Below are 144,179 nucleotides of genomic sequence, written 5' to 3' on the forward strand. Positions count from 1 at the left end.
CTTTTGAGCTTGTCTCTTCTCACCTGTGCCTCCTCTTCTCACTTGTGCCTCCTCTTCTCACTTGTGCCTCCTCTTCTCACCTGTGCCTCCTCTTCTCACTTGTGCCTCCTCTTCTCACCTGTGCCTCCTCTTCTCACTTGTGCCCTGTGATAGGACAAGGGGCAATGGATGTCAACTATACCACAGGAAGCTCCACCTCCAAGATAAGGAACAGCTTCTTCCCTTTAAGGGTCCCAGAGCACTGGAACAGGCTGCCCAGAGAGGTTGTGGAGTCTCCTTCTCTGGAGACTTTCAAGCCTCATCTGGATGTGTTCCTGTGTGACCTGTGCTAGAGTCTATGGTCTTGCTCTGGCAGGGGGCTTGGACTTGATGATCTCCAGAGGTTCCTTCCAACTCCTAACATCCTGTAAAAAGAGGAGCCTGAGAGGTGACCTCATTGCTGGTGCTCAAGATGTGCAGGGGGAGTGCCCAGAGGCTGGAGCCAGGCTCTGCCTGGTGGTGCCCAATGCCAGCACAAGGGGCAGTGGTGGAAGTTGAAGCAGAGGAAGTTCCATGGAAACTGAGGAAGAATTTTTTTTCCTGTGAAGGTGAGAGAGCTCTGGATCAGGCTGCCCAGGGGGGTTGTGGAGTCTTCTCTGGAGATATTCCAACCCCACCTGGATGCATTCCTGTGTGACCTGCTCTAGGTGCTGCTGCTCTGGCAGGGGGGTTGGACTGGATGAGCTTTGGAGGTCCCTTCCAACCTCTGACAATCTGTGATTCTCTGAAAACAAGCAAACAAACAAACAAAAACACTCAAAAACCCACAAACAAAACCACACAAAACCCCCCCAAACAAAAACACACAAAAAACCCCAAACAAACAAAAAACACTCAAAAACCCCCAAACAAAAACACACAAAAAACCCCAAACAAACAAAAAACACTCAAAAACCCCCAAACAAAACCACACAAAAACACCAAACAAAACAAAAACACAAAAAACCAAACAAAACCAACAAAAAACACAAACAAAACAACAAAAAAACCCAAACAAAACCACACAAAAAACCCAAACAAAACACACAAAAAACCCAAACAAAAACACACAAAAAACACCAAACAAAAACACACAAAAAACCCCAAACAAAAACACACAAAAAACCCCAAACAAGCAAAACCACGCAAAAAACCCCAAACAAAACCACACAAAAAACCCAAACAAAAACCACACAAAAAACACCAAACAAAACCACACAAAAAACCAAACAAAACAACAAAAAACCACAAACAAAACCACACAAAAAAACCCAAACAAAACCACACAAAAAACCCCAAACAAAACACACAAAAAACCCCAAACAAAACCACACAAAAAACCCCAAACAAAACCACACAAAAAACCCCAAACAAAACAACACAAAAAACCCCAAACAAAACCACACAAAAAACCCAAACAAAACCACACAAAAAACCCAAACAAAACCACACAAAAAACCCAAAACAAAACCACACAAAAAACCCAAACAAAACCACACAAAAAACCCCAAACAAAACACACAAAAAACCAAAACAAAACAACACAAAAAACCCCAAACAAAACACACAAAAAACCCCAAACAAAACCAACACAAAAAAACCCAAACAAAACCACACAAAAAACCACCAAACAAAACCACACAAAAAACCCAAACAAAACCACACAAAAAACCCAAAACAAAACCACACAAAAAACCCAAACAAAACCACACAAAAAAACCCAAACAAAACCACACAAAAAACCAAAACAAAACCACACAAAAACCCCAAACAAAACCACACAAAAAACCCAAACAAAACCACACAAAAAACCCCAAACAAAACCACACAAAAAACCCCAAACAAAACCACACAAAAAACCCCAAACAAAACCACACAAAAAACCCCAAACAAAACCACACAAAAAACCCAAACAAAACACACAAAAAACCAAACAAAACACACAAAAAAAACCAAACAAAACACACAAAAAACCCCAACAAAACCACACAAAAAACCCCAAACAAAAACTCCCAAACAACACACAATCAAAAACACACAAAAAACCCCAAAACAAAAACACACAAAAAAACCCCAAACAAAAACACACAAAAAAACCCAACAAAAACACACAAAAAACCAAACAAAAAACACAAAAAACCAAAACAAAACACACAAAAAACCAAACAAAAACACACAAAAAACCAAACAAAAACACACAAAAAACCCCAAACAAAAACACACAAAAAACCCCAAACAAAAACACACAAAAAAACCCCGAACAAAAACACACAAAAAACCCCCAAACAAAAACACACAAAAAACCCCCAAACAAAAACACACAAAAAACCCCCAAACAAAAACACACAAAAAACCCCAAACAAAAACAACAAAAAACCCAAACAAAAACACAAAAAAACCCACAAACAAAAAACACAAAAAACCCAAACAAAAAACACAAAAAAACCAAACAAAAACACAACAAAAAAACCCAAACAAAAACACAACAAAAAAACCCAAACAAAAACACACAAAAAAACCCAAACAAAAAACAACACAAAAAAACCAAACAAAAACACACAAAAAACCCAAACAAAAACAACAAAAAAACCAAACAAAAACAACAAAAAACCCAAACAAAAACAAAAAAAACACCAAACAAAACACACAAAAAAACCAAACAAAAACACACAAAAAACACCCAAACAAAAACACACAAAAAACAACAAAACAAAAAACACAAAAAAAACCCAAACAAAAAACACAAAAAACCCAAACAAAAAACACACAAAAAAACAAACAAAAACACAACAAAAAACCCAAACAAAAACAACAAAAAAAACCCAAAACAAAAACACACAAAAAACCCCAACAAAAACAAAAACACAACAAAAAACACCAAAAAACAAAAACCACACAAAAAACCCCAACAAAAACACACAAAAAAAAACCAATTAAACAAAACCACAAAAAAAACCCCGAACAAAAACACACAAAAAAAAACCAATTAAACAAAACCACACAAAAAACCCCGAACAAAAACACACAAAAAAAAACCAATTAAACAAAACCACACAAAAAACCCCGAACAAAAACACACAAAAAAAAACCAATTAAACAAAACCACACAAAAAACCCCGAACAAAAACACACAAAAAAAAACCAAAAACAAAACCACACAAAAAACCCCGAACAAAAACACACAAAAAAAAACCAAAAACAAAACCACACAAAAAACCCCAACAAAACCACACAAAAAAAACCCAAAAACAAAACCACACAAAAACCCCAACAAAACCACACAAAAAAAACCCAATTAAACAAAACCACACAAAAAACCCCGAACAAAACCACACAAAAAACCCAAACAAACAAAAACACACAAAAAACTCTCAAACAAACAAAAACACTCAAAAAACCCAAACAAAACCACACAAAGAATCCCAAACAACAAAACCACGCAAAAAACCCCAAACAAGCAAAACCACGCAAAAAACCCCAAACAAGCAAAACCACGCAAAAAACCCCAAACAAACAAAAACACACAAAACCCCCAAACAAAACCACACAAAAAAGCCCCAAACAAGCAAAACCACACAAAAAACCCCAAACAAAAACACACAAAACCCCCCAAACAAAACCACACAAAAAAGCCCCAAATAAAAACACAGAAAAAAAACCCAAACAAAACCACACAAAAAACCCAAACAAAAACACTCAAAACCCCCCTAAACAAACACAACCACACAAAACCAACCAACCAACCAAACAAAACCACACAAAAAAACTCCAAAGAAACCACATAAAAAACCCCAAACAAGCAAACAAATAAACCCCCTCCATACCCAAACAAAAACACACAACAAAACCCAAACCCCCAAAACTCCCAGACCCCCAAACCAACAGAACCCAAAGGACAAGGCAGTGATTTTCTGAGTCCCAGCTAAAAGGAATCATGCAGTGGCAGTGCTTTAAGTGACATCATGAGGCAGCCCAATCTGATGACACATTGCTGTCTCATCAGAAGCTTTCTCTCCAGGTAATTCAGTCTTAACATTGCAGGACACTCTGCTGCCTTCCTTTGCTCTCCAGCCCTGTCCCTGTTCCACCTCTGTTTCCATTTATGCAGCATTTGGCTGCTTGCATTTGGAGGTTTGTGGTTCGCAATTGTGGTGTTGCAGGAAGAACAAAAAAAAAAAAAAAAAAAGAGGATGGCATTGGGAAGCCAACAGGACTAATTGAAATAAATTTGGCTCTTCCCTTCTCATTTCACTGTGTTATTTATCTCAGTGCTAGGATGTTTATCTGAATGTGAAGTGCTATCTGTGTGTTTATTGAGGAGCTCAGAAAGCAGTGGGAGAATTATCTGCATGGCTCCAACAGCATTTTCAAGTGCACAGATGGAAGAAGGCTGATTAGCTGTCTTGTATGGAATAAGTGTTTTGGTTGGAAGTGGTTTGTCTGCAGGGAAAGTAAAGGTGGCACAGTCTCACAGTACATTAGAGGTAGGAAGGGACCTCCAGAGATCATCCAGTCCAAACCCATTGCCAGAGCAGCAGCACCCAGGGGAGTCCACACAGGAATGCATCCAGGTGAGTTTTGAAAGGCTCCAGAGAAGGAGACTCCACAACCTCTCTGGGCAGCCTGCTCCAGGGCTCTGGCACCCTCACTCTAAAGTTTCTCCTCATGTTGAGCTGAAACCTTCTCTGTTCCAGTTTGTCTCCACTGTTCCTTGGCTTCTTGCTGTGCACCACCCAAAAGAGCTTGGCCCCCTCCCCTTGACACCCACCCCTCACACATTGAGAGACATTGATCAGATCCCTCTCAGCCTTCTCTTCTCCACACTAAACAGCCCCAGGGCTCTCAGCCTCTCTTCCCAGGGCAGATGCTCAAGTCCCCTAAGCATCCTCCTGCCTCTCCCTTGGCCTCTCTCCAGCAGCTCTCTGTCTCTCTTGACCTGGGCAGCCCCAAACTGGACACAGGATTGCAGCTGTGGTCTCAGCAGGGCAGAGCAGAGGGGGAGCAGAACCTCCCCAGCCCTGCTGGCCACACTTTTCTTGCTGCCCCCCAGGATCCCATTGGCTCTGATGTTCCATTAACCTGGGATCTTCAGGATACCAATTCTTCCCTGCACTCATCCTCATCTAGTGCAGTGAGGCAGTGAAACAGTGGAGTTGTTGCTAACAGAAAGTCCTTTGCCTGAAAGGAGAGTGTGGAAAGGGACAACCCTTGTAGGGAAGAAATCTATCCTAATATTCAACCTACACCTCCCTTGGTGCAATATGAGACTCTTCCCTTCTGTCCTTGGGAGAAGAGACCAAATCCCAGCTCACTCCAGCCTCCCTTCAGGTAGTTGTAGAGATGAGGAAAGTCTCCCCTCAGCCTCTCTTTCTCCAGACTAAACTGTTCTGTTTCCCTCCCCTGCTCCTCATCAGACTTGTGTTCTAGACCCCTCACCATCTTGGCTGCCGTTCTATGTTATAGTTTTGTCAAATCAAGAGGATTAGATCAGGTTTTATGACAATGTTCTAAACACAATTATCCCTGAGGTTTTTTTGGTGGGTTTTTTTATTTTCTTTTTCTTTTTTTTTCCTTTTTTTTTTTTTTTTTTTTTTTTTTTTTTTTTAGTTACCAGGACACAAAATAATGCTTTAAATACTTCGTGTGGAACAAGGTTACCCTGGAACATCTGTCAGGTCTAATGTGGTCTAATCCAGAGGATGAGCCCAAAGCAGTCTAATCCTCTCTGGGAGGACTCTACCAGTAAATTACCCTGAAGAAGGGCTTTATTTCTGTAATACCTTCAGTGACTTGCAGGCCTGACCCTTTTTTAAGGCTCCAGCAAATGCACAATAGCTTGCTGCAATAACAGGAGCTCCCATTTATTGCAAAGGAAGAATATTCACAGTGGCAATCACCAGGGAGTAGATGATGTATTCTAATTTCACACTCTTGGGGTTTTTGTTTTTTCCCACTTTTGTCTAGCTGACCTTTCTGCAGGCAGCAGAAGGAGGAGCCTGAAGTGCACTCCATAAAAATATCCACTGGGCTGAGGCATCCATTCAGCTCTCCACAGTGAGCTCTGTGTTTAGTGTTTCTGTAGCTTTCCTTCTTTTCCCTCTTGCAGAGGGGAGCAGAAGGAAGGTCCAGGTGAGATCATTGCAGGGAGCTCTTCTCCTCTATGGGTGAAGCTTGCTCTGAAGCCAAATTCCTTTGCCCAGGCTTAAGGCTTTGGAGGACAGAGGAGATGGATTTAAGGCAATAAAGCCAGCTGATAGATGTGGTCACTTATTAGAGATCTTTCACCTAAATGCTGAGAAATAGCCACAGTGAATTACAGCTGGAGGCTTTCAGATAAGCCTTTCGGGAGGGAAGGAAGGAAGGAAGGGAAGGAGGAAGGAAGGGAGGGAGGGAGGAAGGAAGGAAGGAAGGAAATGAAACTAAGTGACACTCCATCCTGAGTTTCATTATCAAGCTGAATCATAATTCGAAGTTCTTTTGAAACTTCCAGGATGGTTGGCAAATCTTGATTCCATCAAGACTAAGCTTGATTGTGATTTACCCATTTCCAGTGAGGGTTTTTTTGGGTTGGATTTTTTTTTTTTTTTGGCTGCTTCTTTTGCTCCAGGAATATTCTTCTCCAAGTTTGCAGGTCATTTCTGTCTGCAGTCCTGTCAAGGTCCAGGGACTGTAATTTTTAACTGTCAGGTTTGGGGCAATTATCCCTCATCAAAATCGATAGAGCCGAAGGTGAAAAACCTTCTCTTCCAAAGCAGCACCTCCTTGTGAAATCAATAGAAATTGCCTAGCTGGAAAAGAGCCAGCAGCCTGTGCTCTCCTCTTTCTAGTCTCCATTTATCCTTGAAATCAGACTCCCCTCAGCTCCCAATCCCATCCCTGCAGCGACAGAAACTCACCCTCACAATCCTGCCACAGCCTGGGGAAATCTCATGGCCACAAGGAATCTCCGGTGCAGGGCCCTGGGCAACCTGATCCAGCTGAGGATGGATCTTGTCTGAGTGAGAAGGAGCTGATTTTATGCCAAGATTGTGAATTCATAGTGAATATCAGGAAGGCACACATCCATGTAAGCCTTTGTCACCTTCCATTCCACTCGGCTGCATGGAGTGTGCAGTCCCCAGTGGTTGTGTTTGGCTGTTTGTGCAGTGCTCCTCTTAGAGCAGAGCAGATTTAGGTTGGATGTGAGGAAGAAGTTGTGCAGCATGAGGGTGGTGGAACACTGGAAGAGGTTGCCCAGGGAGGTGGTTGAGGCTCCATCCCTGGAGATCTTCAAGGTGAGGCTCAACAGGGCCCTGGGCAAGCTGATCTAGTTGGGGATGTCCCTGCTGACTGCAGAGGGAGGTTGGACTGGATGAGCTTTGGAGGTCCCTTCCAACCCAGACCATTCTGTGATAGAATCATAGAATCGTTTTGGTTGGAAAAGACCTCTGAGATCATTGGGTCCAACCACTGCTCTACCACCACCATGGCCATTCAACCACCCTCCATTAAGGGCTTTATTAAAGAGGTTTTTGTGTGCACATGTGCAGGACAATAAGCTGAGGTCTTGGAAAAGACTAACAAAGCTGTTTGGAGAGATGGTTCACTATCTTTTCCCACCAAATTCAAACTGATGAGGCTCACCTGGTAGTCAGGATCTAGTGTGTAGGAACTACTTGTTCCTGTGTCTCTTGGTTGCTTGAAGTGTAACACAATGCAAAATGTTGTGAAAACAAACACTTCTGAACAACCCCATGGAGCAGGAGAGGTTGGGGACTGAGCTGCTGGAGAGCAAGGAAGGGGAAAAGGACCTGGGGGTCCTGGTGGGTGGGAGGTTATCCAAGAGCCAGCAATGTGCTCTGGTGGCCAAGAAGGCCAAGGGCATCCTGGGGTGGATTAATAGGGCTGTGGTTCTTCTCTCCCTCTACTCTGCCCTGCTGAGGCCACATCTGGAGTATTGTGTCCAGTTCTGGGCTCCTCAGTTCAAGAAGGACCTCAGGGAACTGCTTGAGAGAGTCCAGCACAGAGCCACAAAGATGCTGAAGGCAGTGGAAGATCTTCCTGAGGAGGAGAGCCTGAGGGAGCTGAGGGCTCTGTGGCTTGGAGAGGAGGAGCCTGAGAGGTGACCTCATTGCTGGTGCTCAAGATGTGCAGGGGGAGTGCCCAGAGGCTGGAGCCAGGCTCTGCTGGGTGATGCCCAATGCCAGCACAAGGGGCAGTGGTGGAAGTTGAGGCAGAGGAAGTTCCATGGAAACAGGAGGAAAAAAGTCTTCTCGGTGAGGGTGAGAGAGCTCTGGACAAGGCTGCCCAGGGGGGTTGTGGAGTCTCCCTCTCTGGAGATATTCCAACCCCAGCTGGCTGTGTTCCTGTGTGACCTGCTCTAGGTGGTGTTGCTCTGGCAGGGGGGTTGGACTGGAGGAGCTTTGGAGTCCCTTCCATTCAGTGATTCTTTTAGGATTTTTTTTTTCTTTTTTTGCTGTCAATGCATTTCTGTAGGGAACAGATACTTCACTGCCCACAATTAATAGCTAATTGCTCCTGCTTAGTTCTGAAAGCCAGGACCTCAACCATGAGTTTTGCTAATGCCCTTTGCTGCCACGATAAAAAGTGAAGGTTCTGAAGTTTGGGTGAAGTTTGGTAGTAGGACACAAATCCCTTCTGTCAGCAAAAGTATTTGCCCAGCAGCAAAGGCTGTGGGTGATAAAGGAGTTCTGTGAAAATGTTGGTTTAGTGCTCTATGGTGATTTTAAAAAATTCATACCTTAAGACTTATTGCAGGAAAGAAGAGAGTGGGAAAGGGAGAATTTTAATACAGTGCTGCTGCATGGCAGATCCTTGTGAGCATTGCTTTTGGAGGCTGTGAAGACAACAAGGAGAGATGGAAGGATGCCTGAATTAACCAGGACTCTATCACACAGAGAGAGGGAGTGGTGGTGGGGAGGGAGAGACCCAGTCAAAGGGAATTAAAACAAATGGGTGCTGAGGACTTTTTGCCAGTGTCTAACAAAGGGAAGTAGCAGAATGCAGCTGCAGAGCTGCAGGAATGGTCCTTAGTTGAGAGTCACTTTCTTTGGTTGTACAAAATAAAATCTGGCACATGTTCAGAAAGTTGACCTGGACTAATGCAGCCATTCCTATTTTCCTAAGGTTGACTACTTTTGGGTCTTGCATGTTTAAAGGTCTTTGCCCTCTCCCTACTGCGTGATCCAGCTCCATTACTACGTTCCATCAACTTCATAGCACCAGAAAATAGTTCAAGCTGGAAGGGACCTCCAAAGCTCATCCAGTCTGACCTCCCTGCAGTCATCAGGAACATCCTCAACTAGATCAGGTTGTCCAGAGCCTTCTCCAGCCTCACCTTGAAGATCTCCAGGGATGGAGCCTCAACCACCTCCCTGGGCAACCTCTTCCAGTGTTCCACCAGCTTCATGCTGCAGAACTTGTTCCTCACATCCAATCTAAATCTATTCCTGGACAACCTCTTCCAGTGTTCCACCAGCTTCATGCTGCAGAACTTGTTCCTCACATCCAATCTAAATCTATTCCTGGACAACCTCTTCCAGTGTTCCACCAGCTTCATGCTGCAGAACTTGTTCCTCACATCCAGTCTAAATCTATTCCTGGACAACCTGTGCCAGTGTTCCACCACCTTCATGGTGCAGAACTTGTTCCTCACATCCAATCTAAATCTATTCCTGGACAACCTCTTCCAGTGTTCCACCAGCTTCATGCTGCAGAACTCGTTCCTCACATCCAATCTAAATCTATTATTCTCTAGTTTGAAGCCATTGCCCCTCATCCTATCCCCACAGGCCTTTCAAACAGTCTCCCTCCTCCCTTCTTGTAGACCCCCTTCAGGTGCTAAGAGCAGGCTGCTCTTAGGTCTCCCAGTATCATAGCTGTTGAAGATCCTCACCCCATCTCAGCTATGAAAATGTTCCTCATGTTCTCCTGGGTGCACACATTCAAGAAGAAGCCAGCAGGGCTGCTTTAATTTTGTTTTCTTTTTAGTGAGAGCCTGATAACTAAATTATTGTGCTGTGGACCCTTCACACTTCTCCTGCTCGAGGTTATTATCCAGCAGATCTTTGGAGCAGTTGAGGCTTGGATGGCAATTAACTTGGAAAATAGCCTTCAGCATGATAAATATTTGTATTTAGAGAGAACCTGGGGGAAATTTCTCTAGCCTCTGACAGAGCCCCTGAGGGGAGCTGGCAAGTGTATGGCGAATTGAAGTGGTGCAAACCTTCAGGCTGGCAGCAGAGACAGTAAATATGTGGAGTGGAACACAAGCAAATATGTGAAGGCTTTTTCAGTCATGGAGGTGTGCAAATGTTGACAAATGAGATTAACTGCAGAGCTCCAAATCCATCCACAGCATCAAAGGTAAAAACTGACATTGCTTTTTCCTCTCCCTCCCCCTTCCTCTCCACTCCAGGATTATGCAGAGAAGAAGAGCACGATAGCCAAAGCTCTGGAAGATCTTAAAGCCAACTTCTACTGTGAGCTCTGTGACAAGCAGTACTACAAACACCAGGAGTTTGACAATCACATCAACTCTTATGACCATGCTCACAAGCAGGTAAGAGGAATCTGCTCCCTACTTCCAACTTAGTTTCAGGGGTAGGATAACGAAGTGAGGTCTCCTCCAAGGGGGCCTGGGAATCAGGGCGGTGTTGTGCACGGCTTTCAGGTCGTGGGAAGCAAAAAAAGACTCTGCTTGCTTAGAGACAAATCTTGCCAGGAGGGTTTTGTGGTCAAAAATTCAGAGATGGAAAGAAAAGGAAATGTGAACTGTTGAATTGGGAAGAGGAACAGAGAATGAGGTGGTGCCCAGGTGAACCTCATGAGGTTCAACAAGAGCAAGTGCAGGGTTCTGCTCCTGGGCTAGAACAATCCTCACTGTCAATACAGGCTGGGGGAGGAGGGGATAGAAAGCAGCCCTGAGGAAAAGGCCTTGGGGGTGCTGGGGGATGAGAAGCTGGCCAGGAGCAGGCAGGGTGAGCTTGCAGCACAGAAGGCCAAGGGCAGCCTGGGCTGCATCCAAAGCAGCATTGCCAGCAGAGCCTGAGAGGTGATTCTGCCACTTTGCTCTGCTCTGCTGAGACCTCACCTGCAGTGCTGTGTGCAGCTCTGGAGCCCTCAGCACAGGAAGGACATGGACCTGATGGAGAGGCTCCAGAGGGGGGCCAGGAAAATGCTCAGGAGGTTGGAGCAGCTCTGCTGTGAGGCCAGGCTGAGGGAGCTGGGGGTGTTCAGCCTGCAGAAGAGAAGGCTGCAGGGAGACCTAAGAGCAACCTGCCAGGACCTGAAGGGGGCTGCAAGAGCAACCTGCCAGGACCTGAAGGAGGCTGCAAGAAGGCTGCAGAGAGACTGTTTGCAAAGGGCTGCAGGGACAGGAGCAGGGACAATGGCTTCAAACTAGAGCAGATTGAGATTGGATGTGAGGAAGAAGTTGTGCAGCATGAGGGTGGTGGAACACTGGAAGAGGTTGCCCAGGGAGGTGATTGAGGCTCCATCCCTGGAGATATTCAAGGTGAGGCTCAACAGGGCCCTGGGCAAGCTGATCTAGTTGGGGATGTCCCTGCTGACTGCAGAGGGAGGTTGGACTGGATGAGCTTTGGAGGTCCCTTCCAACCCAGACCATTCTGTGATAGAATCATAGAATCGTTTTGGTTGGAAAAGACCTCTGAGATCATTGGGTCCAACCACTGCTCTACCACCACCATGGCCATTCAACCACCCTCCATTAAGGGCTTTATTAAAGAGGTTTTTGTGTGCACATGTGCAGGACAATAAGCTGAGGTCTTGGAAAAGACTAACAAAGCTGTTTGGAGAGATGGTTCACTATCTTTTCCCACCAAATTCAAACTGATGAGGCTCACCTGGTAGTCAGGATCTAGTGTGTAGGAACTACTTGTTCCTGTGTCTCTTGGTTGCTTGAAGTGTAACACAATGCAAAATGTTGTGAAAAGAAACACTTCTGACCAACTAAGATGTTTGGAGAGATGGTTCACTGTCTTTTCCCACTAAATTCAAACTGATAAAGCTCATCTGATAGGCTTAGGACCTGGAATTCTATGATTCTATGTTCTATGATCTTTGCCACCCATGGCTTGTTTATTCATGCACATAGACTCAGAGTATTGTCTGAGGAGAAGATTCTGACTTAGAATCATTGAATTCTAGAATCAGTCAGGGTTGGAAGGGACCACAAGGCTCAGCCAGTTCCAACCCCCCTGCCACGGGCAGGGACACCTCACACTAGATCAGGCTGGCCAGAGCCTCATCCAGCCTGGCTGCAAACACCTCCAGGGATGGGGCCTCAACCACCTCCCTGGACAACCCATTCCAGGCTCTCACCACTCTCAGGAGGAAGAACTTCTTCCTCACTTCAGGATAACGAATTTACCTTGGATGGATTTTACCATGTGATTTTTGTTTCCTTAGAACTAAAAATCTGCATGTGAATAGATCCCTATACATTAAAGCATTTTACAAATCAATAACCCACAACACACATGAAGCCAAATCAATTTCTCAAAAGTCATTATTCACGTAGCTAGGAGGGAATGGAGGAAAACTAGAAATGGGGAGATTCGGATTGGATGTGAGGAAGAAGTTGTTCCCCATGAGGGTGGTGAGAGACTGGCAGAGGTTGCCCAGGGAGGTGGTGGAAGCCTCATGCCTGGAGGTTCTTGCAGCCAGGCTGGATGTGGCTGTGAGCAACCTGCTGTAGTGTGAGGTGTCCCTGCCCATGGCAGGGGGGTTGGAACTGGATGATCCTTGAGGTCCCTTCCAACCTTGACAATTCTGTGATCTATTATTCTGCAGTGTGGATGAAAAGAAGGGGCAGGGAGCATGTGCTGCAGTGCAGGCTCACTCAGATTTGCTCAGCTCCCTTCCATGTGCTTTATTTCTTTTTTTTTCTTTGATCAACCTAATTTTCCTGAGAGTGCTGGAGCCCTTTGCAGGTGCAATTACTGAATGTTCCAGTTCTGTCTTGAAACTTGCTACATTAACGGCAGAAGCTTTCCAGCAGTTCAGTAGGGCTGAGAGGAACAGACTAGCTGTCTTTCAGTTGTGATTCCTATTTCTCTCTGTCTCCCTTTCTACTAGTAATGGTCAGGTAAGGGGAGGCACTTAGTCAAAGAAGTTGTCCATGATCCAGGAATAGTTGTAAGGATGTGCAGCCAGTTCAGTTTCAGTGATCTCAGCAGCTGGCAGTGGTTGCTGTATGGTCAAAGGGATGAAAGCTCTGCCTCCACCTGACTTCATCACAGCTGTTTTGAAAAGCCATGTTTAATCCTAACTGAGCACTCAGTTGCCACACCAGCTAAGCAATGAGATGGAGAAAAAAAATCTTAACAGCTTCAGTTTTCTGATAGAAGACCTTTTCTCATTCCCAGGTTCTACCCTTTGTCCACAACAACCCCAGGCAGTGCTACAGGCTGGGGACAGAGTGGCTGGAGAGCAGCCAGGCAGAGAGGGACCTGGGGGTGCTGGTGGAGAGCAGCTGAAGAGGAGCCAGCAGTGTGCCCAGGTGGCCAAGAAGGCCAATGGCATCCTGGCCTGCATCAGCAAGAGTGTGGCCAGCAGGAGCAGGGAAGTCATCCTGCCCTGTGCTCAGCACTGGTTAGGGCACACCTTGAGTGCTGTGTCCAGGTCTGGGCTCCTCAGTTTAATAAAGATGTTGAGATGCTGGAAGGTGTCCAGAGAAGGGCAGCAAGGCTGGGGAGGGGTCTGGAGCAGAGGCTGGGGAGGGGTCTGGAGCACAACAAGGCTGGGGAGGGGTCTGGAGCACAGCCCTGTGAGGAGAGGCTGAGGGAGCTGGGGGTGTTTAGCCTGGAGAAGAGGAGGCTCAGGGGAGACCTCATTGCTCTCTACAGCTCCCTGAAGGGAGGTTGTAGCCAGGTGGGGGTTGGGCTCTTCTCCCAGACAAGCAGGGACAGAAGGAGAGGACACAGTCTCAAGCTGCACCAGGGGAGGTTTGGGCTGGAGGTGAGGAAGAAATTCTTCCCAGCCAGAGAGACTGGCCATTGGGATGTGCTGCCCAGGGAGGTGGTGGAGTCACCATCCCTGGAAGTGTTTCAAAGCAGCCTGGATGAGGCACTCAGTGCCATGGGTGAGTTGATTGGATGGGGTTGGGTGAGAGGTTGGACTGGATGATCTCTGAGGTCTTTTCCAACCTGGTTAATTCTGTGATTCTGTGAAGGTTGCTAACACAGAAAGTTTACTGGATTTGAGTTAGAATATTTTCTGCTTATGATTCTCCTCTATTTGATAGGAGACCCTGTCCTGCCAAGTGTTTGGATTTACTCTGTCTTACAGCTTCTGACACCTGCTCTCAGATAGCATAAGGTCTTTCTATCCAATTCAGAAAGACCAGGACTAGAGCAAAACATCATTTTATTTCCCAGGACTTGAAGGAGTTCAGACCAGAGTCTGAAGCTCTCCACTGCCTCTGTTAGTGTTTGCATGTTCTTAGCTTTAACAACAACATGGTTTGGAGAGCAATATCTGCAGCCTGAAAAAAGCAACTTGCAAGCAGTCAGGGGTAATGGAGAAAAATGAACTCTTTTGTTTGCTTTGGAAGCCTAAGAAAAAAAGAAGAAGAAAAAAAGAAGGAAAAAAAAAGAACCAAACCCAAATCAGAATGCAGATGCCTTTAAAAGCAAAAATGTTCTGGGCTTAACAGAGAGAGAAATGTAACTAAGGTGGAACAGCTACCATTTAATACAGTAATGAGGGAATTGCTGTTTGCTGGTGATAGTCTACAACCATGGAATGAGGCTTTTGAGACCCGTGACAAGACTTTGGAAACATGTGTATGATTTTATGCAGCATTTCCTAAGTGTTTGGAAGCACATGAGGAGCTCTCTGAAGTGCTGTGTTCATGCAGGGTGACAAAAAATAAACCCCAAATCCCTGCACTGTCAGCAAGTTTGCTGATGGCACCAAACTGGGAGGAGTGGCTGACACAGGAGGGTTGTGCTGGACAGGCTGAGAGCTGGGCAGGGAGGAATGGGATGGAATTCAACAAGGGCAAGGGCAGAGTCTTGCACCTGGGAAAGAACAACCTCATGGAGCAGGAGAGGTTGGGGACTGAGCTGCTGGAGAGCAGGGAAGGGGAAAAGGACCTGGGGGTCCTGGTGGGTGGGAGGTTATCCATGAGCCAGCAATGTGCTCTGGTGGCCAAGAAGGCCAAGGACAGCCTGGGCTGGATTAGAAGGGCTCTGGGTAAGAGGTTCAGAGAGGTTCTCCTCCCCCTCTACTCTGCCCTGCTGAGGCCACATCTGGAATATTGTGTCCAGTTCTGGGCCCAATATCAGTTCCCCAATCAGGGGACTGCTTGAGAGAGTCCAGCACAGAGCCACAAAGATGCTGAAGGCAGTGGAAGATCTTCCTGATGAGGAGAGCCTGAGGGAGCTGAGGGCTCTGGAGCTTGGAGAGGAGGAGCCTGAGAGGTGACCTCATTGCTGGTGCTCAAGATGTGCAGGGGGAGTGCCCAGAGGCTGGAGCCAGGCTCTGCCTGGTGGTGCCCAATGCCAGCACAAGGGGCAGTGGTGGAAGCTGAGGCAGAGGAAGTTCCATGGAAACAGGAGGAAGAATTTTTTCATTATGAGGGTGAGAGAGCCCTGGGTCAGGCTGCCCAGGGAGGTTGTGGAGTCTCCTTCTCTGGAGAAATTCCAACCCCACCTGGATGTGTTCCTGTGGGACCTGCTCTAGGTGATGCTTCTCTGGCAGGGGGGTTGGACTTTGGAGGTCCCTTCCATCCTCTACCATTCTGTGTTTCTGTGATTCCTCAGACTGCTGTTGGGATCTTTGGGGGGGTTGGACTTTGGAGGTCCCTTCCAGCCTCTGCCATTCTGTGTTTCTGTGATTCCTCAGACTGCTGCAGTTGTGATCAATGTGGCTGAGCATGAAGTCAGAGGCTCTGAACGACCTTCGTCTCGTAGCCACTCAGAGTCAGTGAATTGTTTTGTCTTGTCAGTGGGAGAAGGCTGGATCACACAGCTGGGTCCCCTCCATCAGTCATTCCTTAAGAGCATGTTGGCAGTAGAAGAGCAAAGTGGTTTTGTTCCTAGATTTGAAAGTCTTCCTCTCCATCCCACAGCTGCTGATCGATCACCTAATATCACGGCTGTGCGCCTGAGCTTTTGTGCTGTTTCCTCTCCCAGCAGGCCTCTTCCAAACAGCAGCAACAAAAAAAAAAACAACAAAAAAAGCTATGATGAAAACTAAAATTAATAACCTTTAATGTATTTGCAGCCAGATATGCAAATGCCATCAATTAAGTAAATTATAAGTGGGAGTTTTTCCGCCCTAGAATCATAGAATCACAGAATTATTGAGGCTGGAGGAGACCTCTGAGGTCACCAAGTCCAGCCTGTGACCTAATACCACCACAGTGACTAAGCCATGTCACTAAGTGCCACATCCAATCTTAACCCTTAACCACCTCCAGAAGCAGAGGTCATTTCTCAGACTGTCTCTCCCTGCGTGAAAAAGATCTCCCTGCTCTAAAGATGTGTTTAAAATTGCACAGGAATTACTACAACCCAAATGACACAGGGAGACTAAATTAGTAGCTGTCACTTTTCCCTATCACAGGCACAGATTTCACCCATCCAGCTTCTTCTCCTCTCTGCATGTTTTTCTCCTTGCAGATTTGTTAGATCAATACCAAATAGAACAGAGAAGATCCATCTGCAACCAGTCAGAAGTCCAAACTTTGAACACCTTGCTGTGTTTGAATAACTGTTTTGTGGCAGATGGCTGAAGGAAAAAAAAAAGCAATGGAGAAGTGGAAGGGTGCAGTTAGGAATAGAAATAATAACAGAGTTGTAATTTTTCTAAAAGTATACCTCCTAGGAGCTATGAAGCATGTAAGGTATAGAGGAAAAGAGCAGTATAGCACATCTGGGGATGCCAATACTCTCAACAAAGATAATTGGGTATTAGCAGTTGTGTGAGTCTGCAATTTGAATCAAAGCAGCAAATGGTGCTGCTGAGACCACAGCTGCAATCCTGTGTCCAGTTTGGGGCTGCCCAGGTCAAGAGAGACAGAGAGCTGCTGGAGAGAGGCCAAGGGAGAGGCAGGAGGATGCTTAGGGGACTTGAGCATCTGCCCTGGGAAGAGAGGCTGAGAGCCCTGGGGCTGTTTAGTGTGGAGAAGAGAAGGCTGAGAGGGATCTGATCAATGTCTCTCAATGTGTGAGGGGTGGGTGTCAAGGGGAGGGGGCCAAGCTCTTTTGGGTGGTGCACAGCAAGAAGCCAAGGAACAATGGAGACAAACTGGAATAGAGAAGGTTTCAGCTCAACATGAGGAGAAACTTCTTTACACTAAGGATCATAGACCCCTAGGACAGGCTGCCCAGAGAGGTTGTGGAGTCTCCTTCTCTGGAGACTTTCCAGCCCTGTCTGGATGCATTCCTGTGTGACCTGTTCTGAATTCTATGGTCCTGCTCTGGCAGGGGGGTTGGACTTGGTGATCTTTGGATGTCCCTTCCACCCCTAACATCCCTATAATCCTTCTATCTATTTATCGATCTGTCTATCTATCTATCTATCTATCTATCTATCTATCTATTTATCTATGTATGTATGTGTGTATCTATCTATCATCTATCTATTTATCTATGTATCTATCAATCTATCTATCCATCTATCTATCTATCTATCCAGCTATCTATCCCTCTATTTATCTATCCATCTATGTATCTATCAATCAATCAATCTATCCATCTATCCATCCATCCATCTATTTATCTATGTATCTATCAATCTATCTAGCTGTTTATGTATCTACCATCTGTCTATCTATGTATCTATTTATCTATCTATCCATCTATTTATCTATTTATCTATATATTTCTCAATCTATTTATTTATCTATCCATCTATTTATCTATCTATCATGTATCTATCTACCTACCTATCTATTTAGCTTTCTATGTATCTGTGTATCTATGTTTCTATGTATCTATCTATCTGTCTGTTTGTGTATCTATCTCTTTATGTATCTATCTATCATCTATTTATCTATCATCTATCTATCTAGATACATGTATATAAATATATATAATATCACAGAGTTATTCCTTCCTAAAAGAACATATAATAACAATCAGCTCTAATCTCTTCTGCTTGGTTGGTGCTTGCAGAGGGTACACTGCAGTGCATCTGCTTGGCATCAGTAGGGCAGCCCTGGGCTATGCACTGGAGCTGCCCAGAGGCCGTCTGCAGCGTCTGGCGTAGCCAAGGATTTATCTGTTTGAAGGGAAACAAAACAGGAACAAGGAGAACTACAAAGTGAAAGAAATGAACTGTTTAGCTAGGAGCCAAGAGTATTTTGTGTTGTGTTTTTCCAGCCTGCTTTGTTTTGGTTTGTTTTTTGGGTTGTGTTTTTTTTTTGTTGTTGTTGTTAGTTTCTGCAGGTTGTGTTCCCCTGGAGGTATTGGAGTCAGGCTAAGACAGAAGGCAGCATGTTGTATGCCATCTTGGAAATGCAGAACTGCTGATTCTCAAATAAACAACCCTGCCATATGTCAATGAAGAGTTCTGCTGTGGGATAAAAGGATAAAACCTTAAAAGCTGCAAAATCGTTCTGAAGGTTTGCTTCGTAAGCAAACCAAACGCGATCTAGAGCAGGGAGGAGGTTTGGGGATCTTCACCCAGAAAGAGATTTCAGAAACATAAAAATATTAAAACTTCTGTTTCTCCAGGCTTAGACCTTCCTGTAGAAAAGCTGGCTCCCACGGAGGTTGTGGAGTCTCCTTCTCTGGAGACTTTCCAGCCCCATCTGGATGCATTCCTGTGTGACCTGTGCTGGATTCTCTGCTCCTGCTCTGGCAGGGGGGTTGGACTGGGTGATCTCCAGAGGTCCTTTCCAACCCCTGACATCCTCTGATCTTGTGATCCTGTGACATTCAAAACCCTGCACATGTTCCTGTGTACTTGCCCTGGCACAGGCGTTGGACCAGGTGATCTTCAGAGGTCCCTTCCCACCCCTAATATCCTATGGTGATCCTATGATTCTGTGATCCTGTGGATTGGGCTAGCTGACAGAGTAATGGTGAAGAGCATCACAAGGAGTGATGCAGAGCAGGACAGTGCTTGGTTTGTGACATGTGTCTAGGCTCTGCTTGATGAGACCATGGAGGCAGAGGCTGAGGTTGGCTGCTGTCAGCAGGTTGCTGTCCCCTTCCTTGGCTGAGAGCCCCAGCATATAGCTCAGTGCAGCCTGAGGTGGCCTTGCATTTTGCTGGCCCTTGCTGTGCACTGAGCCCAGACAAGAGGGATGTTTAAGATCAGAGGGGAGACAAGAAGGCCATGGTGAGAATTGATGGCTGTGAAAAATCCCTGAGAGTGATAAAATAAATCAGTTCTTCAAGCAGCACCAAGGCTGGCCTTGGATCAGAAAAATGGCTGTATGGATGGCTCATGGGGTTTTGCATGAGTGAGCAGGTGGCTGTACCTCTGCAGGAGCAGCAGGAACAACCCAGCTGCAATGGCAGCAGCTTCATGCCCTCAGGGAAAGCCTGAGTTGGATGCAGCATGTGGGATGCAGGGGGGCACCTACACAGCATAGAATCATAGATTTGTCAGGGTTGGAAGGGGCCTCAAAGATCAGCCAGTTCCAACCCCCCTGCCATGGGCAGGGACACCTCACACTACAGCAGGTTGCTCACAGCCACATCCAGTCTGGCCTTCAAAAATTCCAGGGATGAGGCTTCCACCACCTCCCTGGGCAACCTCTGCCAGTGTCGCACCACCCTCATGGGGAACAACTTCTTCCTGACAACCAATCTGAATCTCCCCATTTCTAGTTTTGCTCCATCCCCCCAAGTCCTATCACTCCCTGACACCCTCAAAAGTCCCTCCCCAGCTTTCTTGGAGCCCCCTTCAGATCCTGGAAGGCCACAAGAAGGTCTCCTCACAGCCTTCTCTTCTCCAGACTGCACAACCCCAACTCTCTCAGCCTGACCTGGAGCCTGACCAGCTCCAGCCCTCTGCTCATCCTCATGGCCCTTCTCTGGACACCTTCCAGCACCTCCAGATCCTTCCTGGAACAGAGGCTCCAGAACTGGACACAGGGCTCCAGGTGTGGTCTGAGCAGAGTGGAGCAGAGGGGGAGAATCCCCTCCCTGGCCCTGCTGGCCACACTTCTCTTGCTGCAGCCCAGGCTCTGCTTGGCTCTCTGGGCTGCAAGTGCTCACTGTTGGCTCCTCTTGAGCTTCTCCTCACTCAGCATCCCCAAGGCCTTTTCTTCAGGGCTGCTCTGAAGCCAGTCCCTGCCCAGCCTGGATTTGTGCTTGGGTTTGCCCCAGCCCAGCTGCAGGACCTTGCATTGTATCCTTCCCTTGTCAGTGGAAATAATTCTTTTCAATATGTCTCAGTGTTGCTCTTCTGCTTTGCATTTTTCTCTCCTTTGTAGCTAAGTGACTTACCACTTTTAGTATCAGTCAGGATTCTTGCAGACACAATTTGTGGAATGGAGATATTTTGTCTTCCCTCCTCTCCTGCATCCTGTTGCTCAGGTTAGAAGGGAGCAACATCTCTGTGTGTATTGTCATGGGTAATCAGTTCTAACTTCCCAGTGTTAAGCAAGCATAGAATCAGTCAGGGTTGGAAGGGACCTCAAGGCTCATCCAGTTCCAATCCCCCTGCCATGGGCAGGGACACCTCAGACTAAGATCAGGCTGGACAGAGCCTCATCCATCCTGGCCTTAAACCACCTTCCTGGGCCACCCATTCCAGGGTCTCCACACTCTCATGGCATAGGTGAGGATTTTGGTTGGAATAGAGTTTGTGCAGCTCTTTCTTACTGTTATTATTGCTTTCCCAGAATGTAACTTGGCATCTGTTCCTATGCTTCCTTGTTTGCCTCGGGATGAGAGTCATCCTTGTTAGCCTTTTTAACTGTGAAGGGGACACAAATGAATGTTCAGCTGTGTGTTCATCTGCATCCCCCCTGGGAAGAGAGACTGAGAGCCCTGGGGCTGTTCAGTCTGCAGAAGGGAAGGCTGAGAGGGGACCTGATCAATGTCTGTCAAGAGCTGAGGGTCAAGTGGAGGGGGCCAAGCTCTTTTCAGTGATAAGCCAAGGAACAACAGGTTCAAACTTGACCAGAGGAGGTTTCAGCTCAACATGAGGAGAAACTTCTTTGCAGTGAGGGTGACAGAGCCCTGGAGCAGGCTGCCCAGAGAAGTTGTGGAGTCTCCTTCTCTGGAGCCTTTCCAACCCCAGCTGGCAGCATTCCTGTGCAGACTCCCCTGGGTGCTGCTGCTCTGGCAGGGGGCTTGGACTGGATGATCTCTGGAGGTCCCTTCCAGCCTCTGATATCCTGTAAGACTGTGATACTCACCTCCTTGTGTCTCCCTGCCCTACTATTCACCTTGCCCCTCTCTTGGCTGCTAGAAAAGCCACTCTTCTCCTGCCCAAGAGGGCTTTTGGGGAGGCACACTGATTCCAGTGAGCACTGCAAGACCTGAGCACTTGTTTAAGGATGCTGAAGGTTCTCAGTAGTCTTTATGTGGTGGGCAGATATTGCTGTCACTGGATATGGTTAAAAGGGGAAGGCTACATTGATTTGGAAATGGACTCACAAATGGTGGAAAGGAGGCGGGGGGGGGGGGGGGGGGGGGGGGGTGTGGGAAGTGAAATACCTCAATGAAAGCTCAAAGTGATGCTTATCAAACTAATCCTTAGTTGGCTTCCCTCTCTTTTGCCAGGCAAGCATTAAGCTGACATGAATGGTTTCCTTTCCCTTCTGTTTTGTGAGACAGAGGCTGCTGCCACCTCTCCTGCTGTCTCCTCTCTCTTTGCAGTCCCACTTCTCTGCCCCAGCAGGAGACTATTCTTCTATCCCATCTCAACACTCATTTCTTCCTTAATGAACCTTTCTTTTGTCCTGTGTTTGGATGTGAGTGCAAGGCAGGCAGCTGAGGTGGGTTATTGCATTTTCTTCCCTCATTTCTGCCCACTTTCAAGCTTTGCATTTCTAAGGAATCCTCCAATTAGTGCATTTTCCTGCCACCAGGCCACTCCACAAGGTTGATTAAAAGTTAGGTGTTTCATCCCTGCAGCTAAAGTGATGAAGTGTGGTCTGGATGATGGGGTGGTGAGGTGGATTGAAGGGAAGAAGTCAGAGAGTTGGGGTCAATGGGACAGAGTCTAGTTGGAGGTCTGTACTCAGTGGAGTCCCTCAGGGGTCAGTATTGGGACCAGAGCTGTTCAATAGATTCATCAATGACCTGGCTGAGGGCACAGAGGGCACTGCCAGCAAGTTTGCTGATGGCACCAAACTGGGAGGAGTGGCTGCCACAGGAGGGTTGTGCTGCCATTCAGCCTGACCTGGACAGGAGGAGAGCTGGGCAGGGAGAAATGGAATGAAGTTCAACAAGGGCAAGGGGAGAGTCTTGCACCTGGGAAAGAACAACCTCATGGAGCAGGAGAGGTTGGGGACTGAGCTGCTGGAGAGCAGGGAAGGGGAAAAGGACCTGGGGGTCCTGGTGGGTGGGAGGTTGCCCATGAGCCAGCAATGTGCTCTGGTGGCCAAGAAGGCCAAGGGCATCCTGGGGTGGATTAGAAGGGCTGTGGTGAGTAGGTCGAGAGAGGTTCTCCTCCCCCTCTCCTCTACGCTGCTGAGGCCACATCTGGAATATTGTGTCCAGTTCTGGGCCCCTCAGTTCAAGACGGGTCTTAGGGAACTGTTTGAAAGAGTTCAGCACAGAGCCACAAAGATGCTGAAGGCAGTGGAAGATCTTCCTGATGAGGAGAGCCTGAGGGAGCTGAGGGCTCTGGAGCTTGGAGAGGAGGAGCCTGAGAGGTGACCTCATTGCTGGTGCTCAAGATGTGCAGGGGGAGTGCCCAGAGGCTGGAGCCAGGCTCTGCTGGGTGATGCCCAATGCCAGCACAAGGGGCAGTGGTGGAAGCTGAGGAAGTTCCATGGAAAGAGGAGGAGGAATTTTTTTCCCTGTGAGGGTGACAGAGCCCTGGAAGAGGCTGCCCAGGGGGGTTGTGGAGTCTCCCTCTCTGGAGATATTCCAGCCCCACCTGGCTGTGTTCCTGTGTGACCTGCTCTAGGTGCTGCTGCTCTGGCAGGGGGGTTGGACTGGATGAGCTTTGGAGGTCCAACCCCTCATGTTCTGTGATTCTGTGGTGAGAACTACAGATGAGAAAGTGCCATCTAAGATAAATTATCATAGTCTACCTGTGAGCATTCAGTGCCTACTCAGCAATAAGAACGTTTGACTTCTACTCTGCCTCACATTTGCTTTGCCTACAAAGGGTGTAACCTCCTTGTTGGGCTCTTTGGTGTTTGCTTTGCACAGGGGAAGCTCTAGTCTGACTTCCCCCTCAGTGGTCAACATTGGCAACATCTTGAAAGGGCAAGACCTGGGGCTTTTTAGTCTGGAAAAGAGAAGACTTAGAGGGGATTTAATCAATGTTTATAGATATCTGAGGGCTGGGGGTCAGGAGGGAGGGGACAGGCTCTGCTCACTTGCTTCCTGTGATAGGACAAGGAGCAATGGATGTAAGCTGCAGCACAGGAGGTTCCACCTCAACACAAGGAGGAGCTTCTTTACTGTAAGGGTCCCAGAGTACTGGAACACGTTCCTCAGAGAGGTTGTGGAGTCTTCTTCTCTGGAGCCTTTCCAGCCCTGTCTGGATGCATTCCTCTGTGACCTGATCTAGAGTCCATGCTCCTGCTCTGGCAGTGGGGTTGAACTCAATTATTTCCTTGGGTCCCTTCCAACCCCTAACATCCTCTGATCCTGTGATCCACCCCATGCCAAAATTCCTGCAAGGCCTTAGCTCTACCCTAACCTATTTCAGGATCCTTTTTTCTGAAGGATCAAGACTGAGGGGGGGAATGGCTGTCCAAGCAAAGCTCTCCTAGCAGCTAAGCCATAGGATTTGCAATGATGAGAGCAGCACAGCCTTGAAAGGGTAGGTGTTGAATGACCTCACTTGTGATGGTGAGCTGGGGAGGAGGTTATTTTGACTTCAGTAACAGTAGATGATGTCTTTAAATGACAAGTTAGTCTTTCCCAAAGGGTTCTGCAGGGAGTGTTTGGGTATCTTGCTGGGGCTCTGCACACCTGGGTGGCTTGTGAGCAAAGGGAAGCAGGAATAGCTCATGACTCGTCTCTCTGCCTCAATTAACTGGAAGATCATCAAGGCAAAAATAATGTCATACCATTTCTCTTATGTAATAGTGGGGAGAAAAGGGCATCTGTTAGAAATTGCTGGGCTTGGAAGCTTTTTATTCCCTCAGCATAAGAGGAGTGCAAAATTTGATGCTGAGGCTGCATCTGGAATATTGTGTCCAGTTCTGAGCCCCTCAGTTCAAGAAAGACCTCAGGGAGTTCCCTGAAAGAGTCCAGAGCAGAGCCACAAAGATGCTGAAGGCAGTGGAAGATCTTCCTGAGGAGGAGAGCCTGAGGGAGCTGAGGGCTCTGGAGCTTGGAGAGGAGGAGCCTGAGAGGTGACCTCATTGCTGGTGCTCAAGATGTGCAGAGGGAGTGCCCAGAGGCTGGAGCCAGGCTCTGCTGGGCGATGCCCAATGCCAGCACAAGGGGCAGTGGTGGAAGTTGAAGCAGAGGAAGTTCCATGGAAACTGAGGAAGAATTTTTTTTCCTGTGAAGGTGAGAGAGCTCTGGACCAGGCTGCCCAGGGGAGTTGTGGAGTCTTCTCTGGAGATATTCCAACCCCACCTGGATGCATTCCTGTGTGACCTGCTCTGGCAGGGGGGTTGGACTGGATGAGCTTTGGAGGTCCCTTCCAGCCCCTAACATTCTGTGGTTCTGTGATTCCCAGGCTGCTCATCATACAGTGGAGATTCACCACTCCCAAGGGGCTTCTGTGCCTTCCTGTGTGGCTATGCAGAGAGAGGACTGGCTTTGCAAAGTCCTCGAGTTGCCACCTGAATTGGAGGTCTTTGTTCTTGAATTGACTGTTAAGTAGGCAGCTGAGAATGACAGGGATCAAGTGGTGTGCATTGCTTTCTCCCTGCAGAAGGTGAGTGATTCTGCAGTTGACACCAACCCAGGCCTTCATGTTCTCATGTTTTAAGTGGAAAGAAAGGAAAGCAGCAGCAAGTTCCCTGGCACAGTTAACTCCTGGAGCGAGCTCCTGGCTCTGCTTGCTGTGCAAGGTTGAATTCTGTAGGGAGTGAGAAGGAGGGAAAGGAGGACAGGAGGTGAGGTGGGGTGAGGAAGGAGTGATGCCCACCACTCACTTTAGGGGAGAGCTCACCTGGCTGTGGCAAGCAGCTGGTGGCATGTGGGAGGCTGCTTGGTGCTCTGCAGCAGTGCTTCCTGTGCTCTTTATTGATTGTAAATCCCTGCAAATATTGTCAATATTGCATATTTTGTACACATTCCATTGTAGGTTGTAGTTTTGCCTGTGACTACAACTCCCACTTGCTTCCGACCTGAGCTGGCCTGGCAAATTTAATGTTGGGGGGAGGATTTTTCAACCCACCACAGGTAGACTGCAGAATTCATTGCTAGCAGAGTTTAGGGAAGGAAAAAATCCTTCTGTCTGTATTTGTGCACTGGAGTCCCCAGCAATCAGTGGTACAGGTGTACTCTTCAACCCCCAGCACCTGGAAATGCATGAAAAGCATTTAGGAAGTGTGTTAGTTCTAGTCTGTGCCTGTAAAAGTTTTCCACAGATTTTGAAGAGAAAGTGGTAGACTGTAAATAAATAACCTTTGGGTGTGAAAAAGGCAAATAATGATCAGTCCTACACAATCCCATTGGAAAGATAAGGGACTTAAACTGGTTGTACTAAAACAATCTCTCTCTTCTTGCTTCTTTGGGCTGGGAGATACTAACCTGCATCTGCTTGACCTTGGCTGCATTGTTCTGGCTGAGTCTAATATCTCTGCTTCTGTCTCTTGTCCCTTTGTGTACAGGGGGTAGGGGAAGAGGCAGGGAAGGGAGAAGCTGTTGCAGCTCCCCTGGTCTTTGGCCAGGGGTCGGGGGTTCCTGTGCTGTTTATCAATTGTAAATCCCTGTAAATATTGTATATTTCTGTATAAAATATATATAAAATATTATAGATTTAATATATGCCCCATCCCTGGAGGTGTTTGCAGCCAGGCTGGATGAGGCTCTGGCCAGCCTGTGCCAGTGTGAGGTGTCCCTGCCCGTGGCAGGGGGGTTGGAACTGGCTGATCCTTGTGGTCCCTTCCAACCCCGACTGATGGTTCTATGATTCTATATTTTGTACATCTTCATAGAATCATAGAATCACAGAATCAGGCAGGGAATCATAGAATCATAGAATCATCAGTCAGGGTTGGAAGGGACCACAAGGATCATCCAGTTCCAACCCCCCTGCCACGGGCAGGGACACCTCACACTACAGCAGGCTGGCCAGAGCCTCATCCAGCCTGGCTGCAAACACCTCCAGGGATGGGGCCTCAACCACCTTCCTGGACAACCCATTCCAGGCTCTCACCACTCTCATGGGGAACAACTTCTTCCTCACATCCAGTCTGAATCTCCCCACTTCCAGCTAGGTTCAATTCCCCCCAGTCCTATCACTCACTACCTGATGTCCTAAAAAGTCCCTCCCCAGCTTTCTTGGAGCCCCCTTCAGATCCTGGAAGGCCACAAGAAGGTCACCTGGGAGCCTTCTCTTCTCCAGACTGCACAACCCCAACTCTTTCAGTCTGTCCTCATAGGAGAGGAGCTTCAGCCCTCTGCTCATCCTCACAGCCCTTCATTGCATTCCATTGCAGATGGTAGTTTTGCTTGTAAATACAGCTTCCATTTGCTTCCAACTGGCAAATTTAAAGTTGAGGGTGAGGAGGGGGGTGGAATTTTCAACCCACCACACACCTTAGAAAGGAGCCTGTTGCTCCCCTGGCAGGGATTGCAGGTTGCTGGAGGATGTAAAGAAGTGGGATGGGCAATACCCTCCTGAGCCCTTCTTCCACACCTGTGCACACTGGGCAGCAGTAAAGAATGAAACCTCCCAGTGCTTATCCTAAAGACCTGGAGCACAGGGGAAAGTAAACTGCCTGCTGTACTGGGAAAGGAAAATATTTCCTTATCCATTTGCAACAGCTGCCATTGACAAGAAAATTGCTGGGAATATAAAATAATGGTAGTGTGTTGCCTCCCCATGACAGCAACTGTAAGAGATTTCTGACCTTTAGTACACTTTAATGGGTGCTCTGCAGAGGAGCTGACACCTCCATTTATTAACTTGTAATTGTCCAAGAAGAAATCCTGGCTTTTTTCCCCTCCCAGTAGATTGAAGCCTAGGATATGTTAATGGTGTTGGCTCTTTTCCTGGCCTGACACCTTGACAGCTCTTGTCAGCTTTTAAAAGTTATTCCCTCATGAAAAGTAGACCTCTACTGGTTATTCTCCCCATAATGGCCTTGCCACTCATCTCTTCTGTGTTCTTTAATTCTGACATCAAAGTTTACACTCAGCCTTGCCCCCCTGACAGGAGACCATTCTCCAGTGACTAATGGTAGGTCAGCACTTGCTTCTTTCATGGAGAATGCAACAAAACAAGAAAAAAAAAAAAAAAACAACCAAACAACAAAAAAACTAATCCCAGCATTTCAATTTGCAAGTGTATGCCTGGGGCTCTTGCTTGACTAAGGCTCAGGTATTTGCTCTTCATTAAAGGAATGAGGCTGTACAGTAAACTGATTTATTAACTCTACCACCCGGTGCTCTCATCTCATCAAATCTCACACTGTGCAGGGCTACAGCATCTCAGGATTTCTTTTAAGGGAAAAAAAAAAAAAAAAAGAAAGAAAAGAAAAGAAAAAGAGAAGCAAAAAAAGAAGGCTAATGACCATTGATGTGGTGCAGGACATGATGGTACTTCAAGGGGTGGCTCTTTTCCCTTCGAGTAGGTATCGGAGCGATGTAATTACAACACTGGAGTTGCTGCCTGCCAGATATAAAACCCAACCCTTGACCACCACAGTAATTGAAGGCTACTTTGTTAAGGAGCTGAGGGTGGTAACTCCAGTGGTGCACTGGCCAAAATCCAGGCAGGTAATTAGATTCTGTTACATTAGTTCCCCCCCTCCCTGCAGCTTCAGCTGATAGCAGCGGCTTCTGCTCTTCCCCTCCTCACCACTGGCGGTAATTGGAGTGAGCCAGCAGACAGCTGCTGCTGCCTGAAGTCAAGAGTTGTTGTGTTTCACTGATGAATGGTGTGCTACAGGTGTACTCCTCAACCCCCAGCACCTGGAATAGAGGAAGAAGCATTTGGGAGACTGCAGAATTTGTTGCTAGCAGAGTTTAGGGAAGGGAAAAATGCTTCTCTCTCTATTTGTGTACCGGAGTCCCCAGAAATCAGTGGAGGTGTTTCACTGATGAATGGTGTGGTACAGGTGTACTCCTCACCACCCAGCACCTGGAAAAGAGGAAAAGCATTTGGGAGACTGCAGAATTTATTGCTAGCAGAGTTTGGGGAAGGAAAAAAAACGCTTCTGTCTGTGTTTGTGTACTGGAGTCCCCAGAAATCAGTGGAGGTGTTTCACTGATGAATGGTGTGGTATAGATGTACTCCTCAAGCCCCAGCACCTGGAAAAGAATCAAAAGCATTTGGGAGACTGCAGAATTCATTGCAGGCAGAGTTTGTGGAAGGAAAAAATGCTTCTCTCTCTATTTGTGTACCGGAGTCCCCAGAAATCAGTGGCACAGGTGTACTTCTCAACACCCAGCACCTGGAAAAGAGGAAAAAGCATTTGGGAGACTGCAGAATTCTTTGCTAGCAGAGTTTAAGGAAGGGAAAAAAATGCTTCTGTCTGTATTTGTGTACCGGAGTCCCCAGCAATCAGTGGAGGTGTTTCATTGATGAATGGTGTGGTACAGGTGTACTCCTCACCACCCAGCACCTGGAAAAGAGGAAAAAGCTTTTGGGAGACTGCAGAATTCTTTGCTAGCAGAGTTTAAGGAAAGGAAAAAATGCTTTTCTCTCTATTTATGTACTGGAGTCACCAGAAATCAGTGGTACAGGAGTACTCCTCAAGCCCCAGCACCTGGAAAAGAATCAAAAGCATTTGGGAGACTGCAGAATTCATTGCAGGCAGAGTTTGTGGAAGGAAAAAATGCTTCTCTCTCTATTTGTGTACCGGAGTCCCCAGAAATCAGTGGCACAGGTGTACTTCTCAACACCCAGCACCTGGAAAAGAGGAAAAAGCATTTGGGAGACTGCAGAATTCTTTGCTAGCAGAGTTTAAGGAAGGGAAAAAAATGCTTCTGTCTGTATTTGTGTACCGGAGTCCCCAGCAATCAGTGGAGGTGTTTCATTGATGAATGGTGTGGTACAGGTGTACTCCTCACCACCCAGCACCTGGAAAAGAGGAAAAAGCTTTTGGGAGACTGCAGAATTCTTTGCTAGCAGAGTTTAAGGAAAGGAAAAAATGCTTTTCTCTCTATTTATGTACTGGAGTCACCAGAAATCAGTGGTACAGGAGTACTCCTCAACCCCCAGCACCTGGAAAAGACTACAAAGCATTTGGGAGACTGCAGAATTTGTTACCAGGAGAGTTTGGGGAAGGATAAAAATGCTTCTGTCTGTGTTTGTGTACTGGAGTTATCAGAAACCAGTGGAGGTGTTTCACTGATGAACGGTGTGGTACAGGTGTACTCCTCAACCCCCAGCACCAGAAAGAGAGTAAAAAGCATTTGGGAGACTGCAGAATTCATTGCTAGCAGAGTCTGGGGAAGGAAAGAAATGCTTCTCTCTATATTTGTGTACTGGAGTCCCCAGCAATCAGTGGTACAGGTGTACTCCTCAACCCCCAGCACCTGGAAAAGAGGAAAAAGCATTTAGGAGACTGCAGAATTCATTGCTAGCAGAGTTTGGGGAAGGATAAAAATGCTTCTGTCTGTATTTGTGTAGTGGGGTCCCCAGCAATCAGTGGTACAGGTGTACTCCTCAACCCCCAGCACGTAGAAAAGAGGAAAAAGCTTTTGGGAGACTGCAGAAGTTGTTGCTAGCAGAGTTTGGGGAAGGGAAAGATGCTTCTGTCTGTATTTGTGTGCTGGAGTCCCCAGCAATCAGTGGGTTCTGTATTTGTGTTCCATGCCAGGGGATGCACAGTGCCATCACCTGACACCAACCATACCACATGGAGGTGAACACAAGTTTAAGGCAATGCTTTTACTTCCACTTGCTGAAAAAAACCATAGCAGAATATCACAGAGTCACAGAGTCACAGAATCACAGAATGTTAGGGGTTGGAAGGAACCTGGAAAGCTCCAACCCCGCTGCCAGAGCAGGATCACCTAGAGCAGGGTCCATAGGATGTCATACACACAGGTTTTGAATGACTTGAGAGACAGAGGCTCTGGGCAAACATTTATGAGAGAGTTTGATATGTTTTGGTGTGCTGGAGCTTTTTAGTCTGGAGATTAGACTGAGAGGGGATTTAGTGAATGTTTATCAATATCTGAGGGCTGGGGGTCAAGAGGGAGGGGACAGGGACAGGCTCTGCTCAGTTGCACCCTGGGATAGGACAAGGGGCAATGGATATAAACTACAGCACAGGAGGTTCCTCCTCAACATGAGGAGGAACTTCTTCACTGGGAGAGTCACAGAGCCCTGAAACAGGCTGCCCAGAGAGGTTGTGGAGTCTCCTTCTCTGGAGACTTTCCAGACCCATCTGGGTGCATTCCTGTGTGACCTGTGCTGGATTCTATGCTCCTGCTCTGGCAGGGGGCTTGGACTCAATGATCTACAGAGGTCCCTTCCAACCTCTAACATCTTCTGGTCCTGTGATCTAAAGGGAAGGGGGCAAGAGGATGGGGCCAGTCTCTTTTCAGTGGTGCTCAGTCATAGAACAAAGGGCAGCAAGCACAAAGTAGAACACAGAAAGTTGCACCTAGACACTAAGGTGCTCTGAGGGTGCTGGAGCCCTGGAGCAGGTGGCCTGGAGAGGTTGTGGAGTCTCCATCCCTGGAGACTTTCAAAACCTGCCTGGATGCATTCCTGTGCAACCTGATGTAGGCAAACCTGCTTTAGCCAGGTGGATTGATGATCTCCAGAGGTTGCATCAACCCTCACTGTGCTGAGATTCTGTGATCAGGGGCTTTGGTCCTTTCATACAGTTGTGCTTGGAGGTTTTTTGTTTGCTTTGTTTGTTTGTTTTTTCCCTGATGGCTACTCTGATGTGCTCTAGAATTTTCAGGTTTTGTTTTCTCTGACCTGGAAGATGGTGAAGTTACAATCATGTGGGGAACACAGAGTAACTGGAAGAGGCTGATGCTGTTCCTTTTCAGGTGGCTGACTCTGAAGCATGAATAGCCTCTGTTAAAGAGGGTGTCATTAATGGTTTCCCTGCATTCAAGACTGAAAGGCAAAACTATTGAAATCATTAGTAGTTAGGCTTTCATTTTCATGTTCCAGTTGGGCAGAGCCTGGCAAAGCAAGCTGCAAATTTTGTCTCCCCAAAAAAGCAAGGACTAGAAAGACCATTTCTGAGAAATATGTCAGCCCAGGCTCTGCCACAGAATCATAGAATCATGGGAGTTGGAAAGGACCTCTGGAGATCATCCAGGCCAACCACCCTGCCAAAGCAGGTTCACCTAGAGAAGGTTGCCCAGGATGTCATCCAAGCAGGTTTTGATTGACCTGAGAGATGGAGACTCCCCCTCTCTGGGCAGCTTATTCCAGTGCTCTACCACCTTCAAAAGGAAGAAGCCCCTCCACAACTTTAGGTGGAGCTTCCTGTGTCCAAGATTGTGCCTGTTCCCTCTTGTCTTGTCACTGGGCACCACTGAAAAAAGACTGGCCCCATCCTCTTGTTGCCTTTAGGATTAAGAGTGAGATGATGGGCAGCATCTCCATCACAAACCCAATTCAGAGGACCATCATGAGAGAAAGAAATAGTTGAGGAGCTGTACAAGAGGAACCATCAACTGATTTAAATGTGAATGGACATTGGAGATAAGATGACTTAGTGTTTCCTAAATCATAGAATCAGAGAACTGTCAGGCTTGGAAGGGACCTCGAGGCTCAGCCAGTTCCAACCCCCTGCCATGGGCAGGGACACCTCACACTCCAGCAGGTTGCTCACAGCCACATCCAGCCTGGCTGCAAAAACCTCCAGGCAGGAGGCTTCCACCACCTCCCTGGGCAACCTCTGCCAGTCTCTCACCACCCTCATGGGGAACAACTTCTTCCTAACATCCAATCTGAATCTCCCCATTTCTAGTTTTGTTCTATTCCCCCCAGTCCTATCACTCCCTGACACCCTCAAAAGTCCCTCCCCAGCTTTCCTGTAGCCCCCTTCAGATCCTGGAAGGCCACAAGAAGGTCTCCTGGGAGCCTTCTCTTCTCCAGACTGCACAACCCCAACTCTCTCAGTCTCTCCCACTGGCACACATCTTATATCCCATTGGCCATTTCTTTGCTGCTGGTGTACCCAGTTGAGCTCTACCATCACAGGTCAGTGGTTGGAGAGCTGCTCCAGAGCAGGGGTGGAGGGAGGCAATGTTTTCCCTGGTGCTAAAGTAAGCAGAAGCCTGGCTCCACACTGCAGATGTGCTGCATGCAGGATGCCAGCTGGTGTCTTGAGGGTCAGCAGAAGTTTCAAACAGAATAATTTATAGTTGGTGCTAATGCCCCAGGCAGGAAGGAGTGTTCACAGCATCAAAGTGACATGTACTCTTTGTAGGCACACAAGATTTGTTCCACAACATCTGTTAGAGGAGGCAAGCAAGACAAAGCTTTTGTCTGCCTGTAAGGGTGTGAGACTGCTACCTATCAGTGGCTCAGGATTCTTCCTTTGGGAAAACACTGGATCTGGTTTCAATGCTGAGAAGCCCTGGGGGGACTTTCATTGCTGACCAGCCCTACCTTCTGTTTGTGCTAGGTGTCTACACAGTGTCTCAGAGAAGGCTTGGAATAGCTGGTGGGAATCCAAGCACCTGAACTCAGGGTTCCAGTGATTTTGTTCTTACACTTCATCAGCATTCACCCATGGAACAAAAGCTTTAAGCAAAGGGTTCCTGCAAAAAGGCTGCAGAGAGACTGTTTACAATGGCCTGGAATGACAGGAGCAGGGGCAATGGCTTCAAAGTAGAGCAGAGCAGACTGAGATTGGATGTGAGGAACAAGTTGTGCAGCATGAGGGTGGTGGAACACTGGAAGAGGTTGCCCAGGGAGGTGGTTGAGGCTCCATCCCTGGAGATATTGAAGGTGAGGCTGGAGAGGGCTGTGGGCAACCTGATCTAGTTGGGGATGTCCCTGCTGACTGCAGAGGGGGTTGGACTGGATGAGCTTTGGAGGTCCCTTCTGGCCTGGACCATTCTATGATTCTGTGATTCTGTGATTCTGTGACTGATTCTATGACTCTTATTCTATGATTCTCTGATTCTCTGCTTTCTTCAAGTACCTCAAAGGAGATTGTATTGAGGCAAGGTTTGGTCTCTTCTCCCAAGCAGCCAGCGATAGGATGAGTGGAAAAGGGCTTCAGTTGTGCCAAGGGAGGTTTAGATTGGATATTAGGAAAAATTTCTTTCTGAAAGAGTGGTCAGGCATTGGGACAGGCTGCCCAGGAAGGTGGTGGTGTTGCCATCCTTAGAGAGGTGCTCAAGATGTGTGTAGACATGACACCTCAGAGTAAGTGTGGTGGTCATGCTGCTTGGGTTCCAGTTTTACTTGATGATCTTTAAGGTTGCCCAGGGAGGTGGTGGAAGCCTCATCCCTGGAAGTTTTTAAGGCCAGGCTGGATGTAGGTCTGGGCAACCTGATCTAGTGGAAAGTGTCCCTGCCCATGGCAGAGTGGTTGGGACTGGATGATCTCCAAGGAGACCTTCTTGTGGCCTTCCAGGATCTGAAGGGGGCTACAAGAAAGCTGGGGAGGGACTTTTGAGGGTGTCAGGGAGTGATAGGACTGGGGGGAATGGAGCAGAACTAGAAATGGGGAGATTCAGATTGGATGTCAGGAAGAAGCTCTTCCCCGTGAGGGTGGTGAGAGACTGGCAGAGGTTGCCCAGGGAGGTGGTGGAAGCCTCATCCCTGGAGGTTTTTGCAGCCAGGCTGGAGGTGGCTGTGAGCAACCTGCTGTAGTGTGAGGTGTCCCTGCCCATGGCAGGGGGTTGGAACTGGCTGAGCCTTGAGGTCCCTTCCAACCCTGACAGTTCTGTGATTCTGTGCTCTGTCTTTTCCAGCCTTACTGATTCTCTGATTCCATGATCCATGGCTTTACTGGCTAGAGCTTCTCCTCAGTCACAAGCATCCCCCTGCCTCTGTAATGAGAGAAAATAACATGAAATGGGTCATAAAGATTGCAGCCCCTCCTAAATATTCTCAGATCAGGAATCAGATCAAGTATCAGTACTGTGCAATGTTTTTCATGGCAGCTGCTTCACACTAACTCAATTTTACAAGGCAGAGCTTGAAGGACAGGCTATTTTATTTTTGCAGTTTGGGGCTATAGAATAGATCCCAGCCAGAGCCAGAAATGATGCATGGGGCTCCTGATTGTCTTTGTTTGAAGCTTGTTTGGCTGTGCTTTCCTTTGATTACAGATGTGCTCACCCACCCCTTGTACCACTTGTTCATGTAGCCTGGTTGTGGGGCACAGTGGTAAGGACAGAGGTTCTTCTGGCATCATAGCACACTCCCACAGAGGTTGGAAGGGACCTCAAGACATCATCAGGTCCAACCCCCCCCCACCAAAGCAGCAGCACCCAGGGGAGTCTGCACAGGAATGCATCCAGCTGGGGTTGGAAAGGCTCCACAGAAGGAGACTCCACAACCTCTCTGGGCAGCCTGCTCCAGGGCTCTGGCACCTTCACGGGAAAGAAGTTTCTCCTCATGTTGAGGTGATATCTTCTATGTTCTAGCTTGAACCCATTGTTCCTTGGTTTCTTGCTGTGCAGCACCCAAAAGAGCTTGGCCCCCTCCACTTGACCCCCAGCCCTCAGCTCTTGAGAGACATTGATCAGATCCCTCTCAGCCTTCTCTTCTCCACACTAAACAGCCCCAGGGCTCTCAGTCTCTCTTGCCAGGGCAGATGCTCAAGTCCCCTAAGCATCCTCCTGCCTCTCCCTTGGCCTCTCTCCAGCAGCTCTCTGTCTCTCTTGACCTGGGCAGCCCCAAACTGGACACAGGATTGCAGCTGTGGTCTCAGCAGAGCAGAGTAGAGAGGTAGAAGAACTTCCCTAGCCCTGCTGGACCCCTTTCCTGATACATCCCAGGCTTCCATTGGATCTCCTGGCCACAAGAGCACATTGCTGTCCCATGCAGAACTTGCTGCCCACCAGCACTCCAAGCTCTTTCTCCATGGAGCTGCTCTCCAGCAGGGCATTCCCTAACCTGTCCTGGTGCCTGCTGTTGTTCCTCCCCAGCTGCAGGACCCTGCCCTTGCCCTGATTGAACTCCAGGAGTTTTGCCTGCAGCCAGCTCTCATCCTGTGCAGCTCTGGTTGGATGCAGCACAGCCTGACAGGTGTCAGCCACCCCCCAGGTTGGGATCAGCAGAACTTGCTGAGGGGACACTCAGTGCCCTCAGCCAGGTCATTGATAAAGATACTGAACAGAACTGGAGCCAGGACTGACCCCTGGGGGACACCACTGGCCACAGGCCTCCAAGGTGACTCTGTGCCACTGCTGATGACCCTCTGAGCTCTGCTGTGGAGCCAGTTTGCAATCCAGCTCCCTGACAGCCATCTGTGCCACATCTCCTGAGCTTTTCTATGAGGATGCTATGGGAGACAGCATCAAAAGCTTTACTGAAGTCAAGCTGTATGACAGCCACTGCTCTGCCCTCATCTACCCCACTTGGTCATAACTTCATAGAAGGCTCTCAGATTAAACAGGATTTCCCCTTGGTGAATCCATGTTGTAATAGCAATAATGCCTTTCTCTGCTGAATTGGGTTGTTCAGCTGGCAATAGAAGGCATTTTAATCTGTGTAGATCTGGGTTGGAGGCAAAACTGTTAAGGCTTTTTGTGCTTGTGAGGTGCATCCTCTGCAACCAGGCAAGAAACAGTTTTGGGGGATGACAACTGGATGAATGGATTCAAGAGTCCTTTTGATGCCATTAAGAGAATTCCAACAACATATCCAAGAAAAAAAAGAAGCCATTGTGGGAAGTTGTGTTCTTCTAACCTTCCCTAAGCAGGGGGGAAAAAAAAGGAGGGTGGGGGGAAGCATGTGACAGAGAAAGACAAAGGTTTGAGAACTTTTTTTCCTATGCCAGTCCAGAGGGGACTAAAGGATACTGCTGGGGAATCATGGAGCAGCAATGTGGGAACCTTCATGCAGAAGTAAGGTTTGAAGACCAGTCTGCTTGAAGGGATGTTGTGAAGACTGAGAGCAGGTGTCTAAAATATTTAGGTGTCTGTGGGAGTTTAGTTTTGGAGAAAACAGACAAATGTGTGGTAGGATAGAAGGAAAGGTCAGGGTTTGCCTTTGAGTTGGCTGTGCAGTTGGCAAAACTTCAGACAAACAAACAATCCAACAAAACGGTGAATCAGGACCAGAAAAATATGAACCGAAAGGTTCCCTGACAAATTGAACTCAAAGACCATAGAACCATAGAGTCATAGAATGGGCTGGGCTGGAAGAGACCTCCAAAGCTCATCCAGTCCAACTCCTCTGCAGTCAGCAGGGACATCCCCAACTAGATCAGGTTGCCCACAGCCCTGTCCAGCCTCATCTTGAGTACCTCCAGGCATGGAGCCTCAACCACCTCCCTGAGCAACCTCTTCCAGTGTTCCACCACCCTCATGCTGCACAACTTCTTCCTCACATCCAATCTCAATCTGCTCTGCTCTACTTTGAAGCCATTGTCCCTGCTCCTGTCCCTGCAGCCCTTTGCAAACAGTCTCTCTGCAGCCTTCTTGCAGCCCCCTTCAGGTCCTGACAGGTTGCTCTTAGGTCTCCCTGCAGCCTTCTCTTCTCCAGGCTGAACACCCCCAGCTCCCTCAGCCTGGCCTCACAGCAGAGCTGCTCCAACCCCCTGAGCATTTTCCTGGCCCTCCTCTGGAGCCTCTCCATCAGGTCCATGTCCTTCCTGTGCTGAGGGCTCCAGAGCTGCACACAGCACTGCAGGTGAGGTCTCAGCAGAGCAGAGCAAAGTGGCAGAATCACCTCTCTGGCTCTGCTGGCAATGCTGCTTTGGATGCAGCCCAGGCTGCCCTTGGCCTTCTGTGCTGCAAGCTCACCCTGCCTGCTCCTGGCCAGCTTCTCATCCCCCAGCACCCCCAAGGCCTTTTCCTCAGGGCTGCTTTCTATCCCCTCCTCCCCCAGCCTGTCTGGATAATGAGGATCATTCCAGCCCATCTCTCTTTCACCTGAACAGGTAAATCTTGTGTCAAATCTCAAAGCTGCTCTGTAAATACTTACCAATTGTGGAGTGCTGTGGCAATGCTTGTGTAGTGTTTGGGGATGGTAAGAGGTTTGTTTGCAGGGCTGGCAGTTCCCAGAACAGGATTATTTTTCCCTAGTCTTTGCAAGAAGAGTGGCCAAGGGGTTTAGTACCTCTCACTAGTAGCTCTTAGCTGCAAAGGGCTTTTGTTTGTTTCTTTGAGTTTGCTGTAGAAAAGAGAGGAAGGCACAGTTGGGTTGACCTTGAGATGACAAAGCTCTCCTTTTCCATTTTCTGTGGTGATGTTTTAGCCAGCAATGCCTCCACATTGAGCACATGCCTTTGAAACCTGCCTTCTGCTGAGAGATACAGAAGGTCCTCCTAAGTTAATTGCCCTCTTTCTTATTTATGTGTCAGGCAGACAGCTTTTTTTTTTTTTCCCTTTTCTTTTGTGGGCTGCTTTTTCCTTCTTTTCTTCAAAGCCTGAGCATGTAGCAGTTCAGATTTCAGAGCTCAGGGCTGTAGGAAGTGCTCTGTGCTGTCTGCCATGTGTGATGTCACAGGACGTCAGGGGTTGGAAAGCACCCAAAGAGTCCAACCCCTCCTGCAGGAGCAGGACTATACAGTTTAGCTCAGGTCACAGAGGAATGCATCCAGATGGACCTTGAAAGGCTCCAGAGAAGGAGACTCCACAATCTCTCTGGGCAGTCTGCTCCAGTGCTCTGTGACCCTCAGAGTAAAGAAGTTCCTCCTCATGTTGAGGTGGAGTTTCCATCCATTGCCCCTTGTCCTATGACAGGGTACAAACAAGCAGAGCCTGTCCCCTTCCTCCTGACCCCCAGCCCTCAGATATTTATAAACATTTATTAAATCCCCTCTCAGTCTTCTCCTCTCCACACTAAACACCCCCAGGGCTCTCAGCCTCTCCTCCCCAGGCAGTGCTCCAGTCCCTTCAGCATCCTTGCAGCCCTCCCTTGGACTCTCTCCAGCAGATCCCTGTCCCTCCTGAACTGGGGAGCCCAGACCTGGATGCAATATTCCAGGTGAGGTCTCAGCAGGACAGAGCAGAGGGGGAGGAGAACCTCCCTGGATCTGCTGGACACTAATACACCCCAGGACTCCATTGGCCTTCTTGGCCACCAGGGCACATTGCTGTGATGCTCAGCTTTAATCAGAACCTGCGTTGTGAAAGCAGATATAGGTAGAGGTGATCCTGCTCTGGCTGGGGGGTTGGACTGGATGAGCTTTCAAAGTCCCTTCCAGCCCCTAACATTCTGTGACTCTGTGATTCTGTGACTCTGTGACTCTGTGATTCTTTGATTCTGTGATTCTGTGATTTCTGTGATTCTCTGACTCTGTGGTTCTTTGATTCTGTGACTCTGTGACTCTGTGATTCTGTGACTCTGTGACTCTGTGATTCTGTGATTTCTGTGATTCTGTGATTCTCTGACTCTGTGGTTCTGTGATTCTGTGACTCTGTGACTCTGTGATTCTGTGATTCTGTGACTCTGTGATTCTGTGATTTCTGTGATTCTGTGATTCTCTGACTCTGTGGTTCTTTGATTCTGTGACTCTGTGACTCTGTGATATTCTGCTATGTTTTATTTCAGCAAATGGAAGTAAAAGCATTGCCTTAAACTTGTGTTCACCTCCATGTGGTATGGTTGGTGTCAGGTGATGGCACTGTGCATCCCCTGGCATGGAACACAAATACAGAACCCACTGATTGCTGGGGACTCCAGCACACAAATACAGACAGAAGCATCTTTCCCTTCCCCAAACTCTGCTAGCAACAACTTCTGCAGTCTCCCAAATGATTTTTCCTCTTTTCCAGGTGCTGGGGGTTGAGGAGTACACCTGTACCACTGATTGCTGGGGACTCCAGTACACAAATACAAAGAGAAGCATTTTTTCTCTTTCCTAAACTCTGCTAGCAATGAATTCTGCAGTCTCTCAACAGCTCAATGCTGTAGGCAGTGCTCTGTGCTGTCTTCCTCATGTGATGCTCAGCTTTAATCAGAACCTGTGTTTTGAAATCAGATATAGGTAGAGGTGATCCTGCTGTGGCAGGGGGTTGGACTGGATGAGCTTTCCAGGTTCCTTCCAGCCCCTAACATCCTGTGATTCTGTGATATATTTCTATTGGGAAGAAAAGGTTAAAAAAGATCATTATCCCTTTTTCTTGGGAGCTACTTTCTGCCTCTGGGAGCATGGACTGAGATTTGGGCACATTTTCATTCAGGAATGAGCTCTCTGTTATTAGTTAATTATTGTTTTTATTAGTTTCCTAGTGGTTCTTAATCAAGGGCAAATTACCTCCTGGGGTGTTCATATCAGATTGTGGCAGGGGAATGTTGCTGAGAATTCCTTCTGGATTACATTAAATCAGGGAGGTGGACCTCACATGTACAGCCAGTTCTTGAGGCTGGGGTACACCAACCAAAGACCTCTTGCAGTTTCACAGTCTCACAATGTATCAGAGGTTGGAAGGGACCTCAAAAGCTCATCCAGTTCAACCCCCTGCCAAAGCAGCATCACTTAGGGTAGTCCTCACAGGAATGCATCCAGGTGGGGTTTGAAAGGCTCCAGAGAAGGAGACTCCACAACCTCTCTAGGCAACCTTTCAGGGTAGAAGAAACTCACCTGCCCTGCAAAGCCAAGAATTTGTTTTTACTCTAGCTAAAAGACTGAGAGCTGACTGAAAGAATTAATACTACCCCAGTTACCATGATGCTGGCACTGGCAATCCCAGGTCTCCAAATAGAAGAGCTCATGAGGCCTGCAGTGATAGGACCAGGGGCAATGGCTTCAAACTAGAGAAGGGCAGATTTAGATTGGATGTTAGGAACAAGTTCTGCACCATCAGGGAAGCTGAGCACTGGAACAGGTTGCCCAGAAAAATGGTTGGGGCCCCATCCCTGGAGATATTCAAGGTGAGACTCAGCAGGGCTCTGGACAGCCTGATCTAGTTGAGGATGTCCCTGCTGACTGCATGGGGGGTTGGACTGGATGACCTTTGGAGGTTCCTTCCAACCCAGGTGATTCTATGGTTCTATTCCTGATAAGGACACAGATCCTGCTTTCTGCTGTCTGATCCTTCCTGGGGCTACAGTCTTGCTGAGAAAAAGAGAGATGTCAGCAAAAGTTCTCATCTCAATGAGTTGTCCATAGAGGGGACTGTGGTGCTGATACACCACATCTTCTTTCTTGCCAGGAAGAGGGTGAAGCTTGATGGTTGATTTCTCCTCACTCTGAGGTCCATTTGGGGAATCACAGAACGTCAGGGGCTGGAAGGGACCTCCAAAGCTCATCCAGTCCAGAGCAGCATCACCTAGAGCAGCTTACACAGGAACACATCCAGGTGGGGCTGGAATATCTCCAGAGAGATTCAGACTCCACAACCCCCCTGGGCAGCCTCTTCCAGAACTCTGTCACCCTCACAGGGAAAAAAATTTTCCTCCTGATTCCATGGAACTTCCTCTGCCTCAGCTTCCACCACTGCCCCTTGTGCTGGCATTGGGCATCGCCCAGCAGAGCCTGGCTCCAGCCTCTGGGCACTCCCCTGCACATCTTGAGCACCAGCAATGAGGTCACCTCTCAGGCTCCTCCTCTCCAAGCTCCAGAGCCCTCAGCTCCCTCAGGCTCTCCTCCTCAGGAAGATCTTCCACTGCCTTCAGCATCTTTGTGCCTCTGTGCTGGACTCTCTCAAGCAGTTCCCTGAGGTCCTTCTTGAACTGAGGGGCCCAGAACTGGACACAATACTCCAGATGTGGCCTCAGCAGGGCAGAGGAGAGGGGGAGGAGAACCACAGAATCATAGAATCAGTCAGGGCTGGAAGGGACCACAAGGATCATCTAGTTCCATCCCCCCTGCCATGGGCAGGGACACCCCACACAAATGTGTGCTCCAGTGCTTCCCAACTGCATGTTGTAGTGAGATTTGCTCTCTATGTGTGGTGTGGTTTCCATATCTTGAATGCTTCTGCATCTTCTTTCTATCCCTAAACCCACTCCTCTGTGTATGTTAAAGTTGCATTCCTTTGGCAAGCAGTAATTGAGCACTACTGAGTGGTTTATAGCCCTGGGACCCTGGTGTCATCCTGCTCCATCCACTTTCCATTTCCAAGGCTTCTGCTCTGACCTTGTGCTTGTCCTTTTGGAGCTCTGTGTTACCTTACAGTCCTCCCTCAGCAGCCTCCAAGCTGTACTTTACTGATAACCTGGTATTTTATTAACACAGTGTGACAGAGAGATTCTCACTCTACAGTTGCTACTATTTCAATCTGTAAAAGCAATGATGCAGTAGAAGAGACACATAAAGAGAGAGGAGCTTGCCACCAGCATCTCCTACTCACAGCAGTGGCAGTGGTATGTTACCAGAGTTGCTTTACCACACATTCAATTTGCAGAGTTAAAAATGAAGGCATAGGTCAGCTTAGAATCATGGAGTTGTCAGGGTTGGAAGGGACCTCAAGGCTCAGCCAGTTCCAAGCCCCCTGCCATGGGCAGGGACACCTCACACTCCAGCAGGTTGCTCACAGCCACATCCAGCCTGGCTGCAAAAACCTCCAGGCATGAGGCTTCCACCACCTCCCTGGGCAACCTCTGCCAGTCTCTCACCACCCTCATGGGGAACAACTTCTTCCTAACATCCAATCTCAATCTCCCCATTTCTAGTTTTGTTCCATTCCCCCCCAGTCCTATCACTCCCTGACACCCTCAAAAGTCCCTCCCCAGCTTTCCTGGAGCCCCCTTCAGGTCCTGGAAGACCACAAGAAGGTCTCCTCAGAGCCTTCTCCTCTTCAGACTGCACAACCCCAACTCTCTCAGGCTGTCTCCAGAGCAGAGCAGCTCCAGCCCTCTGCTCATCCTCCTGGCCCTTCTCTGGACACCTTCCAGCCCCTCCAGAGCCTTCCTGGAACAGAGGCTCCAGAACTGGACCCAGAGCTCCAGGTGTGGTCTGAGCAGAGTGGAGCAGAGGGGGAGAATCCCCTCCCTGGCCCTGCTGGCCACACTTCTCTTGCTGCAGCCCAGGCTCTGCTTGGCTCTCTGGGCTGCAAGTGCTCACTGCTGAACTCCTCTTGAGCTTCTCATCCCTCAGCATGCCCAAGGCCTTTTCTTCAGGGCTGCTCTCCAGCCAGTCCCTGCCTAGCCTATATCCATGCCTGGGATTGCTCTGACCCAGCTGCAGGACCTTGCACTTGGTCTTGTTGAACCCCATGAGGTTTTGTTTTAGGGTCTTAATTCCCTTTGCCTTGCAAGATTCAGTCCTCATTCTGATAATGTTTTGGTTTCTGTTGTGTTTTATTCCCCTGTGAATAGTATCAGAGGTTGGGTAAAGAAGAACAGATTCTGCCTGTGCTGGTTAGCTGAGGCTGTGAGGGATGTGTCACAGTTCTCATCCTGCCTCAATTTTCAGCAGTCAGATTTTGCATTCTCTTTGAAGAAGATTGTCAGAGGTCCTGGCATGATCTTGGGCAAGGATCAGATGCCAGCTGGTGAGAACCCATTTGTGGTGAAAGGCTTTGGACAGCTGAATGCTCTGATATAAAACTGATCAGGGGAAGCAGTTGTGATTTCTGTTTGACAGAAAGGATTCAAGTTAAGAGCTCACTTTGAGGAGGATTCATGGATCTCCTTCAGCCCATCAGAGCTATTCAGGATCAGAGGATGTTGGGAGTTGGAAGGGACCTTTGAAGATCATCAAGTCCAATCCCCTTGCCAGAGCAGGACCAGAGAATCCAGCACAGGTCACACAGGAATACATCCAGACAGGGCTGGAAAGGCTCCAGAGAAGGAGACTCCACAACCTCTCTGGGCAGCCTGTTCCAGGGCTCTGGAACCCTCACAGTGCAGAAGTTCCTCCTCATGTTGAGGCTGGAGTTTCCATCCATTGCCCCTTGTCCTATCCCAAGGCACAACTGAGCAGAGCCTGTCCCCTCCCTCCTGACTCCCAGCCCTTGGATATTCATAGACATCCATTAAATCCCCTCCCAGTCTTCTCCTCTCCAGGCCAAAAAGCCCCAGGGCTCTCAGCCTCCCCTCATATAGGGCATATGCTCCAGTCCCTTCATCATCCTGGTGTTTTCTTCATCATCCTGGTGTTTTCTGCTGGTATCCAGGGAGAAAATTCACTCTTGAAGAACTTTGTTGTTAAAAGTTGTTCTTTTGATCTGAAAAGCACAGATTTCTCCACCAAGCAGTATGATCCTTCTGGAAGGCTTTCCTTGTCATAGCCACCACTGTGCTTTGTTTGATGAAGTATTGAAGGGGTTGTTCTTGTTGCATGGAGGCAAAGCAAGCCACAAACTGCAGTTGTGCATTAAGGAAGATGTATAGAAAATAAACTTCTGTTAAAATTCCCTCCTTTCACCACCATCTCCCCTTTCCCACCCCTTTTTCCCCTTAAATCCCAGAGCACCTGGGCTCTGTTGGAGTCTCCTCCCATCCCAGGTGTTGGCCATTTTGCCCTCCCCACCCACTCCCCTTTTTAATCCCCACCAGGAAGGGCTGAAGCTCCTAGCTGAGCCCATTTGGGCTGAGGAATCCTCCTCTCCTCCCTGGTGAGTCCCCATGGTGCACACTGGGTGCTTGGTGCTGGGGATCCCAAACGGCCGGGGGGCCTGGTGGCCCCCTGGTTAGCTAGGAAGAGAATTGACAGCTGCTCCAATATCATCCATAGGTGCTGGCTGGGTCTCCTGACTGGGGCTGAGCTCCTCTGTGTGGTATCTTGGCTGGTTGAGGTTCTTGCCCCTGGCTCTGGGATGGGTGCAAAAATGGTGGTGGTGGTGGAGCAGGAGCTAGTCACAGAATGACAGAATCAACAAGGTTGGGAAAGACCTCAAGGATCATCGAGTCCAGTCTGTCACCCAAGACCTCATGACTACTAAACCATGGCACCAAGTGCCACGTCCAATCCCCTCTTGAACACCTCCAGGGATGGTGACTCCACCACCTCCCTGGGCAGCACATCCCAAGGGCTAACAACTCTCTCCGTGAAGAATTCTCTCCTCACCTCCAGCCCAAACTTCCCCTGGTGCAGCTTGAGACTGTGTCCTCTCCTTCTGTCCCTGCTTGCCTGGGAGAAGAGCCCAACCCCCACCTGGCTACAACCTCCCTTCAGGGAGCTGTAGAGAGCAAGAAGGTCTCCCCTGAGCCTCCTCTTCTCCAGGCTGAACACCCCCAGCTCCCTCAGCCTCTCCTCGTAGGGTTTGTGTTTGAGACCTCTCTCCAGCCTCATTGCCCTTCTCTGGACACATTCAAGCATCTCCATGTCCTTCTTAAGTTGAGTATTGAAGTATCCTTCAAGGGTTATAGAAAATATCCTTTGGAGAACTCAGACACAAACACAAATTCCTTGTTTTCAGTCATTGTGTGCATTGTGGGCACTGGAAAGGTTGAAGATTTGCTAAGCTCAATTTCAGTCTCTGTGGCAATCCTCCTTCAAAATGGCACTGAGCAGAGAGGCTGGGAAGATAAAGGCAAAAAATTCTGCTCTCAGTTGTTAATGTTGTGGTGGGTTGAAAGAATTGGGGCTGTTCAGTCTGGAGAAGAGAAGGCTCTGAGGAGACCTTCTTGTGGCCTTTCAGTATCTGAAGGGGGCTCCAAGAAAGCTGGGGAGGGACTTTTTAAGCTATCAGGGAGTGACAGGACTGGGGGAATGGAATAAAGCTGGAAGTGGGGAGATTCAGGCTGGATGTGAGGAAGAAGTTCTTCCCCATGAGAGTGGTGAGAGCCTGGAATGGGTTGTCCAGGGAGGTGGTTGTAGCCCCATCCCTGGAGGTGTTTAAGACCAGGCTGGATGAGGCTCTGGCCAGCCTGCTGTAGTGTGAGGTGTCCCTGCCCATGGCAGGGGGTTGGAACTGGCTGAACCTTGAGCTCCCTTCCAACCCTGACTGATTCTAGGATTCTATGAAATTACTCCTCCCCCCCTCATGATTGGAAATTATCTCCAGAGTAAATTCCCCCACACCCCCCAAAAAAAGAAAAAAAACAAACTCAGAAGCAATGTTAAAGTTATATTTACAAAAGGGAAACTAAAATCTGGAAGTATGAAATGTGATGAATATGTACAAAATATATTTACACTTCAGGGGGAAAAAAATTAAATACAAGGATTGCCTTGTATGGAACTACACCTACTCTGGGCAGCCCTCCTTTTCCCTGCTACCTTCAGAGACACAACCCAAGTCAGCAGAAGGTCAGGAAAGAGATAAAGGAGCAATGAAAAGCAGAATTGCAGGGAGAATAGGTGAAAGGAGAAAATAAAGATAGTTGTGCAGCAAACTCTCTCATGGCCAGCAAGCCAATGGAATGATAGAGAGAAATCTGTTGTTAGTCTTCTGTGTCCAGTGGTCATTTGTCTACCTTTTATCAAAGATGTCCAAAAGTCTCTGTTCTTCACAGAATCACAGTACATTGGAGGTTGGAAGAGACCTCCAGAGATCAGCCAGTCCAACCCCCCTGCCCCAGCAGCAGCACCCAGGGGAGTCTGCACAGGAATGCATCCAGCTGGGGTTGGAAAGGCTCCAGAGAAGGAGACTCCACAACCTCTCTGGGCAGCCTGCTCCAGGGCTCTGGCACCCTCAGTGGAAAGAAGTTTCTCCTCATGTGGAGCTGAAACCTTCTTTGGTCAAGTTTGAACCTTTTGTTCCTTGTCTTATCCCTGTGAACCACCCAAAAGAGCTTGGCCCCCTCCACTTGACCCCCAGCCCTCAGCTCTTGAGAGACATTGATCAGATCCCTCTCAGCCTCCTCTTCTCCACACTAAACAGCCCCAGGGCCCTCAGTCTCTCTTCCCAGGGCAGATGCTCAAGTCCCCAGAGGGACCTGGAGAGGTGAGCCCATGACAACCTCATGAGGTTCAACAAGACCAAGTGCAAGGTCCTGCAGCTGGGTCAGGGCAATCCCAGGCACTGATAGAGGCTGGGCAGGGACTGGCTGGAGAGCAGCCCTGAGGAGAGGGACTTGGGAGTGCTGGGGAGGAGAAGCTCAGCAGGAGCCAGCAGTGAGCACTTGCAGCCCAGAGAGCCAAGCAGAGCCTGGGCTGCAGCAAGAGAAGTGTGGCCAGCAGGGCCAGGGAGGGGATTCTCCCCCTCTGCTCCACTCTGCTCAGACCCCACCTGGAGCTCTGGGTCCAGTTCTGGAGCCTCTGTTCCAGGAAGGATCTGGAGGTGCTGGAAGGTGTCCAGAGAAGGGCCATGAGGATGAGCAGAGGGCTGCAGCTGCTCTACTCTGGAGACAGCCTGAGAGAGTTGGGGTTGTGCAGTCTGGAGAAGAGAAGGCTCTGAGGAGACCTTCTTGTGGCCTTCCAGGATCTGAAGGGGGCTCCAAGAAAGCTGGGGAGGGACTTTTTGGGCTATCAGGTAGTGACAGGACTGGGGGAATGGAATAAAGCTGGAAGTGGGGAGATTTGGGTGTTAGGAAGAAGTTGTTCCCCATGAGGGTGGTGAGAGACTGGCAGAGGTTTCCCAGGGAGGTGGTGGAAGCCTCATCCCTGGAGGTTTTTGCAGCCAGGCTGGATGTGGCTGTGAGCAACCTGCTGGAGTGTGAGGTGTCCCTGCCCATGGCAGGGGGTTGGAACTGGCTGAGTCTTGAGGTCCCTTCCAAGCCTGACAATTCTCTGATGCTATGACAGAAGCTATCACAGTGAAGTGCTCAGTGTGCAACGGTCAGCACTTCTGCAGGCTTAAAACAATGATTTTGCAACATGGCATTTAGTCAGCTTTAGGAAACACTTATCTAAAAGAAAAAGCAAGAAAAATCTTAATTCATGCTCCATAACCTGTTATTTGACAAAGTCCTGGATCCTTGTAAGCCATAATGCTCTCTGGATCCTGCTGCAGGAGATACTGGAAACGAGCAGGAGCTGCAGAGACACCCAAGTGATGTGAAATGAGACATGGAGCTCACTGTGCTGGGAAGGACATCAATCATCACAGAATGAAGGATGTCTTTGTTGCTGGCAGATAACTTCTAAGGGAAAAGCATTGAGAAGAAAGCAAAGAAAGATTTCTTTTTCCTTCTGTCATTGCAGTGTATATTTTTTGCGGCCACATAATCGAGAGGAATTTGAAAGTTTTTCATCAACCATAACTCACAGAATTGTCAGGGTTGAAAAGGACCTCAAGAATCATTCAGTTCCAACCTCCCTGCCATGGCCAGGGACACTTCTCACTAAAGCAGGTTGCCCAGAGCCACATCCAGCCTGGCCTTAAAATGTTCCAGGGATGAGGCTTCCTCTACCTCTTAGGGCAACCTGTTCCAGTGTCTCACCACCCTCATGGGGAAGAACTTCTTCCTAATGTCTAATCAAAATCTCCCCTCCTCTAGCTTGGATCCATTCCCCCCAGTCCTATCACTACCTCACACCCTAAGAAGTTCCTCACCAGCTTTCCTGTAGGCCCCCTTCAGATACTGAAAGGATACAATAAGGTCTCCTCAGAGTCTCTCTTCCCAGGGCAGATGCTCAAGTCCCCTAAGCATCCTCCTGCCTCTCCCTTGGCCTCTCTCCAGCAGCTCTCTGTCTCTCTTGACCTGGGGAGCCCCAAACTGGACACAGGATTGCAGCTGTGGTCTCAGCAGGGCAGAGCAGAGCAGAGGGGGAGCAGAACCTCCCCAGCCCTGCTGGCCACACTTTTCTTGCTGCCCCCCAGGCTCCCCTTGGCTCTCTTGGCCACAAGGGCACATTGCTGTGCCATGCAGAACTTGCTGCCCACCAGCACTCCAAGCTCTTTCTCCATGGAGCTGCTTCCCAGCAGGGCATTCCCTAACCTGTCCTGGTGCCTTGCAACACATTTGAAGTTATTCATAAGCCAGCAGTAGATTGATGACCTTTATTAAAGGGCTCTTACAACCAGAGTGGCCAGTGTAGTCTGTACACCTATGAAGTGAGGAAATGAGAGATCTTCCTGCATAAAAGTGGTGGTTGGAAGGGGTCACTGGCTTCCTGCTCACCCACACAAGATCATCCTAAAAAGTCCCTGAGCCTTCTCCTCTCCAGACTGTACAACCCCAACTCTCTCAGGCTGTCTCCAGAGCAGAGCAGCTCCAGCCCTCTGCTCATCCTCATGGCCCTTCTCTGGACACCTTCCAGCACCTCCAGATCCTCCACCAGCAGCATGGTCCCCACTGCCAGCAAGAAGTGCCTTCATCTGCTGTGTCACTTCCCCTCAAGTGTTTGTAAGCTGCTGTGACAATTCCCCTGTTGCTCTCCTGTTGCAGCAACACATTATAGCAATTAATGCCATAGTTGGCAGCACAGCCAACAGAAATTGATTATCTATTAATTTCTTCCCTAGCCCACTGGAATGGCTGAGTTGCTAATTCAATTTGCTGAGTTCATTGAGAAATTTTGCCATTTCTCCTTCCTGTGGAAAGCACTAGCCTTGTTTAACTTCTTCTAGGGGAGGGCTGGAGCTCTCCTAACAGGGAAGATTTTCTCAGGTCACAGTGGGATTTAATTGGAGCTTTAATTATTTGTTCCCCCCTCTATAATCTTTACAAATGGAGAAATCATTATTTGCTTATTTTGTTAATCATGTAAAAGATGTGGTCATGTAAAGTGTGTGGAATTGCAGACCAGAGCACAAGTGAAGAGGTGCAGCCCTGTTGTGCTGTGAGAAGTGAAGGGGTCTCCAGCTGCAGAACGGTAAAATAAATACAGGCACACAAACCAAAAAAGGCAGAGGGGAAAATGTCTGTAGTGACACAGAATCACAGAATGTTAGGGGCTGGAAGGGACCTCCAAAGCTCATCCAGTCCAACCCCCCTGCCAGACAAGCAGCACCTAGAGCAGGTGGCACAGGAACACATCCAGCTGGGGTTGGAATATCTCCAGAGACAGAGACTCCACAACCCCCCTGGGCAGCCTGATCCAGGGCTCTCTCACCCTCACAGGGAAAAATTTCTTCCTCCAGTTTCCATGGAACTTCCTCTGCTTCAACTTCCACCACTGCCCCTTGTGCTGGCATTGGGCATCACCCAGCAGAGCCTGGCTCCAGCCTCTGGGCACTCCCCCTGCACATCTTGAGCACCAGCAATGAGGTCACCTCTCAGGCTCCTCCTCTGCAAGCTCCAGAGCCCTCAGCTCCCTCAGGCTCTCCTCCTCAGGAAGATCTTCCACTGCCTTCAGCATCTTTGTGGATCTGTGCTGGACTCTTCCAAGCAGTTCCCTGAGGTCCTTCTTGAACTGAGGGGCCCAGAACTGGACACAATATTCCAGATGTGGCCTCAGCAGGGCAGAGGAGAGGGGGGGGAGAAACTTTCTCGACTTACCACAGCCCTTCTAATCCAGCCCAGGATGCCCTTGGCCTTCTACCTCTCAGTTAGGAATGTTTTCTGCTCTACATGGCATGTTTCCTGCCCATTTGAGTGTGTACAGGTATTAGAGGAGCTCTCATCTATTCAGTTATTGCTTAGAATTGGTTGGACTCAGTGCTTTGGTTACTCAGGTTACTGATCAGGTTACTGATCTGCTTTGGTGTGACGAATGTTTCTTTAATGAGTCTGTTGCTGCTCTATTTATCATACCACAGGTGACATAAAGAGGCAGTAAAGCATCTCAGCTAACAGGGAGTGTACTGACAGCAGTCAGGTAGTGTTCAGAGAAAAGGGGAATAGCTTCTAGAGTGATCAGTGGGAGCTAAGAAATGCTCATATTTCATCCTCTGTATTAAGCAGCCATCAGATTTATTTTTATCTAACTGAATGGAAGCATAACCCACCCACCCCACCCCCCCTTTATTACAATTAAATATAGATTTTATATGGAGGAATTACAGAAGTAACCAGGTTGGAAAACACCTCAGAGATCATCCAGTCCAACCTCTCACCCAACCCCATCCAATCAACTCACCCATGGCACTGAGTGCCTCATCCAGGCTGCTTTGAAACACTTCCAGGGATGGTGACTCCACCACCTCCCTGGGCAGCACATCCCAATGGCCAAACTCTCTGTTTGGGAATAATTTCTTCCTCACCTCCAGCCCAAACTTCCCCTGGAGCAGCTTGAGACTGTGTCCTCTTGTTCTGTTGCTGGTTGCTTAGGAGAAGAGCCCAACCCCCACCTGGCTACAACCTCCCTTCAGGGAGTTGTAGAGAGCAATGAGGTCTCCCCTGAGCCTCCTCTTCTGCAGGCTAAACACCCCCAGCTCCCTCAGCCTCTCCTCACAGGGCTCTGCTCCAGACCCCTCCCCAGCCTTGCTGCCCTTCTCTGGACACGTTCAGGTGTCTCAATGTCCTTCTTAAATTGAGGAGCCCAGACCTGGACACAGCACTCAAGGTGTGGCCTAACCAGTGCTGAGCACAGGGCAGGATGACTTCCCTGCTCCTGCTGGCCACACTCTTGCTGATGCAGGCCAGGATGCCATTGGCCTTCTTGGCCACCTGGGCACACTGCTGGCTCCTCTTCAGCTGCTCTCCACCAGCACCCCCAGGTCCCTCTCTGCCTGGCTGCTCTCCAGCCATTCTGACCCCAGCCTCGAGCACTGCCTGGGGTTGTTGTGGCCAAAGGGTAGAACCCAGCACTCAGCCTTGTTAAACCTCATGCCCTTGGACTCTGCCCATCTGTCCAGCCTGGCAAGGTCCCTCTGCAGAGCCCTCCTACCCTCTAACAGATCAACTCCTGCATCTGCAAACTTATTGATGATGGACTCCATCCTCTTGTCCAGATCATCAATAAAGATATTAAACAGGATAATGCCCAACACTGGTGCCTTGGGGACACCACTGGTGACTGGCTGGCAGTGCCACCATTCACCACCACTCTCTGGGCTCAGCCCTCCAGCCAGTTCCTAACCCAGCACAGAGTGCTCCTGTCCAAGCCATGAGCTGCCAGCTTGGCCAGGAACTTGCCTGGGGATGGTGTCACATACAGAGGGATGGGATTTGTGTTTTAAACAAATGCAAGCACCACTTTTGTGCCAGCTCTGCAAGAGTGTGATCTGGGCTGCAGCTTTGAGTATTTCATAGTTAGTGAGCAAGAAAAGGAAGTTTGATTTTGCTGAGTGGTTTCTGAGCCATAAATTCCTGCTTCAGTGAGGGCTGGGAACATTCTTGGTTTTCCTGACAAAATCAAAGGCAATCAAGCAGCAAAATCTGATGTCCGGGCTGTTAAGTCCTGTAAGTTTAATACTTCCATTGATCAGAAGATGAATTCATGGTCTATATATTTTCAGCACTGCTAAAGTCCACATCATTTAATTGTTAATCTAAGGGTCAAAAGCAAATTAACATAATAATATCAGAACTGCACTGCCCTGAAATCATAGACTCCTAGAATGGTCTGGGCCAGAAGGGATCTCCGAAGCTCATCCAGTCCAACCCCTCTGCAGTCAGCAGGGACATCCCCAACTAGATCAGAGCCCTCTCCAGCCTCACCTTGAATATCTCCAGGGATGGAGCCTCAACCACCTCCCTGGGCAACCTCTTCCAGTGTTCCACCACCCTCATGCTGCACAACTTCTTCCTCACATCCAATCTCAATCTGCTCTGCTCTACTTTGAAGCCATTGTCCCTGCTCCTGTCCCTGCAGGCCTTTGCAAACAGTCTCTCTCCATCATGCTGAAATTAACTCTAATGTGACAAATGGAGAAATGAAGGCAAGGGTGAAATAACCAGAGATGGGGTCCTGTTGGAAGTCCAGTTAGGATTTCTTTGATTTTTTTTTTTTTTCTCATGAGTACCTTCCATGGCAGGCCTGAGGTCTCCTGGTCTGTATACCTCTGAATGAAATGCAGCCACATCTTTCTGCAGTTGCTTGCTGCCACATCATGAAATGCAGTTTGGACCTCATGTGGTCATCTCATGTATAGTTTCATCCATGCATAGGTACATAGGAGTTGGTGAAGTCTTCCTTTTCACCTGGACTTGCATATCACAGCTCAGCATGATGGAACAAAGCTGGAAGTAATGGAATAAAGCTGGAAGTAATGGAACAAAGATAGAAGGGGGTAGATTCAGGCTGGATTTGAGGAAGAAGTTCTTCCCCATGAGAGTGGTGAGAGCCTGGAATGGGTTGTGCAGGGAGGTGGTTGAGGCCTCACCCCTGGAGGTGTTTGCAGCCAGGCTGGATGAGGCTCTGGCCAGCCTGATCTAGTGTGAGGTGTCCCTGCCCATGGCAGGGGGGTTGGAACTGGCTGAGCCTTGAGGTCCCTTCCAACCCTGACAATTCTATGATTCTGTGATTTACTTGGAACAACTTTTTAGGGTGGCCTCGTGGTATTTAGCTTGCATGGATTAATGGCATTTTGCATATAATTGAGTGTTACCTCCTTCTCATTTGCATAACACCAGCAAGCTCAGCAATAACAACAACAAAAAAATAATAATGCAAGCAAACTCAACAAAATCCAAAACCACATGGCAGCAGAAATGCAGAGCTGGCAGTCACTGCCAGGAGAAAGCGCAGCAAGGGACTGAAGGTGATGGTAGTTGAGCAGATGGCAAAACAACAACAAATGGAAAAGAAGAACAGTAGCCCAAAAAATGGAGGGCATGCATTTGGGCTCTTAGATGACCTTTTATGTTTCACCCAGATTGTATCGGGTTGGAAGGGACACCTCCAAATAGGTCAGGCTGCCCAGGGCCACATCAAGTCTCATCTTGGATGTCTGCAGGGATGGGGTCTCAACCACATCCCTGGGCAACCCATTCCAGTATTTCACCAGAACTTCCTCCTTATGTCCAACCTAAATCTACCCTGCTCCAGTTTCAAACCATTGCTCCTTGGCCTTATGGTTGCAAACCCTTTTAAACAGCCTTCCTGCAGATCTCCTTCAGATATTGAAATGTAGCTATAAGATGTCCTTGAAGCCTTCTCTTCTCCAGGTTGAACAGCCTCAACTCTCTCAGCCTGTCTGCATACAACAGGTGCTCCAGCTCTCTGATCACCTTTGTGGCCCTCTTCAGGACCCAATCCAGCAGGTCTATGTCTCTATTATGTTGGGGGTCCCACAGCTGGACACAGTACTCCAGGTGAGGTCTCTCCAGAGCAGAGCAGAGGAGCAGAACCACCTCTCTTGACCTGGTGGCCACACTTCTTTTGATGCAGCCCAGGATGCCATTGGCCTTCTGGACTGCAAGTGCCCATTGCTGACTCATGTCCAGCTTCTCATCCACCAGCACCCCCAAGTCCTTTTCTGCAGGGCTGCTCTCAGTTTCATCATCCCCCAACCTGGATTGATATCGAGGAGTGCTCCAAGCTAGGTTTAGGAAATATCATCTCTTGGAAACTGCCAAATCAGGCCTCAAAACAGCTGGCACCTGGTGTGTGTTTTGTGGTTTGCAACTGAGAAAAGTTCCATCTTTTACAGATGGATTTGGTGGATAAAATCCTCAGGAGTGACTGAGGGACAGTCCTTACAGATCTGTGTTTAAGCTCCCCATGAAAAGGCTGTTGCTGGTCTCTGCTCACAGGTAATTAGTGACAGAGCAACAGGGAAGAGCCTCAAGCTGCAGCAGGGCAGGGTCAGACTGGACAGGAGGAAGAATTTTTCCCCATCCAGAGTGGTCAGGGATTGGAATGTGCTGGGCAGGGAGGTGGTGGAGTCCCCAAGCCTGGCTGTGTTTGAAGGTGGTTTGGCTGTGGTGCTTGGGGCTGTGGTTTAGGGGTGAGCCCTGCAGAGCAGGGTTGTGGGTTGGACTTGGTGCTCCTGAGGGGCTTTTCCAGCCAGAATGTTTCTGTGGTTCTGTGATTCTGTGACTGACAGAGCAGTTGTAAGACCAAAGCCTCAGTGCTGTATAAGTAGATCATGTTCAGCTAAAAGCAGCTTTCCATGGGGGAGAGGGGTGGTGTGTTTGACAGGAGGTCTGACAGAAGGGCAGCTCTACAACGAGTAGTTCTCCAGAAGAGAAGAGCAGACAGCCCAACACGAGGGCTTGTGCACACAAAACTTCTGACAGACTCCCCTGTCTTACACGTTGAGACCTACTTGTAGCAAGCAAGGGGAGCAAATTAATGACTTGAAAGTTGTGAACAGTTCTTCTGTCCCTGGTCTGGTGTGTGCTAACCAGATAGAATCATAGATTCATTGAATCATTGAATCATGCAATCATACAATTATTGGATCATACAATCATTGAATCATTGAATCTATAGATTCATAGAAGCATAGAATCATACAATCATTGAATCATTGAATCATTGAATCATACAATCATTGAATCATAGATTCATAGAATCATTGAATTATACAATCATTCAACCATAGAATCATAGATTCATAGAATTATAGAATTAATTGAATCATAGAATTATTCAATCATAGTGTCATAGATTAATAAAATCATTGAATCATTGAATCATAGAAGCATAGAATCATACAATCATACAATTATTGAATCATACAATTATTGAATCATACAATTATTGAATCATACAATTATTGAATCATACAATCATTGAATCATAGAAGCATAGAATCATACAATCATACAATTATTGAATCATACAATTATTGAATCATACAATCATTGAATCATAGAAGCATAGAATCATAAAATCATAGAAGCATAGAATCATACAATCATACAATCATTGAATCATAGAATCATAGGTTCATAGAATCATTGAATCATAGAATCATAGATTTATAGAATCATTGAATCATAGAATCACAGAATCATAGAACAATAGAATGGTCCAGGCTGGAAGGGACTTCCAAAGTTCAACCTCCATGCAGTCAGCAGGGACATTCCTAACTAGATCAGGTTGTACAGGGCCTTGTTGAGCCTCACCTTGAATATCTTTAGTCTTGAGAAAAGGAGGCTCAGTGGAGACCTCATTGCTGTCTACAATACCTGAAGGGTGGTTGTAGCCAGGTGGGGGTTAGTCTTTTGTTCCAGGCACCCAGCAAGAGAACAAGAGGACACAGCCTCAAGCTGTGCAAGGGGAAGTTTAGGCTGGATCTTAGAAAGAAGTTCTTCCCAGAAAGAGAGATTGGCCATTGGGATGTGCTGCCCAGGGAGGTGGTGGGGTCAGTGTCCCTGGAGGTGTTTAAGCAAAGCCTGAATGAGGCACTCAGTGCCATGGTCTGGTTGATTAGTTAGGGTTGGGTGATCAGTTGGACTTGATGATCTTGGAGGTCTCTTCCAACCTGGTTGATTCTGTGATTCTCCAGGGATGGGGCCTCAGCCACTTCCCTGGGCAACCTGTTCAAGTGTTCCACTACCCTCACAGTAAAGAACTTGTTCCTAAAGTAAAGAACTTGTTCCTAAACGACTGATGGGGCTGATGAGAGCCTCAGATCTCTAGGATGATGATTTTTTAGCATGAAACACGTCTTCTGTGCCTCCAAGGTCATGGAAAACTTCCTTGGACAGTGTTGTCCCTGTTGACTGTGAGTGAGCCCCTGCTGACACCCTGAGACGTGGAGGCTGATGAACTGTGGCACCCCTCACGGCATGGAGTCCTGCTCCCTTTCAACAGCAAGAGAAAAAAGGGTCAGAATCTGGTCAGAATCAAATGGCTAATTACAATCATCCCAGTAATTACAGTAAAGTGCTGCTGCTGGAGGGTGATTATGGATTTGTATACACCTCAGCTTCTCCTTTTTAACCTTGGGGGAAGGCAGCCTTCTCTTTTCTTGCTTTGTAGAATGCTTCCTTCTTTGTGCACTGGAGGGAAAAAAAAAAACCAAACCCTGAAGGATTATTCAGCTCTACAAAACAGAATGGAATCCTGTCTTTAAATGTCAAAAGCTAGTGATGGGGAGGAGAGAGGGCAAACTTCATTCCTTGGCTGGTATTCTGAGTACTCAGAAATCACTTATGAAATGAAATACTTCAGGTTTTGGGAGCAGCTGGTGTGAAGCAGGGTGAGGGTCATACTGTCTTGAGGAAGACATGAATGCACAGGTGGAAGAAGTGTTCTACAAAGATCCTTCTCATTTCAAGCCTTTTTTCTTGGGGGAAAAAAAAAAACCACACCAAAAACAAAGAGAAACTTAGTTCTGAGTGAATTTATAACATCCAGGTGTGAGTGCATGTATAACCTTATAACATCTGTTGGCATGAGGAAACAGAATTTGGTATCACTGTTAATGAAATATTGGGCAGAGACTGGCTGGAGAGCAACCCTGAAGAAAAGGCCTTGGGGGTGCTGGGGGAGGAGAAGCTCACCAGGAGCCAGCAGGGAGCACTTGCAGCCCAGAGAGCCAAGCAGAGCCTGGGCTGCAGCAAGAGAAGTGTGGCCAGCAGGGCCAGGGAGGGGATTCTCCCCCTCTGCTCCACTCTGCTCAGACCACAGCTGGAGCTCTGGGTCCAGTTCTGGAGCCTCTGTTCCAGGAAGGATCTGGAGGTGCTGAAGGACAGCCTGAGAGAGTTGGGGTTGTGCAGTCTGGAGAAGAGAAGGATCCCAGGAGACCTTCTTGTGGCCTTCCAGGATCTGAAGGGGGCTCCAGGAAATCTGGGGAGGGACTTCTGAGGGTGTCAGGGAGTGATAGGACTGGGGGGAATGGAGCAAAACTAGAAGTGGGTAGATACAGATTGGCTGTTAGGAAGAAGTTGTTCCCCATGAGGGTGGTGAGAGACTGGCAGAGGTTGCCCAGGGAGGTGGTGGAAGCCTCATGCCTGGAGGTTTTTGCAGCCAGGCTGGATGTGGCTGTGAGCAACCTGCTGGAGTGTGAGGTGTCCCTGCCCATGGCAGGGGGGTTGGAACTGGCTGAGCCTTGAGGTCCCTTCCAACCCTGACAATTCCGTGATTCTATGAAATATAAATGACAGAAGAAGTGCTTGCCTTTCAGATTGTTTCTCTTTATCTATCAAAGTTGTCTTCAAATAAATATCTACTTACTGGAAAAATAATGCAAAAATTGAAAACAGAAAGTAGTGCTCCTGTTTGCTTTCTCACCATCTTCCTACCTGCATGTTTCTTGGCATTGAATAGACTGCTAAAGAAAATCATAGAATCTGCTAAAGAGAATCTGCTAAAGAGAATCATAGAATCATAGAACTTTCAGGATTGGAAAGGACCTCAATGCTCAGCCAGTTCCAACCCCACTGCCATGGGCAGGGACACCTCACACTCCAGCAGGTTGCTCACAGCCACATCCAGCCTGGCTGCAAAAACCTCCAGGTGAAGACAAATTCAGTACAGAAATGAATGATGTTATATGAAGGATATTTTTCTGTGAATAGGGAAAAAAATAAAATGAAAAACCACAAATGGGGCAAAATAAAAACTTAAGAATGAGCAAGGAAGTGGTGCTTACAGAGTTGTGCAAACTGCATTTCATGTGTACCCAACATGTGCCTGCCAGTGATAAGAAAACCTTTCAATACCCTTCAAACGATTTGCAGTTGGAATTACTGCCTTTACAAATCCACATGGGCCTCGTTCCTGGGCAGCCATTAGCCCCTGGACACTAAACAAAGTGGCAAATTACTGGATTCTTCTCAAAATCAAGAGATTAAGGTCTCTGAAGGTGATGTCATGAAGTCTCTGAGCCATGCTGGGGGCACACTGAGCAACTAAGCAATGCAGGGATGGAAATTGGGACTTAGAGCAATACTTTTTTGCTTGAGTGAAGGATTAGAAAAGTCTCTGCCTTGTGGTCTTTCTGTCATTTAAAGAAAACTGAATCCCCTTTTCACAGAGGGAATCAGAGCTGTGCATTTTAATTTCCCCTCCAAGAAACAGGCTGGACATGCAATCAAATGAGGTCACAGCATCACAGTGTCACAGCACAGTAGAGGTTTGAAGGGACCTCCAGAGATCATCCAGTCCAACCCCCCTGCCACAGCAGGATCACTTAGGGGAGTCTACACAGGAATGAATCTCCAGAGAAGGAGACTCCACAGCCTCTCTGGGTAGTGGATTGAACCTCAGTGTGGCTCCTTAGCAGGATCAGGGAAGTCATTCTGCCCAGAGGTTGTACATTCCTTTGTGCTACTACAGGTAGTTGTGCTCAGCTCTGGTGAGGCCACACCTTGAGTCTTGTGCCCAGGTTTGGACACCTCAATCCAAGAGAGATGTGGAGGTGCTGGACTGAGTGCAGGCTCTGGCCAGCCTGCTCTAGTGTGAGGTGTCCCTGCCCATGGCAGGGGGGTTGGAACTGGATGATCCTTCTGGTCCCTTCCAACCCTGATTCTGTGATTCTATGATTCTATGATGGTGCTGAAGGGAGTGCAGAGGAGGGCAAGGAAACTGTGAAGGGCCTGGACAAAAATCCTGTGAGGAGTGACTGAGGGATCTGGGGATGGTTAGTTTGGAAAAGAGGAAGCTGGGGGGAGACCTCCTGGCTCTCTGCAGCTCCTTGAAAGGAGGTTGTGGAAAGCTTGGTGCTGGTGTCTTCTCACAGGTAATTAGTGATAGAACCAGAAGGAATGGCCTCGAGCTGTGACTGGGTAGGCTCAAACTGGACAGTAGGAAGGATTTTTTCCCATCAAGAGTGGTCAGGGATTGGAATGTGCTGGGCAGGGAGGTGGTGGAGTCCCCAAGCCTGGCTGTGTTTGAAGGTGGTTTGGCTGTGGTGCTTGGGGCTGTGGTTTAGGGGTGAGCCTTGCAGAGTAGGGTTGTGGGTTGGACTTGGTGATCCTGAGGGGCTTTGCCAACCTGAATGGTTCTGTGGTTCTGTGATCTGCTTATTCACTTGAAATGTCTAAATTTATCGAGTGGGTCGCTTTGGATAGGTTCAGAACCAATTCAGGCCATGGATGCTTACCAGAAAGTGATTGCCACTAGAACTACTTCTCATCTCTGCTGTTCTGTCTCTTTTTTCTTTTTCTACATTTCTGTGCATGATGTGGCTGTGCATTCCAGAGACTGAAGGAGCTGAAACAGAGGGAGTTTGCTCGGAACGTAGCATCAAAGTCACGCAAAGATGAGAGGAAGCAGGAGAAGGCTCTCCAACGTTTGCACAAGCTGGCTGAGCTAAGGAAGGAGAGAACCTGGTAAGTGCAGAACTGCTGAAACAGAGAGAAAAACAAAATGCTCTGAAACCACACCAAGCTGGGAGCAGGTGACACCAAGCTGGGGGCAGGAATCGATCTTTTGGAGGGTAGGAGGGCTCTGCAGAGGAACCTTGCCAGGCTGCACAGATGGGCAGAGCCCAAAAGGATGGCATTCAACAAGTCCAAGTGCTGGGTGCTGCACTTTGGATACAACAACCCCATGCAGAGCTACAGGCTGGGGACAGAGTGGCTGGAGAGCAGCCAGGCAGAGAGGGACCTGGGGGTGCTGGTGGAGAGCAGCTGAAGAGGAGCCAGCAGTGTGCCCAGGTGGCCAAGAAGGCCAATGGCATCCTGGCCTGCATCAGCAAGAGTGTGGCCAGCAGGAGCAGGGAAGTCATCCTGCCCTGTGCTCAGCACTGGTTAGGCCACACCTTGAGTGCTGTGTCCAGGTCTGGGCTCCTCAGTTGAAGGAAGATGTTGAGATGCTGGAAGGTGTCCAGAGAAGGGCAGCAAGGCTGGGGAGGGGTCTGGAGCAGAGCCCTGTGAGGAGAGGCTGAGGGAGCTGGGGGTGTTTAGCCTGGAGAAGAGGAGGCTCAGGGGAGACCTTCTTGCTCTCTACAACTGCCTGAAGGGAGGTTGTAGCCAGGTGGGGGTTGGGCTCTTCTCCCAGGCAACCAGTGACAGAAGGAGAGGACACAGTCTCAAGCTGTGCAAGGGGAAGTTTAGGCTGGAGGTGAGGAGAAAGTTCTTCCCAGAAAGAGTAATTGGCCATTGGGATGTGCTGCCCAGGGAGGTGGTGGAGTCACCATCCCTGGAGGTGTTCAAAAAAAGCTTGGATGTGGCACTTGGAGCCAGGGTTTAGTTGTCAGGAGGTGTTAGGTATTAGCTAATAGGTTGGACTTGATGATCTCTGAGGTCTTTTCCAACCTGGGTGATTCTGTGACAAGAATCCCTATACTCTTAGCTGCTGCTGCGGGCTGTGGAGAGGCTGCCAGAGGCCCTCAGCTGGAGCCCAGCTCCTGCCTTCCAACATCCTTTTGGAAGCAGCAATTTGCTTCACGCTCTGTGAAGGAATGAATGTTTAACATGGCTTTTTCTTTTTTTTTCTTCCAGTGGAGCAAAATTGACATGTATTTTTAGTGGGAAAAAAAAAAAAAAGGAGAGAGAGAGATGTGTTTCATATATATTTCATAAAAGCAGGCATGCTGCTTGAAAGCTGAGTGAAGTAGGTCATGCGTTTGAAGGCTGCCACTACTTCATTGATGAGGTGAAGAACGCAGTCTGGCTTTCCAGGATGTAACAGATCCCTCTGGTTTAGTTCTCAAACTCCTCTGCTCGCTTGGGAAAGCATCCAGAAAGCTTAGGGTTTAGATTCCAGTGACTGGACTCTAGAGCAGTGAAGATTTTAGAGCAGTGAAGGTGAAAGGAACCTGGGGGAGGGAGAGGTTCTGGTGGATGGAAGTGTGACCAGGACCCAGCAATGTGCTCTGGTGGCCAAGAAGGCCAAGGGCATCCTGGGGTGGATTAGAAGGGCTGTGGTCAGTAGGTCAAGAGAGGTTCTCCTCCCCCTCTCCTCTGCCCTGCTGAGGCCACATCTGGAATATTGTGTCCAGTTCTGGGTCCAATCAGGGAACTGCCTGAGAGAGTCCAGCACAGAGGCACAAAGATGCTGAAGGCAGTGGAAGATCTTCCTGAGGAGGAGAGCCTGAGGGAGCTGAGGGCTCTGGAGCTTGCAGAGGAGGAGCCTGAGAGGTGACCTCATTGCTGGTGCTCAAGATGTGCAGGGGGAGTGCCCAGAGGCTGGAGCCAGGCTCTGCTGGGTGATGCCCAATGCCAGCACAAGGGGCAGTGGTGGAAGATGAGGCAGAGGAAGTTTCATGGATAAAGGAGGAAAAAGTCTTCCCTGTGAGGGTGACAGAGTTCTGGAAGAGACTGCCCGGAGGGGTTATGGAGTCTCCTTCTCTGGAGATACTCAGACCCCACCTGGATGCATTCCTGTGTGACCTGCTCTAGGTGCTCCTGCTCTGGCAGAGGGGTTGGACTGGATGAGCTTTGAGGTCCATTCCAGCCCTTTGAAATTGTGTGATTCTGTGAGATTCTGTTATTCTGTGATTTTCTTATATTCTTATATTCTGTGATATTCTTATATATAAAAAGGTGAGGGCTGCTTTTCTTCAGCTCAAGGGGGTGGTTAGCTCTGCCTGGCTAGTCGTGCCCTGTAGTGTTGAGTCTGGGCAGGCTGTTAACATTAAGGTTGAGCTTGCTAATTGTGACATGTCCTTACAAAAATGCCACAAGTGTGGCACCACCACCAAGCCACTGAAAATTCATGTGCCAGCTTTTCACAAAGGAAACTCAAGGGGAGTAAAAGTGAAAAGAGTAGATCACACAGGATCACAGGACATTAGAGGGTGGAAGGGACCTCCAGAGGACATCAAGTCCACCCCCCCTGCCAGAGCAGGACCAGAGAATCCAGCACAGGTCACACAGGAACACATCCAGACAGGGCTGGAAAGGCTCCAGAGAAGGAGACTCCACAACCTCTCTGGGCAGCCTCTTCCAGTGCTCTGTCACCCTCACAGTCAAGAAGTTCCTCCTCATGTTGGGGTGGAACCTCCTGTGCTGCAGTTTCTATCCATTGCTCCTTGTCCTATCCCAGGGTGCAACTGAGCAGAGGCTGTCCCCTTCCTCCTGACCCCAGCCCTCAGCTATTTATAAACATTTATTAAATCCCCTCTCAGTCTTCCCTTCTGCAGACTATAAAGCCCCAGGTCTGTCAGCCTCTGATCACAGGGCAGTGCTCCAGATGCTTTCTTTTTATCTAGCCCTCCTCTAACCAGATGAACTGACAGAGAAGCTCAACCAAGTTGTAGCTCTTGCTCAGTAATTGTCTCTTTCTCCCCAGTTTGGACAGTGGGCAACATGCTGAAATAAATTCTCTCTACACAGGTGGATGGGACATGAATGTTGTGAGCCTGTTTGACATGAGCAATGAAACATCTGTGATTTATGGTTTTATAACAACTCAAGCAAAGACTCCTTCTCCTCCCTCCATGTTTTCACTGTCCAAATTGAATACTTAAGCATCATCATTTTTGTGTTCCCAGCTTTAGCTATTATCATCCCCCCTTAAACCTACTCCCAAGACCTGCATTTGACATATTTTGGGAGAAAGAGGAGAGAGGAGTAGAGTTTTGTTGTTTCAGCTTTGTTGGTGTTTTGTTTTGTTGGTTTGTTATTTTTTTTTTTATATATAGCTTTCTTCTAGTTCCTGAAGGAGAATTTCTCTCTGAGCTTTATTTCTCTGTTTAATAGCTGCTGTTTAATACCACTTCACATCCTGAGAGGTGCGACAGAGATGAAACACAGGATTTTTTTTTTTTAAAGTGGTATTTTCTAGGTTGATGTATTTGTTTGGGGTTTTGTTGGTTTTTTTGGGGTTTTTTTAAGTTCCTTTTTTATTGGGTTCAGGAAAGGATTTCTGTGTTTTTTCAGTTTTTTGGGTTTTTTTAGTGCATATCTTCAGTTTATGAAGACCTGGACAAGGCAGGAATTCTGATGAAGAATTCCTTCCTCATAAAACCTGTACCTTAATTTCTAAACCAAATCATTACATTTGGGATTCCTTATTTCAGCACTTCTTGGGGTCCTAAATGACACTTGCAAGGTTTTTCAATGACCCCTCATCTAGATTCATAGATTCACTGAATCACAGAATATTAGAGGTTGGAAGGGACCTCCAGAGATCATCCACTCCAACCCCCCTGCCAGAGCAGCAGCACCCAGGGGAGTCTGCACAGGAATGCATCCAGCTGGGGTTGGAAAGGCTCCACAGAAGGAGACTCCACAACCTCTCTGGGCAGCCTGCTCCAGGGCTCTGGCACCCTCACACCAAAGAAGTTTCTCCTCCTGTTGAGCTGAAACCTTCTCTGGTCCAGTTTGTCTCCATTGTTCCTTGGCTTCTTGCTGTGCACCACCCAAAAGAGCTTGGCCCCCTCCACTTGACCCCCAGCCCTCAGCTCTTGACAGACATTGATCAGATCCCTCTCAGCCTTCTCTTCTCCACACTAAACAGCCCCAGGGCTCTCAGTCTCTCTTCCCAGGGCAGATGCTCAAGTCCCCTAAGCATCCTCCTGCCTCTCCCTTGGCCTCTCTCCAGCAGCTCTCTGTCTCTCTTGACCTGGGGAGCCCCAAACTGGACACAGGATTGCAGCTGTGGTCTCAGCAGGGCAGAGCAGAGGGGGAGCAGAACCTCCCTAGCCCTGCTGGCCACACTTTTCTTGCTGCCCCCCAGGATCCCATTGGCTCTGATGTTCCATTAACCTGGGATCTTCAGGATACCAATTCTTCCCTGCACTCATCCTCATCTAGTGCAGTGAGGCAGTGAAACAGTGGAGTTGTTGCTAACAGAAAGTCCTTTGCCTGAAAGGAGAGTGTGGAAAAGCTCTCCCTTGGACTTTCTCCAGCAGGTCTCTGTCTCTCTTGAATTGGGGAGCCCCAAACTTGACCCAAGTTTGGTCTCACTAGGGCACAGTAGAATTTATAGAATACCAGGTTGGAAGGGACCTCAAGGATCATCCACAGTCCAACCTTTCAGGGTAAGAAGTACAAATGAGCTGGCCCAGCACCCTGTCAAGCTGGGCCTTGAAACTGTCTGATGTAGGGCAGTATGTAGTACTGCTCTGCATTGTAACATAAAACAGTTTGGTTAAAACAAGCCCAGGAAGAATTGTTTTCACATAGGTTCATTACTCCTAGTGCTGAGCAGTTCCTGTGGATCCTGGAAAACTGACAGCTTAAACAGTTTTTTTCTCCTCTCTTTGCTTCCCTATTAAGTCAAATAGAACAGATGGGAAGAGGACATGGAATGAAGAACAGAAGCAGACAGTGATAAATTTTTTCTCAAGAGGGATGAATCACTTACTGCACTACTGTCAGCTGAAACACTCTCCCCAATATTATTTCTCCCTGAGAGAAACTGCTGAGATGGCAGCAGCTTGGTCTGTGAGCACAAATAGGATGGGAGCTGCTGGGTGATTGCCTGTGGGCACAGCAGCACTCACTGGGATGATGACTAAGAGGAAAAGTGGTCTGTGAGGTGCTCTCTCCTTTAATCACAGACTCACAGAACCATTCAGGTTGGCAAAGCCCCTCAGGAGCACCAAGTCCAACCCACAACCCTACTCTACAAGGCTCACCCCTAAACCACAGCCCCAAGCACCACAGCCAAACCACCTTCAAACACAGCCAGGCTTGGGGACTCCACCACCTCCCTGCCCAGCACATCCCAATCCCTGAACACTCTTGGGGGGAAAAAATTCTTCCTCCTGTCCAGTCTGACCCTGCCCTGCTGCAGCTTGAGGCTGTTCCCTCTTGTTCTATCACTAATTACTTGTGAGAAGAGAGCAGCACCAACCTCTCCACAGGCTGTAGAGAGCCAGGAGGTCTCCTCTCATCCTCCTCTTTTCCAAACTAACCATCCCCAGCTCCTTCAGTTGCTCTTCATCAGATTAATTCTCCAGGCCCTTCACAGCTTCTTTGCCCTCCTCTGCACTCCCTCCAGCACCAGCATAGAAGCATAGAAGCATAGAATCAGTCAGGTTTGGAAGGGACCAGAAGGATCATCCAGTTCCAACCCCCCTGCCATGGGCAGGGACACCCCACACTCAATCAGGCTGGCCAGAGTCTGCACTCCCTCCAGCATCTCCACATCTCTCTTGGATTGAGGTGCCCAAAACTGGACACAGCACTCAAGGTGTGGCCTCACCAGGGCTGAGCACAAGTACAGTCAGTAGCACAAAGGAATGTACAACCTCTGCCATTTGTGGTAGTGGTGTTGCAACCCTGACGGTCTACTGGGAGGGCAAGTGAGATGTCTTGGGAGATAGATGCTGTCTCCTGAGGCTAACCAATGTGTCTAGGGGAAGAGAGCTACCTTGCAGGAATACAGCCCTTCAGCTGATTACTTCACATGAAGGAACTGAGGGCACAGTATTTACTCACTAGATTTTTTCATACTAGGCAACAGATCTTCCTGTAACAGATGTGTGGTGGGTTGAAATTACCCCCCAAAATAAAATTGCCAGAATAGTTCAGCAAACAAGGCTATATTTACAAGCAAAACTATGTGCTCTTGTGGCCAAGAAGGTCAATGGGATCCTGGGGGGCATTCAGAGAAGTGTGTCCAGCAGATCCAGGGAGGTTCTCCTCCCCCTCTCCTCTGCCCTGCTGAGACCTCACCTGGAATATTGCATCCAGGTCTGGGCTCCCCAGTTCAGAAGGGACAGGGAAAGAGTCCAAGGGAGGGTTACAAGGAGGATGAAAGGACTGGAGCAATGCCCTATGAGGAGAGGCTGAGAGCCCTGGGGGTGTTTAGTGTGGAGAGGAGAAAGCTGAGAGAGGATCTGATTAATGTCTAGCAATAGCTGAGGGCTGGGGGTCAAGAGGGAGGGGACAGGGACAGGCTCTGCTCACTTGTGCCCTGTGATAGGACAAGGGGCAATGGATGGAAACTGCAGCACAGGAGGTTCCACCTCAACATGAGGAGGAACTTCTTCCCTGTGAGGGTGACAGAGTACTGGAAGAGGCTGCCCAGAGAGGTTGTGGAGTCTCCTTCTCTGGAGATATTCAGGACCCATCTGGATGTGTTCCTGTGTGACCTGTGCTGGATTCTCTGGTCCTGCTCTGGCAGGGGGGTTGGACTGGAAGATCTTCAGAGGTCCCTTCCAATCCCCAATATCCTCTGATCCTGTGAACTACAATCTAGAAATATGAAATGCAATGAATATGTACAAAACATACAATATTTACATATATTTACAATTTATAAACAACACAAGATCCCCCCTGGACAAAACCAGAGGGTTACCAACAGCTTCCTCTTCTTCCCTCCCTTCCCCCCATTACACAGGACAAGAGGGAAAAAGGAGAAAAGCAGAGAGTAGCTTATTTGTACTTACCCAAAACAAAGAACACAGCCAAGCCAAGCAAAAGCCCCCAGCTAGTACCTGCCAGAGCGAGCAACCAAAAAAAAAAGAGTTAGTTTATACAACTAATCTTATGTTAGTTATCAGACCAAAGGGATTATTTAGACCTTATCATTATTTTCCTTTTTACATCCAATGGTAATTTGCTTACATTCTACCACTTTTCTACTCAATTTGTGGAAAATTTTCGTAGACAGCCTAAAACTGCCACAATATGATATTTTTCCATACTCTAAATTTACCTATCCACAGATTCTCCTGATTCCTAACAAAAAAAATAATCTCAGAGTGTGGTGCAGTATTTCCTGGGCTGCAGCAAGAGAAGTGTGGCCAGCAGGGCCAGGGAGGGGATTCTCCCCCTCTGCTCCACTCTGCTGAGACCACACCTGGAGCTCTGTGTCCAGTTCTGGAGCCTCTGTTCCAGGAAGGATCTGGAGGTGCTGGAATGTGTCCAGAGAAGGGCCATGAGGATGAGCAGAGGGCTGGAGCTGCTCTGCTCTGGAGACAGCCTGAGAGTTGGGGTTGTTCAGTCTGGAGAAGAGAAGGCTCTGAGGAGACCTTCCAGTATCTGAAGGGGGCTACAAGAAAGCTGGGGAGGGACTTCTGAGGGTGTCAGGGAGTGATAGGACTGGGGGGAATGGAACAAAACTAGAAATGGGGAGATTCAGATTGGATGTTAGGAAGAAGCTCTTCCCCGTGAGGGTGGTGAGACACTGGCAGAGGTTGCCCAGGGAGGTGGTGGAAGCCTCATGCCTGGAGGTTTTTGCAGCCAGGCTGGATGTGGCTGTGAGCAACCTGCTGTAGTGTGAGGTGTCCCTGCCCATGGCAGGGGGGTTGGAACTGGCTGAGCCTTGAGGTCCCTTCCGACCCTGACAATTCTATGCTTGTATGACTCACAGGTTTTGTTTTCTTTCCCAGTGCTCCTGGAAGTGGCCCTATGTTCAAATCCACTACCGTGACTGTGAGAGATCACTGCGGGGACAGCCCACGGAGCGCTGCCGGGGACTCCGCCGGCCAGCAGGAGCTCAGCGCTGCACCAGCGCACGACGCGCAGAGCTGCAACCAGGAGGCTTCTCTGATCACTTCCACCCCTGGAAACCCATGTGGTAGCAAATCCGACCCTGGCAGACGTGGAGATCAGGTTCAAGGAGCTCAAGGACCTAGAGTTGGGTTCTCTTTTGCTTTCCCTAAGAAAGCAGCAGTCAAACTGGAGTCTTCAGCTGCTGTTTTCTATGAGTTTAATGAGGAAGGGTCTATGGAGCATGGGTTTAGTAGAAGAAGTAGGTTTGTTCCAGGAGGATGTAACCTTCAGTCTCCTTCAGTGGCAGAAATTGTCCTGTGTCCTGAGGAGAGGCATAACTGTTTTCACCCACTGGTGGAAAAATGCACAGATGCAGCAGAAGCTCCTGAAGCTCAGGAGTCAAAGGAACCGGCCAGTGAAGAAAGCAGGGAGCTGGAGACTCCTCTCTTAGCTGCTGCTGTGTCCCACTCAAAGCAAGTGGTGTCCTCAGACATGGATAGCTACATTATTGATGTAAGTGGAGCAGACTTACCAGACCAAACGCTGCCAGCAGTTGAGGACAGTGCTATGGTGCTGCCCCTGGACTGCAGTGGTTATGAGCTGCAGGCAAACAGGGCTCTCGTGCAGGCGGTTGTGGAGGATGCTTTATCTCTGCAGGATGTTGTGGAGGAAAACGGTAAGGACAGGAGCAGTGATTCATCCACAACTGCAACGGAAATAAACAAACTGGGGGCAGACACCTTGGTCCCATTGCCATCTGAAGATGGTCATAGCAAACCAGATGTGTGCAAGAGATCTTGTGAACCCTTTGTTCCTGTTCTTAGCAAGCATGGGTCCAATATTCTCCAGTGGCCGTCGGAAATGTTAATTTACACAAGTACAGACCCTCCGATTTCTTACAGCTGTAACCCTTTATATTTTGATTTCAAGTCATCAAGAGCAAGCAGCAGCCAAGACAAGCCCAAGCATCCACCAAACATACCTCATCTGCACCACAAAACTGAAGCCAACCATAGCCCAGTCTCAGATTTCACAAACAAACCCACTTCAGAATGTGGTGATGATGAAACAGAAACGAATCAAACCCTGTGCAGCTCCACAACGCCCCTTAGCAGTGAGGTTTCCTTCATCAGAAGATGTCATCTTGCAAAAAACCAAAACAAAGTGTCCTTGGATGAGTCCTTCAGGATTAGAAAAACAGAAAAGTATCACATCTCTAAAAATCACTTACGACAAAGCACTGTGATAGATGAGAAACATAACAAAGTCTGGATCAAAGCAAGCCATGAAAAATGGCTTCACAAAAGCAGAAAGCGGAAAAGGAGGAGAAAATTATGTCACTGTCATCATCATCACCATCACCATCATCATCATCACTGCGGGGACACGACAAGGGCAGAAACAGAGATGTCCTCCATGGCTGACAAAGAAATCAGTTACAGAGATGAGATTAAGTATCAGCACTTCCAAAACACTCCAGAGAATTGCAGGCAGGATGCAGGGAGTATCTGGCTAGCAACAGGTGAGACACAACAGTCTCACCAAAGCCTTGGCATTGAAAATGGTCACAAGAGAGTGGTGTCTGTGTCAGGTCACGTGCACAGGGACAGAGGCTGGTGTGACATCTGGAGTGCCAGAAACAGCAGACAGCACCACGGCTGTAAGCGCCTGCACAGAAGGAGCAAAGCAAGCTGCCGGAGGCAGGCAAAGCAGCTGGCCCCGAGTTCCAGGAGGCACAGCTTGAGGTGCTCTAAAATGTGTTGTGGCTGGAAAGTCAGGAGACCAAGCTGTAGCCCAGAGAGTAAGTGTTTAGGCCACTGCAGTGAGGAGAAGAGTCCAAGTCAAAACCAGTCCATAAAGAGAGGCTACAACATCCTGACAGAGGAACCTGAAAAACCTCACTGCAAGCGGAGGCAGCATACCTCCTCTTCCTCCTCCTCCTCCTCCTCCTCCTCTTCCTCCTCCTCCTCCTCATCATCATCAGATGACAGCTCCTACGGACAGACATCATCAGCAGAGGAGTATCTAAGGCAAGCACATGCACATCACAAGGCTAAAGGCAGATGCAGGAGAAGGAAAACTAGAACCCATCACATATTCCTTGCCAGGAGTGCCAGAAGGGAGACCTCCAGACCTGCCAGAGAAAACTCTGCAAGTTCCACCTCAAAGGTTTCAGAGGACTTCTTGACTCAAGACAGCGTAAAGGAAGGTAGGGTAGATCCCAAAGCTGACCACACAAAAGATACAGATGAAGCAATGCAGCTGGAGGAGGAAAGCAAATCACCTCTAGAAACTGAGAGCTGCCCCGTGCTGGCAGATGACAAACAGGTGGCAGGCACAGCGACGGAGAGCGCTCCGAGTGCGTTTCCTGATGCCATCGCAGGGTCTGCTGCTGCTGTTCCTGAGCGCGGTGCCCCAGCAGCTGCTGGCCCCCAGGATGCTCCCCCGCAGGAAGAAAAGAAAAAGGAAAGTGTCAGCAGTCCCGAAAATCAAGCTCGTTACAAAGGTCCCCTCCCGAACAGACACTTGGAACAAGCTCCTCCTAAGCCCTACCTTTGCCATTACGAACTGTCCGAGTCCCTGCCCCACGAGAAAATGAACGACGTGTCAAGCGAGTGGGTGCCCTGCAACCCTGGCGTCTTCGGCAGCCCTCCCCCCTTGCCCTTCAAAGAAGCACATGGCAACAGTCACACCTTTATTGCTACGGAGCAGTTAATAGCCCCCTTTGCCCTGCCCGACCAGACGCTGATATTCCCTCCCGAGAACCACGAGAAGTTCAAAGAGCTGCCGTCGGAGGCGTACCAGCAGGTCGTGCCGCAAAACCTGCTGGCCGGCAAAGTGAAGTTCTCCTTCCCCCCCGCCGCGGCCGTGCAGGCCCCCAGCTCCCCGCTGCAGCCCTTGCCCTTGCAGCCGCCGCTCTGTTCTACCTCCGTTACCACCATCCACCACACCATCCTCCAGCAGCACGCTGCCGCCACGACGCTGAAGGTTCTCCAGCCCCACCAGCAGTTCCTCTCGCAGGTCCCTGCCCTTTCCAGAGCTCCTTTACCTCACCTGCCGGTAGGACCGAGGCTTTGCCCGGCAGGGCACGCAGCCTTCGTGGCCCCGCCGCATTTGCCGCTAATGCCGCCCTCGGTCCTGCACCCGACCCAGCTGGCGTTTCCCCCCCTGCCTCACACCGTCTTCCCTTCCCTGCTCTCCCCACACCCGGCTGTCATCCCCCTGCAGCCCCTCTTCTAGGGGCAGGTTCTCGGGGATGGGGAAAGGAGCCTTCAGCTGGATCACAGGAGGTTAGGGGATGGAAGGGACCTCCGGAGATCGTCGAATCCAACCCCCCTTCTAGAACAGCATCAGAGAATCTAGCACAGGTCACACAAGAACGAATTTCGATGGGTGTGGTGGTTTTAATGTAGGGGGGGGGGAGATTTTCAACCCACCACAATGGGTCTTGAAAGTCTCCAGAGAAGGAGACTCCACAACCTCTCTGGGGAGCGTGTTCCAGAGCTGCCCCCCTGTTTCTACAGTCCCTTTGGCTTTGCAAAATGGTTCTGTTAACATTTCCCCCCCACCCCCCCACCCCCCTTCCTTGAGAAGTATTTACTGTAAAGTATAAGGATGCAAACCTTCATGTAAAGCTCAGACCTATACTATGACTAAAGCACTGAATAGTCTGATACTAATATGAACTCTATATATAAAGTGCAGAATCATGTCTTAGAATATGTATAATGTATATAAAAGATATTTATAGTTCTATAACTTATGTTGTAAAGTATTCACTTTTTTGGTTTGGTTTGGTTTTTTTTTTTTATCTTTGTGTATTTGCACCTATTTAATGTTTAGACAAAGCTGATGCACTATGTTTTGTACTCTGTTCTCTCAAACTGTAAATCTAGTGACAAACTATCTCTTGCAATAAATTTTTTTTGTTAACTACTTTGAGTGTATCAAAAAAGGAAAAAAAAATATCTTTCATTATGAGCCTCGTGGATGGGGGTTCTTCTGCAGCTGAACAGCATCCTCTACCCCTGCTGTGTTGGGATAATCAAGTTTCTTATATGTCAGTGATTTATCAGGGAGGCTGAGAGGCTAATACCTTGAGGGCAACTGTCTTACCAAGCAAGAGAGAAAGGGTAACGGATCTGTTGTGTTAGAGGTTTGATGTCACCATGACAAATTTTGCCTGCTCATAGCATGTGCACAAACTGCTGGCTGTTGGAGCTAATCCCTTTTATACAGTGCAACAAAAACAACAACAGAGATTGGGGGGGAGAGGGGGTGGAATAAAAGGGAAAACAGCAATGTCAGTTTGACTTTTTGCTTAGAGCAAAAAGGTAGAGCACAGGGACGATCTCCATTCCACCAAGTGTCTTTTCTCTGATCACACACAGACTTCAGTGGGGATCACTCCAAGGGACCCTGTTAGAGACGAGGTCCTCTCTGCCTGTGCACTGTGTGAAGATAGCAAGAGAAGGTGAGTGTGAAGGGGAGGTCAGAAAGAGCTTCACACAGGGAACCAACCAGGGATTGATTCAAATTCTTACCTGACTTCATCTCCTTCTTGCTGACAGCATTGTGGTAAAGAAATAGCATAACATAGAACAGAAATTCTCCCCCTCTGCTCCGCTCTGGTGAGACCACACCTGGAGCTCTGGGTCCAGTTCTGGAGCCTCTATTACAAGAAGGAGCTGGAGGTGCTGGAAGGTGTCCAGAGAAGGGCCATGAGGATGAGCAGAGGGCTGGAGCTGCTCTGCTATGAGGACAGGATGAGAGAGTTGGGGTTGTGCAGTCTGGAGAGGAGAAGGCTCCCAGGAGACCTTCTTGTGGCCTTCCAGGATCTGAAGGGGGCTACAAAAAAACCTGGGGAGGGACTTTTGAGGGTATCAGGGAGTGATAGGACTGAGGGGAATGGAGCAAAACTAGAAATGGGGAGATTCAGATTGGATGTTAGGAAGAAGTTGTTCCCCATGAGGGTGGTGAGAGACTGGCAGAGGTTGCCCAGGGAGGTGGTGGAAGCCTCCTGCCTGGAGGTTTTTGCAGCCAGGCTGGATGTGGCTGTGAGCAACCTGCTGTAGTATGAGGTGTCCCTGCTCATGGCAGGGGGGTTGGAACTGGATAATCCTTGAGGTCCCTTCCAATGCTAAGAATTCTATGATTTTATGACATTAAGAGTGATAACAATATCCTGCCATTATCTCTAAGTGTATTTCAGAGCCCTCTCCCTACCCCTGCAACCTTTTCATTGCTGTCCACCTTCATCTGGCTTTCACCTGTGACATCTTCACCTTTACTATAGTGTGAGGTACATCAGGCCCACACCTGCAATGGTCCAGCAGATAACCTGCAGTGGCTCTGAGGCAGAGCCATCTCTTTGAGTTAAAGTGAGAGTGAAGGTCAGGATTTGCAGCATGACTGTTGGTGCTAGAAGTAGGCTCTCCATGATGAAATGTTGGTGCTCACTCACCAACTAGTGACTTCTTTTCCCTGTTTTATATAGTAGAATAAAAGTACACACAAGAGAACTGAAAGAATAGTAGTTTTGAAATATTATTAATAGACATCGCATATTAATAGTTAAACAGATTATCCATTTGAAAAGTAATGCTAGAGCCTAAAACTTACAGAATCACACAGAATGGTCCAGGTTGGTCATCCAGTTCAAGCCCCTCTGCAGTCAGCAGGGACATCCCTAACTAGTTCAGGTTACTCAGAGCCTCGTTGAGCCTCACGTTGAAGATCTCCGGGGATGGAGCCTCAACCACCTCCCTGGGCAACCTCTTCCAGTGTTCCACCACCCTCATGCTGCACAACTTGTTCCTCACATCCAATCTCAATCTGCTCTGCTCTACTTTGAAGCCATTGTCCCTCGTCCTGTCTCTGCAGGCCTTTGCAAACAGTCTCTCTGCAGCCTTCAGGTACTGGAAGGTTGCTTTTGGTCTCCCTTAAGCCTTCTCTTCTGCAGGCTGAACACCCCCAGCTCCCTCAGCCTGGCCTCCTAGCAGAGCTGCTCCAACCCCCTGAGCATTTTTGTGGTCCTCCTCTGGAGCCTCTCCATCAGGTCCATGTCCTTCCTGTATTGAGGGCTCCAGAGCTGTACACAGCACTGCAGGTGAGGTCTCAGCAGAGCAAAGTGGCAACATCACTTCTCTGGCTCTGCTGACCACACAAAACTTGTATCTGGGTATTACTTTTTGCCTTTGTAGTGTTCCAACTTGGCTGTCTCCATATTGCAAGTTTGACTGTAATGTTGCATCAAAACTGTACCAAACAGCATCTTGCCACTGTGAGTGCAGTGTCAGCTACTCAAGGGATGTGAGCCTTCCATGTCCTGCAGTTACAAAGGGCTAAACTGTGTTAACAATCAAAGCTGATGAGAAGGAGCAGAGGGGCAGCCAGGTTCTGGAGGGCAGCTGGCCTCTACCTGTCTGAGTCTGTGGCATAGAGTGGGGTATGGCTGAGCATCTATGCCCAGGATGCCAGGAAAATATATTTTCTCTAGTTGTAATTCCAGGTGAAGGCCTGGTTCTGTTTATCTAGTACTTGAAAAATACAGCATGTAGGTGACTTGAAACTCCTTCTTTAGTTCAAAAGCATGCCTACAGAATCTGGACATCTCTGCTACCTCCTGTAAAATGCAGGTGCCCAGCACTAAGCATGGAAATCTCTCTCTGAAGGTGGAAGATGCATGCCAGTTGCTTCCCCTGCTGTCTTAACTGACTTGCATTTTTCTTTCTCTTCCCTCCTTGGCAGTAGTGACTGCAGATGGTCCCCTGAGTTCTGATGTGTTATCAAAGGCAAAATCCATCTAATTATCTAACAGCACATGTGAAAGAAAAGAAACCACAAGAGACAGCTATGATTACATGTGACCATATCCATACATTTTTATCCATCAGGAGATTAAAAATTACCAATCTCAGATTTCACAGAATCAGAGAATTGTCAGGGTTGGAAGGGACCTCAAGGCTCATCCAGTTCCAACCCCCCTGCCATGGGCATGGGAACCTCACATTAGAGCAGGTTGCTCACAGCCACATCCAGCCTGGCTGCAAAAACCTCCAGGGATGAGGCTTCCACCACCTCCCTGGGCAACCTCTGCCAGGCTCTCACCACCCTCATGGGGAAAGAATTTCTTCCTGACATCCAAGCTGAATCTCCCCATTTCTAGTTTTGCTCCATTCCCCCCACCCCCAGTCCTATCACTCCCTGACAAACTGCCTGTAACAGCATGAGAGGATTATGCTCCTTAATGCCTGAGAGCTCCTCTAGACCATTCCTGCATGGCTCAGGTGAGAAACGGCACCATCCCCCAAGAAGGTCAGAGTCTGGACAGATTGCAATTTCCCAGGACCAAAAAAAAAAGAAATCTTCTTCTCACCTCAGTGGCACAGATTAACTTTTCAAGCGTTTGTCTGCAGAGCTGGTCTGGCAAACCACTTAACAAAATGTATAACCTCACTTAGGTTTGGGTCTGAAGATTTCATTCTTGCGCTTCAGGCGTGTGGTTTTCATTGTTCAGACGAGGAAGGCAAGCCCAACGCTCCTAAAAACTGGCCAAGTGGAGAGGGATAGACACACCAGATCTGTGTAAATCTGAAAAATCAGAGCTAAATTAATGAGATGTAACACATTGGGGGCAATTGATCTAGAATGATTAAAAAATGCAATTATTTAAGCATTTGCAATCATTTTTTATTTACAAATTAGACTATGAATTCACATTTTTATTTATAAATTAGACTATGAATGCACAGTTTTATTTATAAATTAGACCATAAATGCACATTTTTATTTATAAATTAGACCATAAATGCACATTTTTATTTATAAATTAGACCATAAATCCACAGTTTTATTTATAAATTACACCATAAATGCACAGTTTTCCTTGTAGAATCATAGAACTGTCAGGGTTGGAAGGGACCTCAAGGATCAGCCAGTTCCCACCCCCCCTGCCATGGGCAAGGACACCTCACAGGTGAGCAGGTTGCTCACAGCCAAAACCTCCAGGGATGGGTCCCCCACCACCTCCCTGGGCAACCTGTGCCAGTCTCTCACCACCCTCATGGGGAACAACTTCTTCCTAACATCCAATCTGAATCTCCCCATTTCTAGATTTGCTCCATTCCCCCCTCCCAGTCCTGTCACTCCCTGACACCCTCAAAAGTCCCTCCTCAGCTTTCTTGGAGCCCCCTTCAGATCCTGGAAGGCCACAAGAAGGTCTCCTGGGAGTCTTCTCCTCTCCAGACTGCACAACCCCAACTCTCTCAGGCTGTCTCCAGAGCAGAGCAGATCCAGCCCTCTGCTCATCCTCATGGCCCTTCTCTGGACACCTTCCAGCACCTCCAGATCCTTCCTGGAACAGAGACTAAAATACACTTTTGATCTGAAGAACCAGATAAACCATGAAAAGGAAGAACTACTCTTACACAACTTGCTGAAAGTTATCTATTAAATAATAATAATAATGCCAGGAACTCAAGAGAGCATTTTATGAGGTCACTCAATTTAGTGTGTTCAATTTGAAGCTAACTTGTGATTTATTTTTGTAGTGGTTTTGCTTTCACATATGAAGTCACAGACACCAACAGTTCTAGCACTGAAGGGAATGGGGATGGTTGAGCACTGGAACAGGCTGCCCAGGGAGGTGGCTGAGGCTTCATCCCTGGGGATATTCAAGGTGACAGGGCTCTGGAAGAAGAGAAGTCTCTGGGGAGTCCTTATTGCCACCTTCCAGTAGCTAAAGGGGGCCTGCAAGAGGGTTGCAGAGGGACTGTTTATGAAGGCCAGCAGTGACAAGACAAGTGGCAATGGTTTAAAATTAGGGGGGGGGTTGGAATTGAATGATCCTTGAGGTCTCTTCCAACCCTGGCAATTCTAAATAATGATGATAATAATAATAATAATAATAATAATAATAATAATAATAATAATAATAATAATAATAATAATAATAATAATAATAATAATAACAATATAAAAATAATATAATGAAAATAATATAATGAAAATAATATAACAATAATAACTAATAATATAATAATAATAAATAATAAAAATAATAATATCCTGCCATTATCTCTAAGTGTATTTCAGAGCCCTCTCCCTACCCCTGCAACCTTTTCATTGCTGTCCACCTTCATCTGGCTTTCACCTGTGACATCTTCACCTTTACTATAGTGTGAGGTACATCAGGCCCACACCTGCAATGGTCCAGCAGATAACCTGCAGTGGCTCTGAGGCAGAGCCATCTCTTTGAGTTAAAGTGAGAGTGAAGGTCAGGATTTGCAGCATGACTGTTGGTGCTAGAAGTAGGCTCTCCATGATGAAAGGTTGGTGCTCACTCACCAATTAATGACCTTTTGTCTTGTGTGTTAGTATGTACAATTGTTTTAATGCTGCCAATAGAGGTCAAAAATCATCAAAAATTAATTTCTTTCACAGAATAGTTTCTAAACCAAAATTATGCAAGCTTTTAGGTGCTGGGGAGAAATCACCAGCTTTCTAATTCTTCTGTTTGTAATTGATGGGTAAGTGTAGGTGATGGGTAGTCTCAGATCTAGCAGCTGCTACTCACAAACATTGGTTGGAGAAACAGCTTTTGCAGAGTATTATTGAGTGAGGATATTTTCATCATTTGGTGTAATATAGCAACAGTCACAGAATCACAGAACATTAGTGGTTGGAAGGGACCTTGAAAGCTCATCCAGTCCAACCCCCCTGCCAGAGCAGGATAATCTAGAGTAGATCAAACAGGAACACATCCAGGTGGGTTTGGAAAATCTCCAGAGAAGGAGACTCCACAACCCCTCTGGACAGCCTGTTCCACTGTTTTGTCACCCTTACAGTGAAAAGGTTTTTCCTCATGTTCACATGGAACCTCCTCTGCTCCAGCTTGCCTCTATTGCCCTGTGTCCTATCATTGGGCATCACCCAGCAGAGCCTAGCTCTGTCCTCCTCACACTCACCCTGCACATCTTTATCAACATGAAGGAGGTGACCTCTCAGGCTCCTCCTCTCCAAGCTACAGAGCCCTCAGCTCCCTCAGCCTTTCCTCAGCAAGAAGATCTTCCACTGCCTTCCACATCTTTGTGGCTCTGTGCTGGACTCTTTCAAGCAGTTCCCTGAGGTCCTTCTTGAGCTGAGAGGCCCAGGACTGGTCAAAATATTCCAGACATGGCCTCACCAGGGAGTTACTATGAAGCAAAGTCTTCTTTCCTTGCAATATGAACTTTTTATTGGTTAGTAAGCTTTTATGTTCTTAAAAATCTCACTTGGCTGTGGTAGTCACGTGGAGTTTTCAAAGGGCCCTTGGGACATCCATTTCTCTTTAATCTATTACAGATGTGATACTGTGCTTCCCATGCCCCACACAACATGGCTATAATTCTTGTGCTGAGTTGATTTTTCTGTAATTGTGCATTTTTCTCACAAGCCCTGCTTTGCATTGTGATCACTCTTACTTGATGTGCTGCAGTTAAATTGCAGCTGTAAGGATATCTGCCGAGACTCTTAACTGGTGTCACTCAGAGCATCACAGGATTATTCAGGCTGGAAAAGACCTCTGAGATCATCAAGTCCAGCCTAGAGCTAACACCATGACATTGACCAGACCATGGCACTAAGTGTCACATCCAATCCTTCCTTAAACATTTCCAGGAATAGTGACTCCACTACCTCCCTGGGCAGTCCATTCCACTATCTAATTCCCTGTTCCCTGAGGAAGTGCTTCCTAACCTCCAACTTAACCCTCCCCTGGCACAGCTTCAGGCCGTGCCCTCTTGTCCTGTCACTGGTTGCCTGGGAGCAGAGCCTGAGCCCCACCGGACTACAACTTCCCTTCAGGTTGTTGTAGAGTCTGATAAGGTCCCCCCTGTGTCTCTTCTTCTCCAGGCTCATCAAACCCAACTCCCTCAGCCTCTCCTCATCAGCCTTTCCCTCCAGTCCCTTTCCCAGCTTCATTGATCTCCTCTGGACCTCCTCCAGCACCTCAATACCTTTCTTGAAGTGAGGAGCCCAGAACTGCACACAACTTCTGCCTTTGGTGGAGTATCGTTGATGTGTACCAACCCAATCTCACTCCTGTTGCAATGTTAAGGATTCTGTTCACTCCCCCAGATGAAAACAAGATGTTATGACCATGTGAACGTATTTTGAAGACAGCTGTTTGTAGCTAAGATGGTAAATTCTAACCTACTGGATATTTTGGTATGGTGCTCATTGTCTATATGTTCTCAACTCCATGCATTCATTGTGTGGTTTCCATTACTGTGCATTGCCTGAAGAGCTGTTTATGCATTTATCACAGAATCACAGAAACATTCAGGTTGGCAAAGCCCCTCAGGAGCACCAAGTCCAACCCACAACACTACTCTACAACGTTCACCCCTAAATCACAGCCCCAAGCACCACAGCCAAACCACCTTCAAACACAGCCAGGCTTGGGGACTCCACCACCTGGAGCAGCACATTCCAATGCCTGGCCACTCTTCTTCCTAATATCCAGTCTGAACCTACCCTGCTGCAGCTTGAGGCTGTTCCCTCTTGATCTATCACCAATTACCTGTGAGAAGAGACCAGCACCAACCTTTCCACAACCTCCTTTCAGGGAGCTGCAGAGAGCCAGGAGGTCTCCCCTCAGCCTCCTCTGCTTCACACTAACCATCCCCAGCTCCTTCACTTGCTCTTCATCACATTTCTTCTCCAGGCCCTTCCCAGCTTCCTTGCCCTCCTCTGTACTCCCTCCAGCACCTCCACATCTCTCTTGGATTCAGGTGCCCCAAACTGGACACAACACTTGAGGTGTGGCCTCCCCAGAGCTGAGTCCCAGGGGACAATCCCCTCCTGCTCCTGCTGGACACAGCATTTCTAATCCCAGCCAGGATGCCTTTGGCTTTCTTGGCCACCTGGGCACACTGCTGGCTCCTCTTCAGCTGCTTGGCCATCAGCACCCCCAGCTCCCTTTCTGCCAGCAGCTTTCCAGCCACACTGCCCCAAGCCTGGAGCACTGCTTGGGGTTGTTGTGCCCCAAGTGCAGGCGTGGCATGTGGCCTTGTTGAAGCTCATCCCATTGACATTAGCCATGGATCCAACCTATCCAAGACCCTTTGCAGAGCCTCCCTACCCTGGTGCAGGTCAGCACTGCCGCCTCACTTGGTGTCATCTGCAAACTCACTGCTGACACACTCTGGGTCTTCATCAAGGTCATCAATGAAGAGGTTAAACAGAAGTGGTCCCAGACCTGAGCCTTAATATGCAATATGCCTCCCAGCTGTAAAATTTTCTAAAGCCCTATTAGCTCACTCTGCTGAAAGTAAAAGACATTTTTAATGTGTGAAAACCATTTGGTAGTTTTCAACTGGTGTGGTTTGCTCCCTAAATGGGTTTGTATATTATTTTATGATGTCCTTCTCCCCTTTCTTTCAGGGGCACCAGAAAGTTTTTTCTTCTTCTGCTTGTGACCAAGATCTTTCAGAGTTTACTGGAATTAATATATTCATGAGTATGAACCAACCTTCCATTTCTAGCTGCAAAAATTAGCCTACTGGCTTTAAGAATTGAAGAGATCTTATTTTTGCTTCAAACTTCTGTTTTATTTTATGGATTTAAGGAAAAAAAGTTTGGAGAGTTTCAGCCCTGAGAGTGAGTTTTGACCTGTTGGTGAAATTCTGCAACCAGTGAAGAAAAGCTTTGGTGTTGATATTGCTGAGGATTTCTTTTGACCTAAGGCATTAGTGCTCTTTATTTATTAAAACTCTTTAATACTTGCTGCTTTCCAATGCATGATAATTTAATAAGGAGCACAGTTCAGCAAAGAAAAGTTCATCCATTTTAAATTAGTCTTTGACTTCCTTTGTTGTGAGGGGGTTTGTGTAATTGTTACTTGTAAAGCTGCATCTCTAAGGTTTCTGTTCTGTGTCATCAGTGTTTTGAAACACAAACTTGCACCTTCTATTCTGAGACCAAAGAAAAAGCAGTCAGTAAAATATTGAGCTTTCTATCTGTCCATGCTCATTTAGAAGATTTAGTAAGTAGGACTACATTCACAGGATCACAGGATCAGAGGATGTTAAAGGTTGGAAGGGACCTCTGAAGATCATCAAGTCCAACCCCCCTGCCAGAGCAGGACCAGAGAATCCAGCACAGGTCACACAGGAACACATCCAGACAGGGCTGCAAAGGCTCCAGACAAGGAGACTCCACAACCTCTCTGGGCAGCCTCTTCCAGTGCTCTGTCACCCTCAGAGTAAAGAAGTTCCTCCTCATGTTGAGGTGGAACCTCCTGTGCTGCAGTTTCCATCCATTGCCCCTTGTCCTATGCCAGGGCACAACTGAGCAGAGCCTGTCCCTGTCCCTTCCTTCCTGACCCCCAGCCCTCAGCTATTGATAGACATTGATCAGATCCCCTCTCAGTCTTCTCCTCTCCACACTAAACAGCCCCAGGCTCTCAGCCTCACCTCATCAGTCCCTTCAGCATCCTTGTAGCCCTCCCTTGGACTCTCTGGAGCAGATCCCTGTCCCTCTTGAACTGGGAAGCCCAGAACTGGTTGCAATATTTCTGGTGAGGTCTCACTAAGGCAGAGTAGAGGGGGGAGGAGAACCTCCCTTGATCTGCTGGACACACTCTTCTTCAAACAGTGTTTAGCTAAAATAATGTATCAGTAGCCTTTCTTTTTGCTTGGGTAGGATCAAAATGTGCAAAACCATGCAGAGAGAAACATAATAATTAAGTAAGCCCCAAATGTGAAACTGGGATGGATATAGTATTACTTATACAAATTAAAGGTTACTGTTAAATCGACAGTGGTGTTTGCTTACTATGAATGAGGTTTTCCAAGAGATTATTTGTTTTTCCCCCTTCAATGAAGCAACAAACAGGAAAGCACTTTGGAAAATGCCTGTATCTTTAATCAGCTGAAGGCAGTGCATATGTACCTCTCTCATGGGTGAGAAACAGCACTTGCTGGATGGTGCATTCAAACTCTGGCATCTTAGAAAGAAACAGTTTGCATTTCTAGTGCAAGATTCTTCTCTTCATTTAGACCAGTGAAACCTGGAGGAAGAACTGGGCTAAAACATTGAAAATTCGACTTCAAAACATGAATACCTTCTTCTTCCAGCATAAGAAAATTCGACTTCAAAACATGAATACCTTCTTCTTCCAGCATAAGAAATCACAGTCCCATTTAAATTGGAATGTTTTCACTACTGGGAATATAGAGAAAGTGAAGCCCAGCTCAAGTCCAAACCTCTTTCTAGCATGCAGCCTAAATAATTTGACCCTAAACCTTCTTACATGGAACAGACTTTTAAACAGGGCGTTTGTAATGCTGGAGTGCTGGCAAAAATATCACTAAAATCCAGTCTCTTGTCTCATGTTCTTTAAAAGTTCTTTACCATGAGGCTGGAGGAACACTGGAACAAGTTGCCCAGAGAGGTAGTGAAGGTCCCATCCCTGGAGATATTCAAGGTGAGGCTCAGCAGGGCCTTGGGCAACCTGATCTAGTTGAGGATGTCCCTGTTGACTGCAGAGAGGGTTGGACTGGATGACCTTTGGAGGTCCCTTCCAATCCCCAGACCATTCTATGATTTAGGGCTGTGGGCAACCTGATCTAGTTGAGGATGTCCTTGCTGATTGCAGAGAGGGTTGGACTGGATGACCTTTGGAGGTCCCTTCCAACCCAGACCATTCTATGATGTTAATAATGGCTGCTGAAATAAAGAGGAAGCTGTCACCAAAAGATATGCTGAAAGGAAGAAACCTGCATCTGCCAGTGACTAAATAAGACTTTTTATTTGTGGAAATGTCATTGGAAAGAGAAGTTTCCTTGCATTTTAGTGTTTATACTCATATGTTGGCATGTATATACCAGGTTACTGGTTCTGGGTTGAGATACAGTTTTGTACCTGTAGTTAAGTAGTGGTAGGAGTAGCTTGTTTGAAATGTATGTGGTAGAAGAGAAGGAACTACTCAAGGGAGGAATACTGACACTGAATAATATGGGAGGCAAAAAAAATGATTATTGTGTAATAAACCCTTCTTCTTCTCTCCAGACTGGAGAGAAGCTGATTTTAATTACTTCCCCTGCTTTTTATTAGCTGGCTGAATTTTGTATCTTTTTTGCCACTTGAATTGCCAGCACTGTTCTCCTCAGCATGCCTTTTGCTAGCCAGTCTGTCAATCCCCCAGTGTCAAAAAAAAAGAGATCTGCTTACAATTTACTCTTAATAAAGTCCCTTTCTGTCTCTCAAGAAATTATTCACTACAGAGAACCTTCAGTATACAAAATAGGTGTGTTACTCTCTGCAGTCTGCAGCTGCACTGCTTGCTCACCTTCTGGTAATTTGTCAGGATTCTGAAGCAGGACCTGGGGGTATTGGTGGACAGCCAGCTGAGCAGGAGCCAGCAGTGTGCCCAGGTGGCCAAGAAGGCCAATGGCATCCTGGCCTGCATCAGCAAGAGTGTGGCCAGCAGGAGCAGGGAAGTCATCCTGCCCTGTGCTCAGCACTGGTTAGGCCACACCTTGAGTGCTGTGTCCAGTTCTGGGCTCCTCAGTTGAAGAAAGATGTTGAGATGCTGGAAGGTGTCCAGAGAAGGGCAGCAAGGCTGGGGAGGGGTCTGGAGCAGAAGGCTGGGGAGGGGTCTGGAGCACAGCCCTGTGAGGAGAGGCTGAGGGAGCTGGGGGTGTTTAGCCTGGAGAAGAGGAGGCTCAGGGGAGACCTTCTTGCTCTCTACAACTGCCTGAAGGGAGGTTGTAGCCAGGTGGGGGTTGGTCTCTTCTCCCAGGCAAGCAGGGACAGAAGGAGAGGACACAGTCTCAAGGTGCTCCAGGGGAGGTTTGGGTTGGAGGTAAGGAAGAAATTCTTCCCAGACAGAGAGCTTGGCCCAGAGAGGTGGTGGAGTCACCATCCCTGGGGGTGTTTCAAAACAGCCTGGATGAGGCATTCAGGTGAGTTGATTGGATGGTGCTGGGTGAGAGGTTGGACTGGATGATCTCTGAGGTGTTTTCCAACCTGCTTGATTCTGTGATTTTGTGAAATAAAAGAAAGTCTTTCCTTCTAGCACCACCAATGTACCCAGAGCAGGGTGCAGAGAAAGATGTTGGAGAGCTGTTAGTGTAAGTGGGAGGAGTGTCACAGTCACCAGATAAGAGCATGTGTCCCAGAGGGGGAGAAGAGAGAGAGCTTTGGCTGTTCCCTGCTTAAATAGAGAGCTACAGGAAAACAGAACAGAAGAACAGATGACAATACCCTGGGACAAGCTGCCCACCCCCCTGGGACTTTCTAGCCCCTGGAGGACTTTTCTTAACGGCTATACCAATTAGCTCTTGATTTCCCTTAACCTACAACAGAGAAGCAAACCAACAGAAACATCAGGGCAAAGAGGTTCAAGCAAATAAGGCATTTAAAAGGAGGAGGTGCTTCACTGTCTCATTTAATGCCCATCAGCTCCAAACCCCCTGAGACCTCTGCACTGCAGACTTGGCAGCACTGAGAACTCTCTTAAGAGTTCCTTCCCCTTTGGGTGGGTAAGGAAGTGAATTGCCTTCAGTCCTGGGGGAGATTACTGGTTTGTGCCTATTTGGGTAGATAGTTTGGTAGGAGAATGTGGAGGACCTTCCTTTTGTTCTCTTGCTGGGCAGCCCAGTTCTGCCTGGGGAGGTAGAAGGTCATTTGGCCAGCAGCTGGCACTGCCTGCCTGGCAGAAGAGCCCAACCCCCACCTGGCTACAACCTCCCTTCAGGGAGTTGTAGAGAGCAAGAAGGTCTCCCCTGAGCCTCCTCTTCTCCAGGCTAAACACCCCCAGCTCCCTCAGCTTCACCTCACAGGGCTGTGCTCCAGACCCCTCCCCAGCCTTCTGCTCCAGACCCCTCCCCAGCCTTGGTGCCCTCCTCTGGATACGTTCCAGCAGCTCAAAATCTTTCTTAAACTGAGGGCCCCAGAACTGGACACAGTGCTCAAGGTGGCCTAACCAGTGTTGAGTACAGGGACAGAATGATGGTTTTCCTTGGGTCTGTTGGAAATAGGGCCAGAGGATGCTGGAGGTAGGGGCAGAGGATGGCAGAGGTCACTCAGGGCTCCATTCATGTAATGGGACAAGGTCTGACATAGAACCATAAGAGGAAGCCTGCTCTAGGATGTAGGGTATTTTGTGTTTGCTTTTCCACAGGATAATGTAGGCAGATAGATCTGTTACTGGTTAATAAAAGTTGTGAAAAGCAGAGTAAATAGAAGCTAAATGGGAATGTGAAAAAATATGCCAATCACAAGGGAACTGACAAAGGTAAGACATTGATAATGAACAATAAAAGCAATAATAGTGATATGACTTTATGTGGAATATAAAATATTCTTAAATCACAGAATCACAGAATTGTTAGGCTTGGAAGGGACCTCAAGGACCAGCCAGTTCCAACCCCCCTGCCATGGGCAGGGACACCTCACACTCCAGCAGGTTGCTCACAGCCACATCCAGCCTGGCTGCAAAAACCTCCAGGCAGGAGGCTTCCACCACCTCCCTGGGCAACCTCTGCCAGTGTCTCATCACCCTCATGGGGAACAACTTCTTCCTCACATCCAATCTGAATCTCCCCATTTCTAGTTTTGCTCCATTCCCCCCAGTCCTATCACTCCCTGACACCCTCAAAAGTCCCTCCCCAGCTTTCTTGGAGCCCCCTTCAGATCCTGGAAGGCCACAAGAAGGTCTCCTCAGAGCCTTCTCTTCTCCAGATTGCACAACCCCAACTCTCTCAGGCTGTCCTCATAGGAGAGCAGCTCCAGCCCTCTGCTCATCCTCATGGCTCTTCTCTGGACACCTTCCAGCACCTCCAGACCCTTCCTGGAACAGAGGCTCCAGGACTGGACCCAGAGCTCCAGGTGTGGTCTGAGCAGAGTGGAGCAGAGGGGGAGAATCCCCTCCCTGGCCCTTCTGGCCACACTTCTCTTGCTGCAGCCCAGGCTCTGCTTGGCTCTCTGGGCTGCAAGTGCTCCCTGCTGGCTCCTGCTGAGCTTCTCCTCCCCCAGCACTCCCAAGGCCTTTTCTTCAGGGCTGCTCTCCAGCCAATCCCTGCCCAGCCTCTATCAGTGCTTGGGATTGCCCTGACCCAACTGCAGGACCTTGCACTTGGTCTTGTTGAACCTGATGAGGTTGGCTTGGGCCCAGCTCTGCTAGGCAGTATCCATGTAAAGCAGTACTGGGAGCATGGCTCTATTGTGGGCAGCAGGTTATTGAGGGAGGCAGTGCTGTACAGGACATAAAGCCATGTGCAGAGGGGCAGCAGTCATTGCTGCTCTGAGGAATGATACATAGTGGGTCTAGGGGAAAGCATACAGGTACTTCTGGAGGGAAAAAAAAAGGGTGGTGGTGATGGGGGGGGACAACACATGACTGAATCCAAAATATTCATCCAGCTGTACAGCAATGCAAGGAGATCGTTTGGACTTGGTCTTTTCCAACCTGGATGTTTGTGTGATTCTTTGATTGTGTAATTCTGAGATAGGGAAATCTGGATGTTTGTGTGATTCTGTGACTGTGTAATTCTGAGGTAGGGAAATCTGGATGTTTGTGTGATTCTGTGACTGTGTAATTCTGAGATAGGGAAATCTGGATGTTTGTGTGATTCTGTGACTGTGTGATTCTGAGATAGGGAAATCTGGATGTTTCTGTGATTCTTTGTGTAATTCTGAGATAGGGAAATCTGGATGTTTCTATGATTCTGTGACTGTGTAATTCTGAAATAGGGAAATCTGGATGTTTGTGTGATTCTTTGATTGTGTGATTCTTTGATTGTGTAATTCTGAGTTAGGGAAATCTGGATGTTTGTGTGATTCTGTGACTGTGTAATTCTGAGATAGGGAAATCTGGATGTTTGTGTGATTCTGTGACTGTGTAATTCTGAGATAGAAGGCTGGCCAAGTGCAAGGGGGCACAACTACAAGGACTTTTAAAGAGAGCTTTAATAAATTCTATCAAAGCCTGCAGAGAATAGTGATAATTAATCTCTGGAACCCCCCTTCCCTCCTTTCATTCAGTTCCCCTTGGGGGTACTTTTGCTGTTCAATCCCTGGATACCAAGGGATGGGACTTCCTGACACAGCATTGTGTGCCATTAGCCTGAGCAGTGGCATGGATGAATCCTGAAGCAGTACAGGGACTAATTACACAGAAAGGCTGAAGGAGCAAACACCTCTTAGAGTGTTTCTCACAGAGAGCAAAGTTGTATGGAAACATGAACGGGGACCACTGCAGCTGAATGCCTAAGAGGGTTCCATTTGAGATTCAAATGATCTAGACACTTTCTGCTGCTGTGTCACAGTGTGATGTATGGCATCAAAGCTCCTGCTTCCCATCGTTTTTCATTATCACGCAAGGGTTATGAAGCTTAACGTTGCTGATGGATGAGGTCTGACACATCACCAGCAGCTGCGTCAGCAGGAACATCTACACGTGACATAATCCTCTCAGCTGCTGCAGTGCAGTTACAGAAATACCCTCCTTTGGAAGGTATTTTTAGGGAAGTACATTTGGATGACAGTGCTGAGACCCCTTTCCAGGGAGCATTGGTATTTGGGGAGCTAGCAGCTGATTTGCAGCACTGCCTTACAAAGGGAGGCTTGGGGCACTGTGGCTGGAAAGCTGCTGGCAGAAAGGGAGCTGGGGGTGCTGATGGCCAAGCAGCTGAAGAGCAGCCTGCAGAGTGCCCAGGTGGCCAAGAAAGCCAAAGGCATCCTGGCTGGCATTAGAAATGCTGTGTCCAGCAGGAGCAGGCAGGGGATTGTCCCCTGGGACTCAGCTCTGGGGAGGCCACACCTGGAGTGTGGTGTCCAGTTTGGGGCACCTGAATCCAAGAGAGATGTGGAGGTGCTGGAGGGAGTGCAGAGGAGGGCAAGGAAGCTGGGAAGGGCCTGGAGAAGAAATGTGATGAAGAGCAAGTGAAGGAGCTGGGGATGGGTAGTGTGAAGCAGAGGAGGCTGAGGGGAGACCTCCTGGCTCTCTACAACTACCCAAAAGGAGGTTGTGGAAAGGTTGTGCTGCTCTCTTCTCACAGCTCATTAGTGATAGAACAAGAGGGAACAGCCTCAAGCTGCAACAGGGTAGGTTCAGACTGGATATTAGGAAGAAGAGTGGTCAGGCATTGGAATGTGCTGCCCAGGGCAGGTTCAGAGTGGAGAGTAGGAAGAATTTTTTCCCATCAAGAGTGGTCAGGGATTGGAATGTGCTGGGCAGGGAGGTGGTGGAGTCCCCAAGCCTGGCTGTGTTTGAAGGTGGTTTGGCTGTGGTGCTTGGGGCTGTGGTTTAGGGGTGAGCCTTGTAGAGTAGTGTTGTGGGTTGGACTTGGTGATCCTGAGGGGCTTTGCCAACCTGAGTGTTTCTGTGATCTGTGAACTACTGAAGCGCTAAGAAAATAGAGCCAGCTAGAGAATTATTTTGTGTGTGTGTGAAACTTTTTAATGTAATTATAGCAACAGGAAAGCTAAATCATGGTGGTCATCAGGGATTCCTTGTCTGTGACCCTTCCACACACAACTGTCTGAAATTTTGTGGCCTCCTGGATGCAGAAAGCTCCACAGAATGACTGGCAAGCTTTCTTTTCATCTTTTAAATCCATAATGCATGTATATACATAGTGTTAATAATTCATATTAATGGAGAGCTCTTGCCCAGGAGCACATTCCCCTCTCACAGAAAATAAATTGTTTGATGGTGTCTAGGATAGAAATCAGAGGCTGTCTCTCGATCCAGCTATTATAGAACTGTACTAGGCAGGCAGTGCTCACTGCCATAAACAAATTCATTACAGTTTAATAACAGTGGATATAAAACACGTAAGGTAATTTGAATAATGTGCAGAAATAGATCCATATTTTATCCTAAAGCTGTAATACCAAATACATTATCAGGAGTTCTTGATAGTCTTCAAGACTGGCCTTGCTGCAGGTATGTGGTGAGGCTGAACTTCAGTCTCACCGACCCAAATGTATGGGGAGGGAAAATTCACTGCTGTGGTGGTAGTTGTCTGAGGCCAGGTGTTACATGAAAAAAGAGTCTGGGGTTGCTCAATTAGCTGCTGGGTCACACAAGCAGATTTAGGTGACAGGCAGCATAGAATCCTAGAATTATAGAATCATAAAATCATAGAATCTTAGAATCATAAAATCATTGAATCATGGAATCTTAGAATCCTAGAATCATGGAATCGTAGAATCATAGAATCATAAAATAATAGAATCTTAAAATCATAGAATCCTAGAATCATAAAATCATAGAATCATTGGATCATGGAATCACAGAATCATAAAATCATAAAATCAGGGAATCATTGAATCATGGAATCCTAGAATCCTAGAATCACGGAATCATAGAATCATAGAATCATAGAATGGGCTGAGTTGGAAAGGGACTTCCAAAACTCATCCAGTTCAACCTCCTCTGCAGTCGTCAGGAACATCCTCAACTAGATCAGGTTCCCCAGAGCCTTGTTGAGCTTCACCTTGAATATTTCCAGGCATGGAGCCTCAACCACCTCCCTGGGCAACCTGTTCCAGTGTTCCACCACCCTCATGCTGCAGAACTTATTCCTAACATCCAATCTAAATCTTCTCTGCTCTAGTTCTGAAGCCATTGTCCCTTGTCCTATCACTGCAGGCCTTTGGAAACACTCTGCATCCTTCTTTTTAGCCCCCCTTCAGGTACTGGAAGGTCAAAAGGATGGCTTCTTAGATTTTGAGAGTAGAGGAAAGGATTCACAGGGTGTCACCACCACTGAGAAAATAACAGGGTATAGAAATGTCAGTGGTGCATTGTTCGGAGGTAGGATAAATGGTGAGGAGAGGAAATGGAGTCTTATAAATTCAACCCCAAACAGTCTTGCAGAGAACTGTTGTAAATTGTCTGTACCCTCTGAGTGTCAGATCATTTAAGCAGCTTATTTTCTTATGCTTTTCAATAAAAGATGAAAATCCTTTCCTGCTTAGGAATGGGTAATAGTGGAAGACTCAACAGTGACTGCAATTTTGTTTCTCCAACCCCAGTAACTGGAATCTTGCTCCTGACAGTGAGAGCTCCCTCAGCTGGTTAGTCCCACCAGTGCTCTCCCAGTGAGCAGCAGATTTCTCAGAAGCAATGACTAGAGACATCAGAAATGGACATCTCAAGGAACCAGCAGTCCCAAGATGCTCACACTTTACAGATGTTCCTTTTCTTCCCCTATAGTTTCATGTATCTACCACCCAGGCACTTTAGTGTTGTGTCAGGCTGTTTTTCATTGTGATTTGGGGATAAATGTTTCTGATTCCTCTGTGATAATTCAGCTGTGAGTAATCTTTCCTTGTCCTGTGAAATTATTCTACCTTTTTGTCCTTTCACAGACTTTTTATATGCATGCAGACTGGAGAGCTGGGCAGAGAGGAACATAATGAGGTGCAACAGGGAGAAGTGCAGAGTCCTGCGGCTGGGAAGGAAGAAGAAACTGCAGCAGGACAGGTTGGGAGGGGATCTGCTGGAGAGCAGCCCCAAGGAGAAGGAGCTGGGAGTGCTGGTGGACAACGAGTTCTGCATGGGACAGCAATGTGCCCTGGGGGCCAAGAAGGCCAATGGGGTCCTGGGGGGCATTCAGAGGAGTGTGTCCAGCAGAGCCAGGGAGGTTCTCCTCCCCCTCTACTCCACTTTAGTGAGACTTCACCAGAAATACTGCATCCAGTTCCTGGCTCCCCAGTTCAAGAGGGACAGGGATGTGCTGGAAAGAGTCCAAGGGAGGGCTCCAAGGATACTGAAGGGATTGGAGCACTGCCTGGTGAGGAGAGGCTGAGAGCCCTGGGGCTGTTTAGTCTGGAGAAGAGAAGACTGAGAGGGATCTGATCAATGTCTATCAATAGCTGAGGGCTGGGGGTCAAGAGAGGACAGGGACAGGCTCTGCTCAGTTGCACCCTGGGATAGGACAAGGAGCAATGGATGGAAACTGCAACACAGGAGGTTCCACCTCAACAGAAGGAGGAACTTCTTCACTGTGAGGGTGACAGAGCACTGGAACAGGCTGCCCAGAGAGGTTGTGGAGTCTCCTTCTCTAGAGACTTTCAAGCCCCATCTGGATATGAGCTGTGCTGGATTCTCTGGTCCTGCTCTGGCAGTGGGGTTGGACTTGATGATCTCCTGAGGTCCCTTCCAAATCCTAACATCCTGTGAGCCTGTGATTCTGGCTTGAACTAGTCTGTGTCAATAAGATTTAGCTCAGAAATCTCAAGTCAAAGCCTGGATTTGGAGTTTGGGTTATTCACAGCCCAACTGTGCATACTTCTGACAGCTTTGTGGGTCTGCTGGGAGTTTCTGAAGCCATTAAACAGTTCAGAATCCTCTTTTAGGGTCTGCCTAAGAGCTGTTTGGAATCTTCTCTTTCCACAAACCTCTTACACTGAGCATCAGCTTTATGGACTTGCTCACTTCCTTGGAGTTTTGGCTTGCCAAGGATGCTATAGTCGTGTACTAATAACCATAAATGGGGTCCCATCCAATTATTTTCCTGGAAAATTCCACCCTGCCAGATTTTTGCTTAGAGTAAGTGAATTGGTTAACTAAAAAGAACCCAGAGGTTATATTGTGATTATTTTAAAGTCTATGCAGTAATTCACAGATTCATTGTCCTTTTGCAAGCAGGGAAAAATTGAAGACCTGGTTTTCTCTTGCTGTGTGTCACAGGGAACCAATTTTACATTCCATAATTTATTTATTTTTTCTTTTTTTTTTTTAATGTCATCCAGAAATTTTAATATACTTGCTCTGTTATGCAATAAGAAAGTGACTTCTGTTTCCCAAGAGATGCTTCTTCAAGCAAAAAAAAAGATAAGAGAAAAAAAAAAGAGAACTTTTCCTTCTTTGAGGGTTTAAACATAATTATTTTTTTTTCCTCTCAACTCTGTGTCTTGTGATGCTCTCTGTCAGCTTACTGTGTTCTAAAGCTGTTGGTTGGTACCTGAGCTGTCAAAAAGGAGGATTAAAAACACACCTTTTTCTTCCTGGGGATTCTGTTTTGCATTGCAAAATGCAGAGGAAGAGAAAGAAAACCTTTCCTGCTTACCCTTGGCATACATCTGAGCCTTGGTTACATTTTGAGGTTAGGAAGGAATTTCTGTTACTGCCAAACAGGGCTGGGTGTTCACACTACAACATATGCAGGATCCTGAAATGGATATTGCACTGTGACAAGCAGAAAGTGCTTGAAGACAGAAGGCCCTGTGAAGGGTCATAGATTTGATTTTTATCTCAGGCACAAGCACAGTGTGGGACTCAGGACAGAAATGATTTCTCTGTGCTTCCTTGAGGAGACTGGAATGCTTCAATTGCCTTCTAATGCAGTTGATCAATAGGTGAAACATGTTTTATTAATGCCTAGGTTTAATGAAGTTTTTAACTAGGAAGGGAGAAACATAAAATACTTTTAATACCAACAAATTCACTCTGTATTTATTTCAGAAATTATAAATACATATATGTATATAAAAGGTATGAGGTAAATCATACAACCATGGAATCATAGAAGGGTCTGAGTTGGAAGGGACCTCCAAAAGTCATCTACTCTAACCCCCTCTGCTGTAAGGAGGGACATCCTCAGCTAGATCAGGTTGCAGAATCACAGAATCAAAAAATCAAAGAATGTTAGATGTTGGAAGGGACCTCAAAAGCTCATCCAGTCCTACCCCCCCTGCCGGAGCAGCAGCACCTAGAGCAGGTCACACAGGAGCACATGCAGGTGGGTTTGGAATATCTCCAGAGAGGGAGACTCCAAAACACCCCTGGGCAGCCTCTTCTAGGGCTCTGTCACTCTCACATTGAGAAAATTCTTCCTCCTGTTTCCATAGAATTTCCTCTGCCTCAGCTTTCACCACTGCCCCTTGTGCTGGCATTGGGCATCACCCAGCAGAGCCTGGCTCCAGCCTCTGGGCACTCCCCCTGCACATCTTGAGCACCAGCAATGAGGTCACCTCTCAGGCTCCTCCTCTCCAAGCTCCAGAGCCCTCAGCTCCCTCAGGCTCTCCTCATCAGGAAGATCTTCCACTCCCCTAATCATTTTTGTGGCTCTGTGCTGGACTCTCTCAAGCAGTTCCCTGAGGTCCTTCCTGAACTGAGGGGCCCAGAACTGGACACAATCTTCCAGATGTGGCCTCAGCAGGGCAGAGAAGAGGGGGAGGAGAACCTCTCTGGACCTACTCACCACAGCCCTTCTAATCCACCCCAGGATGCCCTTGGCCTTCTTGGCCACCAGAGCACATTGCTGGCTCATGGGCAACCTCCCACCCACCAGGACCCCCAGGTCCTTTTCCCCTTCCCTGCTCTCCAGCAGCTCAGTCCCCAACCTCTCCTGCTCCATGAGGTTGTTCTTTCCCAGGTGCAAGACTCTCCCCTTGCCCTTGTTGAATTCCATTCCATCTCTCCCTGCCCAGCTCTCAGCCTGTCCAGGTCAGGCTGAATGGCAGCACAACCTCCTGTGGCAGCCACTCCTCCCAGTTTGGTGCCATCAGCAAACTTGCTGGCAGTGCCCTCTGCCCTCAGCCAGATGGATGATAAATGCATTGAATAGTACTGCCCCCAATACTGACTCCCTGTTTTAGTCTACAGTTTTTACAGTTGATCAATAGGTGAACTATGATTTATTAATGTCTGTGAAGTTTTTAACTAGGAAAAGAGAAATATCCAATATTTTTAATGCTAACAAATTCACTCTTTATTTATTTTTGAAAATTACATATATATATATAATGATGTAATGATGTAAATTATTAGTTTACCTTTCACAGTTGATCAATAAATGCAATGTGAATTATCAATGTCCAGGTTTCATGAAGCTTTTACCTAGGAAAAGAGAAATATACAATATTTTGGGTACTAACAGATTTACTCTGTATTGATTTCAGAAGTAATACACACATATATGTTAATAAATAAATTAATACCAAGTATGATGTAAATCCTTTGTTTACTTTTTTACAGTTGATCAACAGATGGAAAATTTTTTATTAATGCACAGGTTTCATGAAGCTTTTACTCAGGAAAAAAGAGGAATATGCAATATTTTTAATACTAATAAATTTACTCTTTATTTACTTTTAAAAATTATATCTATATATAATATAGGTAAAATTATATATGTACAATTACATATATGTATATAATGGTGCAAATGCTTAGTTTACTTTTTGAAGTTGATAAATAGATTGAAAGATACAATAATTTTAATGCTAATAAAGTCACTCAATTATTTTAAATTATATGTATATCATATGTAAAATTATATATGTACAATTATATATAGTATGATGTAAATGCTTAGCTTACTTTTTGCAGTTGATAAATGGATTGAAATATACAATAATTTTAATGCTAAAAAATTCACTCTATTTACTGTTAAAAATTATATTAAATATACTGCTAGTTATTATATTATTATAAAATATTACCAAAGTATTGTATAATAAAACAATATTATAAAATTATAATATAATATATTGTAAATTTATATTATTATAAAATTATATTATGAAATATTATGAAATATCATAAGATTATATTATTATAAAATTATACATACAGTTTTAAAATCCTTACTTTACTTTTTACAGTTGATAAATAGATTGACGTATACAATGTTTTAATGCTAATAAAGTCATTCTTTATTTACTTTTAAAAATTATATATGCAGTTATATATGTATAAATATATATACAGTATGATGTAAATCTGTAGTTTAATTTTTGCAGTTGATAAATAGATTGAAATATACAATATTTTAATGCTAATAAAGTCACACTACATTTACTTGTAAAAATTATATGTATATAAAATTATATATACATATAATATATATATGTATATAAAAAATTATATGTATATATAATATATATAAAATTATATATGTATAAATATATATACATAAGTATAAATATAGATACATAGAAATATATATAGTATGATGTAAATCCTTAGTTTACATTTTACAGTTGATAAATAGATTGACATAGAATATTTTAATGCTAATAAAGTCACTATTTAATTTTTAAAATTATATATATTATATATAATTATATATGTATAAATATATATACAGTATGATGTAAATCTGTAGTTTACTTTTTGCAGTTGATAAATAGATTGAAATATACAATATTTTAATGCTAATAAAGTCACTATTTACTTTAAAAATTATATATATATAAAGTTATATATGTACAACTATATATATAGTATGATTGAAATCCTTATTTTAATTTTTACAGTTGATAAATAGATTGAAATATACAATATTTTTAATGTCAATAAATTCACTATTTACTTTTTAAAATTATATATATAAAACATATATAAAATTATATATGTAAAATTATATAAATAGTATGATGTAAACCCTCAGATTACTTTTTACAGTTGATAAATAGATTGACATTTGCAATATTTGAATGCTAATAAAGTCACTCTTTATTTATTTTTAAAACTATATATAAAAAATATATAAAATTATATATGTATAAATATTTATATAATGATGTAAATCCTTAGTTTACTTTTACCAGTTGATAAATAGATTGACATATACGATATTTTAATGCTAATAAAGTCACTATTTACTTATTTTAATTATATATGAAATTATATATGTATAAATATATATACAAATGTATAAAGATAGATGGATAGATGGCTAGATGGATAGATGGATAGATAGATAGATATAGTATGATGTAAATCCTTAATTTACTTTTTACAGTTGCTCAATAGATGAAATATGTTTTGGTTTATGTCCAGGTTTTGTGCAGTTTTTAACTAGAAAAAGAGAGCTATGCAATATTTTTAATACTGACAGATTCACTCTGTATTTATTAGAGAAATTATATATATGTATATATAAATAACAAGTGTGATGTCAATCATTAGTTTACTTTTTACAGTTGATCAATAGATGTGCTCTGCTTTATTATTATCCAGGTGTCATGAAGTTCTTACCTAGGAAAAGAGAAACAGGCAAGATTTTTAGCACTAAAAAATTCATTCTATCTATTTCAGAAGCAATGTATCTATTTTAAAAATTATTATCCCAACCCTTAGCCTGCATTTTTACAGTTGATCCACAGATCAAATATGTTTTATTAATAGGTCGGTTTCATGAACATTATACCAAGGAAAAGAGAAATTTCCAATGTTTTTGATGCTATAAAAATCCACTCTTTATTTGTTTTTGTAGATAAATAAACAAACAAACAAAAATATTTAATAATGAATAAATTATAATATTTATTAATAATAAACTATTATAAGCATGTATGTATTTATTTATAATTTATTATTTATTTATAGTATAACACAAATCCTTAGTTCACTTTTTACAGCTGATCCACACATCAAATTTTTGTTTTATTAATGTCCAGGTTTTGCGAAGCTGTTAAGTAGAAAAACGGGAAATATACAATAATTTGAATATTAACAAATTCATTCTCTGTTTATTTCAAAAATTATATATTCATATATATATATTTATATATATATATAGACTCTAGATATAAATATACAATAATTTGAATATTAACAAATTCATGCTCTGTTTATTTCAAAAATTATATATTTATATATACATATTTATATATATAAATAGACTCTAGATATAAATATACAATAATTTGAATATTAACAAATTCATTCTCTGTTTATTTCAAAAATTATATATTCATATATATATATATATAGACTCTAGATATAAATATACAATAATTTGAATATTAACAAATTCATGCTCTGTTTATTTCAAAAATTATATATTTATATATACATATTTATATATATAAATAGACTCTAGATATAAATATACAATAATTTGAATATTAACAAATTCATTCTCTGTTAATTTCACAAAATATACATTTATATATACATATTTATATATAAATAGACTCTATCTAGATATAAATATACAATAACTTGAATGCTAACAGATTCATTCTCTGTTTATTTCACAAATCATATATTTCTCTCTATATTTATATATAAATATACTATATATAGAGATAATTATACAATAACTTGAATACTGAGAAAGTAATTCTCTATTCACAAATTATATATTTTTATATAGATATCTCTATATAAATATGCTATATATAGACATAAATATACAATAATTTGAATGCTAAGAAATTCTCTGTTTATTTCACAAATTATATAGTTATATATAGAAATGTACTACATATATATATATAAATATGCAATAATTAGAATACTAATAAATTCATTGTCTGTTTCTTTCAGAAATAATGTATTTACATACATTTATTAAAAAAAAGTGTTATGTAAACCCTTAGTTTAGTTTTTACCGCTGATCACTTGATCAAATATGTTTTATTAATGTCCAGGTTTTGTGAAGTTGTTAACTAGGAAAGGAGAAATAGACAATATTTCAGATACTAACAAATTCATTCTCTTTTTATTTCACAAATTATATATTTATTAAAATGTTAAAATAGATATAAATATGTACATCTATATATTTATACATTTATTTTAAAAATAGAAGTATGATGTAAACACTTGGTTTACTTTTTACAGCTGATCAACTAGTTCAAATATGTTTTATTAATGTCAAGATTTGTGAAGTTTTAACTAGGAATGGAGAAGTAGACAATAATTTGAATACTAACAAATTCATTCTGTTTATTTCATAAATTATATATTTATATATATAAAATATATATAAATACATATATATATTTAGATATATATTTATACATTTATTTTAAAAATTAAAAGTATGATGTAAACCCTTAGCTTACTTTTCACAGCTGGTTACTATATGAAATATATTGTATTAATATCTAGGTTTCATAATGGTTTGAACTAGGAAAAGAGATATATACAACCATTTGAATAATAACAAATTCACTCCGTTCTTATTTCACAAAATATACTTTCATATATATTTATTAAAAAAAGTAAAAAGTGTGATGTAAAACCTTAGTTTATTAATATCTAGGTTTCATAAAGTTTTTAGCAAGGAAAAGAGAAATATACAATCATTTGAATAGTAACAAATTCACTCCCTGTTTATTTCACAAATTATATATATTTTTTAAAGTATGAAAAAATATAAATATAATTTCATATATATGTATATGAATTTATATATATATAATTTATACATAATATAAATATATATGTATGTATATATAATATAAATGTATATATATGTGTGTATATATAAATAGATATTTAAATATATGTATATTTATGTGTGTGTATATATGTATAAATATTTATATATATTTATATACAAATATTTTATATGTATAAATATACATATATGTATATTTAAATATATAAATATATATATAATTATATTTTTAAGTTTATATATATGTATATGTATATATATAGGACTTAAAAAGTCCTATATAAAAGCAAGGACTTACTTTTATATATACACATATATAAAGATATATATATAAAAGTAAGTCCTTACTTCACTTTTCACCTAAATTGAGATAATTTCTGCAAGGAACACAGCAAAGAACCCTTGCAATAGAAGCAACACTGACTAGGGAGGCATTCTGCAGCAGCTCCATTTGGTCCCAGCTTCTCATTGAGACCTTGAACTCTGCCTGAGGTCCCTAAACATTGCAGAGCTTTGGAGTGACAACGTTCAGCAGTGTCACTAATTCAACTTTAAATCCATTTCCCTGAAGGTGGGTCCTAGTCTCTGCTCAGTCTGAGTAATAGAATGGCACAGGAGGGAAAGGATGCACGGGGGGAAGCTCTCCTCCTTTCGTGGGGCTTGAGGGATGATCCAGTGACTGGCTGGAGAGCAGCCCTGAAGAAAAGGCCTTGGGGGTGCTGGGGGAGGAGAAGCTCAGCAGGAGCCAGCAGTGAGCACTTGCAGCCCAGAGAGCCAAGCAGAGCCTGGGCTGCAGCAAGAGAAGTGTGGCCAGCAGGGCCAGGGAGGGGATTCTCCCCCTCTGCTCCACTCTGCTCAGACCACACCTGGAGCTCTGGGTCCAGTTCTGGAGCCTCTGTTCCAGGAAGGATCTGGAGGTGCTGGAAGGTGTCCAGAGAAGGGCCATGAGGATGAGCAGAGGGCTGGAGCTGCTCTCCTATGAGGAGAGACTGAGAGTTGGAGCTGTTCTGTCTGGAGAGGAGAAGGCTCTGAGGAAACCTTCTTATGGCCTTCCAGTATCTGAAGGGGCTACAAGGAAGCTGGGGAGGGACTCTTTAGGAAATCAGGTAGTGACAGGACTGGGGGGAATGGAGCAAAGCTGGAAGTGGGGAGATTCAGGCTGGACGTGAGGAAGAAGTTGTTCCCCATGAGAGTGGTGAGAGCCTGGAATGGGTTGTCCAGGGAGGTGGTTGAGGCCCCATCCCTGGAAGTGTTTAAGACCAGGCTGGATGAGGCTCTGGCCAGCCTGATCTAGTGTGAGGTGTCCCTGCCCATGGCAGGGGGGTTGGAACTGGCTGATCCTTGTGGTCCCTTCCAACCCTGACTGATTCTAGGATTCTATTGTATTTCTCCAGCCTTTCAGTTAGTGTTTAGATGATGCAGCCATCATTTTGGCTATGCACCTATTATAGAAGGTGCTTGATTTTGATCTAGTATTCATTCTGAAGACATTTATGACCAGTTTTTACAGATTTTTTTTTAAGTAAGAGCCTGTTCTGCTCTCACTAACCATAAATAACTCTCTTTTCTGTCTATCTATATCCCACCGTACCTTGCAATCAGGTCAGAAATTTTCCAAATGGAGCAAGAAAAAAAAAGATGTGGGGAAACAGCCTGGGAATAAAGCCAGGAAAATCAAACCACAACAGCTCTCTATGCATATAGGGCGGGTGTGTGCATTTTAATGAGAAAACAAATATGCAAAATTCAGTTCTTATGCCTGGGCATGCTTGGTGGAGAGTAGAAAATATGATAAGTTGTGTCCCAAATTCCATTTAGCAAGGCAGTTAATGGATAGCAGAATTCATAAGCAGAGCCTTCCCTTTCATAAAATCAACCACTTGGGTTGGAAGGGACCTCTAAAGGTCATCTAGCCCAGCTAGGCTGAGGGAGCTGGGGGTGTTCAGCCTGGAGAACAGAAGGCTTCAGGGAGACCTAAGAGCAACCTTCAGGTACCTGAAAGGGGCTCCAAGAAGGCTGCAGAGAGACTGTTTGCAAAGGCCTGGAGGGACAGGACAAGGGGTAATGGCTTCAAAGTAGAGCAGAGCAGATTGAGATTGGATGTGAGGAACAAGTTTTTCACCATGAGGGTAGTGGAACACTGGACGAGGTTGCCCAGGGAGGTGGTTGAGGCTCCATCCCTGGAGATGTTCAAGGTGAGGCTCAACAAGGCCCTGGGCAACCTGATCTAGTTGGAGATGTCCCTGCTGACTGCAGGGAGGTCAGACTGGATGAGCTTTGAAGGTCCCTTCTGGCACAGACCATTCTATGATCTGTGATTCTATGATTCAATGATTCTATGATTATCTTTCTCCTACAAGAGCTTCCTGACATGCTGTGCATGCTACACTGTTGATCACAACTGAAGAGGCTTTTCATGCCTGTTGCCTACAACTCTTCATCAATTCTGCCCTGTCATGATTAATGTTTTCCCTTGCAGCCACCTTAATTGTTTTTTGAGGATTAGAACAGTGCTCATAGTTGCAGGCTGTTGTGAATTCAGTTCTGATCTGCAAAGGGACTACACCAGAAGCAAACATTTTCATTTTCAACACTTTAATCAATGGTTCTCAATTACAAATAGAGAACCCACTAGCTGCAAACATTCCTTACCAGAGGGCAGATCCTATCCCTATTAGTTATCCACGCTGCCTGTTGTTATTCAGAGGTTCACAGCTGAAATTGTAAGCTCCAGAAATAAAAGAAGTGGTATCTACTGAAATCCATCTCAAGTGTGTGATCTCAAGCTAATGAATGGGTTCTGATGCAGGGGAGGTGGCCACTCTCTCCTGAGTGCTTTGCTGTGAAATGGCAATTGATCTAGGAACAGCATGGATGGTCTCATTCCTCTCCTCCATTCTTTGCTCCTCTTTTGTTTCCTAGACCCTTGCTGATGCTTGCCTGAATGTAGGTTTCATGTACTGCAGAGGTTTATTTCTTTCTATAGTAACATGCTGTTTGTGTTTTGCTTTTTGTTGAAGTTTTGGAGGTTTGTTTTTGTTCTTCCCCCCTCCACTTTCAGCCTGGAGAAGAGGAGACTCAGAGGGGACCTTATCACTCTCTACAGCTACCTAAAAGGAAGTTGTAGTCAGGTGGGAGTAAGGCTCTTCTCCCAGAAATAGTGTGGCCAGCAGGAGCAGGGGTGGAATTCTGCCCTGTGCTGGGCACTGGTGAGGCCTCACCTTGAGCACTGTGTGCAGCTCTGGCCCCTTACTTCAGGAAGGATATTGAGGTGCTGGAGCAGGTCCAGAGGAGAGCAACCAGACTGGGGAGGGGGCTGGAGGGAAAGGCTGATGAGGAGAGGCTGAGGGAGCTGAGGCAGTTCAGCCTGGAGAAGAGGAGACTTAGAGGGGAACTTATCCCTCTCTACAGCTACCTAAAAGGAAGTTGTAGTCAGGTGGGGGTCAGGTTCTGCTCCCAGGCAACCAGTGACAGGACAAGAGGGCATGGAGGGAGGGTTAGGTTGGATGTTAGGAAGCAATTCCTCACAGCAAGGCTGATGAGGCACTGGGATGGACTGCCCAGGGAGGTGGTGGAGTCACCATCCCTGGAGGTCTTTGAGAAAAGCTTGGATGTGGCACTTTGGTGTTGCACTTTGGTTTCGCTGAGGTGGTGGTGTTGGGTCATAGTCTGGACTTCATGATCTCAGAGGTCTTTTCTAGCTTCAATAATTGTGTGATTCTGTAATTCTTTCATGCCTGCATCCTGGTGATGCAATGGGGAGAACCATCAGGTGTTCATGGCAGCTTATGAAGCAAAACCCCATCCCATCAAAGAATACGTAGCCAGCAGCATGACTGCACTTGAATGACTTAAATTCAGCTTCACATTGTGAATTTCCTAGTACAGAGACAACACCAGCAGTGGAATAAAGATGAAAAACCCCCAGCTGAAATGGTGCCCAGAAATTGCAGTCACTTGGTGCCAAAGCCCTGTACAAAGCTCTGCAGCAGGCAAATTTAGGTAAGCACACTTTACATATGAGTAAAGAACAATTTATGGGATGCTTCCTGTGTTTCATCCCAGCTGTTTGGAGTTACACTGTAGGAATTCTGCAGCACTTTTCCTTCATAAATTCTCTCATCAGCTTAATGAAGCTGCATTTGGAATTTGATGCCACTCACTACAAATGCATCCACACCTGTAGTAAATGGCTCATAGTTTCTGTATCGTTCTAGCCAATGCCCAGCAAATCACTGATGCTTCCTTCTAGATATGGTGGCTTGCATCATAGAATGGTCTGGGTTGGAAAGGACTTCCAAAGGTCATCTAATCCAACCTCTTCTGCAGTCAGCAGGAGCATCCTCACTAGATCAGTTTGCCCAGAGCCCTGTCAAGCCTCACCTTGCATATCTCCAGTGATGGGGCCTCAACCATCTCCCTGGGCAGCCTGTTCCAGAGTTCCACCACCCTCATGCTGCACAACTTGTTCCTCACATCCAATCTAAATCTGCTCCTCTCTAGTTTGAAGCCATTGTCCCTTGTCCTGTCACTGCAGATCTTTGCAAACAGTCTCTCTGCAGCCTTCTTGCAAGTCCCCTTCAGTTCCTGGCAGGTTGCTCTTAGGTCTCCCTGCAGCCTTCTCTTCTGCAGGCTGAACACCCCCAGCTCCCTCAGCCTGGCCTCCTAGCAGAGCTGCTCCAACCCCCTGAGTATTTTTGTGGCCCTCCTCTGAACCCACTCCATCAGGTCCATGTCCTTCCTGTGGGAGGGAATTATCTCCTATTTGACTTACATAGTTATGATGGCATGCTAAATGAGATAAAATATGTGTATGGGCTTGTATAGACATTTTTACTTCAACTTCAATCAATGGATCACTGTTTGAAAAAAAAAAAAAAACAGATTATTAAAACTTTAGGACAAAACCAGCACAACTGCCTCAAAAGAACGTAAATATATGTGTTAAATACCTGTGAAGCAAATTGCACAGATACGCCTGACTTCTTTCCTGATGTAATAGCAACCTAAGTAGTGCAATATTTCATTTTCCAATTATGAAGACTACCAGAACTCACCAGGATGCCTGATCTCATGCAGCTGTGCTCAGTGTCCCACCTTCCTCTGGGTTGTTTGAATGGAGTAACTTGCTCTTAAGACTTAAGAGAGAAACCTCATTGTTGGTTGCAAAGCCAGGCCATAAAATACATTTTGTGACATGCTGGGTTTGTTTAAACCTATTTAGCTTTGCCACTGATATAACAGTTCTGGTGGATTTTGGAATATTGCTGGCAAATATACCTTACATATTTCTTATAATGAAGAATCAGATGATGAGTATCAAAGAAACTGTGAGTGCTTTTCAAAGCAAACATTCCAAAACCTGTGAGAAAATGCCAGCTGCCTTGGTGTTGCATTTGCCTGTGGTGTGATGTGAAACCATTGCTGAGGAATATAAAGAAACAGTGCTCAACAGTGCAGGATGATGTCATTTAAAGCCATTTAATTAGACATGCATGGGGAAAGCTTAAATCACACACACTCAGAAAAATGCAGGTTGGCAAAGCCCCTCAGGAGCACCAAGTCCAACCCACAACCCTGCTCTACAAGGCTCACCCCTAAACCACAGCCCCAAGCACCACAGCCAAACCACCTTCAAACACAGCCAGGCTTGGGGACTCCACCACCTCCCTGCCCAGCACATTCCAATCCCTGACCACTCTTGTTGGGGAAAAATTATTCCTAATATCGAGTCTAAACCTACCCTGTTGCAGCTTGAGGCCATTCCCTCTTGTTCTATCACCAATTACCTGTGAGAAGAGAGCAGCACAACCTCTCCACAGCCTCTGATTTCTATCCTAGACACCATCAAACAATTTATTTTCTGTGAGAGGGGAATGTGCTCCTGGGCAAGAGCTCTCCATTAATATGAATTATTAACACTATGTATATACATGCATTATGGATTTAAAAGATGAAAAGAAAGCTTGCCAGTCATTCTGTGGAGCTTTCTGCATCCAGGAGGCCACAAAATTTCAGACAGTTGTGTGTGGAAGGGTCACAGACAAGGAATCCCTGATGACCACCATGATTTAGCTTTCCTGTTGCTATAATTACATTAAAAAGTTTCACACACACACAAAATAATTCTCTAGCTGGCTCTATTTTCTTAGCGCTTCAATAGTTCACAGATCACAGAAACACTCAGGTTGGCAAAGCCCCTCAGGAGCACCAAGTCCAACCCACAACCCTACTCTGCAAGGCTCACCCCTAAACCACAGCCCCAAGCACCACAGCCAAACCACCTTCAAACACAGCCAGGCTTGGGGACTCTACCAACTCCCTGCCCAGCACATTCCAACCCCTGACCACTCTTGATGGGAAAAAATTCTTCCTACTCTCCACTCTGAACCTGCCCTGGGCAGCACATTCCAATGCCTGACCACTCTTCTTCCTAATATCCAGTCTGAACCTACCCTGTTGCAGCTTGAGGCTGTTTCCTCTTGTTCTATCACTAATGAGCTGTGAGAAGAGAGCAGCACAACCTTTCCACAACCTCCTTTTGGGTAGTTGTAGAGAGCCAGGAGGTCTCCCCTCAGCCTCCTCTGCTTCACACTACCCATCCCCAGCTCCTTCACTTGCTCTTCATCACATTTCTTCTCCAGGCCCTTCCCAGCTTCCTTGCCCTCCTCTGCACTCCCTCCAGCACCTCCACATCTCTCTTGGAATCAGGTGCCCAAAATTGGACACAACACTTGAGGTGTGTCCTCACTAGAGTGGAGGACAAGGGCACAATCCCCTCCTGCTCCTGCTGGACACAGCATTTCTAATTCCAGCCAGGATGCCTTTGGCTTTCTTGGCCACGTGGGCACTCTGCTGGCTCCTCTTCAGCTGCTTGGCCATCAGCACCCCCAGCTCCCTTTCTGCCAGCAGCTTTCCAGCCACATCCATGTCTGAAATGTGATGGCTTTCCCCAAACATATTCCCCTTATTACATTTGTTGTTGATTTGATTTTTAGTCACCAACATAGTTTAATTTATAAAATATTGATATTTGTTTGGTTGGTTTTTTTAATTGCCTGTACACTTTGGGAATACAGTCTGGACACTTTGATATATTTTTAATGACAGTTTTGTATTGTAGCTTGAAGTTCTGCTTTTGTTTTAGTTTGATTTCATTTTTTCCTTGGTTTTTTTTTTTTTTTTTTTGTGGTTGGGTTTTTTTTGGTTGGTTGGGTTTTTGTGCTTTTCTTTTTTTTATTCCGACAGTAGTAAGAGAACTTATTGAGAGAGACAGTGGAACATCTCTCTGTACAAGCTGATGCCAAGCCAATTACTGATGCTTTCTTCTACATCTGGTGGCCTGCTTCATGGACTCATAGAATGCTCTAGGTTGGAAGCGACCTCCAAAGATCATCTAGCCCAACCCCCTCTGCAGTCAGCATCCATAGAGGTTTTCAGGAGCCATATCTGACCTGCCAAATTGCACTGAAGACCATCAGATCCTAATGATTTCATTAGAGGCACACTGTTAAAAATCAGTCCAGAGAGAAATGGGATTACAGGACCCAGCTCAGCCTCATGCTTGGAGCAGACCTAAGTCAACATCTTCATTAAGCCCTGTCTCAAAATCCTCTCAAAAGCCAAGCTGTAGGTTTGATGAGGGTCATTCAATGCCCAGATTATTTTACAGGCTAACAAGCATTTGATCCAGCTCTGTTTGTATTTTTCTTCACCCTTTGTCAGTGGTCCAAGAGTCATTTGTGAAACTGGGAAGCCAAAGAGTGGCTGTATCCAGACAAGGGCAAGATGTAAAATGTGAGAATTTGGGGGGGTGCATTTTTAGTTTTGCTTTTCTCATACTAGTTCAAATTCCTTTTCTGATGCCTGCTATTTCCTAATCTCTGCAGATTTCACCAAGGGTTGGTTTGTTTTAACAAAACCCCAATTTATGCTCTATGTATTTATTCACTCCACCAAGTGAAACCTTCTCACTCGTAGATGTTAAGGGAATAATTACTTTTATTGACTCTTTTACAGCTAAGTTGTGTTCTCTCAAATGGAAAGAGTCAAAGGTTTTCAGAACTTTCACTCCTCCAAATAATTTAAGATACAGTTCAGTTACCATGGCAGGTCTGTTCTGGGTTTCTGGTACAACATCTCAAGTTTCAAGGAGTTCTCCTGGTCCCATTAGATGATCTTATTGATTTGCCAGGCATTGATTTACTGACTGGTCTGCCAGCAGCCATAGGAATGCAGAGTTTGGTTGTAGCCTTAAAATATATTCCAAATTACTGTTCACAGTTACTAAGCCTCAGTGGGTTTCAGTCTGTTTTCCTGCTTAAAGAAAAACAATGAAATAACATTTTTACATAGAAATAAAAGAAAATGTATTTAATGTTAGGCACACTTTCCACTGCTAAACAGCTTAGGCAAAGGAAATTGGAATTAACCAATTCATCTTAGCCTGGTAATGTATTCTCCTTTTTTATTTTAGTTTGCACATACATCAGTTTTCTGGAAGAGGTAATTGTATTCAGCCTTTTCATTTTAGTGCAGAAAAAAAAAAACCCTAATGCATTTGGATTTTTGCCTGGACTTGCAGATATTACTCTGCCACACACATATTTTAAGACAGAGATTGCTGAGCTGGCAGTGTGCAGTGGAATCCTCTGTAGCCCTCTGTGTGTGTGTGTGTCCCATTCCTTATGGAGGACATGTGCAGGTTACTAGGAAAGCTCTTAGCTCTTTCTCCTCTCTGCTTCCTAGAGCACTTTGCCTTTTGTTCTTCCCCTGGTGAAGTGGCAGAATGTCTCTATAAACATGAGAACCTCTCCAGTCTTTGGCTCTTCCCAATCATCCTTCCCCATGAAAGCACAGCTCTTGATCAGCTCCATCTTACTGCAGACTCATCTCCACTTTGTGAAGAGGGAGGACTCCAGTCTGCATCAGGGGGGAAGACACTAATACAGACTAATAACAAATTAACTGACTTTGCCCTGAGCTGGTGATGGTAGGGAGGAGGTAAAGGAGCAGATACTGAGGTTTATTCCCCAAAAACTTATGAGGGCACATCTGGAATATTGTGTCCGGTTCTGGGCCCCACAGTTCAGGAAAGATCTCAGGGAACTGCTTGAAAGAGGCCAGCACAGAGCCACAAAAATGATTAGGGGAGTGGAAGATCTTCCTGCTGAGGAGAGCCTGAAGGAGCTGAGGGCTCTGGAGCTTGGAGAGGAGGAGCCTGAGAGGTGACCTCATTGCTGGTGCTCAAGATGTGCAGGGGGAGTGCCCAGAGGCTGGAGCCAGGCTCTGCTGGGTGATGCCCAATGCCAGCACAAGGGGCAGTGGTGGAAGCTGAGGCAGAGGAAGTTCCATGGAAACAGGAGGAAGAATTATTTCCCTGTGAACGTGACAGAACAGTGGAACAGGCTGCCCAGGGAGGTTGTGGAGTCTCCCTCTCTGGAGATATTCCAAACCCACATGGATGTGTTCCTGTGTGATCTGGTATAAGTGATCCTGCTCTGGCAGGGAGATTGGACTGGATGAGCTTTGGAGGTCCCTTCCAGCCCCTAACATTCTGTGATTCTATAAAACCTGAAATGCAAGGACTTCCCCAAGGTTCTTGCTGAGCAACAAAAGCAAAAAATTTGCATTCTCACCTCATCAATACTCCAGCACTATTTCTAGAGTTCTCTGATAACCCCAGATGAGAATTAAATCCATTTAATAATAGAATCATTGAATCATTTAGGTTGGAAAAGACCTTCAAGATCACCAAGTCCAACCATTAACACTACTCTAAGGAGTCCACCACTAAGCCATATCCCCAAGCACCACATCTACACAGCTTTCAAACACATTATTTACTGCTGGAACACCTTTGCTATGAGGATAAGCTAAAGGAACTGGGATTGTTCAGCCTGGAGAAGAGAAGACTCTAAAGGGACCTTGGAACTGCCTTCCTATACCTGAAGGGAACATACAGGAAGACTGCAGAGGGCTTTTTTGCAAGAGTGTCCACCTACAGGACAAGGGGAAATGGATTTAAATTGAAGGAGAATAGGTTTGGATTGGACCTTAGGAAGAAATTCTTCACAGTGGGAGTGGCAAGACTCTGGAATGGATTGTCCAGAGAGGTTGTGGATGCCATCTCCCTGGAGATGTTTGAAAGCCAAGTTAGATGGAGCCTTGAGTAACCTGGGCTGGTTGAGAGGTGTCCCTGCCCATGGCAGGGAGCTTGGATTGGATGATCTCTAAGGTGTCTTCCAGCCTAAGCTGTTCTATGACTCCATGATTGTTTACAAGTGATAATCAAACCCCACATCAGTTTATAAAACTTGCATTAGACAGACAAGGCTTTGCTTGGGGCAGGCAGGTGCACACAGCCAGATTCACAGAATCTCACAGAAACATGTCTCCTTTGGTCTTTTTAATGCATTTTTAGCATGTATTTATATATATATATATATATATATTAGCACTTAATGAGCTGACAATGCTTTGTGAAGACTCAGAGAGAGGTATTAAATCAAATATTTCTTCCTCCCTTATTGGGTCTAAGAAACTCAGAAACCTTCAGGATGTTAGCTTGATGTGCCACATGCACTAAGTGTATTCTCTCTGGCTGAGAGAGGAAAAAAGAACTGACTGAAGAAAAATTGTCCAAGTTGAAAGAAATTCTGAGACAGACAGGTGAAGAGTTTCTGTTAAGCCGAGGCAGGGCATAGTCTGAAGTAAAATGGATATTAGAGAGGCCACTTGGGCAGGATGCAGGGGGAAAAAAGGAGAATTACTTTGACACATTTGATGTACAGGAGCTGTTGGGTTTATAAGGTTCTTGGATTGCTTCCACATCTGACTGTTGGAGTAGAAAAATGAGGTTTGGTTGTATTCTTCACAGAGTATTGGGTTTTATCTTTAACAATCAATAAAGCTATGACAAAGTCATCCAGGAAGTTTTAAGGGAGAGAAAGCTCTCTCCTCTGTAAAGAAAGACACTTTTCAGAGCTGCAGAGTGAGGGGGTTTAAAAGCCCTCAGTGCCTGACTTCAGGCCAAAGGTGTGGCATTGTTAGGCTGGTGCCTAGGAAAATTTCCCACAGATCTTGAGCAGAAAGTGGTAAAATGTAAATAAATTACCATTGGATGTAAAAGAGAAGATAATGATAAGGCCTAAATAATCCCACTGGTCTGATAACTAACATAAAGTTAGTTGTATGAACTGTTCTGTCTGTTTCTCAGCTCTAGCTCTAGCAGATACCAGCTGGTGGCTTTGGCTTGGCTGCTGCTGACCTTGGCTGTGTTCTTGGTGTGGCTAACTACAGAACAAGAGGGGGAATATTGGAATGGCTGAGCTCTGAAGAGAAAATGGCCAACACAGAAAGAGAAACCTCTGTACAGATGACAACCAGAACATGAACTCCCAATCCCAGATGTTAAGAGCTAGACCAGAATCACAGAATGTTAGGGGCTGGAAGGGACCTCCAAAGCTCATCCAGTCCATCCTCCCTGCCAGAGCAGGAGCACCTAGGGTGGGGGTCACACAGGAACACAGCAAGGTGGGGTTGGAATATCTCCAGAGAGGGAGACTCCACAACCCCCCTGGACAGCCTGATCCACTGTTCTGTCACGTTCACAGGGAAATAATTCTTCCTCCTGTTTCCATGGAACTTCCTCTGCCTCAACTCCCACCACTGCCCCTTGTGCTGGCATTGGGCATCACCCAGCAGAGCCTGGCTCCAGCCTCTGGGCACTCCCCCTGCACATCTTGAGCACCAGCAATGAGGTCACCTCTCAGGCTCCTCCTCTGCAAGCTCCAGAGCCCTCAGCTCCCGCAGGCTCTCCTCACTAGGGAGATGTTCCATTCCTCTAATCATCTTTATGCTGGCCTCTCTCAAGCAGTTCCCTGAGGTCCCTCTTGAATGGAGGGGCTCAGAACTGGACACAATATTCCAGATGTGGCCTCAGCAGGGCAGAGTAGGTGGAAGAAGAACCTCTCTCGTCCTATTGACCACAGTCCTTCTAATCCACTCCAGGATGTCATTGGCCTTCTTGGCCACCAGAGCACATTGCTGGCTCATGGGCAACCTTCCATCCACTAGGACCCCCTGGTGCTTTACCCCTTCACTGCTCTCTCTTTTGCTACTAAGGTTCTGAGACTTTTGTCACTATGCTTCTCTGGCATGGAGAACAGCATTATTTTCCACATGTCTTCATGGAATATCATGTCTTGCATGCTGTGTTTAGAGTACTAACCTTCCTGCTGTGTTGTTTTCATGTCAGCATTAATTACTCTGCTTTTAAGTGTAATGCAGCAAAATGTTGGTGGTTTTTTTTTTGTTTGTTTGGTTTTTTTTTTTTTGTTTGTTTTTTTTTTTTTTTTGTGGATTAGTGTTTAGGAGTGTCCACCTTCATAGCATGAGCCAGCAGTGAGCACTTGCAGCCCAGAAAACCAAGCAGAGCCTGGGCTGCAGCAAGAGAAGTGTGGCCAGCAGGGCCAGGGAGGGGATTCTCCCCCTCTGCTCCACTCTGCTGAGACCACACCTGGAGCTCTGGGTCCAGTTCTGGAGCCTCTGTTACAAGAAGGATCTGGAGGTGCTGGAAGGTATCCAGATAAAGGCCAGGAGGATGAGCAGAGGGCTGGAGCTCCTCTCCCATGAGGACAGCCTGAGAGAGTTGGGACTATTCAGTCTGGAGAAGAGAAGGCTCTGAGGAGACCTCCTTGTGGCCTTGCAGTATCTGAAGGGGGCTACAGGAAAGCTGGGGAGGGACTTTTGAGGGTGTCAGGGAGTGATAGGATTAGGGGGAATGAATCGAAGCTAGAGGAGGGGAGATTTAGATTAAATGATAGGAAGAAGTTGTTCCCCATGAGGGTGGTGAGACACTGGCACAGGTTGCCCAGGGAGGTGGTGGAAGCCTCATCCCTGGAGGTTTTTGCAGCCAGGCTGGATGTGGCTGTGAGCAACCTGCTGGAGTGTGAGGTGTCCCTGCCCATGGCAGGGGGGTTGGAACTGGATGATCCTTGAGGTCCCTTCCAACCCTGATAATTCTATGATTCTCTGCTTCTCTGGCTGGTGTATAACATGCATTTGATTCAAAACTTTAAAATGGCAGATTTAGATTTTTTTTATGTCAAGAAATCTGTATTTAATCACTAAAGTCAGCCATGTTCATACAAAGATAATACTAGGTAGGGTAGGTAGGATAATACTGAGTATCAATGCAAAGAGAACATCTTAGCAGTAGCTGTGAAGTTTTATAACATTAATTGTCTGTGTTTAATTCAAGGGACAGCCTTCAATTAATGAGAAGCACAATCCCCTGTCAACAACCTGGGGGAGAACCACCTCCCAACACCTGCTGTAGGAGAGTACACAAGTGATAAGCAATGCTTACACCTAAGCTGAGCCCCTTAAGAAGAACAGCTCTTCACTGATGCATTTGTCTCAGAAATCCCTCAGACTACTTTTTTTTTCCTGGGGACCAGACAATGAAGCTTTTGAAATCTTAAGTGTGTCTCTTAGCAACTTGCCAAAAGGAAGCTCTGCTCTAATTGCTTAGAATTCAAATATCATCTGCCAGTGGTTTTTGGCCACATTCCTCCATTAAGAATAACAGCAACAGGACCATGCAGTATGCAGTTCCCTACTGTCTTATCAGTCACTTAACTCTCTCCTCTTCCTCCATTTTTCACCTGAAAGTGGACTTTAAAAAGTAACCCCTAGTTCTCTACCACTCCAAAATACAAGTTTCTTTCATCCATTTTGGTTCCTGCCTCAGGAAGGACAGAGCACCAAGCACCTTGCATGGGGATAAACCTGGGAGCAAAGCCAGCAGCAGCAGGAGCAGTCAGAGCCAAGCAGAGCAGTTCCTACCAGAACAATTTTTCCTTCTTCCTGCCATGGCAACCTAAAAAGCCCCCTGGAAAGCCTTGGAAATTAGGACTTTCCTGAATAACACACACCTGTGGGTTACTTTGTTTCACATTGCTACTGTAAATGCAAGGTAGTAATTTGTGTTTGTTCCTTTTGTTTTAAACCAACAGAACATGGCTAGGAGTGAGAGCTATGGGTGAGTGTCAGAGCTATGGGTGGCCTTCTATGATGGTGTTACAGTATTGGTAGAGCAGGGAAGAGCAGCTGGCATCTTCTGCTTGGACTTGTCCCTGTGCTCAGCACTGCTTAGGCCACACCTTAAGTACTGTGTCCAGTTCTGGGCTCCTCAATTTAAGAAGGATATTGAGACACTTGAACGTGTCCAGAGAGGGGCAACAAGTCTGGGGAGGGGTCTGGAGCACAGCCCTGTGAGGAGAGGCTGAGGGAGCTGGGGGTGTTCAGGCTGGAGAAGAGGAGGCTCAGGGGAGATCTTCTTGCTCTCTACAACTCCCTGAAGGGAGGTTGTAGCCAGGAGGGGGTTGGGCTCTTCTCCCAGGCAAGCAGTGACAGAACAAAAGGACACAGTCTCAAGCTGCGCCAGGGGAAGTTTAGTCTGGGGGTGAGGAGAAAGTTCTTCCCACAAAGAGTGATTGGCCATTGGGATGTGCTGCCCAGGGAGGTGGTGGAGTCACCATCCCTGGAGGTGTTCAAAACAAGCTTGGATGTGGCACTTGGAGCCATGGGTTAGTTAGTCATGAGGTGCTGGGTGATAGATTGGACTTGATGATCTCTGAGGGCTTTTCCAACCTTGTTGATTCTATGACTGACCTATGCAAAGCATTAGACACTCTCCAGCATGACATCTTTGTCTCTGAAGGGGAAAGATGTGGATTTCATGGGTGGAGCACGTATGGTTCCACTCAAGGAGTGGTGGGAGGGACTTTTTACAAGGGCTTGTAGTGGTAGAATAAGGGGCAATGGCTTTGAGCTAGAGGAGGGAAAATCTAGAGTGGAGATCAGGAAGAAATTCTTTCCAGTGAGGGTGGTGAGACGCTGGAACTGGTTGCCCAGGGAGGTTGTGGATGCCACCTGCCTGGAGGTGTTCAAAGCCCGGTTGAAGAGGCTTTGAGCAACCTACTCGACTGGAAAGTGTCCCTGCCCATGGCAGGGGGATTGGAACTAGATGGTCTTTAAGATCCCTTCCAAACTATACCATTCTGTATGTGTGATTCTGTGATTCTGTGGTCAACAACTTGCTATCCAAAGTGGAGACAGTGATGAGGGTGGGTCTGTACTGGGGCCTGCAGAAGAAAATGGGGACAGACTATTTATCAGGGAGTGTAGTGATAGGTGAGGGGTAATGGCTTTAAACTGAAAGAGACTAGACTTGAGAAGAGAAGATTAGTCTTGAGGAGACTGAGAGGGGATCTGAACAATGTCTATCAAGAGCTGAGGGCTGGGAGTCAAGTGGAGGGGGCCAAGATCTTTTGGGTGCTGCACAGCAAGAAGCCAAGGAACAATGGAGACAAACTTGACCAGAGAAGGTTTCAGCTCAACATGAGGAGAAATTTCTTTAGAGTGAGGGTGCCAGAGCCCTGGAGCAGGCTGCCCAGAGAGGTTGTGGAGTCTCCTTCTGTGGAGCCTTTCCAACCCCAGCTGGATGCATTCCTGTGCAGACTGCCCTGGGTGATGTTGCTTTGGGGGGTTGGACTGGATGATCTCTGGAGGTCCCTTCCTACCTCTAATGTTCATCATTCAATGAGACTTAGATTAAATAGAAGGAAGAAGCTCTTCACTGTGAGGGTGCAGAGCATCGGTTGTGGATGCCCTATCATTCCTGGAAGAGTTCAAGGACAGGTAGGATGGCACTTGGAACAACCTGTTCTGATGGAAGATGTCCCTTCAGGGGGCTTGGAACTAGCTGATCTTTAAGGTCCCTTCCAACGCAAACCATTCTATGATTCTCTCATTCTGTGGTTCCGTTTGGGTTCTTAACATGGCACACAGTAATTCTCTGTTGTTTTCCTTGAAAGAAAAAAAAAATCAGCAATAAATCAGCTACAGTTTTAGAATCATAGAATAGAATTATAGAATAGTCCAGGCCAGAAGGGACCTCCAAAGGCCATCTAGTCTGACCTCCCCACAGTCAGAAGGGACATCCCCAACTAGATCAGGTTGCCCAGGACCTCGTCAAGCCTCACCTTGAATATCTCCAGGCATGGGGCCTCAACCACCTTCCTGGGCAACCTGTTCCAGTGTTCCACCACCCCTACAGTAAAGAACTTCTTCCTGATATCCAACCTAAATCTCTAGTTTGAAGCCATTGCCCTTCATCCTGTCAGTGCAGACTTTTGCAAACAGTCTCTCTGCAGCCTTTTTCAGGTAGCCCTCTTCAGGTAGTGGAAGGTTGTTATTAGGTTTCCCTGGAGCCTTCTGTTCTCCAGGCTGAACACCCCCAGCTCCCTCAGCCTGTCCTTGTAGCAGAGCTGCTCCAAACCCAGCCACATCATTGAAAAAGAAGTTCAGAAGAAGCTGCAATTTAGACAAACCTTTACCACCCAGTTCTCATGACTGCTTCTACGAGCTGAAGAACCACCTATGTTTTAAGCATTCCTAAGAAAAAAATAAAGAAAAGAAAAAAGGAGAAAAAAAATTTAAAAAATTGACTGTGTCTGGAGTCTTATAAATGAATATTTATTCGTCTTCTGCAGTTGTCCCTGGTTTGTGTTGCCCTGCCAGGATGGAGCTTAATTTGAAGCTAATTCAATCCAGCGCTATATCTTGGAGCTCTAGCGGCAGGCGTGAAATTGTTTTATCTCTGCTTTGTTCTTGGTGTGCCACGCTGATGGGGCTGGTGTGGAGACCATCTGCTGCTGAGGTAACTCTTGGGAGACTTGTCAGATTGATTGCACTCAGGAACAACTGAGACAGAGGGGGGAAAAAAATAGAGTTTCTAATTACATTTTACCTGGGATCTTGTTTAACTCTAGGAAGTGGTAATTCAGAAAGAAATGGCTTTGGTGGACATCTTAGAATCTTTAATTAACAAATTACTCTATTAACACACACACACACACACACATTGTTTTCCAGGTGAGTGAGATCATTTGCCCCTAGGGCTCTTTTTTTTTTTTTTTCCATATGCCTTCTGTTCCTCCAGCTAAATATGTGGCAAATGGAAGAATTCATTTTGATTATGTAAAGCACAGGGGTATAATACTGTATGAAAAGAAAGATGACATTTGTTTCCTGCCTTCCCTAAAGCCTCTACAGGCTTGCCCATCCCTGAAAAAAAAGTCATGAAGTCATTAGAATATGTGTTGGTTTTTTTTCATGTATGTTTTTGGAAGGGTGTGTTTAAAAGAAACAAGATTTTGTTTACTAGAAACAAGGTTGTTCAACCTGGAGAAGAGGAGGCTCTGGGGAGATCTAATAGCAGCCTTCCAGTACCTGAAGGGGGCTACAAGAAGGCTGCAGAGGGACAGTTTGCAAAGGCCTGCAGGGACAGGATGAGGGACAATGGCTTCAAACTAGAGAAGAGCAGATTTAGATTGGTTGCTAGGAACAAGTTCTCCACCATGAGGGTGGTGGAGCACTGGAATAGGTTGCCCAGGGAGGTGGTTGAGGCCCCATCCCTGGAGATATTCAAGGTGAGGATCAACAGGGCTGTGGGCAGCCTGATCTAGTTGAGGATGTCCCTGCTAAATGCAGGGAGATCAGACTGGATGACCTCTGGAGGTCCCTTCTGGCCTGGACCATTCTATGATTAATTATGAGATGTCACTGAAACTACAAGTTTTTCTCTCTTCCCCCCCCCCGCCCAGTTTTATATTCTTGCCTATGTCTATTTGTGAGCATTTGGAGCTCTTGAGAATGAATCTCTTTAACACCAGCAAATTTATGTTATTTATAAAATATTTATTTTTATATTTATTTTTATAAAATAAATGTTTATTAGAACTTAAAAAAATACAGTATTTATGTTGAGGCAATCAGTTTACTGGTTCATATATATCAAATGCTTGTTAATCATTGTGGCAGTTTAGGCTGGGTGCCCCCTGCCACTGCTGCATGAGATACACCTCTGGTGTCCTGGGTGCCCACCCACAGGGGTGGACACAGGAAACGACGTATTTCTACCCATAAGTCCTGCACCCTATAAGGCCATCTGCAGAGTCATTCTCTTCCTCTTTCTTCCCTCTCTGCTCCCATGGGAGATGTCCTCTCTTATCGGGTAATGCCGGGGGAGTATCCTCAAGGCCTCTTAGGCCTGTCTAGGCCTAATGCCAGGAGGAGAATGGAGGGGGGGGCAGTCTCAGACCTGGCCAGCCTGAGACTTGCCTAGCAGCGGGAGGGGGAAGAAAGAGCCCTGGGGGGTTTGGGTTTACCCTCAGGTGGGGAGAAGGGAAGGATTGGGAAGCCTTTGGGAATTCTGTGAGGGGTTCTGTACTCTTTGGGATACTCTTTGTCACTATGCTTTGTAGTTTGTAGTTTTTTTTGTAGCTTCACCAATTACTTTTCCATTTAAACTTTCCATCACTCTCCAATCCGTTTGTGTGAGTCTCATTCTTTTGTCCCTTTCGAGGCAAGAGACGATCTGTCTGGTCCCAAACCAGCACAATCATTTATGCTTTATTAGTCAACTAATCAACATCTGAATCTCATCTTTGTATATTTGATGTGGACACTTTCTGTGCTAACTGGAAAACCATCCCTCTGCATGTATTTGACTGGAAGAGTACCTGTTTCCTTGTGGTCTCAGTATTTGTTAAAGCAGCAAATCACAGAATCATAGAATTGTCAGGTTTGGAAGGGACCTCAAGGCTCAGCCAGTTCCAACCCCCCTGCCATGGGCAGGGACACCTCACACTCCAGCAGGTTGCTCACAGCCACATCCAGCCTGGCTGCAAAAACCTCCAGGCAGGAGGCTTCCACCACCTCCCTGGGCAACCTCTGCCAGTCTCTCACCACCCTCATGGGGAACAACTTCTTCCTAACATCCAATCTGAATCTCCCCACTTCCAGCTTTGCTCCATTCCCCCCAGTCCTATCACTCCCTGACACCCTCAAAAGTCCCTCCCCAGCTTTCTTGGAGCCCCCTTCAGATACTGGAAGGCCACAAAAGGCTCTCACCAGAGCCTTCTCTTCTCCAGACTGAACCACCCCAACTATCTCAGTCTGTCCTCATAGGAGAGGAGCTTCAGCCCTCTGCTCATCGTCGTGGCCCTTCTCTGGACACACTCCAGCAGGAATGAAACATTGGGAAAGAAAGTGAAATGCCAGCATTGCCAAACTGTATGAAAGCATTAGGGATGTTTGTTTGGGTTTTTTTAAGGTATACTTTTAAGGTGAAACATGCAGAGGAATTTTGTCTTGGGTTAAGCAGGCAGAAGTGAGAGTGGTGAGAGCCTAGAATGGGTTGCCCAGGGAGGTGGTTGAGGCCAGGAGATGTTTAAGGCCAGGCTGGATGAGGCTCTGGCCAGCCTGCTCTAGTGTGAGGTGTCCCTGCCCATGGCAAGGGGGTTGGAACTGGCTGATCCTTGTGGTCCCTTCCAACCCTGACTGATTCTGTGATTCTATGATTCTAAGTTGCTTTCCCCTTCCCCAAAGGAGGAAAATAAAAACGCTCCACACACAGTTAAATGGAAATAGCATTCACCAGTGTATACAGCACTACAATATACACACATTTATATTCAGCCTCAGCCCAGTTCTCCGGCCTGGGCTTACCAAAACCTCACCAGGCCGACATCTTCACCTCATGCAGGCTACAGACTGGGGTTGAGTGGCTGGAGAGCAACCTGGCAGAGAGGGACCTGGCAGTGCTGGGGGACAGCAGCTGAACAGGAGCCAGCAGAGTACCCAGGGTGGCCTGGATCAGGAACAGTGTGGCCAGCAGGAGCAGGGATGGAATTCTGCCCTGTGCTGGGCACTGGTGAGGTCTCCCCTCCAGCACTGTGTGCAGCTCTGTGCCCCTCACTTCAGGAAGGATATTGAGGTGCTGGAGGAGGTCCAGAGAAGAGCAACCAGACAGGGGAGGGGGCTGGAGGGGAAGGCTGATGAGGAGAGGCTGAGGGAGCTGGGGGTGTTCAGCCTGGAGAAGAGGAGACTTAGAGGAGACCTTATCCCTCTCTACAGCTACCTGAAAGGAAGTTGTAGTCAGGTGGGGGTCAGGCCCTGCTCCCAGGCAACCAGTGACAGGACAAGAGGACATGGAGGGAGGGTTAGTTTGGATATTAGGAAGCAATTCCTCACAGCAAGGCTGATGAGGCACTGGGATGGACTGCCCAGGGAGGTGGTGGAGTCACCATCCCTGGAGGTCTTTGAGAAAAGCTTGGATGTGGCACTTTGGTGTCATGGTTTAGCTGAGGTGGTGGTGTTGGACTTGATGATCTAAAAGGTCTTTCCCAGCCTCAATAATTCTGGGATTCTGTGATCTTCCAAAACCTTCCCCACAACCAGGCCCCAAGCCCCAGCCTCAATGCCCCACCCCATACCTCTCTGCTTCCTCCCACTAGGCTCGAGCTGGCGTAGTTGGAAATCAGCTTTGCCAAGGGCACAGCAGGCTGCAAACCTCCCCCATGGACACCAGAGATAACAACCTGGCATGCTGAGAAGGGAGAAGAGAGAGGGGAAGGGGCAGAACAGGCAATTATGCCTGTTGTGGATGCAGGATCGTGGGAATGATGTCACAAAGATTACACTTTTCAGGTGTCCACCTCTCTGCATCCCTCTGGTACTCCTGGAGGGCTTCTCTCTGTGGTTAAGACTTCCAGTCTCAGACCCACAACAAGTTTATTGGTAAGAAGTTCAGATAATGATTCTGAAATGAGCTGGTAAAATACTTTTGGAGAAGAGTTTCTGAGTCTTGCTTGCCTGTGTTTTGTCCTTCATGGGACTTGGATCTAACCTCTCTTTGTGGTGATGATTTTCTTACTCTGTGTCCTTTGTCTTGGGGAATTTTTTCATCCTTACAGGTCCTCAGCTCTTTCAGATGAAGACTCATGAATTTATCTAGAACTGACCTCTCTCCCACTGCATGATTCAGCTGTTTTTTCCTGGTATTTCCTTACGGATCACAGGATCACAGGATGTCAGGGGTTTGAAGGGACCCAAAGAGATCATCAAGTCCAAGCCCCCTGCCAGAGCAGGACCAGAGAATCTAGCTCAGATCACAAAGGAATGCATCCAGATAGGGCTTGCAAGTCTCCAGAGAAGGAGACTCCACAACCTCTCTGAGGAACCTGTTCCAGTGCTCTGTGACCCTCACAGTAATGAAGTTCCCCCTTGTGTTGAGGTGGAACCTCCTGTGCTGCAGCTTACATCCATTGCTCCTTGTCCTATCACAGGAAGCAAGTGAGCAGAGCCTGTCCCCTCCCTCTTGACCCCCAGCCCTCAGATATCTATAAACATTTATTAAATCCCCTCTAAGTCTTCTCTTTTCCAGACTAAACACCCCCAGGCCCCTCAGCCTTTGCTCACCAGGCAGTGCTCCAGTCCCTCCAGCATCCTTGTAGCCCTCTGCTGGACCCTCTCTAGCAGGTCCCTGTCCCTCCTAAATTCAGGAGCCCAAAACTGAACACAGACTCAAGATGAGGTCTCAGCAGGGCAGAGTAGAGGGGGAGGAGAACCTCCCTGGATCTGCAGGACACACTCTTTTAATACACCCCAGGATCCCATTGGCCTTCTTGGCTGCAAGGACATATTGCTGCCCCATGGATAACTTGTTATCTACCAGGTCTTCCAGGTCCCCCTCCATGGGGCTGCTTTCCAGCAGATATCTTGCAGAAGTTCATCCTGGGCAACTCAAGCATGGCCCATGACCTGATTCTGTGCCATCCACAGATGAGGAAGGTAAATTGCATCTGGATTCATAACAACAGATGTTTTCTTCTGTATGTTGTTTTACTGGTAGTGAAGAAAGCTGATTACATAAACTACTGTTTAGATTAAGACACCGGAAAACTTTTGTTTGCTTGTAGTTCAGATGTTGGATTTTTAGTAGTCTCTTTCCTGTTGATACCTACTGGAAAGCAAACAGTTTCCCTTGCCAGTCTCAGGAAGAAATGTGCCATCACCAGAAAGGACTAAGGCAGAAGGCACCATTACCAAGTAAACCTTGTGAAAACACAGACACAAAATTCCACAGTGTCATTGCTGCTGCACCTATCTTTCAGAGCCTCAACTTTCCATCATATTTCAGGTAAAAGCACACTACACACATTTTCACTGTTCTAAGCAGAACAAGAAGATGGGGTTTGGATGCCTGTGTATGCATCAGCTTTTGTGTCTGTAGATTTCCTTACAGTGAGGGTAGTGAGGCACTGGAACAGGTTGCCTGGGGAACCTGTGGATGTTCCCTCCCTGGAAGTATTCAAGACCAGGTTGGACAGGGCCTTGAGCCTATGGCAGGGGGGTTGGAACTAGATGGAAGTCCCTTGCAACTCAAACCATTCTATGATTCTTTGGTTCTCTGATTCTCTGATTCTTTGATTCTCTGATACTCTGATTCTCTGATTCTCTGATTCTCTGGTTCTGTGGTGGTGGCCTTGTAGTGGTTTGGTTTTGCACCACGTTACAATTAGGAATTTACCCCAAGGAGTAAATTACCACCCTACTCAGAACTGGTAAGTGAAATGAAATTATTCTTTACAAAAGTAGGCTAAATACAAAAGGTAACAAACATATACAAACACCTATATGCATATGCAACTAGACAATAGCCCAGCTGCACCCCTGTACAGACCCCCTTGGACAAAGCCCAGAGGGCTGTAGCCAACAAGTTATCTCTCTCTTGTCCCCACCACTCCTTCTTACCATAACCTAAACAGAAACAAGTAGGCCAAGCAAGCAAGCCCAGAAGCAGAGACAGGGGGAAAGAAGCAAGAAAGAGCAAAACCAAGCTGTGCTTCAGACTCTGTAGAAATTCTGCAGATCAATGAAATGGGACAAACAAATCTCTTATGTTCTGTTCAGCCCCTTGGGGATTCTCCATCCCCCAGACTCTCTCAAATTCTCTGGAAAAACTTATTTACAACTAAGATATTAAATTTAACCTGTAAGACCTACATAAAATCTGTTTCTAACATCATCAGCACATTATACCTGCTTCACATGGAGTTATTTTACCACAGTATCACAGTGTGATAGTACATTAGAGGTTGGAAGGGATCTCCAGAGATCATCCATTCCAACCCCTCTACCAGAGCAGGAGCACTCAGAGGAGTCTGCACAGGAATGCATCCAGGCAGGTTTTGAATGTGTCCAGAGAAGGAGACTCCACAACCTCTCTGGGCAGCCTGTTCCAGGGCTCTCTCACCCTCACTGTGAAGAAATTTCTCCTCCTGTTGAGCTGAAACCTTCTCTGTTCCAGTTTGTCTCCATTGTTCCTTGGCTTCTTGCTGTGCACCACCCAAAAGAGCTTGGCCCCCTCCACTTGACCCCCAGCCCTCAGCTCTTGACAGACATTGATCAGATCCCTCTCAGCCTTCTCTTCTCCACACTAAACAGCCCCAGGGCTCTCAGTCTCTCTTCCCAGGGCAGATGCTCAAGTCCCCTAAGCATCCTCCTGCCTCTCCCTTGGACTCTCTCCAGCAGCTCTCTGTCTCTCTTGACCTGGGGAGCCCCAAACTGGACACAGGATTGCAGCTGTGGTCTCAGCAGGGCAGAGCAGAGGGGGAGCAGAACCTCCCTAGCCCTGCTGGCCACACTTTTCTCAAGGCAACGTCTTCCTCCCTGGCACTCTGCTCTTTGATGGCTATGATGAGTGCTATCTTCTGCATTATTAAATGATAACAGGAGCATATGCTGGCATCTCACTGTAGCAAACAATGACTTGTAGCTCCCTTGAAAATTCACTTGCATTTTATTGCTGCTTGAGAAAGTAACAGACACCAGCGCTGCAGCTCCAGTCGTTTTACTGATTGCTAAAGGATTTCCCCTCTATTACCTCTGCATTTTCTGTGTTGCCAGGTGTGAAATGAACAGAATCATAAAGTCAGGTTGTTTTGGAGAATAAAAGCAACAGCAGAGGCTGCCCTGATGAAATAAGCAGCACGCTGAAAGCGGGAAAACGCTACCAGCGATGTTGGCAAACCAACACACGTGAGAGATGGGACAAGGTAATAGCCAGGCTTACAAATTATTGTAATTAAAAGCAGTTGTAAGATGCATTACTGACTCAGAAAATAAAAATAATAATATTTCCTCTTATCCTTAAATTTAAGTACGTGCTAAAGTCTTTCTGAGAGCAGTAGGACTGCTGCTCTTGCTGAAAAGTAAACAACATTGATATTTAAGTGTTCCTTAAACATGGCTGGGCTGCCAGGAGCTGAGGCTTTTGCTAGTTGCAACAGGCATTTCAGCAGTTACAGGATCATCACCTTGATTCAATTGCTAGTAATATCTGTTCTAGTTGTCTTGGGCTCTTTATCCCTCCCCAAAGGAGAAAAAGAAAACGCTCATGTGGTGGGTTGAAATTATCCCCAAAATAATATTTACCAGACCAGCTCAGTTAGAAAGCAAATGAAGCTGAATTTACAAGCAGACTAAAAGCTAGAAATATGAAATGCAATGAATATGTACAAAATATACAATATTTACAATTTATAGACAATACAAGAATCCCCCTGGACAAAACCAGGGAGTTACCAACAGCTTCCCCCTTCCTGTTTCCTGTACAAGGAAAAAGAGAAAGAGAAGAGCAGAGAGCAGCTTGTTAGTACTTAGCCTCAAAAAGAACACAGCCAAGGTCAGCAACAGCCAAGCCAAAGCCACCAGCTGGTATCTGCTAGAGCTAGCACTGAGAAACAGACAGAATAGTTCATACAACTAACTTTATGTTAGTTGTCAGACCAATGAGATTATTTAGACCTTATCATTGTCTTCCCTTTTACATCCAATGGTAATTTATTTACATTCTACCACCTTTCTGCTCAATCTGTGGAAAATTTTCCTAGGCATCACCCTAAAACTACCACAGCTCCATGCAGGATTGGAAAGAACTGGAAATTGAAATGGAAGTACCATTCACAAATATTTACACAAATACAAAATACACAAATTCATAGGCAACCTCAGCCCAGTTCTCCCATCTGGGCTTACCACAGAACACCATTAAGCCAAAGCTTTCCACAACCTCCCCTCAAACCAGGCCAAAAACCCAGGGCTCATATGCCCCCAGCCCTCCATACTTCCCTACCCAGGCCCAAATGACACAGTAAGAAAATCAGCTTGTGAAAGGGCAATGGTGGAAGTTGGGGCATAGGAAGTTCCATGGAAAGAGGAGGAAGAATTATTTCCCTGTGAGGGTGACAGAGCCCTGGAACAGGCTTGCCAAGGGGGTTGTGGAGTCTCCTTCTCTGGAGATATTCAAGACCCACCTGGATGTGTTCCTGTGTGATCTGCTCTAGGTGACCCTGCTCTGGCAGGGGGGCTGGGCTGGATGATCTTTCAAGGTCCCTTCCAGCCCCTAACATTCTGTGATTGTGTGATTCTGTGACATAACATAGATAACACCTTTCCAGTGTCCACTTCCTGGGCCATCTAGTCCTTAAGGAACTCTATGGTTCTTAAGGCACTCCAGTCTTAAACCCATTACAATAGTCTCCCCCTTGAGTTGAATAGCAGTTGACTCAGAGGAGATGTGGTTGTGGAAATGGGTTTTAAAGCTAGGCTTGATCAAAGCTGTTTTGGAGACAGGATGGGTGTACCTGAGGTTGAGAGTAAACAAGTTACCCAACCACAGAGCAAAGAAGAAAGATTCTGAGAAGTGAGGGGAATGACATATTTAAGGATATGCACAGGAAAACTTCTGGGACAATTCTTGAGAAGGACAGTGGAGCTACAGAAAATAGAAACATCTCCCTTGAATGAATGACCAATGCCCTTCAGTATCAGCAGTGCAGAAACCATAGCCTAAAGAGGACCAGGAGAGGCACTAAACACACCTGAATGGTCCCAGCCACCCCTTCCATGGAGTCTGTGTTCAGCATGGGGAGCTCCTGCTGTGTCCTGGCAGGAACATTGTGAGATGGATTCCTCTTCCTGAAGACACAAGCTTCATCAACAGCTTAGGTGAGAAAATGGTGAGTAATGTGCTCTGGCTGCCACTATGTGTTCTTGCCACCTAATCTATGAACAGGATAACACCTCTTTCAGACAAGATGCAAACACTTAAAACTATAACAGACATCTAGAGAAAAAAAGAAGAGCTTTTTCTTAAGGTTTCTTCTTGAAATATGAAGTGTTCACAAAATAAGGCACTTCCTCTCTTAAAAAAAAAAAAGTTGTGACAAATGACTTGTAAAAACCTTAGCTAAGGATAGACAAGACTGAAAAGCCTAATAATAAAACAGAAAAAAAAACACAAAAAAAAACCCCAAAAAAACCCACAAAACCCCCAAACCAAACCAAACCCAAACCCAAAACAAAGACACACAAAAGAAACAACAAAAAACCCCAACAACAAAAATAACCCAACCCAAACCAAACCCAAACCAAAAACAAAAGAAACAACAAAAAAAGACCCAACAACGAAACTAACCCAAGAACCCAAACAAAAACCCCCCAAACCAAGCCAAACCCAAACCCAAAACAAACAAAAGAAACAAAAAAAAAAACCAACAACAAAAATAACCCAACACAAGAACCCAAACAAAAAGCCCCCAAACCAAGCCAAACCCAAACCCAAAACAAAAACAAACCAAAGAAACAACAAACCCCACCAACAACAAAAATAACCCAACACAAGAACCCAAACAAAAAGCCCCCAAATGAAACCAAACCCAAACCCAAAACAAAAACAAACAAAAGAAACAACAAACCCCCCCAACAACAAAAATAGCCCAACACAAGAACCCAAACAAAAAGCAAACTGAACCCAAACAAAAAGCAAACTAAACTAAACCAAACCCAAAACAAAAACAAAAAAGGAAAAAACAACCCCCCCAACAACAAAAATAACCCAACACAAGAACCCAAACAAAAAGCCCACAAACCAATCCAAACCCAAAACCAAAACAAACAAAAGAAACAACAAACCCCCCCAACAACAAGAAAATAACCCAACACAAGAACCCAAACAAAAAGCAAACTAAACCAAACCACACCAAAGAGCCAAGAAAAGAAGTGTAGGAGTTGACTCTCTGAAAGATGTAGATATATATAATCCCCATGCAGGAAGCACCTTGATCTCTATTTACTCAAACACCCTCCTTGGGCCCCTAGCAGAGCAGGCAGATGGGGACAGGCTGAGCTTTTGCCATGACTCAGTGTGGCCATCCTCATCCTCTGGGTCTTAGAACAGGGACAGATGGTTTTAGAAGGGGAGAGAGAGAGAGAGAGAGAGAACTGGGAAGAGATTATTGATTATTGCAATCAAGGCAACCAGAAGAGATTAGCTGGTCTAATTTTTGTGTCTTGTGCTTTACATGAACATGAGCAGGATTTCATAGAATCATAGAATGCTTCAGGCTGGAAGGGACCTCCAAAGCTCATCCAGTCTGACCTCCCTGCAGTCAGAAGGGACATTCCCAACTAGATCAGGTTGCCCAGAGCCTTGTTGAGCCTCACCTTGAGTATCTCCAGGGATGGGGCCTCAAACACCTCCCTGGGCAACCTGTTCCAGTGTTCCACCACCCTCGTAGTGAAGAACTTCTTCCTGATATCCAACCTAAATCTGCTCTGCTCCAGTTTAAAGCCATTGTCCCTCGTCCTGTCACTTCAAGCCTTTGCAAACAGTCTCTCTGCAGCTTTCTTGCAGCCCCCTTCAGGTCCTGGCAGGTTGCTCTTAGGTCTCCCTGCAGCCTTCTCTTCTCCAGGCTGAACACCCCCAGCTCCCTCAGCCTGGCCTCACAGCAGAGCTGCTCCAACCCCCTGAGCATTTTCCTGGCCCTCCTCTGGAGCCTCTCCATCAGGTCCATGTCCTTCCTGTGCTGAGGGCTCCAGAGCTGCACACAGCACTGCAGGTGAGGTCTCAGCAGAGCAGAGCCAAGTGGCAGAATCACCTCTCTGGCTCTGCTGGCAATGCTGCTTTGGATGCAGCCCAGGCTGTGATTTCCTAGATTCACAACACCTTACTTAAGCAGCAAGCTAGAGGCAACATTTTCTCTATTTTACTCTTTTTCCCTGTCTCTGGAGGATGCAATAACAAGCTGATGAGCAACACCTAGGACACCTTTTTGAGCTTTGTCTAGACAGGACTGTTTGCTCTTTATGGGAGAGCCTATTTCACTGTGTTTGTGTGTGTACAGTTCCTAATGCAGCAGAAACCTCTTCTTGATCTCTAAACAATACAATGAAACAACATTTAATTAAAATCCATTATGATTTATAGCTTCTAAGGGGAGGAAAAAAAAAGAATGCCAAAATTAAGTTCAAATAAGGAAGAAGCTGCAAGGAAAAAAATATCAGTAAACACCTACTGTCTTTTGAAGAGAATCTCTAAATGTTTGTAATCTTCTGCCTTATAGGGAATGGAAAGTTACATTTCTCTGCTTATATGGTCTGGAATAGCCAACTAATTAACAAATTGGTCCATTAAGGGGGTCACAGGATCAGAAGATATTAGGGGTTGGAAGGGACCTCCAAAGATTGAGTCCAACCCCCCTGCCAGAGCAGGACCAGAGAATCCAGCAGAGGTCACACAGGAATGCATCCAGATGGGGCTGGAAGGTCTCCAGAGAAGGAGACTCCACAACCTCTCTGGGCAGCCTGTTCCAGTGCTCTCTCACCCTCACAGTGAAGAAGTTCCTCCTCATGCTGAGGTGGAACCTATTGAGCTGTAGTTTCCATCCATTGCCCCTTGTCCTATCCCAGGGTGCAACTGAGCAGAGGCTGTTCCCTCCCTCTTGACCCCCAGCCCTCAGCTCTTGATAGACATTGATCAGATCCCTTCTCAGTCTTCTCTTCTCCACACTAAACAGCCCCAGGGCTCTCAGCCTCCCCTCATCAGGCAGTGCTCCTGTCCCTTTAGCATCATTGTAGCTCTCTTGGACTCCCTTGGACTCTCTCCAGCAGATCCCTGTCCCTCTTGAACAGGGGAGCCCAGAACTGGATGCAATATTTCCAAGTAGGGCCTCAGCAGGGCAGATTAGAGGGGGAAGAGAACCTCCCTGGGTCTGCCAGACACACTCCTCTTAATGCACCCCAGGATCTCATTGGCCCTCTGGGCCACAAGGGTACATTGCTGACCCATGGAGAACTTCTTACCCACCAGGACCTGGGAGTAGAGCATAAACACCTATGCAGGCAAATGGTGGACAGGCTAAGGAATTCCTAGTGAGGCTTCTATTGAGACTTGATTTTTATCTCTGGACCTCTGCATTTGAATTTATATTAACAGAGCATCTTTAATTCTTCCACTGAAAATGTATCACAGTATCACTGTACCTTAGAGGTTGGAAGGGATCTCAAGGGAACATCCAGTCCAACACCCCTGCCAAAGCAGGATCACCCAAAGTAGTCTGCACAGGAATGCATCCAGGTAGGGTTGGAAAGTCTCCAGAGAAGGAGACTCCACAACCTCTCTGGGCAGCCTGTTCCAGGGCTCTGTCACCCTCACTGTAAAGAAGTTTTTCTTCATGTTGAGATGAAGTCTTCTATGATCAGACTTGAACCTGTTGTTTCTTGTCTTATTAACTGTGCACCACCCAAAAGAGCTTGGCCCCCTCCACTTGACACCCACCCCTCAGCTATTGCTAGGCATTGATCAGATCCCCTCTCAGAGAACATAAAAGGGGAATACAGTTGCAGGTGCATTGTAGACCCTCAGGTATGTGTAAAGCTGTGGTCTGGACCTGTTTCCCCCCTCTTTCTGTTGCTTTCTGCTGTCATCACCAGTTGTGAATGACCCTTAACAGGCTTTTCTGAGGCTGTGGCCTAGTTTAACAGTGAGTTTGACACCCTGTGCTCTAGTGGCTGTGTGTCTGAGCATAGGCAGCCTTCTGGCAGCCATAAACACAGATTTTATCTTTGACACCATCTCCATTTAGGTGCTCAGCTCTTGGCATGCAAATGCCAGCAGATGCAGTCAAGCCTAAAGTGGCATTTGGCACCTGTGTGACAGTGCCCTCACAGAGGAGGGGCTTTCTATAGAGGAGATACTGCTTGCAAACTGCCCATCTAAACTCATTTTGCTTGGCACTCAGCTGCACTGGCACCATCCTGGGCGAGCAGGCAGTGTGCCATGGCAGCAGATGGGGCTGAGGGAGGGCAGGCACTCGGGAAGCCTTGTCCAACCACCAAGTGTGCGTGTTTGAGGGCAGGCTTGCCAGCCAGCACCACTGAAATGGCTCCCTCTCCTCAGCTCCCAGCTCTGCTTTAAAAGGCTCCATGATAGATTTTAAAACAGTCAGACCCACTTTCAAAATGTGCTGCCAGTTATGTGGCTCTGGGCAAAACGATTTCAAAATACTGCAGTTGCACAGGAGGGTCTTAAAACTGCAACCAGCAGAAGCAGGATCTTAATATCTGTGTGATGCCATAACCAACATGCTTTGTGTGCCATGTTTTGCTGCATATTCTCTACAACAAGTAGTCATTGCCTGAAAATTATGAAGTGGTATATGTCATGGTTTAGAGCTGAGTTTTTTTTTTTTTCCCTGCAAAATGTTTTTCCAAAGCTGTACACAGGTGGAAACTACTTGATAGCAAAAAAAAAAACCCCAAAAAAGTTAAAAGCTGTCTGACCCTGGTATTAAGACTCATAAGCTAAATAGAAGGGGACAGGTTCACAGAATCACAGAACATTAAGGATTGGAAGGGACCTCAAAAGACCATTTACTCTCCTCCTCTCTAAGCTAAAGAGCCTTCAGCTGCCTCAGTCTTCCCTCATAAAGCAGGTGTTCCACTCTATCATTTTTGTGGCTCTGTGCTGGACTCTTCCAAGCAGTTCCCTGAGGTCCTTCCTGAGTGGCCCAGAACTGGACATAATATTCCAGATGTGGCCCCACCAGTGCAGAGCAGATGGGGAGGAGAACCCTTGACCTACTAACAACTCCCCTTCTAATATACCCCAGGATGCCATTGACCTTTTGACCACAAGAGCACATTGCTGGCTCATGGTCATCCTTCTATCCACCAGTTCCCTCTCTTCTGTGCTGCTCTCCAACAGGTCACTCCCCAACCTGTACTGGTCCATGGGGCTGTGCTTTCCCAGATGCAAGACTCTACACTTGCCCAAGTCATGTTGCATTAAATTTCTCCCTGCCCAACTCCACATCTTAGGTGCCTAAGATGTACACAAACCTGTTGCATGGCCCTGGTAGAAAAGGCAGTGTTCCAAATTAAAGCAACATTGCAATCCACAGGTACCTGTCTAATTTTCACACCAATCACACCAGTGACATGTTTTTAAAGCAGAGCAGAAGTGAAGCATTTTGCAAAGCTGCTTGCCATGTCTCTGCCCCAGCAGGGCACCTGACTGTCCCTTTTTATCACTTGATAAAAGCCCTCAACTCCCATGCTGAGTCCTATGCTGTCTATTTAACAGTGATAAATACTCTTTAAAAAGCCACTATCAATTCCAGCATCTCCACTGATGTAGATATGGAATCAATGAGACACACATTCCACAATAAGACCAGAGAGCAAAAGACAATTGTTCCTGACTTCCTGGGGTAAATATTGTTTTCCAAATAGCATAATGAACTTACTGGAGAGCAGTGAAGGCGAAAAGGACCTGGGGGTCCTGGTGGATGGGAGGTTGACCATGAGCCAGCAATGTGCTCTGGTGGCCAAGAAGGCAAATGTCATTCTGGGGTGGATTAGAAGGGCTGCAGTTAGCAGGTTGAGAGAGGTTCTCTCCCCCCTCTACTCTGCTCTGCTGAGGTCACATCTGGAATATTGTGTCCTGTTCTGGGCCCTCTGTTCAAGAGGGACCTCAGGGAACTGCTTGAAAGAGTCCAGCACAGAGCCACAAAGATGCTGAAGGCAGTGGAAGATCTTCCTGAGGAGGAGAGCCTGAAGGAGCTGAGGGCTCTGGAGCTTGCAGAGGAGGAGCCTGAGAGGTGACCTCATTGCTGGTGCTCAAGATGTGCAGGGGGAGTGCCCAGAGGCTGGAGCCAGGCTCTGCTGGGTGATGCCCAATGCCAGCACAAGGGGCAGTGGTGGAAGTTGAGGCAGAGGAAGTTCCATGGAAACAGGAGGAAAATTTTTTTCCCTGTGAGGGTGACAGAGCCCTGGAACAGGCTGCCCAGGGGGGTTGTGGAGTCTCCCTCTCTGGAGATATTCAAGACCTGCCTGGATGTGTTCTTGTGTGACCTGCTCTAGGTGCTGCTGCTCTGGCAGGGGTGTTGGACTGGATGAGCTTTGGAGGTCCCTTCCAACCCCTAACATTCTGTGATAAGTATTAATATTCTAGATACAGCCATTTTGGTCACTTAAGCTGCTCTAAGCATAACCTTAACATTAAACTGAGGCTGAAGTGAAATCCAAAGGAAACAAATAAGGTAGGGATTAACTCACTCATGGTACTCCTTGATCTGTCTGTAGCTGTCACACAGGGAAATTGATATTCTCACCCAAACAGCAATTGAATGGCATTGATAGCTCTGTGGTGGCATTATTTGCTCTTGTCCTTTCCTGTTGCTTCAAGAAATGTAGTTTGCCAAACCCTCACTCAAGTATCATAATTTGTAGGATAACAGTAAGTTCTTTATTTTTTGAAGTTTTACTCCTGAAAGCTGGAAATAACATACTTGGGGCCTTGAGTTCTACGACTATCTTTTTTTTATCATCTCATTTGTTTATTGTTTTGCTTTATTTCTTTTAATCAGTTTATAAATGAGAATGTAATTTGGGGTAATTAAGCTGAGAGCTTAAATATGAACCATAGAATGGTCTGGGTGGAAGGGACCTCTTAAGTTCATCTCATCCAACTCCCTCTGCAGTCAGCAGGGACTTCCTCAACTCGATCAGAATGTTTCCTCCTTCAGCAAGTATCTTTAAACTTACACGACATAGAAGTAACTGTCCTGGGTGTAATAAAATCAGACACTAAAATCAGTGAAATTAAGCAAGAACATGAGTTTAAGAGGAGGCTTTGCAACAGATTGTCACACCGTTTTGACTGGTGCCCAGTGCCAGTCCCTGCAATAACTCTGGGGAGTCCTTTGGGGTGCCTTGTTGCAGGCAGTGCCCCCAGGAAGCCTGTCAGTGGTGTGGGCTCTTCCCACCACTGTCCCAGCAGCTTTGTCCCTCTATCACCTTCATGTGCACCACTCTGCCTGATGGTGCAGGCCTCCTGACTACAGGTGGTTTTCAGGAAAAAAAATATCACAAGCAAACAGTAATTACATTTTAGGGCCACTGGGGCCAGGGGGAGACCTGAAGTTTTGTTTGGTTGGTGCCACTTGGCTTAATGCAGCAATTTCATTTCACAGCATAGACAAAGGTTTGAGGCTGACAACGTTACAAGGTACAAGAGCCTCAGAGTGAGGTTTTCAGACGTCACCATCTGAGCTGCCCAGGGTGATAAGAGCAACACCCTCAGACACCTGAGCCATTTTCTGCTCTTTATGGTGAAAGGATTTCAAATCTTATCCCAAACCCCCTGCTACCTGTCAGTAAAAAAAAAAAAAAATGTTTATTTCCTGGGGAAACACAGAATGAAAGCAAACTTTAAGAAAGCTGCTGGATTTCCTTGCAGCATTGGGATTCACAGCAATACCCCTTGCACAGGTCTACTGTCTAGCCTTGTGTAGTACAGAGCCATCAATAACAACAACCAGGAATTAACTGGGGGCCTGTTCTCTTCCAGTACTGGGAATAAAAAAAATACAACAACAAAAAGGGAAAGCTGAGACTGGTTAAGGCAAAGAATACAATCACAGCTGAAACAAAACCCAACCAACCAAAAAAAAACCCCAAACCAAGATAGATTGGATCCATGGCCAGCTTTAAGGGGATGAGCTTCAACAAGGCCAAACGCCAGGTCCTGCACTTGGGTCAAGCAATGTTACAGGCTTGGGGCAGTGTGGCTGGAAAGCTGCTGGCAGAAAGGGAGCTGGGGGTGCTATGGCCAAGCAGCTGAAGAGGAGCCAGCAGTGTGCCCAGGTGGCCAAGAAAGCCAAAGGCATCCTGGCTGGGATTAGAAATGCTGTGTCCAGCAGGATTGTCCCCTGGGACTCAGCTCTGGGGAGGCCACACCTGGAGTGGTGTGTCCAGTTTGGGGCACCTGAATCCAAGAGAGATGTGGAGGTGCTGGAGGGAGTACAGAGGAGGGCAAGGAAGCTGGGAAGGGCCTGGAGAATGGTGAAAAGCAACTGAAGGAGCTGGGGATGGTGAGTTTGAAGAAGAGGAGGCTGAGGGGAGACCTCCTGGCTCTCTGCAGCTCCCTGAAAGGAGGTTGTGGAGAGGTTGGTGCTGCTCTCTTCTCACAGGTGATTAGTGGTAGAACAAGAGGGAATGGCATCAAGCTGGGCAGGTTTAGACTGGACATTAGGAAGAATTTTTTCCTATCAAGAGTGGTCAGAGATTGGGATGTGCTGGGCAGGGAGGTGGTGGAGTCCCCAAGCCTGGCTGTGTTTGAAGGTGGTTTGGCTGTGGTGCTTGGGGCTGTGGTTTAGGGGTGAGCCTTGCAGAGTAGGGTTGTGGGTTGGACTTGGTGATCCTGAGAGTCACTTCCAACATGAATGTTTCTGTCATCCTGTGAAGTAAAGCCCTTCCTTTTTAATAATCCTCTAAACGCACTGCAATGTAGCAGCACTTTTTTCTAGCTGGAGAGCATCAACACATTGCATAACTCTTGTGGCCTGAATGGATAATGAATGCCCATTCATAGAAATACATTGAGAACCTGTTTAACTTCCACAGTGAGAGCTAGAACATTGTTTTAGGAGAGGGGGTTTTGGGCTTTCAGCATGGTGCTGCATATTAAGTTCTGGTTTGTTTTTTTTTTTTTTTTTTTTTAATCCTTCAGCTATTCCATTACCAGAATGAAATGCCACCAGCACTAGCAGGATGGCAGAGTAAATGTCACAAGCTGAAGGGGCCACAGGAATGTGTGTTTGCCACATGCAGAAGCAGTACTTCATTAGAGTGCCATGCAGAATTTACAAGCCTTGCTGTAATATTCCAGATACGCCTCCCTGGTAATGCCTGGCATACATCAGTGCTAAAAGTCAGGCTGCTGCAAACCCACCTCCCTTTTGCTCTCTGTACCTTCCCCAGATGCTATGGAGCTACACAGCAACACTCTGTCAATGACAGCAGGTAAAACTAGCCCCTGAACGTTATTTATTGGCCTGTGAATGCAGATTGCATACCCACTTTATTACCTGCTAATTTCCCACCTGCTGGCTGAAGGATGGGGAAAGTCTACTATTTGTTTTATAGGAATTCATTATGCCATTAACCTTTCACTCCTACAGGCCATGAGGAGGAATTTCTTCAGTTAAATGGCTCCCCTAATAAGGCCCTACAAATGAAAACAATGATTTATTGCCCCCCCCCTTCCCCCCCACGAAGCCTAATAAATATAAATTATATCCTAATGCTCTGCACCTTGCAAATGATTGCATATACAACTAGTTAGCCTTTCCAAGCACTGATTTAGTCTCCTCTGAAACATGGGAAGTAGGAACCCTGCCCACTTTGGTGTTTGAGGTCACGTTTTCCACGTTTTGCCTTGCAAAAACAGAGTTGTTATTGGAAATAACATCCAGAGAGGTGATTCTGCCACTTGGCTCTGCTCTGCTGAGACCTCACCTGCAGTGCTGTGTGCAGCTCTGGAGCCCTCAATACGGGAAGGACATGGATCTGATGGAGAGGCTCCAGAGGAGGGCCACAAAAATGCTCAGGGGGTTGGAGCAGCTCTGCTGTGAGGCCAGGCTGAGGGAGCTGGGGGTGTTCAGCCTGCAGAAGAGGAGGCTCCAGGGAGACCTAATAGGAACCTTCCAGTATCTGAAGGGAGCTACAGGAAGAATGGAGAAAGACTGTTTGCAAAGGGCTGCAGTGACAGGACAAGGGACAATGGCTTCAAGCTAGAGCAGAGCAGATTGAGATTGGATGTTAGGAAGAAGTTCTTCACTATGAGGTTGGTGGAACACTGGAACAGGTTGCCCAGGGAGGTGGTTGAGGCTCCATGCCTAGAGGCATTCAAGGTGAGCCTCAATGAGGCCCTGGGCAGCCTGATCCAGTTGGGGATGTCTCTGATGATTGCAGGAGGGTGAGACTTTGAGCTGAGCTTTGGAGGTCCCTTCCATCCTGGACCATTATAAGACTCTATCATTCTATCATTCTATGAAATTTTGTGTTCACTGCATTCTAGTTCTTATTCTAAAGACAAAATAAGGAAGAAGACCAAACTGCAGCATCCTTATGTTAACAACTGAAATTGCAGTTCATATTTTATTAATATATTTTTCTTGTAGGAAGGCATTGAAGGCAAGTTGGTGTAATTTCAAAAGCAATCAGCAGCTGTTTCATTTGGACCACTTCGAAGGGGTATTCCAGTGACCATATGAAGCTTATTGATGTAGGATGCAAGCTGGGTCCATCAACCTGCTGTGCTCCATGGAGGGAGCTGAGGAAGTCATGGGGTGTAAGTAGAGTCCAATGGTTTAGTCAGACTCCTCAGGAGATTCCTACTGAGTCTGGTCCAGGAGCAGTTTAAGAAATATCCAGGTTCTGAACAGAAGTAGCCATGCATGATTGATTGAATCACTTAGGAGCTGGATTGAAAGTGTCAGTGCTGTGTGCCATGCCTGTGTAAGAAAAGGAAATGTTCTTTGAGGGTTCCCTGAGGCAGGGAAGTGCCAGGGCTAGAGAGAGACCCACCAGGAGCTGGCAGCTCTGGCTGGCATGGCTGATGAGGCCTGGGTGCTGCCATAGCAATGGTGGGAGAGGTAAATGCAGAATAACAGAACCAAACCTTGGTCACCTGAGGGAGAGGCCTGGCCCACAGCAGATCCTGGTGCACAGCAGGTTCATAGGATCAGAGGATGTTAGGGGTTGGAAGGGACCTTCAAAGATCACCCAGTCCAACCCCCCTGCCAGAGCAGGACCAAATAATCTATCACAGGTCACACAGGAACACATCCAGATGGGTCTTGAAAGTCTCCAGAGAAGGAAACTCCACAACCTCTCTGGGCAGCCTCTTCCAGTGCACTCTCACTCTCACAGTGAAGAAATTCCTCCTCATGTTGAGGTGGAACCTCCTGTGCTGCAGTTTCCATCCATTGCCCCTTGTCCTATCCCAGGGCACAACTGAGCAGAGTCTGTCCCTGTCCCTTCCTTCCTGACCCCCAGCCCTCAGCTATTGATAGACATTGATCAGATCCCTCTCAGCCTTCTCCTCTCCACACTAAACACCCCCAGGGCTCTCAGCCTCTCCTCCCCAGGCAGTGCTCCAGTCCCTTCAGCATCCTTGCAGCCCTCCCTTGGACTCTCTCCAGCAGATCCCTGTCCCTCTTGAACTGGGGAGCCCAGAACTGGATGCAACATTTCAGGTGTGGCCTCACTAGGGCAGAGTAGAGGGGGAGGAGAACCTCCCTGGATCTGCTGGACACACTCCAACACAGAGGTTGTTTGGAGTCTATCACAAACAGTTCCACTGTATGCTCTTAGAACACTAAATTTCAACCCACCTGTGTGACCTGCCCCAAGTGACCCTGTTTTGGCAGGGTTGTCACACTTGGCCTTCAGAGATCCCTTCCAACCCCTATCATTTCATGATTCTAGGAAGCTGTCTTAGCCTTCTTTTTCCTTTCCATCTTCGTGTCCTCCCCCCTTCCCTATCCAATTTGGGAGACTCCCTTTCTTCAAATTTAGAGAGGGTTGGCACAAAGCATCTTTATTGCTCCCCCTCTCCCCACCAATCCCTCCAGTCAAAGCGAAACACTGCAAATTTCCCAGCATTTCAAGAAATGCTCTGTGAAAGGACACGTCTGCAATGAGTGCAGCATTGATGCTCTGTCACTTCTGGATTTCCTGTCTCCTGCATTTTCTGCACCTTGCTGATAACCTACAAAATCTCTCATAGCCTTTCCAAGCATTGCCAATTAAAAAACAAACAAAGAAACAAAGCAAAACAAAACAAACAAAAACAAAACCAAAAAACAAGAAACCTAAAAAAAACCAATAAAATTCCTTTGCAATATGTGTGACATTCACCTTGATACCAGTGACATTCAGAGAGACTGCTGATTTTTAAGCTGGTGATTAAGCACTGTCTGAAATAGTTTCACACATGGTTTGTAAATCCTAAGTCAGAGCTTTCTCCGTCACTGCTGCTGCTGTGAAATATTTCTCTGCTTTTGCAGATGTTTAACCAATTCATTTGTGAGAGCTCTGTGTTGGAACTTAATCTCTTCCTCCTCCTCCTCCTCAATGTTTCGTTTTGCTAGTCAGTGGCTGTAATGCAGCACAATTTTGCTGCAGCCCAGGAGATGACTGAGATAAACTAGAAAATTCTTTGCTTTATGATTTCTTTCTTTTTCCTTTCACCTTGGGTTTGTTTTTGTTTCGTTGGTTTGGGCTTTTTCTCTTTGTTGTTGTGTTGGGTGTTTTTGTTTGGTTGGGTTTTGTTATTCTCTGTCCAGTTTGCTATTAAGTTCCTTCTCAGTGAAGCTATTTGATGCCATTTGATGAGCCACCGTGGTGCCACTGTGGTCAAGAAGACCAGTGGTGTTCTGGGATGCACTGAGTGTGACCAGCAGGTCTAGGGAGGGTCTCCTCCTCACTCTGCTCTGCTCTATTGAGGCCACATCTGGACTGTTGTATCCAGTTCTGGCCTCTCCTCATCAGGCAGTGCTCCCTCCAGTCCCCTAATCATCCTCATAGCTCTCTGTTGGACTCTGGAGCTGATCCCTGTCTCTCTTGATCTGGGGAGCAAGACTCTCTGTAGACAGAGTCCAACAGAGGGCTACAAAGACGATGAGGGGACAGGAGGAGAGATTTAGGCCTCTATGTGAAGAAGCAAAGAGTAAGAGGGGATCTTCTCAATGTTTATCAACATCTAAATGGTGGGGGCCAAGAGGATAGAGCCAGACACTTTTCAGTGTCTGAAAAGGCCAAGGGGCAATGACTACAAACTAAACAGAGAAAGTTCCACCTAAACATAAGGAGAAAAGACTTTACTTTAAGGGTGCTGGAGCACTGGAACAGGCTGCCCAGGAGGTTGTGGAGTCTCCTTCTCTGGAGACTTTCAAAACCCACCTGAATGTGTTCCTGTGCAACCAGCTCTAGGAACAGGGGGAGCAGATCTCTGGAGGCCCTTTCCAAAACCTATCATATTTTGATTTTGTAATGCATCTTTCTTCTGCCCCTGAGTTTAGAACAAGTTCAAATTGAAATAAATAAATAACCTGTTCTCCCTTTGAGGGTATTTCCATTCATCTTCAAGAAGCACAGCAGTTTTCAGCCCCTGTGAACAACTACTTTGAAGGTAAGGCATGGTCATCTTACTCTTTAACAGCAAGTTAACAGAAGAGCATACAGGAAGTAATTAGGTTCCAAGGAGATCACTTCAGTGGTGTGAACAAAAGGTCTTCCACAGTGAATGAGTCATGACAAAAGTTTTCTCACCTTGGAAAAAGATGGAAGTCCATAATTACTGTACTTTCAGCACAAATTACGAAGGTATAAATAATCTGATAAGAATGTCAACATCTATGGTGCAGGCAAACCTCATGAACTTTAATAAGGACAAGTGCAGGGTCCTGCATCTGGGGAGGAACAACAGCAGGCACCAGGACAGGTTAGGGAATGCCCTGCTGGAAAGCAGCTCCATGGAGAAAGAGCTTGGAGTGCTGGTGGGCAGCAAGTTCTGCATGGCACAGCAATGTGCCCTGGTGGCCAAGAGAGCCAAGGGGAGCCTGGGGGGCAGCAAGAAAAGTGTGGCCAGCAGGGCTAGGGAGGTTCTGCTCCCCCTCTGCTCTGCCCTGCTGAGACCACAGCTGCAGTCCTGTGTCCAGTTTGGAGCTCCCCAGGTCAGGAGAGACAGAGAGCTGCTGGAGAGAGTCCCAGGGAGAGGCAGGAGGATGCTCAGGGGACTTGAGCATCTGCCCTGGGAAGAGAGGCTGAGAGCCCTGGGGCTGTTTAGTGTGGAGAAGAGAAGGCTGAGAGGGGATCTGATCAATGTCTGTCAAGAGCTGAGGGCTGGGGGTCAAGTGGAGGAGGCCAAGCTCTTTTGGGTGGTGCACAGCAAGAAGCCAAGGAACAATGGGTTCAAGCTTGAACATAAACGATTTCAGGTCTACATGAGAAACTTCTTTCCAGTGAGGGTGACAGAGCCCTGGGACAGGCTGCCCAGAGGTTGTGGACACATTCAAAACCTGCCTGGATGCACTCTTTTGTGGACTCCTCTGAGTGATGCTGCTCTGCCAGGGGGGTTGGACTGGATGATCTCTGGAGGTCCCTTCCAACCTCTAATGTACTATGACACTGTGATACTCAATTTTACTTCATCACAGGAAGCAGAAATTAACAGGCTAGCCATAGCCCTGTTTAATAAATGTGATATGTCTGGAAGGATTATGGGGAATAAGGACATGTGTTCCAGGCCCTTTGCAGAGATGATCTGCATCATTTTCAACATCTGCAATTATAATTGCTGATACATCCATAGGAATTTGGCATTTGGGCAAAAATAAACCAGTGTCAAACTTCTTGCAATCTCTGCTCTAAATTGCTCATCACCATGTGCTTAGCTGTGTTAAGCTCCTTGGATATTTTATTATTTGATTATTTGTTTTAGCTGCAGAGTTGGATTTCATAACAAGAAGAAAGAGAACGCTGCAAACAAGTCATGTGGATGTTATTACAAGCACCAGGAGATACAATGTGCTGTGACCTAGAAGAAAGCTGTTGGCTGTAAGGTAAGCAGCATCTCATACAGGCTAATCCATTTCACAGTATCACAGTCTCACAGTATATCAGAGGTTGGAAGGGACCTCCAGAGATCATCAAGTCCAACCCCCTGCCAGGGCAGCATCACTCGTAGTCCGCACAGGAATGCATCCAGCTGGGGATGGAAATGAGAAGAAGGAGACTCCACAACCCCCCTGGGCAGCCTGTTCCAGGGCTCTGTCACCCTCACTCTAAAGAAGTTTCTACTCATGTTGAGCTGAAATCTTCTATGTTCAGGTTTGTCTCCATTGTTCCTTGGCTTATCACTGTGAACTCCCAAAAAGAGCTTGGCCCCCTCCACTTGACCCCCAGCCCTCAGCTCTTGACAGACATTGATCAGATCCCTCTCAGCCTTCTCTTCTCCACACTAAACAGCCCCAGGGCTCTCAGTCTCTCTTCCCAGGGTAGATGCTCAAGTCCCCTAAGCATCCTCCTGCCTCTCCCTTGGACCCTCTCCAGCATCTCTCTGTCTCTCTTGACCTGGGCAGCCCCAAACTGGACACAGGATTGCAGCTGTGGTCTCAGCAGGGCAGAGCAGAGGGGGAGCAGAACCTCCCCAGCCCTGCTGGACACCTTTCTTGATACATCCCAGGATCCCTTAGGTTTTCTTGGCCACAAGAGCACATTGCTGTCCCATGCAGAACTTGCTGCCCACCAGCACTCCAAGCTCTTTCTCTGTGGAACTGCTCTCCAGCAGGACATTCCCTAACCTGTCCTGGTGCCTGCTGTTCTTCCTCCCCAGCTGCAGGACCCTGCCCTTGTCCTGATTGACCTCCAGGAGGTTTGCCTGCAGCCAGCTCTCAGCCTGTGCAGCTCTGGTTGGATGCAGCACAGCCTGACAGGTGTCAGCCACCCCCCAGGTTGGGATCATCAGAACTTGCTGAGGGTGCACTCAATGCCCCCAGCCAGGTCATTGATAAAGATATTGAACAAAATTGGACCCAGTACTGATCCCTGGGGGACACCACTGGCCACAGGCCTCCAAGGTGACTCTGTGCCACTGATGATGACTCTGTTGTGGAGCCAGTTTGCAATCCACCTCCCTGACAGCCATCTATGCCACATCTCCTGAGCTTCCTGAGTTTCCACGAGCTGCCTCCCACCAAATGAAAACTCTTCTTGAAAGAGGATTTTGCACAATCTGTTCTGTTCCCACTTGAAACTACAGCAGGCAGTGGAGGGCAAGATATAATCCAGTGAATCTAGAGATTAGGTAGGAGATGTTAAGTATCATAGATTGCTTTGGGTTGGAAGGGACCTTAAAGATCATCTAGTTCCAACCTCCCCTGTCATAGGTAGGGACACCTACAAGACCAGGTTGCTTAGAGCCCTGTCTTACCTGGCTTTGAACACTTCCAGGCTTGAAGCCTTCACCACTTCTCTGGGCAACCTATTCCAGTGCCTCAACACCTTTGACCTTGGTGAAGAATTTCCTCCTAATGTCTAATCTAAATCTAGCTTCTCCCAGTTTGAAGCCATTCCCTCTCATCCTGTCACTACAGACCTTGGTAACAAGTCCCTCTACAGGTGTCCCATAGGCCCCCTTCAAATTCTGGAAGGCTGCTATAGGGTCTCCTTGGAGCCTTCTCTTCTCTAGGCTGAAGCACCCCAGCTCTCTCAGCTTGTCTTCACAGGAGAGGTACTCCAGCCCTCTGATGATATTTGTGACCCTCCTCTGGATCCCCTCTGACAGTTCCATGCCCTTGTGTTGGGGGATTCTGGGCACAGTATCCCAGCTAGGGTCTCATGAGAGCAGAGCAGAGGGGAAGAATCATCTCCCTCAACCTGCTGACCACACTTCTTTTGATGCAGCCAGAGGCAGTAGTTCCATGGGTATTGGACATGCCAGTTTGTGTGGGTTGCTTAAAACCCTGGCTAATGGCAAATGTGTTGGATTGTAGGTGGGTTGGCTTAATTTTAATGAGCAACTCTAAATGAAACTAATTATCCATTCACATCCCTGCTGGTAGGCCTAAATGCTATGTTCAAAACTTGCATCCAAAGACTCCACAGGATGAGTCCCTGGAGCACCTGGATAGCTATGCTCTGAAGTTCCTGCTAAAAAAGCATGCTCCCACATAGAAGCATAGAATTTTTAGGGTTGGAAGGGACCTCAAGGCTCAGCCAGTTCCAACACCCCTGCCATGGGCAGGGACACCTCACACTACAGCAGGTTGCTCACAGCCACATCCAGCCTGGCTGCAAAAACCTCCAGGGATGAGGCTTCCACCACCTCCCTGGGCAACCTCTGCCAGTGTCTCACCACCCTCATGGGGAACAACTTCTTCCTCACATCCAATCTGAATCTCCCCATTTCTAGTTTTGCTCCATCCCCCCAGTCCTATCACTCCCTGACACCCTCCAAAGTCCCTCCCCAGCTTTCTTGAAGCCCCCTTCAGATCCTGGAAGGCCACAAGAAGGTCTCCTCAGAGCCTTCTCCTCTCCACACTGCACAACCCCAACTCTCTCAGGCTGTCTCCAGAGCAGAGCAGCTCCAGCCCTCTGCTCATCCTCATGGCCCTTCTCTGGACACCTTCCAGCACCTCCAGATCCTTCCTGGAACAGAGGCTCCAGAACTGGACCCAGAGCTCCAGCTGTGGTCTGAGCAGAGTGGAGCAGAGGGGGAGAATCCCCTCCCTGGCCCTGCTGGCCACACTTCTCTTGCTGCAGCCCAGGCTCTGCTTGGCTCTCTGGGCTGCAAGTACTCACTGCTGGCTCATGTTGAGCTTCTCCTCTACCAGCACCCCCAAGACCTTTTCTTCAGGGCTGCTCTCAAGCCATCATTTGATAGAGAATGATCCAATTTAATCACACACTTGAGAGGAACCAAATGAGTTAAATTAGAGTCTGTTTAGCGTCAGTCTGATCAACTTGTGTTCACCTTCTAGCTTAATGCTTCACTTTTTAATATGGCAGTCAACCATCATTCTCCAGGTATTAATAAAATTGATTGCCACATCTTGATTTGATAAAAAAAAAAAAAAAGAAAGAAAAAAAAAAGATGGTCAATGTCACAACTGCAGTAGTTCCTATCAGATACTAATCAATATATGTTGCTGAGTCAGGGTCACAGTTCACCTGTTGAAAGACTTCTTTGTTCTTTTGGGTGCCTGATTTTGAAAGGAAAACATTTTGCCCTCTCACTGTTTATTCTTCCTCCTCCTGTCTCATTTAGAATCATAAAATGGTCTGGGCTGGAATGGACCTCCAAAGGTCATCCAGTCCAATCTCCCCACAGTCAGCAGGAACACCCTCAACTAGATCAGGTTGCCCAGGGCCACCTTGAGCCTCACCTTGGAGATTTCCAGGCATGAGGCCTCAACCACCTCCCTGGGCAACTTCTTCCAGTGTTCCACCACCCTCATAGTGAAGAACTTGTTGCTAACATCCAATCTAAATCTGCTCTGCTCTATTTTGAATCCATTGTCCCTCATCCTGTCACTGCAGTCCTTTAAAAACAGCATCTCTCCATCCCTCCTGTAGCTCCCTTCAGGTCCTGGCAGGTTGCTCTTAGGTCTCCCTGGAGCCTTCTCTTCTGCAGGCTGAACACCCCCAGCTCCCTCATCCTGTCCTTGTAGCAGAGGTGCTCCAACCCCCTGCTCATTTTTGTGGCCCTCCTCTGGACCCTCTCCATCAGGTCCACGTCCTTCCTGTCCAATGCTTCCTGATAACTTCTGTATTTATTGGCCTTTTCCAGCCAAACTTGTTCAGCCCAGATGAACAGAGGTGTCATGGCTGCAAAGTGCCTCTGGTTTTCATGGCCATCTCTTTGCTTGGCCTGTGCTTTGCTGTGCCTTTTGCTGAAGGTGCAAACATTGCTCACTGCCTGGCAGCAGTTTGCAGGCCGCCTTGCTCCCCATGCAGCTCTGGGCTGGCCACAGTGTGTGCTGTCCTGCAAGTGACAGACCAAATACAGGTGCACAGGAGAAGCTGAGGAGCCTGTAAAGGTCCTGCTAGGGGCAAGAGGGGAGTGGATGTTTGTCAAAGAAGGCTGTTTCAATAGGGAGTCTGTTTGTCACAGTAAGATACAGGGGAACTGAGTATAGGGGGAGGTGGATCAGGAGGTGAGATGGGAGGTGTGGGGCAGAGGAGCCCATTTAGTGGTGAGTGGGTAGCAGTTTACAGACATGGTAGAGGATAAATGTCTCAGATGTGTAGGAAATCAGGCTTCATTAGTTTTGCTCCTTGCAGAAAAACATGTTATTAATTGCCTTGGGTCTCCTGGGGAGCCACTAGCCTCATTTGGAGCTTTGCTGCTGCTTATTGTCTGATCGCTGAGGCATGCTCTGAACAGAAGGATGTCTTTGATGCTGATAGATCAAACTCTGAACTGAAATCTGCTGAGAGGAGGAAGCCTGAATCAGCAAAGACAGCTTTTAAGGAAACAGAGGTCGCTGTCTGTGGAATAAAGGGTTGCCAGAGACTGGAAATATGAAGTCTGTGCTCTTTAATGCTCAGCACTCTCTCCCTCCAGCCAGCAGCATGGAGGACAAAGGAGAAATTGCTTGAGCATTTCTATCCAAGGAGGAAAAGAGAACTAAGTGGCTCTATGTAGGAGTGAAAGGACTGCCTGAGATGATGAGTAGCTAATGCCAGTTCCCATGTTTGCAGACTGGAAGTACACAATGCAGGAGCATTAGCAAATGTTCCACAGTGCTAGGAAAAATTGCCTGGGACTTTTTCTTCCTGTACCTGCAAATACATTTTGAAGCTGTATGCTTAATTTGAGGCTTTCCACCTTGTCATTTTGGGTAAGGATTCTGACACTAAGAACTGACTTCTGCACAGATAAAGTGTAAATCAAGGGTTTCCTTCACCTCTCTTACTGTGAAGATCTGGGAAAGGGCAGAAAATATTTTTGTGTTGTTTTTGGAAGAGAAGTAGTTCCCAGCTCTGATTTTGTTCTCAGCTTTCTTCAGCTCACTCTACTACTCTTTCCCTTTTCCTTTCACTCCAATCACCTGATAGAAGTCTGTTTATTATTTCCAAAGGTAGCCACTTTGTAGATGTTCTTATTGAAGCTGTGTGAGAGGAATGATTATATAGTGCTGACTCAGAGGGAAGCACATTAACATGCATAACCCCATCCCCTGGACTTCTCCAAAGCCTTACACAATGCATTTATCTCTGCCACATCCTCTGGCCCCTCTGTGATGAAATCTTTGACTGGATGGGCTCTGATTTTATGCTGCAAGCCTCATATCAGGGTTATCAAAACCCCAGGAGACCTGCATATTACTTCACAGGAACTATCCACACTGCTTCCAAAGGGACATTTGGAACAAAACCAATAAAACACAGATGAAATTTGGCCTGAACTATGACTCCCTTTTGCAAAATTCATGTAACTAAGACAACGAAGAATGGATGGGTCTAGGTATAAAGAGTAATCTACATGTACAGAGCAATGAGTGACTGATTCTGATGTGGGGTGATGTGACTGCAGACTTAGAATCAGAATTGTTAGGGTTGGAAGGGACCTCAAGGATCATCCAGTTCCAACCCCCCTGCCATGGGCAGGGACACCTCACACTCCAGCAGGTTGCTCACAGCCACATCCAGCCTGGCTGCAAAAACCTCCAGGCAGGAGGCTTCCACCACCTCCCTGGGCAACCTCTGCCAGTGTCTCACCACCCTCATGGGGAACAACTTCTTCCTAACATCCAATCTGAATCTACCCACTTCTAGTTTTGCTTCATTCCCCCCAGTGCTATCACTCCCTGACACTCTCAAAAGTCCCTCCCCAGCTTTCTTGGAGCCCCCTTCAGATCCTGGAAGGCCACAAGAAGGTCTCCTCAGACACCTCCTCCTCTTCTCCAGACTGCACAACCCCAACTCTCTCATTCTGTCTCTGGCTGCAGCCCTCTGCTCATCCTCATGGCACTTCTCTGGACACCTTCCAGCACCTCCATATCCTTGTAACAGGGGCTCCAGACTTCTTGTGAGTGGCCTGATAAAACACTGCAAGTGAGCAGATCTGTGTTCTTTTGACATTCTTTATCTATTATTTCTTAACATAATGCAGTTGATAAGTGCTTACATTTTAGTTGCTATATCATCACTGTCAAACAGGAGAAGTCTCAATTAGACAGCAGAGTAATAGCTTGGAAGCAAAAGAAA

General features: G+C 46.6%; 1 protein-coding gene across 1 annotated transcript; it reads left to right on the plus strand.

The window, feature by feature from the left end:
• The first annotated feature begins 10,315 nt into the window (after positions 1 to 10,315).
• Positions 10,316 to 70,455, plus strand: ZNF804A (zinc finger protein 804A). The gene is made up of 4 exons (XM_054380893.1): positions 10,316 to 10,321; positions 10,436 to 10,579; positions 59,078 to 59,208; positions 67,113 to 70,455. Exons 1-4 carry the CDS (start codon positions 10,316 to 10,318, stop codon positions 70,453 to 70,455), a joined length of 3,624 nt encoding a protein of 1,207 aa, XP_054236868.1.
• The last annotated feature ends 73,724 nt before the right edge of the window (positions 70,456 to 144,179 follow it).

This window comes from Indicator indicator, chromosome 5, assembly GCF_027791375.1.
Source record: "Indicator indicator isolate 239-I01 chromosome 5, UM_Iind_1.1, whole genome shotgun sequence".
NCBI classification, from domain to species: domain Eukaryota; kingdom Metazoa; phylum Chordata; class Aves; order Piciformes; family Indicatoridae; genus Indicator; species Indicator indicator.

Bases quoted from the DNA above. Each gene is read 5' to 3' on its own strand.
- ZNF804A (XM_054380893.1), top strand. The intron at 10,580-59,077 runs GTAAGAGGAATC...TGTGCATTCCAG, and splicing joins ATGACCATGCTCACAAGCAG to AGACTGAAGGAGCTGAAACA. The intron at 59,209-67,112 runs GTAAGTGCAGAA...TTTCTTTCCCAG, and splicing joins CTAAGGAAGGAGAGAACCTG to TGCTCCTGGAAGTGGCCCTA.